The following is a 144,179-nucleotide window of genomic DNA, read 5'->3' as shown; positions in this document are numbered from 1 at the left end:
ACTTAGCAATTATAGCTGAAGTCTAACAATTCTAGACGAAATATAGTTTTAACAGAGATATGATTCCAAAGAAAATCCTATATCTTCCTTATAAAAGTTATGTGGTCCTAAATCTCAGGACCGAAAGTAAACAAGTATTTTCCATACTTAAAGATATAAAAGTGGTTCTAAATCGGAATAAAACCCTTTTTAAAGTTAGGTAGTCCTAAATCCCAGGACCGAAAATAGACAAGTATTTTACCATACTTAAAGATATAAAAGTGGTTCTAAATCGCCATAAAACCCTTTTTAAAGTTAGGTAGTCCTAAATCCCAGGACCGAAAATAGACAAGTATTTTACCATACTTAAAGATATAAAAGTGGTTCTAAATCGGCATAAAACCCTTTTTAAGGTTAGGTTGTCCTAAATCCCAGGACCGAAAATGAACAAGTATTTTTCCCATACTTAAAGTAATTTTTGCAAGTTTAAATCGACATAAACTCGTTTAGTTTTAGAAGTAAAACCCTTTTTCAAAGTAGAATTTTCCATGTAAACTTGAATGATTGTTAACTACATATGTGAGTCGCTATAACCATACTATGACGAGAAATAACCTGCACAACGTTTTTCAGACGTTAAAATACTATGACTCCTGTCACCCGTAGACTTGCAGCTCCCACTGTAGCTAGCAGAAAGGTGTGTGGTGTCAAACCCAATATAGATCTATACACAATTATCACGCTCTCCCTACAAGAGACTCTGGTTATAACTTACAGGAATTGGGATCCCGTACTCGAACGTACAGGGAGAGAATTGCCTCACAACCTAAGTTAACTAGTTTCCACATAGTTTGATATTAAAACCTCTTCCGTGGAGGAAGAAAAATCACCTTCTTTGAATAAATAGTGATATGAAATCCTTAAACTATTACTATTATAGTTTATCACGTAGGATATGAAAAACCCATTTGTTTTGAGAGTAAAACCTTTTTCGTGTAGTAAAATCCATAAACTATACTTATTGAAGTTTATTATATGTGCTCGAAGCGAATGAGTAACCTTATCATGAATGACTAAATTTCAGTTTAAGATGATAAACTAACAAGATAATACATTCAATATTTAGAACTTATGGTTATGCACTTTGCTCAACATATTACAAAGTGTTATGAAAGTTATAAGCTGTTAACTAGTTTTTAACCGTTCTCCATTGTTTTAGAAAAATCATAGAAAAATCATACGAAGTCAAAAACTGAATCCGTAAATTCTGAGAGTTCATACAATATGTGTAGTTTGTTCATAATTTTTATTATGATTTTTGGAAGTCTTTAACTTGTGTTAAAATGTTCATATTCACAGACTGGTCCGAATTCGTTTTTGAAATGATAGGTAGTTTTGTAAAAATCACCATAAATCGTAGCAAAATCGTATGGTGATGTGCAAGTAGTCATTTTAAAGGTATGAACCTGAACTATTTGCACCTAGTACAGTTTTGAAAACTAAAATGTTTAAGTTGACCAAAACAGTCCGTGAATGGAGTTGAACTTGTCTGATGAAGGCTGTTAAATGAGTTTAGTTGTGTTCTTGGTGTTTTAACTTGTATTCCCCCCCTTAAAACTTAAGAAAAACATGAAAAGATAGGGGTATGAACTCACCTTGAGTGATTTCAGTAGATGGATGATGGAGAAAAGAAGTGTTCAACTCAAGAACACTTGGGAGATGCTTGAAGATTTGAAGATCTAACACAAACATGACGATATTTGCGTAAGCAATCTATGATTTGGATGTAGGATAGTAGAATATCTAAGTGTAGGAGGAAGATACTTACCAAATGTAGAAGAAAAGCTTGGAGAATAGCCTTGAATATCGAATTTTAGAGAGAGAAAGAGAGAGAGGAAGGAGTTTGTTCTTTGGTGGAAAATGAGAGAAATGTGAGGAGAGGGGAGGGCTTTCCAGCTCTTGACCAAGTGTGTGGCTGGAAAATGGTGGGAAAAGTACTATGAAATGACTAGGTATGGGTGAATAGTGACTGAGAATAGTCAAGGAGTGGGTGTGGGAGGTAACTTGTGTCGTTGCCCAAAGGATAAGTCAACACTCCACCTAAATATCTCACCCACTAGATATTATTCTAAAATAAAGATTTCCATAAAAATATGTTTAAATTATGAATATTTAGGGTCTTATATGTTAAAATCACGAAAAACGGGCTTAATACGTGGAAATGGTCAAAAACCGGGAAAAACAGGCGAAAATCCGAAGTCTGGGTCGGAGGTTCGGTTCCTGATGCTTAGAACCGAGAGTAGAAGAGGAGACCGGGAGTGCGAGGAGAAGGAACAAAAGGCGAGGCTCGGTCTCGGTGGCTATCTGCGAGGTTTGGTCTTGGCTTGCATCTCGGAACCGGAGGTCAAGTCCTTGGACCGAAGGTCAGGTCCTCGGACCGAAGGTAGGAATGGAAGAGCCGAAAGTCGGGTCTCGGTTCTGATTAGTCAGGGGACCGAAATAGACCGACCGCTCGGTCCATTTCGGTTGAGAGGGTTTCGGTTCTCAGGAGGTTCGGCTCTAAGAGGTTCGGCTCCAAAGAGGAGTTCCGGTTCCTAAGAGGAGTTTCGGCTCCTTAAGGCTGTTTTTCGCGTAGACTTCCGTTTTCGAGCTGTTTTCGTCAAATTCGAGGGTCGAGATGCCCCGAGTGATTATAAAAAGTTGAGAGAGATTTTGAGAGAGATTTGGGAGAGATTTGTCATACTTGGAGAGATTTGGCATACTTAGAGAGATTTGGGAGAGATTTGACATTCTTGGAGAGATTTCTCATACAGAGAGAGATTTGGGAGAGATTTCACATACTTGGAGAGATTTGGCATACTTAGAGAGATTTGGTAGATATTTGACATTCTTGGAGAGATTTCTCATATAGAGAGAGATTTGGGAGAGATTTCACATACTTGGAGAGATTTGGGAGAGATTTGACATTCTTGGAGAGATTTCTCATACAGAGAGAGATTTGGGAGAGATTTTACATACTTGGAGAGATTTGGGAGAGATTTGACATACTTGGAGAGATTTGGGAGAGATTACACACACTTGTAGCGATTTCTCCTACTTAGAGAGTTTTGGGAGAGTTAGAGTGAAAGAGATTGGAAGAGACTTCTTTTGTGACCTTTTTGAGTGTTTGGCTTCGCAACGCAAGGTTTGTACATCCCGTTAAGTCTGGTTATGATTGTTATATGCCCCTGAGGGTTAAGGAATAATGTTTTATCGAGTAGTTTCATCACTTGCCCTGATTAGGGTTTAGAATTTCCGAACACGTGAAAACTCTAAGTGATACTTTGTATTAAGATTGCGAGTTGTTCAATAAGAAACATAATGGAAACCCTAATGTACAAAGGTTAGATGAGTTGACCGGTTTGACTTGTTGACTTTAGTTGACTTTGACTTGGCCAAAAATTGACGGTTGCCACAAATAGTGATTAGGCCGGGCACTTACTGTAACGCCCGCAGATCCGGGCTAGTCAATTTAGAGACAATGAGCATCAAAAATGAGTTTTTGATGGAAGATTATTTAGAAGGATTAATCTTAACCAAGTTGTATTATATGTTAGAAGGGTTCCGTACATATAAAGAACGCCGAAATCCGAGTTATAACGAAGAAGTTATGCCCCGTCGAAGTTTTACGGCAAAACCGGCACGCCACCGGGAGACGTAAATAGTGAATTTTTGATAAAGGACTTTTTAGCCTTAGAAATATAAACAAAAGTTGTAGTATACGTTAAACCGAGAACATACAAAAAAAGAACGCCCAAATTTGACTTCGTATGAGGAAGTTATGAATTTTCTAAGATTTGGCATAGTAGTGCACGGCTCGAAACTCAAATTTTAGATCGAGCGGTTTTTGGCCTACGCGACCTAAATGAGAATTGAAGATCTCATTAATAGGAACTCAACGGTAAAAAGACAGACGAAAACGGAGTCCGTATGTAGAAGTTATGAATTTTACGCGGACATTTAACAGTATAATCTCCTCGTACTGTTAAATTCAAGATCGGCCGAGAATTAGCCGACGGAGTCAAAATAAAAGTTGTAGATATTATTTTTACCTACTCGTGGATATAAAGAACGTCGAAAACGGAGCTCGTATGCGAACGTTACGGGGTTTAGAAGTCGGCATGGTGCTGCTGCAAAAGGGGTGACGTGGCACAATCTTGGCCATTGCTTTCTCCCCAAGGCTTGCCACTAGATGGTGACATGTGGAACTAATTTAAGCCAGATTTCACCCTATAAATACAACCCCTTCCACCCTCATTTCTTCACACCTCCACTCCTCTCTCTCTACTCTCTCTCTAAACCTCCCAAAACTCCCCTAGCGCTAGAAGAAAGCCCCGGAGCGCTCGACGGCTTCGAGAAGAAGAGCTTTCGGCTCGGAAGTTCTGCCCCTGCAGAGCGCGGCTTCTAGCCAAACCCCCTTGTAGGTAATATACGTCTACCTAATTTTTAATATAGCTTTTATTTAAATATAGTAACGTTATTAGGACCTTATAATAATTATTTGAGCTATTATTACGGGTTATATAAGTGTCGTTATAATATCTTTTTAACCACTCGCGGTACGGGGAATCCGGTTTGAAGGGCCGCCTGGGTTTTTGGATTTCAGAAGTGCTATATGCCAAAATGATCCTGCCCTCGGGTGTTTCATGTCTTGCCCCTGTCTGTACATAGTGGGTGAAGAGTATTGTTTAACGCTTATATAATAGTAATAATAGTTAGACTATTAATTAGTCTCGTTGAACATTAGACTAAACTCTAGAGGAAATGATACTAGGTTTTGTCCAAGGGAAATTGTTTTAACAGTAACGAATTGCTGTCCAAGTGCCGAGTCACCACCTTTTCAAGTGAGTGCATAGTTAGTTTCATCTTACACATAAATATGAAGTATTTTATATAAAATACGTGCTATGTGTGTATACTGTCTGGATACTTGCTGTCTATGCTGGATGAAACGTTTTATACATGTTTTAAATTATCTAAACTGTATATGTATTTTTATATCTACAAAATGTGTTGGGTAAAACATGGGTAGATTAGAGGTGAGATAAATGATGAGCGCTGAAAGATGAGATAAATGATGAGCGATGAAAGATGAGATGAATGATGAGCGATGATATATGAGTGATAAAATATGGTGCGAAGCGATGAGCCAAAGCGATGAGACAAAACGATGAGCCAAAGCGATGAGGCAAAACGATGAGCCAAAACGATGAGCCAAACGATGACTCAAGCGATGGCCCCGTCATCTAGCAGAGTATGGATGACAACCACAGACTATTCTAGACAGTCTAGTGGAACACTAGCAGGCTCGCAACCTGTAGGTGTTGTGAACGATGTGTTCACCCGGTGTACTCTAAAAACCCATTGACAGGTATTAAGAGTGGACTCTCGAAAACGATACTGTCAATAAACGAGATAAACCCTTGCGACTATGCAGACTTAGTGCCGATTCCTTAGGATACTCCTTAGGAATGAACGAACGAGGAATAGGTGAATCTTACGGTAGATCCTTAAGAGTAAAGAAGATAATGGGAATGGGTAATTGGGTTGATTGCTTGATGTTTAACATAATAATTATATTATTGTGGGTTGAAAACCCTATGTACTGACCAGGTTTCCCAACCTGACCCACTCAGTTTATTTATATCACAGGTGTTGATATAAAGTAACATTACACTGAGAGATTAAGGAGATATAAATCACTAGTGATAATGAATGTAAGTTCTGTTTATGCTTATGTTTCTGTATTGACGATGACATCCCAAATGTTTTAAAATGAATAAAAATACTTTTCTTTGGAAATGCTTTGATAACGTATTTATCATATTTTACTAGGAACAAATTCCGCAACATTTTTATTAAAAGAGGTACTCTGATTTTTATAAAGCATAAACAAAATCGGTCTTTTCTGGCCGTGAAAATGGGGATATCATAGTTGCTATCAGAGCATTAGTTTAAGCGAACTAGGAATATGGATTTATTTCTAGACTTAAACTTTGAATGCTAAGTGATGATCGAGAGGAGTATGTCTAATAAATTTAGGTAATACACCTTAATAGACGAAAGCACTAGCTTATTTAGGAAAATGCCAAACATGCTTTTATGTGCTAAATGATTTATGATGTGCATTATATGATCGGATCTATGGTCTTTTGCCGACCGGATCCGAAAACTTTACGTGTTCAGAATTCTAAACGTTTAATTACGGTATTAGAACTGGCATGTAACTTTTCGGAATAATAGGGAGATTTATACATCGATCGTAAATAAAATATTTCCTATCTTAATTCTCGTCTTTTGTATCGAACGTCTGATTTGGTGTATAGAACGAAATGGTAAGAACCCGAAGAGGAAACGCGAATGGAAATAGAAATCAACCGCCTCAACCACCAGTGATTGAGCAAATACCTGTTGTAGTAGCCACTCCTAAGCCAATCGCAATGTCTGGAGTACAAGCCATGATTCGGGCTATGCTGGCTGAGCAAAGAGAAGAGATGAGGCAGATGTTGCACGAAAATAGGGATGAACCTACGGTGCCAATTATGCAACCTGAGTTGATCGCTGAACAATCGGAGGAAGGAAATTATAGTCGCACTGTGAGTCAAGTTGGAACCCAAGGGGCAAGGAGGAATGGCCCGGAGAAGGGAAATGACAAGGATGGGCAGATGTATAAAAATTTCTTGGGTGCAAAAGCACCGAGTCTCTCTGGAAGCCCAAAACCAGTGGAGATTATGGACTGGATCTCCGAGATGGAGATGGTATTTGAGATCTGCGACTGCAGCGATAAACAAAATACCGTCTTTGCAGTCAGACAACTAAAGACCGGAGTGTTAAGTTGGTGGAAGTTGTTGGGAGATACAATGCCACGAGGAGAAGCCATATGAATGTCGTGGGAAGCATTCACGGAGCAGTTAAAAATGCAGTACTGCTCAGAGATAGACCTGATAAACCTAAACAACGAGTTTCAGAACCTGAAGAAAGGGAAGATGAGTGTTGATGAGTATGCCACCACATTCACTGAGAAGATGAAGCTATTTCCCTACTTGGTTTCTACTGAACTCTCCAAGATAGATAGGTTCGCTAACGGACTGCCCGCAGACTTTGGCCCAACGGTCAAAATGGTAACTACTTTGAAAACAGTCGTTAGAGCAGCTAAGAATATAGAGACCCAGATAAGGGAAAGGGGTCTAGAAAAAGATAAGGCAGAAGAAAAGAGGAAGTTTGAAGGATCTTCAAGGCCCAACAACGAGAGGAAATTCTCGAAGTTTGGAGGAGGAGGAAGAGGCGAAGCAAGATGGTGTGATAAGTGCGAGAAGAAACACTTAGGAAAATGTGGCGAAGATGAGATATGTTTCAAGTGTGGAAAGTGTGGCCATTATGCCAACGAGTGCACATTCAACAAGAAGGTATGTTTCGGATGTAACAAAGAAGGGCATATTTCTAGAGACTGCACAAAGAAAAACGAAGCAGCAAGTCCAAATGCACCGCCAAAGCCAAGGGCATTTCACATGATCCTCGACAAAGCAGATAACAACGCGAGGAATCAAGGATGAGGACTCCATATCCGAAGATCAAGTTATGAAGTAGCCATGCGGATAGTATCGTATGATGTAGCCTGTTAGAGGCATAGTCTAGGGTGAACTTGAACACCTATGTAATAGTTTCAAGAAATAATAATAAAACCTTCGTTTTGTTATCTGTTGTGTTAAACTGTTATGTGATTTTCTTGTATGGTGACTTGGAACACTGCGAGACAATACCTGGGACGAGTACGAATAGGTGTGAATGGTAGTAGAGGCCTATACTACCGGAAGCACAGGACTCACGCTTGGATCAGGGAAAGTTACAAGGTTACCAAGGAGCTAGTAATTGATTTTGTTTTATTCATGTATGTCGTTACCATCGTTTCGGTAATGACTAAGAAGATGATTGTTATTCCGACCCTAGTGGTCATATCAAATTGGGTCCGACTACGCTGAGTATTTTATGTGGTTCAGAGAATCAAGTTTGATGTAGCATCTGACTTAAGACGGAAGATTGAAATAAAAAGCGATCAGTAGAGGTATCACGAAAAGTTTCTTGTAGCTATAAATACTACCTTTTAAGATGAGATTAGAACATGAACGAAAGTATAGTCTGTTCTGGAAGACTCTAAGAGACCCGAGTCTAAGCTTTGCAACATACGATGATAGGTCATTAGAATATGACACATCGTTCCATTGTAGTAATAAAAAAAAACTTATCTTAAGTTCGTATCCAGTGAGGATCGAGATTGTGACTTGAAGGTCATAATTTGGAGTCTAACGTGAGATAGGGCGCAAGTGCAAGATCGAGCACCGCCTGCAGTCGAGAAGTCCAAGAATTAGATACTCATTTGGAGGAACATAGAAGTTATGATTATTACCTAGGATAAAGAGATAACGTACGGAGTCATTATACAGCCCTGTTTCGTTGATGATCCCGAGACGTAATCATCCTAAGGGGGAGATAATTATAACGCCCGCAGATCTGGGCTAGTCAATTTAGAGAGGATGAGCATCAAAAATGAGTTTTTGATGGAAGATTATTTAGAAGGATTAATCTTAACCAAGTTGTAGTATATGTTACAAGGGTTCCGTACATATAAAGAACGCTGAAATCCGAGTTATAACGAAGAATATTGTTTAACGCTTATATAATAGTAATAATAGCTAGACTATTAATTAGTCTCGTTGAACATTAGACTAAACTCTAGTGGAAATGATACTAGGTTTTGTCCAAGGGAAATTGTTTTAATAGTAACGAATCGCTGTCCAAGTGCCGAGTCACCACCTTTTCAAGTGAGTACATAGTTACTTTCATCTTACACATAAATATGAAGTATTTTATATAAAATACGTGCTATGTGTGTATACTGCCTGGATACTTGCTGTCTATGCTGGATGAAGCGTTTTATACATGTTTTAAATTATCTAAACTGTATATGTGTTTTTATATCTACAAAATGCGTTGGGTAAAACATGGGTGGATTAGAGGTGAGATAAATGATGAGCGCTGAAAGATGAGATAAATGATGAGCGATGAAAGATGAGATGAATGATGAGCGATGATATATGAGTGATAAAATATGGTGCGAAGCGATGAGCCAAAGCGATGAGGCAAAACGATGAGCCAAACGATGACTCAAGCGATGGCCCCGTCATCTAGCAGAGTATGGATGACAACCACGGACTATTCTAGACAGTCTAGTGGAACACTAGTAGGCTCGCAACCTGTAGGTGTTGTGAACGATGTGTTCACCCGGTGTACTCTAAAAACCCATTGACAGGTATTACGAGGGGACTCTCGCAAACGATACTGTCAATAAACGAGATAAACCCTCGCGACTATGCAGACTTAGTGCCGATTCCTTAGGATACTCCTTAGGAATGAACGAACGAGGAATAGGTGAATCTTAGGGTAGATCCTTCAGAGTAAAGAAGATAATAGGGATGGGTAATTGGGTTGATTGCTTGATGTTTAACATAATAATTATATTATTGTGGGTTGAAAACCCTATGTACTCACCAGGTTTCCCAACCTGACCCACTCAGTTTATTTATATCACAGGTGTTGATATGAAGTCACATTACACTGAGAGATTAAGGAGATATAAATCACTAGTGATAATGAATGTAAGTTCTGTTTATGCTTATGTTTCTGTATTGACGATCACATCCCAAATGTTTTAAAATGAATAAAAATACTTTTCTTTGGAAATGCTTTGATAACGTATTTATCATATTTTACTGGGAACAAATTTCGCAACATTTTTATTAAAAGAGGTACTCTGATTTTTATAAAGCATAAACAAAATCGGTCTTTTCTGGCCGTGAAAATGGGGATGTCACAGTTACCCTTCGAGTTGGAAGTACCTGAAACATAAACTTAAACTGTAAGCACAAAGCTTATTGAGTTTCCCCAAAATCGCATATACCATACATACAATGGGCCTCGCCCGACATTGGGCCCTGTCCAGTATAGATCTATCCGTAACATGCGATGGGCCCCGCCCAACATACTCATCAGGCCCTGCCCAGTATACATACAAACACATACAATACATGCAAGAGTCACACATATAACTAGCATTCTAATAATAATAATCAATTTGCCGACATTGGTGCCTTCGAAACGCCAAAACACTTTGAGTAGACTCACCTAAATCTAATGATAAGCAATCACACGCAAGTTGTTGCTATAACGCCTCCTCACACTGAACAAATTCAAACCATCCCTAATCACTATTCAAGGTAATGAACCACAACTAAAATCCCAAATCATAATGCCTCTCACAAAGGGTAAAAGACCATTTTATCGTTCCTAACCTAGGCAAAACAAGCCATGGCCTATAATGGCCCAAATCAAACCCAAGGCCCAAACTAACGTCGAGGCCCAAAATGGCCCAAACTAACCTCAAGGCCAAAGTAGCCCAAAGTAAGGCCCAAATAATGACCTAAAGGTCCTTTGGTGAGTACGCTAAGCGTACCACCCTGCCATGCTCCGCGTAAGCAAGGGGAAAAATAGGCCTGAACATAGTACACTAAGCGTACTCATATTTACGCCTCGTGTACTCCTCTGATGGCTAAAAATCACATTAAGCACTTAATGACTTAAGTCCAAACGTCCAAATCACATATCTTGTTCTTGGGAAACTTCGTAAATGATAAAGTTATCAACCTGATGCCTTTTCATGGCTCAAAGTGGCCCACAACTAATTTCATGCCTTCTAACTCCATAATATGAGAATCAACTATTGCATGGTTGAGTTAAAAGCCATCAATATGCTATTTTTATACATTAGGGACCTCAAAACATCAAGATATACTATCCTAAGCTTCTGGAGTAACTTATACTCACATGAAGCAACCCAAGGGACCAAAATATGCCAAAAACCCTAACTAACTAGATCTAAGAGATGAATCAACAAGGTTGAGACTTTATACCTCCAAGAGGATGATCAAGGTGAATAGATTCTGGATTTACAAGCTTCAAATCAACAAACGCTTCTCCAAAGGGTTCTTCTTTCTTCAAGATAAACCCAAAACACACAAAAGACTCAATACTCTCTAAAAATGGGCTTGGGTTTCGTGAGAACTGCTTTGGGACGAAGGAGGTCGATGATAAAAGAGGTCTTGTGGTTATAAGGTGCTTAAATTGGGCCCAAACCCTAAATTTTAGGGTTTTCCCCTCACTCGAGTACGCCCAGTGTACCATAGTTATGCCCAGCGTACTAGGGGAAAACGCAATGTCCAAGCTTCAACAAGGTACGCCCCACGTAATAGGCCATAAAGCAAAATAATTAAATACTTAGAATTTAAGAAATTACCTAGAAACCGGGCGTTACACTGGGGTGGTGTTGATTTTCTCTTAATTTATGACATGTCAAATAGGACTCTCAACGCCCCTTATCTGGCCTATACCCACTACTCTTAAGTAATTGGACACCGACCCATTTACCAACAATTTCGGCTCATTACCTAGTTTTTCTATCCATTTGGTAGGAAATGTTCCGAAATACGTGATTTTTAGGGTTTTTATGTTAAGTTTTGGTTAAATTTTAACACAAATTTATCAGATTTGTCTTAATTTGTATTTTCTCTTACGAAATTAATATTTCTACCGATTTAGATTAAATAAAAGGGTGTTTGTCCTTTGCTTATTTAACGTATTTTCTATGTTATGGGATTTGATAAATACCTAATGAAAATTTTTATTTACTTAAATAAAAAGTTTTTCAAAATTAATCGTTTTAAATTTATTCGAAATCTACTCTAATAAATGAAGGTTTTTTTTTGCCACTTGTCACACTGATGAGAATATTATTCTTTTAGATCGATAGATTCAAACAGATATCAAGAACACAATAACAATTAATGAAGAACGATAAACACCACAATAAATCAAACGAGTGTCGAATGATTAATATGCTCCACCTCAGAAAAATTCAATGAGAATTGCTATTGTAGAGGTGTGCTAGGATTACAGTACGAAATTTGGAAAAATAATGATCAAGAAAATTTTGGTTCTAATGATGCAAGCATGCACCATAAATACTAAACCTTAATAACAAAAAACAGCTGGACATGCCCAGACCGAGTAACATAATGGACCTAAGACAAAGTCCAATGACGCAACACCATTGACCCAACAATCTCCCCATTTGTGTCAATTGAGGCGAGAGATCATATCGGTTGAGCAATGGTGGACTTCTTCACAGTCTTCAATAACATTGGTATGATGGCAAGAAGAGTGTGGCGAAAATCGATATACCACCGAAGCATGTCGGTGAAATTCTTCATATCTGCTTCACCGTTCTGTTTACACCTGTGTATGATATCGAGAATATGCTCCAGGCAGGTAGTGGAGAACAGGTGTTTGTCATCGAGAGCGAACACAAACTTTTGACCTTTGCCTCGGTTGAACATAACAGTGCGATACTTCAAATCAATCTTGCTCATCCGCATCTTGTTAGAATCGCATGCTTTCCCAATGGGTTTGACTGTAGGCCTCTTCCTAAAAAAATGGGCGATCTCTTGATCCATATTGGCAACCTCATGAATATAGGAAGCTAACATTCCCTTGAGATGATCAATGATAGGCTCGTACTGCTGTGGATCAGAAAGCAGAATGTTGTTCAATAGAATCCAATCATGTGGATTCAAGTTTGGTAGATCCGCCAAGGAGATCACATGAACGTAATTGTCAGATCATCGGGTCACTCTAAACTTCACATTTACAAACGCCCCTCCAGAAGTTGGTTTCAATACCTTGACTGGTGTGATCTTCTGTGCGCTCCAAGTCAAGTATTGCGGTTGAGAGTATTGGAGATAAAAATGAATGAGGTCTCGATCAACCTTCGGGTCAGGAGAAGGAACATTCGCTATCGGATCAAAACAATGAAATACAAATGCCTTTCGGGTGATAGGCATGTCGAATTGCGAATCTTTAGTGTTGTTACAATCAAACGAAGTAACCGGTTCTAGCCAATGAGTACTAGGAGACTCAATAGCTTCTTTGATTAGCTTCTCTAATGTCCATAGAGGAAAAAGAGCTTTTCTGCATTCCAACGTGTCGTGAGCCTCTTTTTCTCTTTTCTCTCTTTCTTCTCCTTCTCTGGCAATTTTGAGAGTTTCATCAAGCTCTCTATCTCGTTTCTTTCTTCTCAGAGCGTCTTCTTCAGATTCTTCCTCCCCATCACTTAGAACCATAATACCCTTTTTCTTGTCCAACACACTAGAACCCGAAGCTTCATTACCCTTCGGTTCAGTGGTGACTTTTAGTTGTTTGGGAAGATTTGGTTATTTGGGAGGATTTTGATTATCTTCTCCCCCTTGTTGCGGAGTAACCACTGGCTCCGTAACACCCCCAATACGACTCAACATTTCCAGTGCAGGAAACAATTTCTCTGTTAAGTGACGTCGCACTGTGATAGTAAGGACCGAATCATGTGCTTCTAAGAGATTGGAAAGAAGAGAATGCACATCAGTGACACAGATTTTGATCACTGTGCGTTCAGTATTGAGGGCATCAATTTCCTTGTTCGCATGGCAGAGCTCCAAGGAGAGATTTGCAATCTTGGTGGTTAAGACGGCAAGATCTTCCTGGACTTTATTATCCAAGGCAAGATCAGCTTGGAGTTTATCGATACGAGCATTGACTGATGATAGAAGTGAGGTGTGATCAGATTGAATATTGGTGCGAACCAATTCGAAATTTTCTCTCTCAGTCTTAAAAGACTTTGAAAGTGACGCAATAGATTCAGTAGCTTTGTTGGTATTTTACCTCATCGATGGCGTTCTTGCAAGATAGGGTGGAGGCATCCACAGCTTTGGTAGCCTTTTCAATCGACTCATCATGCTGTTTGATCGAGGTTTCAATTAGAGCCTTGATAGCAGAATCAGAATATGTTGATGTGGAAGAGGAAGTAGAGGAAGCAAGCAACTGGTCAAGCTTAGCATTGAGATCCTTCAAGTGTCTTTTTGTGACAGGAGCATCATCATCATCATCTTCGCTCTGAACACGATAAGGGCTATAGTAGAAGGATTCAAATTCAGCGTATTCTCCATTAAGAACAGGGTTAGATTCGCTTGATGGAGATGGTGAAGGAGGTGGGTTTGTGACAAGGGTTTCGGTGCTTGAAGTAAGTGCCCCGTATCAGATACGTTGACACGAACCGGAGGTACGGTTGTGTTTATGGTTGTTGAAGTTACTTGAGTAAGGATAGGTGGTGGAAGAGGTACAATAGAAATTGGCACTGTAGTGTGAGATGGAGAAGGAGGAGGAGTTGGAACATAATCATTAACATGTACCTCATGAGTTGGAGAACATGGAGGCGAGTCTCCTCTAGGCGACCCTTCAGCATGAAAAACATTACCTTCGGTTACTTTCTCCTGATCCTGATCGGAAGGAACGTAGTCAGAATCACTAAGCGAACGATCATTCGGTTTCTTCGCCATTTTGTTCACTTTTCGCCTATTCGGAGAGGGAGGAGCTGCTTGATCGGTCTTACGCTTTTTAGGCATAGCAGCTTGGGTTGATTGTCCTTCAGTGTTCTTTTTGCCTTGACTTGCCCGCTTCCCTCTTTTCGCTGGTTTATCAGCTGCGTCCAGTGCACTTTGCATTTCAGGGGTCAGCTACCTCGAGCCCGTTGAAGATAGCTTCCTGTATTCAGCGATAACATTGCTTTCAGCAGAGACACATCGATACATCGATTCAGGAACAGAACCGACGAATGAGTACTTGGATGGATCGGTGATTATGATATTAGTGGTGTGAAAGGTAGCTATTGTCGATTTCAGTGCATCCGTCATAACTGGAACGTGAAAATGATTCATTGCCCTGTGAGTGATAATTGTCCAAAACCTGGCACAAGATATTTCAGAATCGCTTGTAGAGGAATTAAGGCTTTGTAGCAGTTGAGACCATAGAATGGACCCATAGTCCAAGTTAATGCCTTGGTAAACACCATAGAGAATGGTCATAAACGCCTTACTAGCCCCATCTGAACCAGCAACCCTCTCAGACAACCCCTTGAAAAGAAGAGTAAATAAGCCATTCCACTGAGGAGGAAGGCAAGATTTCTTAAACTTGGTCACCATGGTAAGAACGTCAGTGTATCCCATATCATAAAACATGGTGAACAACTGAGTTGTAATGATGGAATCAGGATTCACCAAAGAATCATTAGAGGGTAGCCCCAATAAGGAACATAATCTTGTTTTGGAGACGGAAGTCTTGTGATTGAAGATGTCGAAGAAGATTCTTTCCTTGCATTTATCATAAGAAGTAGATGAATAGATTTGTGAAAGCAGGGACATTGGTACAGATTCTACCTTGTTTAGGGAAGTCACAAGTGGTGAATATTTGAGACATTCAACCACTTGAAGCATGTAGGGATCATAACGGAAAGGATTCAAAGTGTTGCAGGTTTTGATTGGGCATGATGACCAGCAAAGAGAATGATGCAGTTTGTTCTTGAACGGAAGAAGATTCAGCCATAGTCACAGGTTTGGAGAAGAATATGAACAGTATAATTCGTCGGTGTTTACTTGAGAGAATTTTGAGAGTGGTAAAAGGTAAAGGAGGTATGTGTGAATCTTTTATATGATTACCATGAGAGAGAAAGATCAATAGTAATGATGGCAAGATCTTCAAAAACATCGCCTGAAAAAGCGCGATTTGACAGCTATGTTTCCCCAGAAAGACATCATTCGGCGTGATGTTAGGAACCGTTTCAAATTCACGCGCCTGTTTTAAATCTTATCTTGTGACCTCCTCTTCAACTTCGAAAGCTATTCAAATTCCTTTTCCAACTATGAATCATCCTTTCGCTTCATATAAGGTTGGCAACGTTCGCTCCTTAACACAGTATACCGCCTTAATATTTGGAATCGAAACATCAAATCTGAAAAATTGCCATTAGTGCCACGAACTAGACTTGTGAAAATCACGAGAATTTTCGTGAAAGAGTGTGCCAATAGAAAAGAAATAAAGCAAAGTATTTGTGGGATATAAGTGATGTCAATTAAGACATAAAACTGTGGATCCCGGGCACGAATCTCTTCCTTCAAAGTCAAGAGAGACTTAGAAGTGTCTGTGTGGTTTCCCGTTGAAATACGATCAAATGTTTATTAAGAAACATTGAAAGGCATCTTTTCAAGTTTAAGCTTTTAAAGGTTGGCTTCGCTTCAACCGAACTTCAGTACTTGACATAAGACCGAAAGTGGGATGAAGTACTTGTGAGGCCAGTGTAGCCTATTGAACAAGTAGGTTTGATAAAGTATTTAGTAACTGGATGATTAAATTTTGAAATCTCAAAAATAAAAAGAAAACTGGATCTTATGGGAAGAAATGTCTTGGTGTTAGACAAATTCATAAAGATCACACAAAAATAAAAAAATTTCAAGGTAAAGACCAACAAAGTGGTTTCGGTAATACTTGGGTGAAAGCTAGAACATTTAATTGTTCACCGCCAATTCATTATGGGTATTGAATTTTGGATCTCACTTAGCACATGGTGAAACGAAACTAAGATCATCAACACAGATATTGTGTAACCATAAACCTCAGTGGTAAATGCTGAGAGTCTCAAGGGTTATGATTATGAACCGAAATCAGATGGAAAAATAAGTATAGGTGGTTAAAAAACCGAAAGTACCTCTGCTATAAAACACTGACGAAGCAGATAACTCTTAACTCAATGTGAGAAGAGTAAGTTAGCTCATGACTTGATTGATTTTGACAGCCTAATTGGGAAGAAACGATTGGTATAAATCGAATCATTAAGGCTTCACTCAGAGTCTTGGAGGCTTCGGTCTACATGCAGCAGCATGCTTCTAGGGAAACTTAACTAGTATAAAGATAAAGAGTGATATACCTTCCCCAGCTCCATCATGTAATTGCATCTGTGATATTGATCCATAATGATTTTGGAATTTTCGAATTATTTGTGAAAAGAAAATAATTAAAAACTAAGCACAGAAAGAAATTATTTTTGTTGATTTTAGTAAATCTGAAAAAGAAGAAAAAAAAACAGAAAAGAAAAATATTTTTGGAATTTTAATATTTCTGAAAGAAAAGAAAAAATCTTTTTGTAATTTTGGAAATTAATGGAAGATAGAAAGTAGAGTAAACACAAAGATATACATAGTATACAAAGGATATGTGAATTCCAAACCATAAGAATAAACAATCGCTCGCTTTGAAAAATTATTAGAGGCGAAATAGACCGAGCCGTCAGTTCATTTCGGTTCCCGAAAAATCAGGAGCCGAAATAGACCGAGCGTTCGGTTCATTTCGGTTGTTGGAAAATTTTAAGAAAACGAAAGCGAAAGTTATACTTAGTGAAATGAGTGTGGTTTTGGAACTGACTCAACTTCCATCATTCCTAAGCATTGTAGTATTTTATTAAATGAAGCTTCCGGTAAGGCCTTAGTGAAGATGTCATCCAATTGATCAGTGGATCGAACAAAGTGAATTTCAACATTCTCATCCTCTACGTGATCCTTGATGAAATGATATCGCAATGCTATGTGTTTCGTCTTGGAATTCTGCACTGGATTATGACAAATCCTGATGGCGCTTTCAGAATCACAATAGAGAGGAATTTTCTTCATATTCAGGCCATAATCTCTTAATTGGCTTTGGATCCAAATGACATGTGATGTACAAGAAGCTGCTGCAATATATTCAGCTTCGGCTGTTGAGAGTGAAACACATGTTTGTTTCTTGGACTGCCAGCTGACGAGTTTGCCGTCGAGGAATTGACATCCGCCTGTAGTACTCTTTCGGTCCAAACTGCATCCTCCAAGATCAGCATCACAGAATGCTTGAACAAAAAATCCTGATTTAGCAGGATACCATAGACCGAGAGATGAGGTTCGCTTCAAATATCTGAATATGTTCTTTACAGCCACCATATAAGGTTCGCGTGGATTATCTTGGAACCTGGCATAGTAACAAAAAAAACATAATATCTGGTCTACTAGCCGTTAGATGCATTAGAGACCCTAGCATTTGTCGATAGACAGTCATGTCAACAACCGGTTTTTCCAAAGATGGTGTTAAATTCGTTCCAAATGCCATAGGAACCTTTAATTTGGAATCTCCCATCATGCCAAACTTAGCCAGTAGGGTCTTCGTGTAAGCCTCCTGATTGATGTGGGAATTAATCTCCAACTACAGAAGCATCCTTTGGTGTGGGAATTAATCTCCAAACTCGGTTTCGTTCAAACTCGTGTAGTTCGTCTTGCATTGCATGTACCCAATCAAAGTGATCAAGTGCAATGTTAACCGTTTTCGGTTCTATTTTGGAGACGAATGAATTGAACATGCAAAATTCTACTTGAGAGAATAGAGCAGTTTGCTTCGCTTTTATTTGGGACCGAGTAAGAACTCCCTCAGATGATTCACCGATTACATGAGTTTACGGATGATCTCTTGTCCATTTCGAGAAAGGAGGGTAGTTTGTGATGGGTAATGAGCATTCTAATACTCCTAAGTATACATGCAACCCTAGAAAACGTTGGATCTATGTTTGTCTAAAATACATGCAAAATATGATTTCCAAGGTTCATAATCCTATCTAGCATACATGGGGAACTTTTAATCTAAAAGATGGCTAGAATTACATACATTGTAGTTGCTTTGATTCCTTGAAAACCATGAGAGCCTAGCACCCCAAGTGTGATGCCTCAAATGCTTCAAACAACACTAAATGCTTTGGAATAACTTTGAGAGAATGTGTAACACTCTAAAAATCGGCCTAGCCCTCTTGTAACTTAGTGTAGCCGATTTTGGTAGAGAACATGTTGCTTATATAGTGTGTCACATCTAGGGTTACACCATGTAAACCCTAATGTGACATGACTCTTCATTTCCATGACCCATGGGTTTGTAACTCCCATGGAGCATCCATGGAGCATCTTATGGGTTTTACCCAACTTGATAATCCATGGAGCCTTTTAGCCCACTATACAAGTTATGGATGATTTACATAATCAACCCATATATTTAATTAGTTATCTTTTGATCACTTAATTAATTCCAAATTAATTCTTGATCAATCCTAATTAAATAATACTATTAATATATTAGAACTTATAATATATTAATAAACCACAAGTGTTATTTCTCTCATTTAGTCTATCCAAATGCATGATGCCATGCAACCCAAATGGACCATGTCGGGTCGGGTCAAGTACATACCAGATATAGATATGGACTTAGACACCTTATCCAATAGTCTCCCACTTGGATAAGTCTAATAACTATATCTGTAAGTATGACTTCAGGAACCGATCAACAATCATAGCTCTTTTCAAGGTCTCTCGGAACTGAGAAGATGATGATGCGCCATTTAAGATAAGTGATCATATAATCCTCTGTTCTAGATATCAGCCGGACAAATACATGGAACAATGTCTTACTTATTGTCCAGCAGTTTGTTTCCCGATTTTCGATTTGTTTGACATAAAACTTAATTGAACACATCAATTTAGTTCTGACCGGGCCCAGTACATAGGTCAAAACAAAATCATCGAGGGGCCCAGATATCGCTTCTAATCCAAGAAGGAACAGATAAACTTCGACTCATATGCTTGTTCTACTACTTGTTAAATTACACACAAAGGCACGTTTTATAACATCGAGTTACCAATGCGGTTTCGTACGATCAATGCATAACCAACTCATAGGCAAGAAGACATATCTCTAGGTTTGAAGACTTATATGATATTATCGTCTCGTGATCACTGGAGATAAATTCCATGAAGTGATACCAGCGAGCGTGGGTTGAATCCAATACTCAGAAATTATGAGCACTCATGAGTGTTGAGGCGATGTCCAATATCTTAGACCTCTACAACCAACTCATGACAGTCTTAATTCATATCTACTTCCGACATATGACCGACTGTGGATAATTTGAATAATATGTAAAACACAACATAAATATCCTGGAAGTCAAAACATGCAAAAGAAATAATAGTAAACGATTGAAAAAAGATAGCAACACTTTACTCATAAATAAACACAACTTTTATTCATCATCAAATGTCAATTACACTTTACAAATTTCAAAATTATCTAACTACTAAAACTAATATCATCCTTCAGCCCTATGCTCCGAGCATGCTGGAAATGCTTAACCCGAGTCAGTCCCTTCGTGAGGGGATCTGCTGGGTTCTCATCCGATGATACCCTCTTTGCCACGAGGATTCCTTCTTCTATCCGATGTCTGATGAAGTGATATTTTCTGTCAATGTGTCTGGATCTCCCATGATCTCTTGGTTCCTTTGCTAAGGCAACTGCACTTTCACTATCACAGAAGATTTCCATAGGCTCCTTAATAGCTGGTACAACTCCAAGATCTCCAATGAAGTTCTTCAGCCATATTGCCTCCTTTGCTGCCTCGCTTGCCGCTATATACTCTGATTCACAAGTTGAATCAGCCACTGTCTCCTGCTTAGAACTTTTCCAAGTAATTGCTCCTCCGTTTAAGGTAAAGACCCAGCCCGACTGAGAGCGGAAATTATCCCTATCAGTCTGGAAGCTAGCATCACTATACCCTATAACTCTCAAGTCATCACGCCCACCGAGGGTAAGGACCCAGTCCTTAGTCCTTTGCAGGTACTTGAGGATATTCTTACCGCAGTCCAGTGAGCCTTACCAGGGTTCTCCTGATATCTGCTGACCATGCTCAATGTAAAGGCCACATCAGGACGAGTACAAGTCATAGCATACATGATCGAGCCTACTGCAGAAGCATAAGGTACTCGACTCATTTCTGCTATCTCAGCCTCCGTACTCGGGCTCTGTGTCTTACTCAATCTGACATTACTTTGGATGGGTAACTCTCCTTTTTTGGAATCTTGCATGCTGAACCTCTTCAGCACCTTATCCAAGTATGTACTCTGACTAAGTCCAATTAGTCTTTTACTCCGGTCTCTCAAGATCCTTATCCCCAAGATATAGGCAGCTTCTCCAAGGTCCTTCATAGCAAAACACTTCCCAAGCCAGGACTTTACTTCCTGCAAGGTTGGGATGTTATTTCCTATGAGTAGTATGTCATCCACATACAATACCAAAAAACTGACTATACTCCCACTAGGTTTGACATATACACACGATTCATCTTCACTCCTCGAAAAGCCAAATTCTTTGACTTTCTCATCAAAGCAAAGATTCCATCTGCGTGGTGCTTGTTTCAATCCATAGATGGATTTCTCAAGCTTACACACTCTATTAGGGTACTTTGTGCTAACAAAACCCTCTGGCTGATTCATGTAAACATCATCAGCCAACTTCCCATTAAGGAAAGCGGTTTTGACATCCATTTGCCATATTTCATAGTCATGAAATACAGCAATGTCTAACAAGACCCTAATGGACTTAATCTTGGCTACTGGTGAAAAGGTCTCATCATAATCAACTCCTAGAGTTTGAGAAAATCCCTTTGCAACCAGTCGCGCCTTATACATGTGTACATTACCATCCATGTCGGTCTTCTTCTTGAAGATCCATTTGCACCTAATTGTCTTACGACCCGGTACACTGTCAACCAAGTCCCAAACCTGGTTGTCATACATGGACTGTATCTCGCTGTCCATTGCCTCTTTCCATTTAGCAGACTCGGGTCCTGCCATGGCTTCTGCATAGCTGTTAGGTTCATCCAGACTCACCAGTGTCCCATCACTGATAAGTATCTCACCTTCCGCAGTAATATGGAAGCCATAGTAATGCTCAGGTGCATTCCTAACCCTTGTGGAGCGCCTCAGAGGCACATTTGGAGGTACAATTGGATCAACAGGAGTTTCCTCCTCAAGTTGATTGCTAGGGTTTGAGGTTCCTTCACCATTTGACTCTTGAATTTCTTCAAGGTCAATTTGCCTCCCACTGTTTCCTTGGCTTATGAACTCTCTTTCTTGATAGACAACCCTCCTTGCTACGAAGACCACATTCTCACTAGGTCTGTAGAAGATGTAACCAAAGGATTTCTATGGGTAGTTGATGAAAATACACCTCTCACTTCGAGGTTCAAGCTTATCGTGAGTCTCGCGTCTCACGAACGCTTCACAACCCCAAACCTTGATGTGGGCTAGACTAGGAATTTTTCCAGTCCACATCTCGTGAGGTGTTTTGGCAACCTTCTTTGTAGGGACCAGATTAAGGATATGGGAGGCAGTCTCTAAGGCATACCCCCAAAAAGAGATTGGTAGCGAAGCTCGACTCATCATGGAACGAACCATATCCAACAGGGTTCGATTACGCGTCTCAGCTACACCATTCAAATGTGGTGTCCTGGGAGGTGTCAATTGTGAGACAACCCCACATTCCCTAAGATAGTCGAGGGACTCTGTACTAAGATACTCACCACCACGATCGGATCAAAGCATCTTAATGTTCCTGCCTAATTGATTCTCTACTTCCTGTTTAAACTCTTTAAACCTTTCGAAAGTCTCTGACTTATGCTTGACTAGGTAGACATATCCATATCTAATACAATCATCCGTAAAAGTGACATAATAACGATTAGCATCCCTTGTGGCAGTTTTGAAGGGTCCACACACATCCATGTGTACTAGATCCAACAAACCTTAACCCCTAACACAAGAACCTATGAAGGGTGACTTTGTCAATTTTCCAAGTAAGGAGGATTCACAACTATCATCTGACTTTAGGTCAAATGATTCCAAAACTCCATCCTTTTGGAGTTGACCTATGCGTTTCTTGCTTATATGTCCAAGACGACAATGCCATAATGATGCTTTATCCAAGTTATTATCATTAGTAGAACCAATACACAACACATTATTTCCTAAGTTTTCTACAACAGACACAGCTTCATACACACCATCACAAGGTAATGCTTTAAAATAAAACACATTATTATAGAAATCATTTATTCCACCAATTTCATTATCAAAAGAAAAGGTAAACCCTTGTTTGTACAAAGCATGAAAGGAAATGATATTTCTTGCCATTTCAGGCGAATAATAACATTTATTCAAATCTAAAGTAAACCCACTACTTAGCAACAAAGTATAAACTCCAATCTTGGTGACAGGTGAAGCTTTCCTATTCCCCATGATCAAGTTTATCTTTCCATGCTCCACATTCTCACTTCTTCTTAGTCCCTGCAAATTAGAACAAATATGAATACCACAACCGGTATCAAGGACCCAAGAGTTAGAATAGGGTGAGTTACTAGATAATATAGTGTAAATACCTGCATGGTTGGGTTTTACTTTCCCATCCTTCAAATCTTGCTGGTACTTTGGACGGTTTCGCTTCCAGTGTGCCTTTTCATGGCAATAGAAGCATTCAGCCTCCTTGGGATCAGAAGAAGGAGTGACGAAACCTTTCTTGGTTCCGCTTGAAGAGGAGCCATCAAGGGTCTTACCCTTGGTACCCTTCGAAGGGTTCTTCCTCTTCTTCCCTCTACCTTTCCCGATTGCCAGGACAGGTGCGGAGTTTTGAGTAGGAGTAGGAGTGGTAACAACCGACTTACCCTTTAAACCACTTTCGGCGGTCTTCAAGAGTCCTTGAAGTTTGCTGAGGGTGACTTCTTCCTTGTTCATGTGATATGTCATGCGGAATTGATCATAACACGATGGTAAGGAGTGCAAAATGATATCTATTGCTAACTCCTAGGGGAAGTTCACATTCAGCTTCATTAAACAGTCCACATACCTTTGCATTTTCTGCATGTGGCCCGTGATGGGTTCACCATCCTTCATTCGGTTTGTTATCATGGAGGAGATGATTTCATATCGCTCTTGACGAGCACTTTGATGGTAGCGGTCCATCAAGTCCTGGTGCATCTCAAAAGGATAGTAGTCCTCATACGACTTTTGGAGCTCGGCTGTCATGGTGGCCATCATGATGCATGCCACTTTTGTAGCATCTCTTTCATGTACCTCGTATTCAGCAAGCTCTTCAGGAGTAGCAGTTTGATCGGGTACCTTCAGCTCCTTGTCGAGAACATATTCTTTGTTCTCATACCGAGTGACCATCCTGATGTTTCTGATCTAGTCTGTAAAGTTGGATCCATCAAAGATGACTCTCCCACAAAGGTTCATGAGAGAGAAGGAGCCGGTAGGGTTTGAGCCAGAAGCAACATCGTTGGAAGACATCTGAAAAGAAGAAAAAAAATTTAGTTTAGATATAGAGATAGTCCTTAATAAAACACCCAAATGTAATATTAAGGCTAGGATCCAATCACAATATATTATAGCTTAGAAGAGGGATGCCGTAATCCGAGCTATAACATATTTGAAAGGTAGGTGAATGACGATTCACCAATTTCCACCGTGAAAACGAAATATGGTAATTAGGTTTTATTTGGTTTTAGAAACTCCTAGATTCTTTTAGATTCATTGAGCTTTTCAATGGCATGTTTCAATCTCGAGTGTGCCCTTCATGTTTTGTGACTGGGATACCGAGGATCACAAAACAAGGTGTGAAGTAACCATGCAAATTACTTGGTACCTTAATGTTTTTCACTTAATCGTTGTGCCGGTAAACCACACACGCTCCTTCCGACCTCATGAAAAACCTTAAGTCAGCCTTTGCCTACCTTCTTAAGTCCAAGTTAGTGTGCCGGTAAACCACACACGCTCCACCAACGACTTAAACAAGGTGCAAAGTGTAATTTCATGGATTAGCACCTTATTCACATTTTTCCTAAAGTAACTAAGATTGGGAATTTATAAAACATTCAGTTACTTTATAATAGTCATTATACTTTTAATGACAATTTTAAGTCATTGTCCTACCCATTCGGCTAACGACCCTCCACCAGTCAAGGAAGCGGTGGGTGAGAGTGGACACCCATTAAGATGCCATTTTATAGGCAACATCCTTATACCCCCCTTATAGATTGACTTCGTGAATGAGGCCTACTTGCGGTAAAACGACTTGATCTTATATATATATATATATATATATATATATATATATATATATATATATATATATATATATATATATATATATATATATATATATAATTAAACTTATAATATTATAAAGTATAAGGGTTGAATTTTAACTTTTAAAATTCTAAGGGTTGGAGACTCTTCATTTTATAACTCATGTGTTCTAATAATTGTTTTTAATTAAAGTGTGACCTTTGGTTTTCCATAACTTGAGGACAAGTTATGGACTCCATTAAAACACATTATGATCATGAATTAAACTACCAAGGAGGTTACAAACAATTCCTATGATCATCTAATCTCATAAGTTCAAGAATATGATTATCAATAATTTCAAGAATCATAAATAACTCATATAAAACTTGTAATTTTTGATAATAGCCATTGTAAATGGATTAGCATGAACATTACACCATCTAAAACAAGTTTTATAACACCAAAACAGTTTAGGGTAATGTTTCTAGTCCATTTCCAGGAGCAAAACTCGAAAATCTGGACACTGCAGCCTCTACTCGTCGAGTGCATGAACAGACTCGACGAGTTGCATGCATTTCTTCATGGACTCGTCGAGTCCCCCCATGGACTCGACGAGTTCATACGTGCAGTGAACAAAAAATTCGATTTTTCAAGCTATTTTGCATCAAGTATTCACAAACAAGCCTAGGCTCTGATACCACTGATGGGTTGTGAGCATTCTAAGACTCCTAAGTGTACATGCAACCCTAGAAAACCTTCGATCTATGTTTGTCTAAAATACATGAAAAATATGATTTCCAAGGTTCATAATCCTATCTAGCATACATGGGGAACTTTTAAATCTAAAAGATGGCTAGAATTACATACCTCGTAGTTGCTTTGATTCCTTGAAAACCTTGAGAGCCTAGCACCCCAAGTGTGATGCCTCAAATGCTTCACACAACACCAAATGATTTGGAATAACTTTGAGAGAATGTGTAACACTCTAAAAATCGGCCTAGCCCTCTTGTAACTTAGTGTAGCCGATTTTGGTAGAGAACATGTTGCTTATATAATGTGTCACATCCAGGGTTACACCATGTAAACCCTAATGTGACATGACTCTTCATTTCCATGACCCATGGGTTTGTAACTCCCATGGAGCATCCATGGAGCATCTTATGGGTTTTACCCAACTTGATAATCCATGGAGCCTTTTAGCCCACTATACAAGTTATGGATGATTTACATAATCAACCCATATATTTAATTAGTTATCTTTTGATCACTTAATTAATTCCAAATTAATTCTTGATCAATCCTAATTAAATAATACTATTAATATATTAGAACTTATAATATATTAATAAACCACAAGTGTTATTTCTCTCATTTAGTCTATCCAAATGCATGATGCCATGCAACCCAAATGGACCATGCCGGGTCGGGTCAACTACATACCCGATATAGTTATGGACTTAGAGACACCTTATCCAACAGTTTGGATCATAGGCTGGATCCAATTCGGCATTTATTTCCTCTTCAAATTCTGATTAAGTATCCGAAACATCATTCGTTTTATGATTCTCCCCCTCGAATGATGTAGCGGTTTCAACTTCATGATCAAAATTCTCCCCCTCCATTGGAATTTCATGGGTCTTGGCTGGTGAAGGATTCTCCCCCTGGAAATATGAGTCAGGGTTATCTGATGTGGATGAACCCTCCCCCTGGAATGTAGAATTTTCTTTTGGAGGTTCGCTTGGACCTGGCTGTTCGTTTGGTCCTTGATGTTCTCTTTCCATTTCTTTTGCAGCTTCATCGATAATCTTCTTCAAGTTGTCGATCTTGTTGTCAGCAGCCTTTGCTCAGAATGAATTTCCCTCTCTGTATCATCAAAGAGCAGCATGTACTCTTCAAATAGATTGGAATTTGGTCGCGTGACTTGACCTGATTTTGGAAAGATGTCCTCTAGAGTACTTTCGGTTGATTGAAGTTTCTTTACGTAATTGTCATCGAAGGTGACATAATAGGTTTCCTCAATTTTCTTTGAACGTTTGTTTAGAACCCTATATACCTTGGAGTTTAGGGAATACCCAAGAAAAATCCCTTCATCAGCTTATACGTCGAACTTGTTTCGGTTCTCTTTAGAATTAAAGATAAAGCATTTGGAACCGAAGACATGAAAGAACTTGACGTTTGGCTTGCGATTCTTCAGAATCTTGTATGGGGTGATGGAGAATCGCTTGTTAAGAAATGATTTGTTCTAGGTATAGCAAGCAGCAGCGATGGCATCAACCAAGAAATACAAAGGTAAGTAAGCGAAACAGAGCATGGTCCTTGCAGCTTCACACAAAGAGCGGTTTCGTCTTTCAACTATGCCGTTCTGTTGTGGAGTATATGGAGAAGAGAAGTTGTGAGAAACACCCTTATCAGCAAGAAAATCTTCAAATTCTTTGTTCTTGAACTCCAATCCGTTGTCGTTCCTTATGTTTCTAACCACCTTTCGCAGTTGAAGCTCCACTTGCTTTATGAATACCTTGAGCTTTGGAGTCGCCTCTGATTTCTGTTTAAGCAAGAACACCCAGGTGAAACATGAAAAATCATTTACAATTACAAGAATATACTTACTACCACCAACACTCTCTATTGACTATGGGCCACATAGATCGATATGTAGTAGCTCAAGTGGTTCGATGATCTTTGTGTTAACACGTGTTGGATGACTTTGTCTACTTTGCTTTCCCATTTCACATGCAGTACACAAGTGTTCCTTATCAAATTTGAGAAGTGGAAGTCCTCTCACATGATCTCCAAGAACCAACTTGTTGATATCCTTAAAGTTGAGATGCAAGAGCCTTCGGTGCCATAGCCAACTTTCATCAGAGTGAGCCTTCTTTAGAAGACATATACCCGGCTTTCCTCGTATTGGACTAAGATTCAGAGGATACATTTCTCCTTTTCGCTTGGATTTTAACAGGACAGTCTTCGTCTTCTTTTCAACGATCTCAGAACCTTCATCATCAAACGAGACCTTCAAGCCGGTTCCCACAACCAGTTGAGAGACACTGATGAGATTGTGCTGCAATCCCTCTACATAAGCTACCTTTCGGATCGAAAATTCACCGTTTGTGATCATTCTGTGGCCTTTGATTGTGCCGTATGAATTATTCCCGTATTTGACACATCCACCATCTTTAAGGGCCTGAAACTCCCTTAGTTCTTCCCTCCTTCCTATCATGAGACGTGAGCAGCCACTATCAATGTACCATTCGTCGTCAAACTGGTCTTCACTTATAACCTGCAAAAATTAAGCAGATTTAGGAACCCAAAGTTTCTTGGGTTCACATGACATTTTTATGGAATAGGGAATTGCAACAGAAAGATAAACCATATATGTTCTTTTTATTAGAGTGGTTTCATCTTTTCTTTTGATGGTGAAAACTTTGATTTTATTGTTTTCTTGTTTTGTGTTATTAGAATCAGATAGTTTATTTTTATTTTGATTCATTTCAAAACTTTTCTTTTCAATCCTAGGGTTAGTTGACGTCTTCTTCGCTTGTACTTTAGGATCTTTGACATGCTTTCCCTTTCCATTAACATCTTTAACATGGTCCGGTTTTCGGTTGGTGATGAGGATGATTGGGTTTTGGACCGAAACTAGTCTTTTGGTTCTTGTCACTACTTGATTTGGTACCAAAACTGTCATTTCGGTTCTTATCATTGCCAGACCTGGGACCGAAACTGCCTTTTCAGTTTGTCTGACTGCAAGACTGACAGTGAGTGCATGGACCAACGTTAGTCTGATTGCTTACTTTCGCCTGTGGATTCGATACTTTTTCTTTTTGAATGTGATTAGCGTTTTGAGAATTCCAAAACTGCTTTCTCTCTTTGAGATTTCTCTGGTACCTTCTGTTCCTTTGACGTGTTTGTTCAGCAAGTTGTTTTTGAGATTTATGAACATAAGCTTTCGGTTGTGGTCTTGTTTCTTCATGAGATTCGCTTTTTGCTGATGATGATTCGCTTGTAACCTTCATGGGTTCGCTTTGTATATCTTTGGTACCACTAGATCATGGTTTATCAAAGCTTGAGGGCTTGTTGATAGGCTTAACAACATATCTACCCTTAACTCTTCATGAGGTTCTCTCCGACAGACCCACTTTTCATCTGCATTGTCAATAGGAGCTGACCAGAAATAATTATCACACCCATCAGCGTTGTCTTGATCTACCAAAGAAGTTAGCTCAACTGTTTGCTTCTTGGTAACTCCTGTGGTGGCATATACTTGATTCGGTACTGTTTGCACCTTTTGATATACAACGGCCTTTTCTTTAAGGACTTTGGTCTTGTCCTTGGACTTACGAGCGAACTCGACTGAGTTTTCAGATATGAGAGGTGTTGTCAGTTTGGGTTCGCTCTTAAGAAACTCTTAACGGTCCACCTCATCCTCTACAGAGATTTCGCTCATATCACTGTCCTCATCAAATTCAGAAGTGTGTTCTACATCCATTTTATTTTCTGAACTTAATTTGGTACTCAATGAGTCAAATTTTTGTATGGTTTCGGTTTTGATTTTTAATTTGTCATTTTCGTCCATGAGATTTTTAAGCATGTCTTTATGGTCTTTGGACTTAATAAATGACTCAATTTTGTCTAGACCAATTCTGTAAGCATCTGAAATCTCATCTGAAGACACAATAGATTCACATTTATAACAATTAGCATCTATTTCGTCTTCCTTTTGTTCAAGAAATGGCAAAATTATTTTATGAATCTTTTTGCCAATATCACAATTTAGATGTAACTGAGTAATATTTGTATAAAGACGTTTAACAATCAAAGAAAAAATATTCCTTTGTTTTAAAAACTTCAAATTCTCATGTTGCAAATATATCAACTCATCTCTCGCTCTAACTAACTCTAACTCCGTCTTCTCTATCCATATCCTTCGCTCCTCACTCTTGGAAGTCACCCTGCTAATTTGATCGGTTAGGTTAGCATTTGTAAGGCGTGTTTGCATTAGACTTCTACTTAAACTAGAAAAATTGAATTTTAATTCGTTTAATTCCTTTTCATGGTTTGTTACGGGTATTTTAAGCGAATCGAGAATGGAATGTACCTTCTTGATCAACTGATCACATTCGTTGATCTTTTTCGCTCACAGGCTTGGCAGCGAAACACTTGTCTTCCCACTTTTTCGCCTCGTCATACTCGCCTTCAGTTGTGTAGCCCCTCATCTCTAACATTCCAGCAGGCACCATCAAGCATCTCCCAGCAAGCTCAACACGATCTTCTTTTGCCACAAATGCCATGCCATGTGTGGGCTTTCTAACTTCATCATCTTCGGAGTCGGTAGACCAGACTTCTACACCACCGAACTCATCATCAACAAGATTCTCCTGCACAATTAAAGCATTCATAGTACTGTTAGAGGCTTTCTTCTTCTTTATCTCCTCCAGCTTACGCATATAGTAAGCTTCGTCATCTTCACCATCCTTCTTCTCCGACATCTTTCTTAACATGCAATCTTTGGCAAAGTGGTTCTTGCCATGGCAAAAGTAGCAATCATATCCAGAGTCTCCCATCAGCTTGCTCTCCTTCTTCTCTTCTTCCCTTTGAGAAGTGCCTTTCGACTCTTCTTTCACCTTTTCAGAGCTATAACTTCCCTGCCAGTTTTGGTTCTTGGCCGCAGGGAACTTTTTACGTGCAAACTTATTTGGGTTGGAAACCATCAGGGCATATTCTTCATTAGTTAGATCACATTCAGATAGCTCTGACTATTCCTCGTCTTCTGCCATATTCTTGCCTTTGGAGAGAAGGGCCAAGGATCCTATGCTTGATACAACCTTCGCTTCCTTTGTCACAACACTTTCATGCGACTTGACGATACCTACTAGCTTCGCCAACGAATAGGTTTTAAACTGCTCATGAGCCTTCACAGTTGAAACAACAGCCATCCATTCGGGTCTCAGACCATTCATAAATGTGACCTTCTGTTCGATCACTTCCCTTCCAATACCATGCTTGATCATTTTGCTCAAAAGATGGTTGAAACGATCGAAAGCATGAATAAGTTTTTCATCTGGCTTTTGTTCAAAAGCACCGAAATCAGAGAGCAGTAGAGTTTGGATTGATTGTTCTAGGTCCTCATCAGTGGAATACAACTCTTTGAGCCTGTCCCAGATTTCTTTTGCCGTGGTACAAGAACTTACCAATCGAAATGTATCAGATTGTAGAGCGAATCTAATCATTCTCATAGCTTTGACGTTACACAACAACTTTTCTTTCTCGTCTTGAGGAATCTTTTCAACATCGACTAAGAGTTGGTTGTACTCCTTTTAGGTCTTGATGGTTCTATTTGTTCCGGAATGGAAAAAAGGACCCAATGTTATTGCTTCCCAAATAAGATAACCATTGTCTTCAGAACCAACTACATAGTCCTCAAAGTGGTGCATCCAAACTTCATAATCTTGAGTGTATAGAATTGGAATTCTGGTTGTAGATCCAATGTTGTTGGAGATATTGATTGGATTGGTTTGTGAATCTTCGTGACACATGATGACCTGTTTCAGATATCTGCTAAGAATCATACTTGTAAAGATTGAATTAGGGTTTTATCAAAAACAAGAAACAACGTCAATGAAGAGATGACAGCTCCTACAGATTCGATAAAAGCGGAAACCCTAAAAAGATTCTTCCAACAGAAGAGATGCGTATGAATTACACAGTCTCCTGCTTTGATACCAATTGATGATAATATTATTCTTTTAGATCGATAGATTCAAACAGATATCAAGAACACAATAACAATTAATGAAGAACGATAAACACCACAATAAATCAAACGAGTGTCGAATGATTAATAAGGTCCACCTTAGAAGAATTCAATCAGAATTGCTATTGTAGAGGTGTGCTAGGATTTGTAACATCCGGATTCCCAGGTATCTTATTTTAAGTATTTACCTTGAGTTTTAGGGAGGGACTCGGTGAGTAGGCGCTCAGACTCGCCGAGTAGGATCGCGAATCCTTGTCTGGATTAATGAGGGACTCGACGAGTCGATGCGTGGACTCGGTGAGTCCACGCTGTAAAGTGAAACCCTAAATCTCAGGGCCTGAGCCCTATTTAAAGGCCTTTATGGCCTCCATTTGTGGCTACCAGTCCAGAGAGAGATACCCTAGCGATTGTGAGCGAGTTGTGAGAGAGTTTGAGCCTTTTTGATCTTTTTTGGTGTGATTTTGCAAAGGACAAAGTGTTTCCAGCAAGGGGAGGTCAAGAGGATTGCATTTCTGTGGGTTTTCGACTTGGATTTTCAACTTTGAGGTTGCTATTTGATCCTATCCTTCTGTTTTGCTTAAGGGCATTGAATTTAGGGTTTTCTATACCCTTTTATGGCTTGTTTAGTTGTGTATAGTGTCCCATTAAGTGCTAAACTCTAGATCTGGACCTTTTGAGGTCCAGAGAGCCTGAACCATGCTGCTTTTGTGGTTCTATGGAGGAATGGGACATAGGTGGCCATGTTAGAAGGGATTTCACCAAAATAAGCCTTGGGAGTATTGCATGTGTAGGAAGATTCGACCTTTACGTGTTTATTGGTCATGGGGAAGTCAGATCTATAGATTAGAGAAGCAGATCTGACCTCGAGAGGTCAGATGAGTGTTGTCATGGGAGGAACTCGCTGAGCCCATAAGGGACTCGACGAGTCGAGTCGGGTTGCCCCGCGACTCGCGACCTGTGACGACCCGTGGAGTATAGGGTTGAATCAGCGAGTCAAGTGAGGACCAGGGGCGAAAAGGACAGGCATGTACTCGCCGAGTCACTCTAGTGCACTCGGCGAGTCCGGTCAATGTTGACCGTTGACTTTTGTTGACTTTTAGGGTTTAGTCAGTCTTTGGACTTATGAGCCATTAGAGGGGTAGAATGGTCTTTTACCCTTTCCAGAGAACTTATAGAGAGGGGTTGGTCTAGCCTTTAGAAGTTGTATTAATTAGGGTAATTATTTATGTGATTAGGCGAAGGCTAGTGCAGTATTTTCGAGCTCGAGGTTTACCGAGTTACCCGAGGTGAGTCTTTTTCCTGTACTATACCTAGAGTGGTAATTAGAGTTATGTGACAGAGTATCTCGTATGCTATTTATGTGATTGTGATACACTGCATTATTTCTATGTGATTCATGTCGTGTATGTTCCAGAGTTACAGAGTTAGAACCGGAAGGTTCACAGAGTTAGGACCAGAGGGTCCACATAGTTAGTTCCGGGGGCAGCGCCCTATCGCCTTGCACCGCCAGAGATGCAGGAGTTATCCTCGCACCTTCAGGAGCTGCTGGGGAAGGGGTTTATACGACCGAGTAGCTCGCCGTGGGGAGCGCCGATCGTTTTTGTCAAGAAAAAGGATGGTTCACACCGGATGTGCATTGATTACCGGGAGTTGAATAAGTTAACGGTCAAGAACCGTTACCCGCTGCCGAGGATTGATGATCTGTTCGATCAGTTGCAGGGAGCATCTTGGTTCCCCAAGATAGACTTGAGGTATGGATATCACCAGATGAGGGTGCGAGATGAGGATACCCAGAAGACGGCGTTCAAGACTCGTTATGGGCATTATGAGTACGTGGTGATGCCTTTTGGGCTCACCAACGCACCGGCAGCGTTCATGGATCTCATGAATAGGGTGTGCAGACCGATTTTGGATCGGTCGGTGATTGTATTCATCGACGACATACTGGTGTATTCGAGGTCTAGAGAGCAGCATGAGGAGCATTTGAGGGAGATCCTCGGAGTTCTGAGATCGGTGAGGCTTTACGCCAAATTCTCCAAGTGCGATTTCTGGTTACGAGAGGTCCAATTCTTAGGACACCACGTCAACCAGAATGGGATATTGGTCGATCCGGCCAAGATTGAGGCGGTGATGAGTTGGGAGGTGGCGAGATCCCCCACTGAGATCAGGAGTTTTCTGGGGTTGGCTGGCTACTATCGAAGATTTATCAGGGATTTCTCCAAGATCGTTGTGCCTCTCACCAGGTTGACCCGGAAGGGTGTGGCTTTTTTGTGGGGACCGGAGCAGCAGACCTCGTTTGAGACACTTCGCCAGAGGTTATGCGAAGCCCCGGTGTTAGCCCTCCCGGAAGGGATGGAGGATTTTGTGGTGTATTGTGACGCATCGATATCAGGGTTGGGTGCAGTACTTATGCAGAGGGGGCATGTGATAGCGTATGCATCGAGGCAGCTGAAGCCTCATGAGACGAGGTATCCCACCCATGATCTGGAGTTGGGGGCAGTGGTGTTCGCCCTCAAGATCTGGCGTCACTATTTATATGGGGTTCGGTGTACCATATACACAGACCACAAGAGCTTGAAGTATTTGATGGATCAGCCCAATCTGAATATGCGCCAGATGAGATGGTTGGACGTGGTAAAGGATTACGATTGTGAGATCCTGTACCACCTGGGCAAAGCTAATGTTGTAGCTGATGCCCTGAGTCGCAAGGCGGAGAGTGCCCCGATACGAGATGTTTGTTTGAGATTGACAGTGATGACTCCAGTGTTGGACACCATTCAGGAGACCCAGGCAGAGGCCGTAAGACCGGAGAACCGTAAGAGAGAGCGGGTGATTGGACAGGTACCCGAGTTCGTTACCGATAGTCGTGGGCTTATGACCTTCCAGGGTCGGATTTGGGTGCCGTATGCAGGCAGGACGCGCACCACTTTGATGGAGGAGGCACACCGATCGAGGTTCTCAATCCATCCCGGGGCCACTAAGATGTATTTGGATCTGAAGAAAGATTATTGGTGGGCCCTTATGAAGAGGGATGTAGCATGGTTTGTGGAGAGGTGCTTGACCTGTCGTAGGGTTAAGGCTGAGCACCAGCGTCCACACGGCAAGTTGCAGCCACTTGAGGTTCCCCAGTGGAAGTGGGAACAGATTTCCATGGATTTTATCACCAAATTGCCAAGGACCACGATGGGTGTCGATGCGATTTGGGTGATTGTCGACCGGCTGACGAAGAGCGCTCACTTCATTGCTATCACTGAGAGCTCTTCTGCAGAGAGATTGGCAGAGTTGTATGTGAGGGAGGTGGTATCGCGGCATGGAGTACCGATCTCGATTGTGTCAGACCGAGATGTACGTTTCACTTCCAGGTTCTGGAAGAAGTTCCATGAGGAGTTGGGTACGAGGTTGCATTTCAGTACCGCTTACCACCCACAGACGGACGGGCAGAGTGAGCGGACGATTCAGACGCTCGAGGACATGCTCCGAGCATGTGTGTTGGACTTCGGGGGAAGTTGGGACACGTATCTGCTGTTGGCTGAGTTTTCTTATAACAACAGCCAACATTCGAGTATTGGTATGCCTCCCTTCGAGTTGTTATACGGGAGGAGATGATGTACTCCCATTTGCTGGGGTGAGGTAGGGCAGCACGTGATAGGTAGCACCGAGATAGTGCTTCAGACGACCGAGCAGATACAGCAGGTTAGACAGAGGTTGTCGACGGCTCAGAGTCGCCGAAAGAGTTATGTGGATAGGCGACGATCCGAGCTTGAGTTCCAGGTGGGAGACTTCGTGCTCCTGAAAGTGTCTCCTTGGAAAGGAGTGATTCGATTCAGGAAGAGGGGCAAGTTGGGGCCCTAGTATATCGGGTCGTTCAGGGTGACCGCAAGAGTGGGCAAGGTAGCATATCGGTTGGAGCTACCTGCGGAGTTGAGCCAGATTCATGATACCTTCCACGTGTCTCAGTTGAGGAAGTGTATAGCCGACGAGTCGGCGGTAGTGCTACTGGAGGATATTCAGGTGGATGCGAGCCTGAATTATGCTGAGAGGCCAATCGCGATCCGGGATCGGAAGATCAAGGTTCTGAGGAACAAGGAGGTGCCCCTGGTGTAGGTGCAGTGGCAACATCGGAAAGGGTCCGAGCTGACTTGGGAGCCAGAGTTGGAGATGCGGGAGCAGCATCCAGAGTTGTTTGCTGAGCAAGACTACGAGGGCGAAGTCTGATTCTAGTGGGGGAGAATTGTAACATTCGGATTTCCAGGTATTTTATTTTAAGTATTTACCTTGAGTTCTAGGGAGGGACTCGACGAGTAGGCGCTCAGACTCGCCGAGTAGAATCGCGAATCCTTGTCTGGATTAATCAGGGACTCGACGAGTCGATGCGTGGACTCGGCGAGTCCGCGCTGTAAAGTGAAACCCTAAATCTCAGGGCCTGAGCCCTATTTAAAGGCCTTTATGACCTCCATTTGCGGCTACCAGTCTAGAGAGAGATACCCTAGTGATTGTGAGCGAGTTGTGAGAGAGTTTGAGCGTTTTTGATAATTTTTGGTGTGATTTTGCAAAGGAGAAAGTGTTTCCAGCAAGGGGAGGTCAAGATGATTGCATTTCTGAGGGTTTTCGACTTGGATCTTCAAGTTTGAGGTAGCTATTTGATCCTATCCTTCTGTTTTGCTTAATGGCATTGAATTTAGGGTTTTCTATACCCTTTTATGGCTTGTTTAGTTGTGTATAGTGTCCCATTAAGTGCTAAACTCTACATCTGGACCTTTTGAGGTCCAGAGAGCCTGAACCATGCTGCTTTTGTGGTTCTATGGAGGAATGGGACATAGGTGGCCATGTTAGAAGGGATTTCACCAAAATAAGCCTTGGGAGCATTGCATGTGTAGCAAGATTCGACCTTTACGTGTTTATTGGTCATGGGGAAGTCAGATCTATAGATTAGAGAAGCAGATCTGACCTCGAGAGGTCAGATGAGTGTTATCATGGGAGAAACTCGCCGAGCCCATAAGGGACTCGACGAGTCGAGTCGGGTTGCCCCGCGAATCCCGACCTGTGACGACCCGTGGAGTATAGGGTTGAATCAACGAGTCAAGTGAGGACCAGGGGCAAAGAGGACAGGCATGTACTCGCCGAGTCACTCTAGTGCACTCGGCGAGTCCGGTCAATGTTGACCGTTGACTTTTGTTGACTTTTAGGGTTTAGTCAGTGTTTGGACTTATGAGCAATTTGAGGGGTAGAATGGTCTTTTACCCTTCTTAGAGAACTTATAGAGAGGGGTTGGCCTAGCCTTTAGAAGTTGTATTAATTAGAGTAATTATTTATGTGATTAGGCGAAGGCTAGTGCAGTATTTCAGAGCTCGAGGTTTACCGAGTTACCCGAGGTGAGTCTTCTCACTGTACTTTACCTAGAGTGGTAATTAGAGTTATGTGACAGAGTATCTTGTATGCTATTTATGTGATTGTGATACACTGCATTATTTCTATGTGATTCATGCCGTGTATGTTTCAGAGTTACAGAGTTAGGACCGGAAGGTTCACAGAGTTAGAACCAGAGGGTCCACAGAGTTAGGACCGGAGGGTCCACAGAGTTAGGACCAGAGGGTCCATAGAGTTATAGCCTCGAGTGGCTAATATGTGTTATATGTGGTATTTTGGGGAACTCACTAAGCATTTATGCTTACAGTGTTTTGTGTTATGTGTTTCAGGTACGAGTGAGGATCGCGGGAAGGCGCCGGCATGATCAGTACACACTATTGGAGTTTTATACATTTTGATCTTGTGATGTGTTTTTATGGATTTGATATGTGATACATTGAGATTTGAGAGTATGTATGAATGAGATTATAATTTTTTAAAAGTGAAAAATTGTTTAAAAAATTACGGTGTTACAGGATTACAGTACGAAATCTGGAAAAATAATGATCAAGAAAATTTTGGTTCTAATGATGCAAGCATGCACCATAAATACTAAACCCTAATAATAAAACACGGCTGGACAGGCCCAGACCGAGTAACATAATCGACCTAAGACAAAGCCCAATGACGCAACACCATTGACCCAACACACACTCTCTTTCAATTTGTCAAATGTCATTCTATGGTTATTTTGAATTATTTTTATTCCACATGTCATTTTATGATATTTTTTATTTTATTAATTTCACATAATATTTAAATGCAATAATAAATGCATATTAATTTCCTTAATGAAATTTGTTTTTAATTTCAAAATTACTAAATTAAAGCTTCATTAATTTACTTTGTATATTTATTTAAATTATTTGTTTAAATTTAAAGAAAAAAACACTATAATTTTTATAATTCAATATTTTTTCTTATTTTTCTTATAAATCTAAACATCTCAAATGTTTAGAATTTTATATTTTGTTTTTTCATTTAAGTAAGAAAAAAAATCATAAATGGTCCCTGTGGTTTTCCAAAATCTGAAGTTTAGTCCCCGTGGTTTAAAAACCTCATAGATGGTCCCTGTGCTTTCAAAACTTTTGACAGTTGGTCCTTATCCCTCACACCGTTAGAACCCCACCGTTAACTCTTATTTCAGTAAATTAATATAAGGGCAAATTGGTCTTTTCACGTGTGCCCTGGAATCATTGGTGGGGATTGGACTTATTTCGTATAAATTGTTCAACTAAGGGTGGATTTTGTTTATTTTATAAACATAAATGACTTAGGGCTTTTTTAACCCCGTCTCCATTGATCGATATAGAGGAGGGAAATATGAACAAGGGCAGAGAGAAACACAAGCCAACAAACATGCATCTTCGGCGGTTCACCGGTCAATTGAAGGGAAAAGGAATTCGGTGGCAAAACCGATGGCTTTGTGGACAAATTCAATCACTAAGAAGAGGGAGCAAAACATACCAATGGTTCGGTGGTTTCAAGGGTAGAGGAAAAACATTGACACACTCACAATGTGGTTAGTTGTCGGAACAGAAGAGGGCGGAGGGAGGAAATCGGTAACCAGAAAGGGACACGAAGGTTGCTGAGTGGTTAAATTGGTGCCAATCGATGTCAGCTGAGGAAGCTTCTCCAGATTCTTCGAGATTGAAGGAATGAAGGGAAGAAACCGTGAAGCTTCTTCCTGCTCCGATGGTGATGTGAGAAGGGGAAAAGGGAGAATCATTCTGGAGCGACGCGAGCAGCAGTCGGTGGTGTTGGCGACTCTTAATCGATTGCGAGGAGGTATCATTATCTTGAGGCCATCGAAGGATGCAGGTAAGTGCATGGGGCTGCTTCAGCAGTCCCGTGTTCTTTCTTTTTCTTCTCTTTTTTATTATTTTTGGTAGAAATTGAACTGGGTTTTTGGGATGGTCGACTTTGATTTTTGACAGAGGATGAAGAAGAATTCATTGGGTGTTTGGGTTTGCTGTGAAGAGGGCACACGTGAAAAGACCAATTTGCCCTTATATTATTTTAATGAAATAAGAGTTAACGGTGGGGTTCTAACGGTGTGAGGGATAATGACCAATTGTCAAAAGTTTTGAAAGCACAGGGACCACCTATGAGGTTTTTAAACCACGGGGACTAAACTTCAGATTTTGGGAAATCACAGGGACCATTTATGATGTTTTTTCTTTAAGTAACTCATATAATAGATGAGTCTCATACCTAGTTTTTATCAAAGGAGAAAGCGAATTACCAATGTACCCGCTTTTAACCTTAAAATAAATCATATACATCATAAAAGCATTTATATTATTTTTTTCTTCGATTTTGATCATTTTATCTACATGCCAAACAGTAAATAACAGTTATTAACTTATTTTGTTTTCTCGACGCATAAATAACTTTTTATTAAACCGTTTTTTGGTATTACATAAATTAATATATAATTTTAAAAAATATATATATGTTGTTTTAATGAATAGGCAATAACAACCCCCAAATAATAATCGTTTTTACTTGAACTGAATAAGCTAGTAATCTCATATTCTCTTTGCAACTGGTCACTCCCCACCTCAGTTATTAACTTGCTCGAACAACAAAAAACTCACCGGCCCTTCCTACCAATGCGTAAAATTAGATGATAAAAATAAGGAAATTTAACAATAAATAATAACAAATGGAGCAAGTAAAATCGTCCAATGATTAGAGAGAATGTGTGGATCCCTAGATTAAAGGATATGGTGAAAATAGTCTTCTACACAAACGTAGCCTCGATACTACAATCCGTGTTTTATTCGAATTTAAATAATTCAAAGCCTAAATTCATGGGCAGATTGCAAAAGTAGCATCGCTATTAGTTTATAATTTTAGAGGCCAATATGATCATGTTGGCAAAAAGCAAGATTGTTTAATAATCTCATTCACAACTATTTAATACATTAATGTATACTTTTTTCTTTTTCTCATATATTCGACTCCGAAATGGAATTACTTAGAGTGTAATGGTTATTTACAAATATCTTTGTAACCATGATTTGCTTTGATCTTAATAAACTAATATACGCGAGAAATCTGTGTTTAAGAATGTCATTAGGTAAAATCATTAAGGGCGTGTTTGATATATGGATTTCTAAAAATTTGGAGGAAATAAAATGTTACGTTTGATAAGTTTTATCCCAGTAACAAATTTTGGTGCGTTAATATCTAATATTTAAGATTTTTTTTCGTATTTTTCATATATGCAAAGTTTACGTTCTACAATAGATCACTTTTTGCTTATGCTGAATAAATCTCAATGGGATGCAGTGCGATCAAGCCGGACCCTTCCTTTTGAAACCAGAAGTACATGAAACATTTTAAAATTAAATCGTAAGCACAAAGTTTAGTATGTTCCCCAAAATACCACATACCATACATACATATCAACACAAGACTATAACAGGTCTATTTCATCCCTGAGTCCCTTCCGACTCAATCGATATTTTTCAACCGAACGAGTCTATTTCACCCCAGAGTCCCTTCCGACTCAATCAGTGTTTTTCAACTGAATAGGTCTGTTTCACCCCATGTCTATTTCACCCCAAAGTCCCTTTCGAATCAATCGGTGTTTTTCTACCACACGAGCCTATTTTACCATCGGTTCTATTTCCCCCCACACACATATAACATTCAGCCATACATGCATATAGCAAGAGTCACAAAGACAACAAACACATACGACACCTACTGTCATACAATATAGTGATAAGACACACCTCAATCAACTATCAAAGAGAATGCATGAGCTAGAGCTGCTGACCCCCGAACTCCTTACACTATCAATTTACCAAAACATCTTTAAGTCAAAAACAAGGTGAAAACTTCAAACCAACAAGTCCTTAGACGAAGACTAACTCTTCTAAGGGAAAAATACCTTTTTGCCCTTCCAGAGACATACCCTAACAGTTCACTAAAGTCAACGAGTCAAAAAGTCAAGGTCAACTTCCGTTGACCTACGTGTTGTGTACTCCAGCTCTACGCATGGTGTAGAGCCTTATTTCAGAATGCGGGGTCTAACCAGGCTACGCGCTGCGTAACCTTAAGTACGCCTTACGTACGCCTCCAAATCCAAATCTTCATTTTAAGCTCATAACACATTAAGACCTTTCACTCAAAGCTTAGTTCTGATTCCTAGTAGCTACATAATTGATTAAGTTTCCAACTTTATCCATTATGATGGTCCAAACAACAAAGATCTAGTCTTTAAGTCTCAAAGGGACTAGAAAATGCATTTTTCTCAACTTAATCTATTAAGTCCAAGTCCCCAACCTTCAGATCTAAATCTATATGATGTTTAGATGGATAAAGTTTCCAATTTTGTCCATAACAAGGTCACAAACTTTCAAGATCTAAACTTTATGCACTAAATAACCAAAAAGTGGCAAATACGAAAAATGATTAGATCTATGAAACCAATGAGCAAGTTCGAAGCTTTTTAATCATAATGGTCCAAGAATAATGTAATCTTGCTGGATCTATACTTAAAGTGTTCCTCTATACACTTTGCCACCACTTTGCTCTTCATGATTCAACCTTTCAATGGAAAAATAAGATCATAAATGATGCCAAGTCTAAAAAAACAAGTGAGAGGAGGCTTGGGTTTTTCAAGGAACGAACTTAGGTGATGCACGCTGGTAATGAGAGGGTTTCCCAAAAGTTAGAGCCCTTAAATAAGGCTCAAAACCGAAGATTTAGGGTTTTGATCTGCCCAAAGTACGCCTTAGGTAACATAAATTACGCCCTACGTAATTCATTAAACCCCTGTTACGCGCTGCGTAACTTTTAGTCACGCCTCGCGTAATAAAAAAAATCCCCAATTTCCACTTCAACTTTAAACAACCATGACTTCTTTGTTTAAACTCCATTTTCGCTGTTCTTTATATGCATGTAAAGGTATTCAAGAGACCTACAATCTTATCTAATTACTTTTGACTTAAAACATATCGAACTAAAATGCTTAATTCATGAAAAAAGTATGAAACATCACTTTTCCCATTTTACCCTTTGACTCCAAAATACAAACCAAGAGCTTGGGTAACATAACCAATATTATCCACATCCAATAGGGTCTAACCCCTATTCCCTTGAAGCCCAAGGCCTTTACTTGATCTATTTATTGTCTATAATCCCAAAATAAGAAACTTCTAGAAACAGGATGTTCCAACTCTCCCCCACATAAGGTCCCTCTAACGATTTTGAAATCAAGGCATCTAATAAAGAAAACTCGAGAGACCACACGGAAACCCACAACTGCCAACAAACAACCCTATAAATTGAAAATGCTCAACCGCAACAATTTTCTTTCTCTCCCTAACTGTACGAACTAATTTCCAGAGAAAACCACTCAAACCGGGAACTCTCTCAGAATTACAACCACAGACCAACTCTGACAATATACTCCCCGAAACCTGGAACCCATTTGTCAAAACTTCAGAAACAATATCCTATATAGGACTAATGACCATCCACTCGTGGCACCTATCCCCAGTTCCTTGAGTAGGAACACCACCAAACCATCCGGAAGAATAGTCAAAACATCCTAATTGTGAATTTCACCCAGTCCCAATTCCGAAAATTATACCCGAAAACCTTAAATACACACTTGACTTCCTGATAAGTCATCACCAACCTACTGCTCCCACAAGTATAATGATGGTCAATCCAAGAATCTCCCATTGCATCCAAGTCCCTCATCAGCTCGGGTGTACCTCCACCTGAAAAAACACTTAAGACATTTACGACGAACTTCATGACTCGAGATTTCAGAACTGATACCCAACATTGGTAACCACCCTCCTAATAGACACACCACAAGAAAATGGGGTTTATACTGCTAAGTTTTAGCAAGATACTTCTGATGCACAATTATTACTCCCAACAAACTCTTGCTGCCCACACGTTACAAACCAGCTGGTTACTGCATCTTCCAACTCCCAACAATTCACTAACACCCAGACATGCCAATAAGAGTAACGATCCGAGACCTAAGAGTCTCAATCAAATGAATACCGACTCTCACCCATATGAATCATACAACCACTAGTTCAAAATACATTGTGATACCTTTTAACCACTAAAATGATAAGCTCACGGTACTATATCGATTTTCCATCATTCCATCAATGACCTGAAGACTCAAGACTAGCACCACATGGGCCTAAAGATACACATGGTCCTGAAGATACTTAACCATCAAACCACCAACTTGAAGGAAGCCAATCAATATCCCCCTCCATACTAATCAAACACCACATGAGCAATAATTTTTTTACGCATAATCCATTTCCCAGAACAAACCGCCACCAACGAAAAATAAAAAAAAAAACATCGTCACACACAACCAGATAATGAGATAGGTCGTTTTACGCTTGTTCCAATTCAAAGGCTATAACCCAAATAAGAACCATGCCTATAACTTTAACCAAGTGCTCCTTTTGATATCTAGTTCAGTCCACTTTCACCCCTCCCGACAATATCTAATGAACTTACCACAATACATACCCTTAAGAGAACCCAATACCAACCGTAGATCTACTGCATTCCTTTTTCCTCACGACCTTAATTAAAGGGTTTAATTACTAGTATATCCAACGAAATGGAGAACCTCAATCATTAATAGAAACATCCTCATAAATAACTGAAACAAGGTCCTACCCCTTGAATGAAACTGAACAGATTCCACCAACATGTAACTAGTTTGATAAAACTTCCAAAGTTATCCACAAAATACTGCTAGGACCCTGGTCAAATCAATTCAAATACCAACCCTGTCGAAACAACATGCCAAAATTAGATTCCGTGCAGATCCAAAGCCACACCTGAAAAAGTAAGCAATACCGCTCCGACATCCGAACTCCCAATAACCAAGGACAACTGTCAAACCCGAGCCTACTATGAACAGTACTTACATAATCAAAAATTCAGGGTACCTGACCCATAAACCAAAAGGTGCAATATACATATTTTGACGATAGTTTGATGCATCCTTTGAACTTCCACTGATACAGCTTAAAACGTTCGAAAACCTCAGTTGTTCATGATAAATGAAATGGCCCACGATCAAGAGGGCATTGACAACTAATCCACTTATCCAATACACTACTAAAGAAAGCCCATGTGGAACTACACATACCGACCCTGAAGTTGATTGACAACTCATCAACTGCTCATCCTAGGCTATAGATAGCAATCTATACAAAGAAATAACAAATCCCTCAAAAATCATGAAAGAGACCACTTGATACAATGAGCTCCTTGTCCAACATCTTGCTACCGCGAAGACAACAGGTTCATTCCTGAGCACATACATTTGATGGAAACTTGCCCTGCTCCCTCAAATTGACCAAATCTTGAACCCAGTTATCACATACCTGAACTGTAGATCCCTATGACCCATTCTTCTAAAACCATAAACTCTTACAAATTGATGATCATCTAAGCAGAATTCCCAATTGTCCCCCACTTAGGGTACGAACTACCACCGAATGGAATTACAAACAGAAGAAAACTCAAACTGGCTCAACCAGATACATAGAATCCCTGGCCCTTGGAATGTATAACACAACACAAGATGATCTTCCAGATAAAGTCCTAGCAAACTCAAAGAGATTATGTATCTCAGATGGAGACCTCGAAAACTCCTCACAAATAACTGCCTTTAACATCAAGAATCCCTTGCAGATGCATGAGCAATAATTGTGACAGTTAATTCATTGAACTGATTTATTATCAAGAAACAAATAAAATACCACACATCTTTCCTATAAATCCCCAACAAACAATTCATCGCTAGCATTATTCATAAATACAAGAAGCATCATTTTCATAGTCAGGGTATATCAGAGATAACAAAAGTTATCGTTCCCAATTCACCTCCCTTGATCACCCGAAACAATCAACTAGCACCTGACCTAACTAAATTCACAAAAAGTAGACCCTTGGTTTCATCTCAAGGCAATCATACCACAAGAATCCTCTTGTGCATTCCCACATCGCCATACTTGCCGCCAAAAACCGCAAACATCTAGCCCCATGATGGGTCTACATCCCAACTCTGAAAATCGCATTTATGCCCTCTTTTTCCTCCGAACAAGGAAAGTTAGAAGAACGTAACCCCCATATTAGATGGTGACATCCCAACCCATCTACCAATAACTCAACCTCCCGTTACAATCCTCGAGCTGGTCGTCACAATCGCTTCCTTCTTGAGTCCCGCAAATCAACTGTCACTACCTTTAGCAAGGCCCTCGAGACCTCCAAAATCAACTAACTCACCTAGGTCTGCACCATTCAAACCTATACTGACATGGCGATTAAGGCTTAAACAATGACCTGACCCATTCCTGCTTCCGAATAACTAAAATCGAAAACCCGATAAAGATGGGAACATACTACAATGAATCATGGTGACAAACCATGCTATCTACCCCTAACCAGCTCCTTAGAGTCCCAAAACTCTTCCTTGATTCGAGTAGGGATCTTGTGTTTTCAGTAGTACGAGCCCAATACTACTTTCCACACCTATTTGTACTTTCCTCAACAATCTTTCCAGATCCTCTAAGTACCTACTCATGTCCACTACCATCTTTTCCAACCACAAATACCCGCCATCAAATGAGTACACACTGCTATATCCTCCTAGTTTGTCCTTCTAAGATCTCTCTTCTAAGAATGCTCACACAAGCGCATTCTAATATTCTTCTGAGGATGTGCTAGGGTTCCTGTTAACGTATCGCCCAGGGAGAACGTCAAAAAAGGAGAAGTCAAACTAACGACGAGCTTGGCTTGGTCAGAACCCAGTCGGACCCAGTCCGAAGCCAAGACCGGGTCTTCGCCAACACGAAGATCATTGGTATGGCGGCTAAGGTGCAGAACCACGCCTTAACCTCCTCTCCAAGGAATTACACCTCGGCAAACGTGGGACCAATCAGAGAGTTCCACTTGCCTATCTGACGATAGCCACAATCCACATAATATCAAAAGATCCCCCTCTAGCCAATGAGGGGATTAGACAAAAAGATATGACGAAGGATCCTCCAATATGGGTTTGCCACGTCGCACCCCACGAGGGAATGCTCAACAGAATCAGTTAAGGGGAACACGCCTCTTGAACAGGTATAAAAGGATCCTGCCTCCTCACCAAGAAGAGGAAGGAACTCTTTTTCCTGTGATTTACTCTTATTTCTCTCAGACCTCCTACTAGCTTGATTGTCGGAACTTCGTCGCGAGAATTCCTCCCGGACATCGACTAACGATCGGCTTTCTCTTTTGCACTGTGATATCAGGAGAAGAAACCTACACGGATCTCATCTACAATCTCAGTCCAACCGGCTCCGACATATCACAACATTTGGCGCTATCCAGGCGTATCTCTAGAATGATACATCCACGAAGCAAACCCAGATAACAACGATAGCAGGCGACATCCCAGTGGCATCAGGAACAACGGAGAGAAGTTCGTTAGCTACCTTGAATGTCCTTGAATGTCCATGGTGACAGGCGCCTTCACCCAAGGTTTGCTTCCTGGACCCCTATCGATGAAGATGCAAGGAACAATTGCTACATCCAGGGACGAACTCAAGTTCCATGTGGAAAAATACCTGAGACAAATTTAGGGGAAGAGGGAAAGCAGGCCAATCATAAAGTTGTGGCCAACGCATACATCAAACAGGAGGAAGCGGCATCCCGACCGAGCTCAACCCAGCAAGAGAGGCAAGATGGCAACCAACAGAGGCACAATCGCCACTCTAGGCACATGTTAAGGTGGTACCGACCGTTCAACATCGGTGACAAAAGGAGCGGTCATAACGATGTCCATGCAATCAACAAGACTCCAGCAAAGGAGAGCAAGGACAAGACCAAGTTCTGTGAATATCATAAAAGCAAAAGCCATGATACCAACGAATGCACGGTATTGAAGCGGGAGATTGATGAAAAAGAACTAGTTGGAAACATAGTTGACATAGCCAAAGAGCTCACGATAAAATTTGACGAGGATGAACACCAGCCTAAAAATCAAAAGGATGGGGGAAAAGACCATGACCGGAGGGTAGAGATACTTACCATCACCGCACCCCATCTATGCAGCAATCGTCAGAGGCAGCACGTCGGCGCAAAGGTATACCATCAAAAAATCTCAACATAGAATTTTCAATGAATGACCCTAGGCCAGAACACTAGGATCCAAATGACCCATTACACATCACCGGTTTCATTAGCTAAAACCGTGTTGAACAAGTGTACATCGATAACGGAAGCAGGGTCAACGTCATTTATGAACACTGCCTTTGGCAGTTACCAATTGAATGGAAAAAGCACCTCCAGCCACCACGCCAGGGCCCGCTAGTTGGGTTCACCGGTCACAGCATCTGGCCAATAGGAACAACCACGCTCCCATTTACATTGATCAGTAATGATATGGAAAAACAGATAACAAGGGTGCTCGAATTCTCGGTTGTTGACCGTCCGGCTGAACACAATATTCTACTAGGTCGGCCAACACTCTTCCAGTTACAAACGATTCCGTCTACTCTCCACGGTATTCTCAAATTCTACACGAGTGACGGATCAACAACAGTAGTGGCACCAAATCAGATAACGGACGCGATACCCACAGTGAAGCAAATCAAGAAACCTAATTATGTCGAAGCAAAAGTTTCTAGAAGGTGGAGGATCTGCAATGGAGGTATGCAGCAGCACAAGTGTTGGTCCACTAGTCTAGAAAATGGCAAAGAGACGTATTCAGTCGGCTCGCAACATCTCCCCCACAGAAAGGAACAAGCACTGACCTAAGGATTGCTCAGCCAGAGTATGAAGCGAAAATCGCAACGCAAAAAGAGTGACTACCCGCGGGCAAGAGCACCAGCCTGGCCCGCAATCGATGGCCGAGCCATGCGCAACCAAAGAGCGATTCGGGACTCGATGAAAATGTTGGTCGAGGCCAAACATGAACCAGAATCCTGTGGAATGGAGGAGATAAGCGCCAAACGTAACAAAAGTAGAGGCAGAGTGCCACTCATTTTAACACGCAAGCCTTCCTACAGAAGAAAACCGACAAGGGCCTCTGATGAGCTAAATGACACCCCAAGTGACAGTGTGAAACGCAAGGTTGAGAGGCACGCAAAAAAGCACGGGTGGTACCCTCACCCGGCTAAGGGGAGGCACTTCCCACAGTCTCAGCACGCACTGGGTCAAGAAGAAAGGAAAGTGCAAGCGCCTACAGAGCATGAAAGACGAAATTTAGCTCTCTCACGTTGGGTCCCGGTGGTGGAAACAAGAGGAAATCCCAACCTATCAAGAAGCACTTGCAGCAGACGAGGAAAAGATGCAAAGTCGCGATGATGTAGTCATAGTAGAACACCCAATGAAAAATAAAGTGGAGGCTGAGTAAAAGGAGTGTGGTCAAACTCCGCACAGGATAACCATACTCCAGGTGCCAACGCAAAGACCGGGCATGCGCCCTCATACTTAGACATTCCGTTGGATTAGGTGTCTAAGCCCATAACTATTTTGGTGTGTACTTGACCCGATTATGAGCATGGTCCTTTTAGGTTTCCTTCACCTTAGCAACTGATAGGATGAATTATCGAGAAAAAGGATTAATCGTGATTTATTAATACATTATGTGAATATTATATTAAAAGAGAAATCATATGGTTTAATTAATATTGATCAAGACTTGATTTAGAATTAGTTTTGTGGTCAAAAGAGATTAATTAAATCAAGGGGACTGATATTGTAATTATAAGATAGTTACAAAGTTGGGCTTAGGACCGATAAGGAAGCAATGGACGAATTCTATATGGGAGTCCATATAGAAATCGTCCAATGGGACTTCTAAAAGGATCCTTTGGGCTGCTTAAGGACTAAGAAACTGGATTAGGGTTTTGACTGAAACCCTGATTGCTCAGCTATATAAGGAACCCTTGGGCATGCTAAAATCGGCCACTAGAAACCCTAGAAGGATTACATAGCTGATTTTGAGCCTCTCCTCTCTCTCTTGTTCATCCTTGTTGCTAGTCGTGTTTGTGACTCCATTAGAGGTGCAACACTTGGGGCACTAATCTTTCAAAAGTCAAGGTCTTTGTGGATTGTTCTTGTTATTGTTATATAACAAGAAAGGTAAGATCTAAACCCTAGTTTATATATAATTTTGAATTTTTATGCTAGCCATTAGGGTTTATTGCTTTGGTATTCAATGTTTTATGTTTAATTTAGAAAAACGTAGATCAAAGAAATTAGGGTTGGATGTACACCAGAGGAATGATGTTATGCTCATAACCCAACAGTGGTATCAGAGCCTAGGTTGTTTTTCTAGTTGAATAGATGCAAAAGTGAACTGCCAAAGGATCAAAAAGTCGAATTTTTTGTCGTCTACGAAGCCTGCTCGGCGAGTGCATCAGTGGACTCAGCGAGTCGAGGGTGCTGTTTCCGGGATTTTCGATTTTTTTGATCAGTTTTTGATGAGGATAATTAGCAAAATTCGTTTTTCTTGCCTAAAATCGATTTTTCATGTTTGGTATGGTTATCCTTATCAAAATTAATGGATTTGGTTAAATACAGATAACATAGGATTATTATGATTCAAATATTTGACCTAGTAAGTTTGAAAAGTTTCAATTTTCACTCCTTAGTTTTTATAGTTTAAATTTGTACTTAAAAGTTTTAGTTTTTGAAATTTAAATAGTTAAATCCTAGTATTTTGAAAAGTTTCAAAATTTGTCCTCAAGTTTTGGAATTTATAATTTAATTAAAAAGTATTAATTTTGAAATATTAAATTCTAAAACCCTAGTATTTTGAAAATATCAAATTACCTCCCTTATGGATTTTATTAAGTTAATTAAGAGTTTAATTAAAAGAGAGAATTAATAAATCCATAATAATATGGTTTATGATTAATCAAATTAAAGGTCTAATTTATTACTAGATTAAACCACTAAGTATTTTAAAAGTGTAAAATACACCCTTATACTATATTAAAATTAAAATTTTAATATATATATATATATATATATATATATATATATATATATATATACTATATATATATATATATATATATATATATATATATATATATGTATGTATGTATAAGTAAATGTCAGTCTTACCGTTAGTAGGCCTCATTCACGAAGCTGGTCTATAAGGGGTGTTTAAGGAAACGGCCTGTAAAATGACCGTCGTTGGGTATCCACTCTTACCCACCGCACTTTTGACTAATGGAGGGTCGTTAGCCGAACAGGTAGGATAGGACACAACCTTCCATTATAAGTATAATGAAGTGCAAAGTAACTAAACACTTTTATAAATTCCAAAATCTTAGTTACTTTAGGAAAAATGTGGAGTTGGTGCTAATCCATGAAATTGCACATTGCACCTTGGTGGTCGTTAGTGGAGCGTGTGTGGTTAACCGGCACACGAATATGGGACCAATGAAGGATGGCAATGGGTATCTTGTATATTATCATAGATGAATGGACTGTGTGTAGTTAACCGGCAGATTTATTAGGTGATGGACATCTTCGAGAGTACCAAGCTAATTTGCGTGGTTATCCACACCTTGTTTGTGATCCGCAGCATCCCAATCACAAACGTGAAGGGCATAATCAAGATTAAATATGCCATTGAAAAGTTCAATAAATCTCAAAAGATCTAGGAGTTTCAATTCATTTAACACCTAAGTTTCAATTTTTCATTTTTCATGGTGGCAATTGGTAAATCGTCATTTACCTACCTGCAAATATTTTGTAAGTGGATTACGACATCCCTCTTCCGAGTTATAGAATATTGTGTGGGTCCTAGCCTTAATATTTCATTTGGGTGTTATATTAAGGATTGAATCAACTAACTTGAATTTCTCCCGTTTTGTAGATGTCAAATTCTAACATCTATGGTCTTCCCGAATCATTTGGAAAAGGTTTTCCACTTGAAGATGATGTTCCATGATTGGATTGTGGAAATGAAAATCATGTTTCACTTCCTCCACCTCCTCTAATAGTTCTCCCTGACCCATGTGTTCGAAGACTTGAAAATTTCAAGGTCACTCAAGCCCTATTGGAAAGCAAACACGAAGATGGAAAGTCTGTATGTGCTCATGTCTTGGATATGAAGTTGCATATTGATAACTTGGGAATGTTCGGTATCGATGTCTCAAGGATGCTAGTTGTTGACTTGGTTCTTCAATCACTTCCTGACTCATATAGTGAGGTTATAAAAGATTACTATATGATGGACCATGACGTGACCCTCATTGATCTTACCTATTTACTAATTGCTGCTGAATCAGCAATGATTTGGTGCACTAGTCAAGCAAATTGGTCTGGTAGATCAACCTCCCAAACTTCCATGGACATTGACAATGGAAACATTGGAAGTCCGGAAAAGTCTTCTCTTCCCAATAGAAAGGGATCGGCCAAGGTCAAACCGTTTGACTGGATGGTAAAGAGAAAGGCAGAATCTGAGATTGTCCCATGTGTTGTTCCAAAAGAGTCCATTAGTTTCTACCGCCAAGAGAAGGGGCATTGGATGCGAAGCTGCCATATTTACCTGAAAGATCGCGAGGATGGGAGAGTCAAGATGTATGACTCTTCTTCAGGTAAGATTCACTATCTAACTCTATTAAGTTCCTATTTGTAGATTCCTAATACATGATGTGATAATATTGCATTTTGATGTTTTGTAGGATCGAAAAAAAGAAAGGAAGCTAAAACAAAGAGCATGCTGAGTCTGATAAAAAAGGAATGGATTTCGATCCCATGATTCGAAGATCAGATTTTTTGACTTGCTGTTTAAGAGTTAGGATAAATTGCTTAGAAATGTTTAGTAACCTAGTTTTCATTTGTAATTGCATTGTAAGGACAACTTCTTCCGCACTTTTAAAAATAAAATAAATTTTGTTTTGACTTATTTATTTATATCCTTGCAATGGAATTTGTGAAAATTGATGTTTGTATTTTTCTATTGATAGCAATATTGAAAAGGATGTGATTCTTAGATGTGTTATTTGTGGTAGTGTTAGAAATTTACAAATAAGGAATGATTCTCATCAACCAAGTTTCAATTGGACAGAAACTTGGAGTCATGCGACTTATATTGCATGATGAATGAGAACTTTTGTATTTGGGAAATTAAAACAAATTCCTTGTTCACATAAGTATGCGAGTCAAGTGAAGGACTATGAGATCTAGTACACATTATTCTGCATTAGGTCAAGTCCACCACAAAGAACGATAAGAATATTCATCATGATTTGCTAAAAGTTTAGTAAATCTGAATCGTTGAAAAGGTTTCAATGAAAAACAGAACGAATAGGAATAATCAATTAGGAAGAAAGATAAAAGTTTCTCCAGTCTAAAAATAAGGGAGAGTACTTAAATATCGTATTTTATGATTAAGTTAGTGATTATGAAACTGTGTCACAATTGATCCTCTAAGGACAACTTAGTGCACTAGTATGGCTAAGAAGAGGAATCGGAAATTGTTGGAATGGTTAAATCAAAAGGTGAATCATACTTCGTTCCAAAATCAAATCTTAGAGTTGAACTCCAAGATTGTGACATGAGTGACACATCTTAAATAAGGTTTATAACACACTCATCAAATGTGGACTAGAAATTGTCTTCTTATTCCTGCAGATTTAAAATTGGTAAGTTGTGATGTCTTGGATAAGACAAAGATCAACTAATACATATTGTGTGAAGTGTTTGTATTGATATGAACCCGCACTAACTCTTAAATATTTGTTTGTCAAAGAATGTTTCTTGACAAGAGAATCTTATATGTCAAGAGGTCAGTGGGAGTCTAAATGATCTTGAAAAGTTTCAAGAACTAATTAAGAGTAAACATATTGTTTTACACTACTAGCACACGACTTGAGGATTATAACCTATCGTGCTGACACATTCTTGTTTCTATGCCATTCCAGTTGAGTTGACTATGCATATGAGTTCTATGAGTTCTCATTTGAATGCATAAAGGCAAAGAACCTTAAGTAATGAAAGTTCATTGATTTGTACGGGTGAGCTGCAGAACTACTTGGAAGACATGGTAGGCCCTTGTGCTGCCAGATGGCAAGAAATAAAGATTAAACAAGTTCAGTCCATATGAGTTTGGATTTGTCACAAATATTGTCTTATGATTATGGTTATGACAAATTCACATGGATAGGAACGCATACACCATAAAATCTATGTGATAAGGTTTCTCTCCGCTTCATGAAAATGATTGTGAGGAAACACTTTCACTAGGAAGATTTGAAGGAGATAGAAATTGTGTAAATTGCATTCTCAAACTCGATTATGACTACGACATCCCTCTTCATAGTTCGAATTGTGAGATTTGGCAATTAGTTTAACATTTAAGACTTATTGTTGTAAGTTTTGAAAAGTTAGACACATATGAGCTTTCTAATAAAAGGTGTATGAGCTTAGATAAAAGCTTATCAAAGCGTTTTGTATCAAAAATATGAACTTTTTGGTTAGAAAGTCAATAAGTATTCATTTCTAGAAAGTCCAGCTAATTGATGAATACATGTCAAAGCTAGTGGGAGCATAAGTGTTATGCTGATAACTATCATGTTAGTGGGAGCATGATTATTATGTTGCGAGTTAGCAATATTAATTATAGAAAAGAAGAGTTTCAATTCGCAAAGTTGCAGAGGTTGAAAAGTTATTTTGCTATAAATAACGGAGAGAATATTACACTTCATTTCCAATCTAAAAGCTTAGATCGAGAAATTTTAATCAAATTTAGTCAAAGGACATATATAAATGTTATGTTGAAAAGATTCCACGTAAGGGAATTCTATATTTGTTAAAATTATGCCAACAGGCTGGTAAAGTATCACGTTTCCATTATGTATCGTATCCCATATTCTTCGGGTGTAGGATCGATTACATATGTTGTAATATTCGACCATTCTGTCTTTTCCAAATGCCTAGGGAATGAAGAGGGAAAATTTCACACCCCAAAACCAAGAACGGCGGAAACGTTCTGGGGCGGAGGACGTCATGTACAGTATCATAACAATGAATAGTAGTAAACAAGCAACAACATCATCCATTGCATTAATAATATAATTTTAATACAAGTGTGTTCTGTCAAGTTTAATAGACACCAAAATATAAATCAAAATGAAAGATGAGTCTTGAATGAGCTCCATCTTCTCAAAACCTGGCTCCGATACCTGTCTACTAGTGACCTGAGGATACAAGTTATTTTGAAAGAGAGTATCAGCTTTAAAGCTGGTGAGATCATAAGTATTTTAATGTCTTTATTTGTATGAAAGTGCTTGTAAGTATGTGATGTGTAAGTATGTAAAAGCTCGTGAATGTTTGTAAAAGGTTTGAATATCCTAGAAAACCCTATGTTTCCTACTAAAAGTAGCCTTCTACCAAGGCATCTAATAACTGTGTGTGTGTCTCTTGTAAGAGTATGTATTTTCCCAAATCTGACTATTATTAACCAAAAGTATAGTTTTTACATTACTGTATATTGTGTGAAGATCACAAAGTGAATGCAATGGGAAAATGAAATAGTATTATAGTATTTTATTAAGTAACTACTGCCGTACTAACTACCTTAAACCAATTGTAATTTAAAGTACCATGTGATCGGCATGTACCCTGCTACCGACTATAGAACGCGACGATGTAAGACGTCGGAAGAAATGACGTTTGGCACCCGTAGACTTGCAAGTCCCACTGTAGCGAGCAGCGAGGTGTAGGATAGTCAATCCAGTATAGATCTATACACAAACTCATACGCTCCCCACTTAAGGAGATTCTGGATACAAAACGGTCATGACAGGTAGTGCCATGCCCTGTTACGTGGCTCACATAACTGTAGTAATGTTCTAGTATATGTATTTGCTAGCCGTATTTGTGTGTTCTCTCCCTGTCTAGCATGTATGTATGTTCTCTCTGTATGGTATTGTTTGTTTCTCATCATAGTATTCTCTATCTGTATGTTATTGACTCATGTATGAACTGACTCATTGTATGTTTCACTGTTCTAGTAATAGTATTAGTATCTCCCTAAACTATACATATTATAGTTTACTAGTAATATGATTTGAATGTATGAACATGTGTGTATACTCTTGCTATCCAAAGATATTTGAACTGAATGAAAGAAGGAACTTTTATATCAATATACATATACATGATATATTACTAGAATTCAAACGACCTTCGGACAAATAACCGATACCCTAAGTCCACAACCAAACGAGGAACAGGAGGTAAGGTGAGTTATCAGTCCTAAGTCCATTCAATCCTACTTATATAACTATATCTATAAAGATATACATTTAACAGAAATATATGTGTAAAAGAGTTTAAGTAAAAGTATTTGACATATAAAAGAGTTTGATAAAAGCATTTGCTATGCAAAAGAGTTTGTAAAACAGTTTCAAGTAAAACAGTTTGGTAACACAGTTTGAAAAGTAAGAAATCCACTAGGCTGGTAGATATTAATCACATGTGATTGATATAATAACTATAACATATCAACTTGTATCCCCCCCCCATAAAAGCATTTAAAAACATTTAAAAGGTTAATTAAGGGGGTATGAACTCACCTGTAGTGAGTGGTTTGGATGAAAGTGCTGGATAGGATGCTAAGTGTCAAGTGAAGACTTGGGCATGCACGCGGATCCTATTTAACATATAATGATATATATATATATATATATATATATATATATATATATATATATATATATATATATATATATATATATATATATATGAATACAATTAGTGCTTATAACAACTAATTATTGACTTGGAACCACCTTAGGGACTAGTAAACACTTATTTTGAAGTGTTACAACCATATATGATTGTATATAAGGGGTATATGGCTATACAAGGGAGTGTATGGTCAAAATACACACTGTTTGTGTGTGTGCGGCCAGGGTGTGTGTGCGGCCGCACACTCCCTATGGAATGTGCTAAAACGTATCTTAAGGCTTTAGGACTCATCTAGGAAGGTTTCTTACTTCATGCTTTAGCCTTATATGGAGTTTATTGCCATTTTTGGACCTAAAAAGTATGTGTGCGGCTATACTTGGTGTGTGCGGCCGTACACATGGTGTGTGCAGCCGTATACACTTGAAGATCATATGAAATGGCGTTTTTCATGCATAAACTCAAGGGTCTTTAGCTTATAACAAGCTATTGCAAGTGTATACCCGATTTAGAGGCTTAAAAGTGTAGTTAAAAGCCCCAAAAGTAGTGTGTGTTCTTGGTGTTCTTGGTGTTCTTGGTGTTCTAACAACAAATAAGTGTTTTTATTGATCAAATCAAGGGAAAAGGCTAGTTAAGGTCAAGTATTAGCTAATCAAAGAAGGAATCACTGACTTGATTGAAGATTGAAGTGAAACTTTAGATGATACTTAAGAGAAAACGGGTTCTAGCTTTGAAGAAGTGGAAAAAGTGTTCAAAATGACTAAGTGTTCTATATATAGGTGGGAGTGTGCGGCTGGGATGGGTGTGTGGCCGCACACACCCTGTGTTGGTGTGTTTGGCTCATTTGCAAGGTGTTACACCCACAATACTCATACCACGACTCATACCCAGATTATACTGGGTTTTAAGATATTTCAGTTTCATCTGATCCTCTCGCTCCCAAGTGAATTCAGGTCCTCGCTTGGCGTTCCAGCGAACCTTCACTATAGGGATACGGCTTTGTTTCGTTTGCTTGACCTCCCGGTCCATGATCTCTACAGGTTCTTCCACGAAGTTGAGGCTCTCGTTGATCTCGATCTCGTCGAGTGGGATTACAAGAGTCTCGTCGGACAGACACTTTTTCAAGTTCAAGACGTGGAAAGTAGAATGTACGTTACTGAGTTCGCGCGGTAAGTTAAGTTTGTAAGCTACAGGGCCGATTCTTGCGAGAATCTCGAAAGTCCCTATGTACCTTGGATTTAGCTTTCCATGCTTTTCGAAGCGTATCAAGTTCTTCCAGGGTGAGACCTTCAATAGAACACGGTCGCCCACCTAGAACTCCAACGGTTTCCTTCGTTTATCAGCGTAGCTTTTCTGTCGGTCTCTGGAGGCTTTCAATCGTTCACGAATCTGAACAATCTTCTCTGTCGTTTCCCGAATGATCTCCGGACCCGTGAGAGTGCTTTCAGGAACTTGTCCTTTAGCTAACTGGGTATCACCCACCTCAGCCCAGCACAGAGGGGATCTGCACTTTCGGCCATAGAGGGCCTCGAATGGAGTAGCCTTTATGCTCGTGTGATAACTGTTGTTGTAGGAAAATTCGACAAGTTGTAAATGAGTATCCCATGTTTTCCCAAAGTCGATCACACAGGCTCACAACATATCTTCCAAGGTTTGGATAGTCCTCTCACTTTGTCCGTCGGTTTGTGGATGGTAGGCTGTACTCATGTCCAGCCTAGTTCCTATGGAACTTTGTAGCGACTGCCAGAACCTCGAAGTGAATCTACTATCTCTGTCCGAGATAATGGATATGGGAACACCGTGCAGTCGTACAATCTCCCGTATGTAAGTTATTGTAAGCTTCTTCATCTTGTTTGTTTCTTTGATAAGCAAGAAGTGTGCGGACTTGGTCAATCTGTCGACAATGACCCATATGGTATCAAGTCCACCCGTTGTCTTGGGCAACTTGGTTATGAAGTCCTTTCTGAGCATTTCGTTAAGTTACAGGACAGTCCTTGCATCTCTGCATGTGCTAGACGATAGGGCGATTTGGTTACTGGAGTAGCCCCTGGAACTAAGTCGATTTTGAACTCAACTTGACGTTGCGGAGGTAATCCTGGGAGTTTTTTGTTTTATTTGAATCTATTGCCTCGATTGGTGGGAAAAGCATCTGATTGGATTCTAAGTTTCTCCGCATGGCAGTACGATCACTCATAGTCTTGGGCAGTCTCCGTCCTAAAGTTCATATCAGAAGTCATATTTGATTCATCAATCACAGCTTCGTGTATACGAGTCGTATATAATTAAGACTGAAAAAGCAGTCGAGTAAATGATTCTTCTTTAAGCTCACATCCAAACAAGGAAAAGAAGTTAAAGCGGAATCATTAATTCTAAGCCTGTAGAATCTTGATTATATACCACTCTTGCGTATACCTTCTTCAGTGATAGATCAACCGTATGGGTCTTCGGGTTGAACTTGACGCACTGTACGAGTGGTACTCCGGGGAGTTTTGCTGAAGTGTCTTCGGGAAGGATACGAGACATAAGGTACTCTCTGTATGAGTACCTCGGAGTTCTAGAATGACGGCTTCGCTAGAAAGGCGATTTCGGAGAAAAGAATTTATGCATGAAACTGGCATCGTGAGGATCGAATTTACTCAAGTTAAACGATAATGTCGGACTACTCGAAATAAAAGGGCGTTAAACTAGATCATCAAGGTGTTACAAAACATCACAGTGCAACTTCTACAGAGTTTAAGTACTTTATTTTATCTACAAGACTACTGCTGCGAACAGGGATACTACAAAAGCAAGTACACGCAGCACGAGAGTCCCTTGACTGCTAGGATCTCTCAAAAAGATACGACTCGAGTTGCACTAGTTTTTAACAGTTTATAAGTCTACTAAAACGAAACGCCCTATTATTTAAACGTGGGTCCGGAGTAGTCTCTCCTGCGGCTGTGATCCTTAGTATCTTCCCGTCTGCACCGAAGTTCTCCGTTATTGGACAATCCTTCTCAAGGTGTCCTATCTCACCGCAGAGGTGACATATCTGGCTTGCACCAGCATTGGTGGTGGAAGTGATGTGTCCGGTCAGAGTTATGTGGACACGGTTCCTTTCGCTGCTCCTCCTTTTCGAACAACTCCTCGCAAGATATCCGATTTCACCGCAACCATAGTAAGCCTGGCTGACTCCAATGTCAGGGACTTGAGTGATGGGTCGTGCCGGTGCTCCACAGCTACGAGCATGGTGCCCTATTTTATGGCAATTGCAGCATTGCATTTCATGGCAAGCCCCATTATGATGAAAGCTACATTTGTCACACTTTGGAAGTTTTCCCTCGTATGGTCTGATCGGTACTGGGATGGCAGGGGTTGCCACTTGTTGCTGTTGCATGGCAAGTCTTTGGGATCACTTGCGCTCCTTTTGGGCTTGGTGCTTTCGTTTTCTTTTCTCGGTTTTACGGCTTTGCAAGTCTGTGACTGTTATCATTTGTTGGTTTCTCGGATTGATACAACGATCAGAATCGTCAACCCCCTTGCCAGCCTTGCTTGCATTGTTAGCGTTGAGGTTTGCAAGGACAGCTGTCACGACAGCTGATACCGCTGCTTGGAAGGTAGCGGCATCGATATGAAGGATAGGGGTTTCGTTGCTCGGCTGGTTATTTATGGGTGACGACATGATTCTATTATTCAAAAGAAAATGAGTTCGTGAGTGATTATGGTCGGCCCTAGATGTATTCTATTCAATCATGTAATCGTAAAGTTTTTGTTTTGCTAAACTGTTCTCGATGGTTTGACCTACATTCCTATGATGCAGAGCTGGAAAAGAGTGGAAGTAAGTTCGTAGAATGTTTACTAGACAATTTCTATTTCGCACTAGACTATCATTAGTTGGTGGATAACCGGATCCAACTTTTGACAAGAATTTGAAAGAAATCATTGGGCTAATTCACCACAGCTCAATATTTTGATGAAGAGAGTGTTTAGATAGGATTCTAATGATAACAAAATGGAAGTATTTTAACAATGATTGGCACCAAAAAGTTTCCGACTTTCAATATCATTGATATTTAAGATGTAATAAGTTTGGGAAAAAATGACCTTGGAGTAGGTCTTACATCATATCGGAAGTAACAAAAGTTTTGACGGCATACTGGCCTAACTAGAAGGTACTTACAGTATAAAGTTAGTTACTTAGAAAAGTGGTACTTAGAGCATAGATAGGAAGACTATTCTTTTAACTAGGGAAAGAAGGGTAGAACATCTCCTACTGGTGATGGTTAACCCTTGGGTGAACCCTCAGTTCAGCCAGCTGACGCTCCATATCAAGTAGGTGCCTTTCGTACACCCTTTGGCGTACTCGGAGCTCTATGACTTCAGCTCGAGTTTCAGCTAGCTCTTGCTGCAGGGTCTCATGATCTACTCTAGATCTCTCACGAGCATCTTCCAGACGAATGGTACGGATTGTATGCATTCTTGCATTTGGGTCAACTTTCATGATTCGATGGAGGGCTGTCCTGCCTTGAATCTCATTTCGGGCCACTCTGCGGACCAGGATTGGCAAGACTCTGTCTGCTGAGCCCTCCTCGCTCAGGTCATAAAAGCTTCAGTCTCTATTGAATGGCATGGGCTGATCCTGCCCTTGGCTCCATGTTTCCAAGCTTTCTACCCATGGAGGTGTCGGGCCTTGAAAAGCTGGACGAGGGTTAGGATTTGGGACAAGAGTCATCAGGGGTAGGTTCTCAACTTTAGGCTCGGAGTCAGAACCATCTGCAAAGCCTTTAGCCTGGTGACCATCCACAGGGATTGGGTGATCATTTTCTGGCTTGGCTTCAAACCCTCCTTCATTACCTTGGTTAGGGATGTACAAGTTGCCGTGGGGATGGAATCCAGCCATATTATCTACGCGAGAAAAGGGATATAATAAATAAGCACATAAGTAATTTATAGTAACACAAAATACCCTTATACTATTTTAGGTTTATGTTCTGTTCTAAGGTTTTCGTTGTGGTAGTGTTGGTAAGTTTTTAGACTTGTTGCAACCTCACAACCACACTTAGGCACATGCTAGTCAATCCTCGGATAATATAGTTGATCAGGCTATATCTTCCCAGCTTTGACTATATGTCTCTAAGTCTACTTGTGCTGCCCAACAGTCGTAATACTTTTGTTCTGTCCTAGTGACACTGATTTTAGTATGAATGCAGGCATGTATACTTAGTTAAATATTTTATTATTTAAAAGTATAAACTCTTGGTAAGAGTATTTTAATCCCATTGTATTTATAGTCTGTATATCTTTTATGGGTTGATATACTCAATTCACTATAAACAATGCTCTGATACCAATCTGTCACACCCCAAAACCAAGAACGGCGGAAACGTTCTGGGGCGGAGGACGTCATGTACAGTATCACAACAATGAATAGTAGTAAACAAGCAACAACATCATCCATTGCATTAATAATATAATTTTAATACAAGTGTGTTCTGTCAAGTTTAATAGACTTGTATTAAAATTATATTATTAATGCAATGGATGATGTTGTTGCTTGTTTACTACTATTCATTGTTGTGATACTGTACATGACGTCCTCCGCCCCAAAATATAAATCAAAATGAAAGATGAGTCTTGAACGAGCTCCATCTTCTCAAAACCTGGCTCCGGTACCTGTCTACTAGTGACCTGAGGATACAAGTTATTTTGAAAGAGAGTATCAGCTTTAAAGCTGGTGAAATCGTAAGTATTTTAATGTCTTTATTTGTATGAAGGTGCTTGTAAGTATGTGATGTGTAAGTATGTAAAAGCTCGTGAATGTTTGTAAAAGGTTTGAATATCCTAGAAAACCCTATGTTTCCTACTAAAATTAGCCTTCTACCAAGGCATCTAATAACTGTGTGTGTGTCTCTTGTAAGAGTATGTATTTTCCCAAATCTGACTATTATTAACCAAAAATATAGTTTTTACATTACTGTATATTGTGTGAAGCTCACAAAGTGAATGCAATGGGAAAATGAAATAGTACTGTAGTATTGTATTAAGTAACTACTCCCGTACTAACTACCTTAAACCAATTGTAATTTAAAGTACCATGTGATCGGCCTGTACCCTGCTACCGACTATAGAACGCGACGATGTAAGACGTCGGAAGAAATGACGTTTGGCACCCGTAGACTTGCAAGTCCCACTGTAGCGAGCAGCGAGGTGTAGGATAGTCAATCCAGTATAGATCTATACACAAACTCATACCCTCCCCACTTAAGGAGATTCTGGATACAAAACGGTCATGACAGGTAGTGCCATGCCCCGTTACGTGGCTCACATAACTGTAGTAATGTTCTAGTATATGTATGTGCTAGCTGTATTTGTGTGTTCTCTCCTTGTCTAGCATGTATGTATGTTCTCTCTGTATGGTATTGTTTGTTTCTCATCATAGTATTCTCTATCTGTATGTTATTGACTCATGTATGAACTGACTCATTGTATGTTTCACTGTTCTAGTAATAGTATTAGTATCTCCCTAAACTATACCTATTATAGTTTACTAGTAATATGATTTGAATAAGATATTTGAACTGAATGAAAGAAGGAACTTTTATATCAATATACATATACATGATATATAACTAGAATGCAAACGACCTTCGGACAAATAACCGATATCCTAAGTCCACAACCAAACGAGGAACAGGAGGTAAGGTGAGTTATCAGTCCTAAGTCCTTTCAATCCTACTTATATAACTATATCTATAAAGATATACATTTAATAGAGATATAAGTGTAAAAGAGTTTAAGTAAAAATATTTGACATATAAAAGAGTTTGATAAAAGCATTTGGTATGCAAAAGAGTTTGTAAAACAGTTTGGTAACACACTTTGAAAAGTAAGAAATCCACTAGGCTGGTAGTTATTAATCACATGTGATTGATATAATAACTATAACAGATCAACTTGTATCCCCCCCATAAAAGCATTTAAAAACATTTAAAAGGTTAATTAAGGGGGTATGAACTCACCTGTAGTGAGTGGTTTGGATGAAAGTGTCGAATAGGATGCTAAGTGTTAAGTGAAGACTTGAGCACGCACGCGAGTCCTATTTAACATATAAGATATATATATATGAATACAATTAGTGCTTATAACAACTAATTATTGACTTTGAACCACCTTAGGGACTAGTAAACACTTATTTTGAAGTGTTAGAATCATATATGATTGTATATAAGGGGTATATGTCTATACAAGGGAGTGTATGGTCAAAATACACACTATTTGTGTGTGTGCGGCCAGGGTGTGCGGCCAGGGTGTGTGTGCGGCCGCACACTCCCTTTGGAATGTGCTAAAACGTATCTTAAGGCTTTAGGACTCATCTAGGAAGGTTTCTTACTTCATGCTTTAGCCTTATATGGAGTTTATTGCCATTTTGGACCTAAAAAGTGTGTGTGCGGCTATACTTGGTGTGTGCGGCCGTACACATGGTATGTGCGGCCGTACACACTTGAAGATCATATGAAATGGCGTTTTTCATGCATAAATTCAAGGGTCTTTAGCTTATAACAAGCTATTGCAAGTGTATACCCGATTTAGAGGCTTAAAAGTGTAGTTAAAAGCCCCAAAAGTAGTGTGTGTGCCTGGTGTTCTTGGTGTTCTTGGTGTTCTAACACCAAATAAGTGTTTTCATGGATCAAATCAAGGGAAAAGGCTAGTTAAGGTCAAGTATTAGCTAATCGAAGAAGGAATCACTCACTTGATTGAAGATTGAAGTGAAACTTTGGATGATACTTGAGATAAAACGGGTTCTAGCTTTGAAGAAGTGGAAAAAGTGTTCAAAATGACTAAGTGTTCTATATATAGGTGGGAGTGTGCGGTCGGGATGGGTGTGTGGCCGCACACTCGGGTGTGCGGCCGCACACACCTTGTGTTGGTGTGTTTGGCTCATTTGCAAGGTGTTACACCCATAATACTCATCCCACGACTCATACCCTGATTATACTAGGTTTTAAACACTCTAATTGACTCTAAATACTGCTAGAAAATAGCAAAAACGAGTCTGGCCTTCATTGATTTGAATAAGTGTATAAGATAAAAATTTCGGATTGTCACAGAAAAAGACCAGAAGCGGATATGACTAAAGTAGTTAAACAACTGTCAAGGACAATCTAAGGTTCGCCAAGGATTGGTCACTTGTGGGCAGTTGGAAGTGTAGTATTGGATGGAACATATCGACATTATTATGAATATATAGGATTCTGTTTAGAATGAGTTGTCATATGGAAAATATGGGAATGTTTCCATAATGGGAGTTGGATATTAAGAATCTATTTAGATTAGAAACTTTTATGCAAGAAGGATGAAGGATGTTCAAAGGAATGTACTTTGAATATGTACTTTGTAATATCATCGGCAAAGTCTTTATGACTTTTGTGTTGTGACATTACAAAAAGGTCATTGCATGAAATGTTAGAATCTAACATATTCTAATAGTGGCAAGAATTTGGTATTCTTGCACTCGTGATAAGGATTGGGAATTGTGAAATAGGCATCATTGGAAAATGTGTTCAATTGATCTATTTCACAAAGTAACAACCATAGATAAACATAGTGTGCATGCTTGGAGCATGGGATAACTATTGCTTCAGATCTCTTCTCGCTGCTACATTGTCCTTCGTCTTCCCTTTGACATCCATTACAGTGTAAAAAAAGTTCTCAAATACATTTTTCACAATGTGCATAACATCAAAATTATGTCTAATGAGGTTTGTTTTCCAATATGGTAAATCCCAAAATATGCTTTTCTATTTCCAAACATGATCGCCACATCTTTTGTTTATATCATCAGCATTTAGTTCAGTAACTTTTACCAAACCTAATTGTTCAATCTCCCTTAAAGTTTGTTCACCATTCTTACTTGGAGGAGGACCTTCTGTCACTTCACGATTCTTCTTGAACTTATATTTATCCTTTCTATATGGGCGATTTACCTGTAGAAATCTTCTATGGCAGTCAAACCATGACATCTTATTACCATTCTTTAGTCTGAATGCTTGTGTATGTTTCCCATAATGTGGACATGCTAGCTTACCTGCTGTAGACCATTCGGACAACATTGCATATGCTGGAAAATCGATTATTGTCCACATCAAAGCTGCTCTTAAATGGAAATTTTGTTTTAAAGATATATCATATGTTACTACACCTTCTTGCCATAACTGCTCCAATTCTACAACATCTGGTTTCAAAATTACATCTATTTTATGCTCAGGGTTTGACGGTCCTGGCACAAGTGCGGTCAAAAACATGTAAGGATCTTTCATACACATAGAAGGTGGCAAATTATAAGGTGTTATAATAATAGGCCAAGATGAATATTGATTTCCAAATGCTCCATGTGGTGCAAACCCATCTGTACTTAGGCCTAATCTAACATTACGTATTTCTGCTGCAAATGAAGGATGAATTTTGTCAAAGTGCTTCCAAGCTTCTGAATCGGATGGATAACACATTACTCCAGCATCATGTCCATGATTCTCGGAGTGCTATCGCATGGAAGAGGTTGTAGCTTGTGAAGCATACAGTCTCTTCAACCTTGGAGTCGAAGGAAAGTAATGCCTTTTCTTAAAGGATACGCAAGAACATCTGGCCAAATTTTTTGACGGTTTGTACCTATCTGCAATGCAGAATTTGCACCGATAAAGATCTTTGTCTTGCCTCCAGTATATCATACATCCACACTTCCAACAGTCAATCATCTCCATAGGCAAACCTAGTGCTTGTATTAACATTTTGATCTCGTATAAACTACCTACCATATTATTCTCCTCCGGTAACACATCATTTATCAAATGGCAGATAACATCATAACTTTGCTCAGGTATGTGATAGTCTGATTTTATATTCAATAGTCTAGCTACAGCAGATAGTTGTGTGACTTTTTTACATCTAGGCCACAATTCTTTATCGGCTGCATCTAGCATATCAAAGAAATTTTTATCTAGTGTATTTGGCTCCTCCTCAGGATTACTAGTATTTAAATCAGGAGCCATTGCATCTATAACCATTTCTCTATAAGAACATGCACCTTCATTCAAATTTGTGTTTGAATCATCCACCCCTAAAAACGTATTGTCATCATCAACGGATGTTTTACCATGTTTATCCCAAAACCAATATTCCTCAACAAAACCAGACTTTTACAAATGATGCTTAACAGTATCAACGTTACTATATGGTATGTTACGACATTTGATGCATGGGCATTTGATTTTATCTTCGTCCATGAACCTATGTTGACTGGTAGCAAAATCTATAAATTTTTTCACTCCTTGTACGAAAACATGCGATACACAACTACGATTATCTTTGCTTTCATACATCCACTTTCTATTTGGATTGTTCATGGTGTTAAATCTGTAAAGTATAAATTTAAATAACACAATATTATATGTTCATTAATGTTGCTTTGAATTAATAGATGACATTTGAAGTAAATATATATGTACAGTATAACTATTGCAAAGGTACCATAACAACAACTCGTTTCACAAAACTAATGACCGAATGTTGAACCAATCTTCAAAGTTTTCTAATTTGAATGGTTGAATCACTTTGATAATTGGATAATGGCTTAGAATATTGTAGAATGGTTTAATTGAGTTCGACACTTGCAGAACACATATTCAAAGAAAGTGTGTCTCGATTAGGGAACCTTCGACAACCCTTGATTTCGATGTGTTGGATGGATACTAGGTCAAATTATGGGGTCGATATTATTCAATAACAGGTTAAAGCCCATGTAGCATACGGGTAATTATAAATTTAAATAACATTCATAATAAATATAGATATAGAGCTAATTAAATTATATATTCTATATAGATTATTTTCCTTAATAACGACTTGATTACAAACTTATTTTTAATTCCATTAACTATACTTCATCACCAAAAAAGATTTAAACCTACTCAAACAACATAGCAAGCAAAAATGAGTAAAATGCCCTTTTAACTGAATGATGTAAACATAAAACCAAAATAAAATTATATACAACTTCGTGTACAATACAAAATAAACAATAATATTGAAAGTCCAATCTATTATTAACAATTTATATTTTTAAGAAACATACAAAACCTACCATACTCTACATACCAACGACAAACCATGTAATATCTTTGTCGATCCTCATCCTCTTCATGGCCTATCGCAAATGCTCCTTTAACAGAATGACGTGGGTCTTCACATTGGAATATGATGTTATTCGTTGTAAGTCTATGAACAACATCAACAGCCCGCAACAATTCTTTGGCACTATCAACAACACCCGTGTGCTCCCCATCATCCGGAACTGCCCAGCCAAAATAGGCAGTACACATTAAAATAACCATCAATTAATCCAATGTATCCGTTTCAACACAACGGTAAATATTATACAACACAACACAACTAAATACTAACCCCAAACTACAAACATGCATTAATTAACTATATACAAAATTTAATTTACATATATACCATACATACCTTCATCACATTGAGGAGGCCCTCTTGAAATTTAGATCATTCCAAGAAAATAAATTGGCTCAAGATGATCTTCATCTGCTGCTTGTCTCAACAAAGTCAATCCTAAATCAAAATTGTCATAATAAAAGTACTCGTCCTGTTGACAGAATAACAATATCAATAACATCAATGACACTACATTTTGATAAATGGTATAGATTACATATAATTACTGAAATTTCACATACCATTCCTTATCTGAACATGGCTTCAATGTTCTCATGCAATGAACAAGTGCATATAAATAAATCTGCTTTCAGATCTTTGGGACCCATTCCTTCAATCATGTCAAGGCATGCTATTCTGAACATTTGAGGATCATCCCATGCTTCATACGTCTTCTTTGAACTTCAAAAATTTAAATACACAACAAATAACTAATAAATAAAGTTTTATTTCATCAAATATACATTCATTAGTTGATGTTTATTGAGAATTACCAAAGTCTTGCAGAGACGATGTCTGTCGCAGATTCTGACCCTAATACTACAATAATACGACTCAAAATCTCTAATGGAAGATCATCTAACGAACGGAAACTTCTTTTATTCGACATTCTACTTACAAAATACAATTTGGAGTACTTGATTTCATTTTTTAATTAAGCGTAACTATGAAAGACAGTGTAACAGAGTATGGAAATAATCGATTTTAAGAATGATTACCCTTCGACGAACGGAAACTTCATTTATTCGACATTTTTTTCTAATTGGAGTACTTTATGATGATCTGGTCGCGAGGAGTATATACATGAGTCACTATTATCGGAGAAAAATCAATTTTAAGAATGATTACCCTTCGACGATTTGGTGGTTTTAGTGTTCGTTTGCAGTTTTATCGTCCGGAAAATTTGAGACAATCTGAATGGTTGAAGAACCGAAACGCCGGTGTGACGGCAGAGGTATGATGGCGCCTTAACGATATAAAGTACAAAAAGACCAAAGCGCCCTTGAAATCATTCCAAATATGTGATTACTAAGGGTATTTGTGTCAAAACACATTATTCAAACATTATAACCTTTTATGGATCACAGTGGACTTTTGATTATTGAAATGAAAAAGACAAAAATAACATATATATCATATCTCATAATATAATACATTTACATTAACATTTCACCAAATTACCAAATCTAAAAAAGAATACATTTATGTATTGATATTAAACCAAATTAAAAATTAATATATATTAACATTTAATCAAATTACAAGTATGTATTCACATTACACCAAAATACATATATAATATGCATCACTAATTGTGTGAATCAAACAACCATCATATAACTACTCTAAACTAATGTCAAACATCTTAGCAAACTCAACCAAACATGCATCCCACAAACAAATATCACAATTAAACAATCAACTGTATTGATGCATAAAAATTCTTTTCCATAACTGCTCACAGAAGGATGTTTTGCACAACTTTTATGTAATCCATGTAATTGTATCTGCTTTAATCTCCTTCCCCTTACCAAGTGGCTTTGAACCTTGTAACAGGTTTGTCTCAGATTCCAACTTCTTCTTGTATTAATGTAAGCATTATTCAACATGATCAGAGCTTATTGCTTCCTTTCATTGCCGTCGGCCATCAACAACATTCCCAGAACGAAGATCGCATCCAACTGTCCCTTATCGAGTGCGTCTTGAAGCAACTGTTTCCATGCTTCATCTTCTTCTAACAAAAAATACTTCGCCTGACATACAGTAAGTAATCATACAATTTTAATAATACAAATATAGAAAACAAACTGCATTCGTAATTATCCGTGTGCATAAAAAAAGGGTGACATTCCATCATTGAAGAGTATGTGTGGGTTGTTCAACTTTCTGCATCTACGTAAGACTTCATACATATCAACACTAAATGGACGAAACTTTAATCGATTTGTGTCCATGGTTTGATATATTACGTCTGATGTTGCAGAATCTCTAAAGAGTTTGCAACTATAATTTACTTATCAACAAAATTCATCTATTAAACACAAAATTAACTAAGTAAAAAAATATAATAGAAGTATTGTACACCATACTTACACTAACTGGAACTTAAAACAATTGATTGGTGATTTACCCCCAACCGTAGTTACTATTTTTTCGATGATTTGCGATGGCAAAGCAGTGATCCTTGTTCCTTGTAGTCTTGTTCACATTCTTTCTGATGAAGGACTCGCTGCCGTGATTTTGAACTGCTTCGAGTGTAATTCAAACTATGTAACAACAACGATTTTAGGGTTTCTTGATCAACGTGCCAGAAGTTTCATGGTTGGGAATGCATTGTAGTTGATATATCGCCGATAAAGTGAAACGACGGGATGACTCTGACTCCAAATTATGGCGCCTAAGTGTTTAGACTATGAATTGACATAATTGCCCTTCAACGTACAAAGATTAATACGTAAATGGTTAGGGTATTTTTTGTCAATACCTACGAGCATTTGTGAAAAATAAATTATTCAAAGATTATAACTTTTTATGGGTCAAAGTGGAACTTTGACAGTTTAAATAAAAAAGACGAAGTTAAATAAAATTATTGATGGAAGTAGGATTCGAACCTGCGACTTCGGGAAAGAAGTAACACGCGTATCCCAGCTAAACTAAAGTAACTTCCGTTTCTTAAAATTGAATAAGCTTAATATTATGTTCATTAATATGGCAGCCCATATGTCATCCATGGGTGTTACCATGACACAATAAGCATCTACCATGTTGACCAATGACCCGTATGTCATCCATGGGTGTTACCATGACACTATAAGCATCTACCATGTTGACCAATGACCCGTATGTCATCCATGGGTGTTACCATGACACTATAAGCATCTACCATGTTGACTAATGACCCGTATGGAATCCATAGGTGTTACCATGACACTATAAGCATCTACCATGTTGACCAATGACCCGTATGTCATCCATGGGTGTTGCCATGACAAAATAAGCATCTACCATGTTGACCAATGACCTGTATGTCATCCATGGGTATACCATGACACTATAAACAACTACCATGTTGACTAATGACCGGTATGTCATCCATGGGTGTACCATGACACCATAAGCAACTACCATGTTGGCCAATGACACGTATGTCATCCATGGGTATACCAAGACACTATAAGCAACTACCATGTTGACCAATGACCCGTATGTCATCCACGGGTGTTACCATGACACTATAACCATCTACCATGTTGACCAATGACCCGTATGTCATCCACGGGTATACCATGACATTATAAGCAAGTACCATGTTGACCAATGACCCGTATGTCATCCACGGGTATAGCATGACACCATAAGCAACTACCATGTTGACCAATGACCCTTATGTCATCCATGGGTGTTACCATGACACTATAAGCATCTACCATGTTGACCAATGACCCGTCTGTCTTCCATGGGTATACTATGACACCATAAGCAACTACAATGTTGACCAATGACCCGTATGTCATCCATGGGTATACAATGACACCATAAGCAATTACCATGTTGAACAATGACCCCTATGTCATCCATGGGTACACCATGACACCATAAACAACTAGCATGTTGACCAATGACCCGTATGTCATCCATGGGTGTTACCATGACACTATTTGCATCTACAATGTTGACCAATGACCTGTATGTCATCCATGGGTGTTACCATGACACTCTAAGCATCTACCACGTTGACCAATGACCCGTATGTCATCCATGGGTGTTACCATGACACTATAAGCATCTACCATGTTTACCAATGACACGTATCTCATCCATGGGTATACCATGACACTATAAGCAACTACCATTTTGACTAATGACCCGTATGTCATCCATGGGTATACCATGACACTATAAGCAAGTACCATGTTGACCAATGACCTGTATGTCATCCATGGGTGTTACCATGACAGTATAAGTAACTACCCTGTTGACCAATGACTGATATGTCATCCATGGGTATACCATGACACTATAAGCATCTACCATGTTGACCAATGACCCGTATGTCATCCATGGGTGTTACCATGACACTATAAGCAACTCCCATGTTAACTAATGACCCATATGTCATCCATGGGCATACCATGACACTGTAAGCGACTACCATGTTGACCAATGACCCATATGTCATCCATGGGTATACCGTGACACTATAAGCATCTACCATGTTGACTAATGACCCGTATGTCATCCATGAGTATACCATGACACTATAAGCAACTACCACGTTGACCAATGACTCGTATGTCGTCCATGCATGGGTATACCATGACATTATAAGGAACTACCATATATATTTGCATGACCCGTACGTCTTTTATATATAAATTTTGGTTTAAACATAACAACATAAAGATGTACTTTATTATTGTTTAATTATTGTTTATATTTTGAAAATAAATTATGTTATGAACACCTGGTTAGTATATGTTTCTTGACGTTATATATATATATATATATATATATATATATATATATATATATATATATCAATCTGGAACTACTTTAATAAATTTGAATTACTAAATATTTAGCGCTAATTAACACAGTTCGAATTTTTCATTAGCGGAGCTTCAAAATATTTCGAAATTCCTTTCCCTCCAACCTACAAATGTTTAGGCTGCATATTACGGTAAGTTTACGAATTAGAAATAAGGTTAAGATTTTCTGTAACCATCATCTCCGGCGGCTAATTGATTGAAATCTTTGTTCATTATGTTTGTGCACTGACTTTGACGATATAGGTTGTCACTCATCTAAAATTTATTTTTATTTAATTTACTATTGTCGTGATCATCGTTTCTTGTTCTCTGATCAGCTTCAAGTATATTATCATCTTCAATTACAAGTAAAATTGTTTTGATTGTATTCAATAGTTTGCGTGCGTAGTAATGCCTTCATCTATAATTTATTTTTATTGTTTGTTTGTTCTCTCTGCTCATCAGTAGTTTATCATCTTTAATACATTGGTATTGACTATAGTTTTTTGTTTATTTTTAAGCAAGAAAGATGTCGAACTTGAAAGAAAAAGGAGCATCCGGTGTGAAGCCAACTAAATTCATTGTACCACAGGTTTTGAACCACAACCGGACTTCAACTGCAAAATTCATAAGCAGAAAATTACAAGATGAAGAAATCGACTTCCCAATACCAACAACCACATCAAATGCACCTATAAAATCTACCACCAAAACCCCTAAACCTAAATCATTAACACAAACCATGACTACCACTTCCTCGGCATCACTTACAACAACCACACCATCCTCAGCAAATACATTTAAAAGTTAAGAAACTGGAACAATACAATCCTCAACACTTACATCAATAACCAAAACTTCAGCACCTACATCATCTAAACCATCCTCAACACCAACATCCACTACCAAATCATCAACACCTATATCTACTACCACAACCTCAAAACCTGCATCTACACTAACATCCTCCGCAACTAAAGTAATTACCACATCCTCCATAAATAAAGGAACTACCACATCCTCAACATATACATCTATCACAACACCTACCCCAGAATATACCCCATCAACAACACTTATCCCAGAATCTACCCCATCACCAACATAACCAACCATGAATGGATCTATAGTGGAAAATGTAGAAGGTAAAAACAATTCCTCTGAAGATTGTGGACCAGATGGACGTTTAATTGTTCATGTTTGGAAAAAAAAAACATGAGTTACCAATCATATCTTACAACTTTTTCTATGTATAACCTTTTGGTTTACACGTACATATCAATTCAAAACTTAACCCATCACATGATTACTTGCAGGCTCATGCCGCCAAGCCCTTGTGCACACTTTATTAGTCGGTCCTTTTTCCAAAGAGTAGATCCACAAGGGTACGCTTGGGGAAAAGTAACCAAAGAAATGTGTGAATTATATTAGGAGGAGTTTCAGGTAATTAACTACATGTGATAAATTGTTGTTTGGTAAACATTTACATTAAAACTTATGTTTATATTGCTAATGTGTAGAAAAAATGTTATTGGGATGAAACAATAGACTCGCTGGTGAGGCAAGCTTGGGCAAGGAAAGCAGCACCAAGTTATGGACAATATCTCTTCAACATGCGGAGCCCAAAAAGAAACAAACATGGCTTTAAACCAACTCATATTCCACAGGAAGTCTGGAATTCCTGGCAATTAAAATGGAATACAGATGAATACAAGCTAAAATCCGAGCAAAACAAGAAAAATAGGCGTAACGGTGTGGCTGATGGAGTAACAAAACCTACACATAACGCTGGATTCGCAAGTCGTTTGAAGATAGCTTCTGATTTGGTAATTTTTTTAATGGTACATCAATGTTTATATATGTTTACCAGTATATTTGACATTTTATGGTATTTATGCAGAAGAGGAAATTAGGACGTGATCCACCCCATAGTGAATTGTTCCTGTATACACACACGAAGAATCACGATGGAGTGACTTTCACAAATGAAAAAGATAGACAAATTCATGTAATATTCATTTTAGTGTTAAACTTTTATATTGTAGCTAGTCCATAATATCATTCATAACTTTGATATTTTTTAACTTATATTATTTTTATTTGTAGGTGGCCTATACAGAAAAATGGGAAGAGTTGGAAGCTGAAGGTGCTGAATTTGAGGAGAACAAGCTATTTTATGATGTTTTTGGTGGTCATGAAAAAAAAAGACTTTACGGATTAGGCTCTTTTGCAAAGGTGGTTCCCAATAGGAACGGTAAAACGGATGTATCTTACATTTCGGAAAAATGATAAAATAGAAGAAATGAGGGAGCTTCTTGCTAAACAAAATGAGCAAAACGAAGAGCTTAAAGAAATGATGAAGGCCCAACAAGAAGAAAACAAAGCAAGGGTCGGGCATCTTGAAAAACAACTTCAAACGACATCGGATCTTATTAATGTCTTTACAAAACAACAACACTAATAAATCATAAAGTGTTGATATATGTTTATTGCAGAGTATTTATTTTAGATTAGCAACTTTCTTTCTTCCATGCAATAAATAATTATTGTATTATTTTATGATATAATGGTTTTGATTTTTTTGTTATTTTTGTTTTTCATATATTACTACAAAATAATTTGGATCTAATTTATAAATCAATTATCCATCGGTCCATATGGAACCTGATATATAATATACACCAAGAAAATTGCTAGGGATTCATGACCACCGAATTTGCTAGGAAGTCATCAAACGAAATTGATAGGGATTCATCACGACGGAATTTGCTAGGAAATCACCACCACATAATTTACTAGGGAATGACCACCACGTATTTTACAAGGGATTCACCACCACGGAATTTGCTAGTGATTCATCACCACGGAATTTGCTAGGGAATCACCACCATGGAATTTAATAGGAAATGACCACCACAGAATTCACTAGGGATTCACCACCACGGAATTTGCTAGGGAATCATCACAATGGATTTTGCTAGGGATTAACTACAAGGGAATTTGTGATGGAATAACTACCATGGATTTTGTGATGGAATCCTACTACGGAATACACGACGGAATACCATCTACCACGAATTTCATTCTGTTGTCACAACTGTGACGGAATGATTGTTTCCCTAGAAAACGCTCGCAACAGAGTTTTTTGGGATGGAACTCGGTCGTCGCAAAATACGTCGCTATTCGTCCTTTGCAACGAAATTTCAGCTATTCGCAACAGAATCCTTCCCTAGCAAAATCACATTTTTCTTGTAGTGTCAGTCTCTAAATCACGGAGTTCCTACCTTATGCTTGTCATGGCACCTTGCAGAGTTTCTAACTGTGTCCCATTCACGTCAGTGCGACAAACCCGGTCGGCAGCAGCAACCATAAGGGAAGAAACCTGAGCCGCAAAATAACGAAGGTCACCGACCATACGAGCACTCGAGTAAACCGCAAGCAACCTCATTGTAGTTGGGGGTGAGCACAGCTACTCCATTCCTGGGCGGTGATGTCTTCAGACAATAAGGAATCCTTAGTAATCACCCAGCCCGAAGCATAGGCCTCGAGAGACAAGGAGTGAGATGTAGTTCATACTGCGCCCACCGCGGTAGGCCTCTCCGGTTGGGAAGAACCTCCAGGTGAGCCCGATGCACCCCCAAACACGGGGCCGAAACCAAGATCAACTGGGAATGAACCAATAAACGACGAAGGCGGTGTCACTGAAGGACAAGGCACCACCACTCTCTCTTTCTGCCAATGAACATAAAACTTGTCGCCAAGAACATCGCCGATGCCACCAAGAAGCTTGGCCATGGACACATCCTTATGTATCTGGCGAGGACGGAGGCCCGCATCATCGGATTCAGTTTCCTCGTCCGACGATGGCACCACGCGTAAACTTCGTCTCTTCCTAATAGGGGCAATACCTTTTTCTGCTTGTACCCCCACAGGGAAACCGAAAGAACCCGGAGCCGGTAAATGAACTGGGGAAACGACCCTAATAGCCGGCTGGGAAGGCGAGGCGGGTCTGCTGGAGCCAACATTTCCCCTTTCTGCCGAGAGTAATCCAGCGAACTCTTGCATGCGTTTTTTAGACACAGGAGGGGGAAGAGCCTCCACGAGATCGACCTCCCGGTAGCAAAGCTTACCTTGATAGTGACCACGCAGGGCCATCTCTAAGGAAATCTCAGCTTCAACACCTGTAAAAACAAACGCCAAATATAAGAACTTACAAGCCAATAAGATACCCTGCTCTAATCCTCTTTTTTCTTTTTGAAAAAGGGGGGAGAAGGAGATGAGTAAATACTGCATCTCACGACAAATAGTTGCGCCATCTTCCCACGAGCCCTCCATGCGGCACTCATACCGGTCGCGACAAGGATGAAATCTTCCTAGTTCTCTCCAATGATGGTGATGTTTCCCAGTTCTCTCCAATAATAGGAAGATGGTCAGGAAAATCTCGGGCTTTCGAAACCCATGCCCATAAGGTTTCAGTTAACCTAAAGCCATTGCCTCTGCCAATTCTTCTTGGGAGTATCTTGTTCAGAGATCAACTGACGAGTGCCCCAACTTTTCGCTAGAGTGTGAATGCCAGAGTTCGTAGTTGAACAGAAAAAGTAACTAAAAACCCAAAAAGTGGGTACATAACCCAGAGATCGACAAATCAGTTCAAAACCTACGATCTTATTGACTTCACTCGGGGTCAACTCGTCAACAGAAAAGCCATAGTGATGCACGGTCATGTTGAAAAAATCAGATGATAGCAGGCGCAACCCCGATTTGAATAAAGGGATCAAAACCCCTACTTTTCCTTGAGGAATGTCGTAGATCGATAACCCCTTTGCCGGAATCATCACACCGTGTTCTGGTAAGAAACTAAAACGATCGTGCAGAAGTTGGAATTCCTCCGCGGTAGGGACTCTACCAAAACGGTCCATTGTGAAAAACAGATGAATGATAGGAAAAACAAATTCGCAAAAATGCTTGAGTCGATACAACGAAAGCAAAGAAAGGAGGTGAGGATGAAAGGTCTCGGGAAATAGGGGGATTTTAAAGAAAAAAAATTGGCGTCACGAACCGTCTCACGATGGATCTAACACACATTGGCGGCGCTGTCTAAATCCTGTCAAATGTTAGAGATAATCTCAGACATACACATGTTGAAATATAGGCTCGAACGGCGACGCTATCAAGCCTAAGCATACACGTACAAGCCTAAGGGACTTGCTAACGTATCCCCCAGGGAGAACATTAAAAAAGGAGAAGTAAAACTAACGTCGATCTTGGCCTGGTCAGAATCCAGTCGGACCCAGTCCGAAGCCAAGGTCGGGGCTTCGCCAACGCGAAGATCACTGGTATGGCGGCTAAGGTGCAAAACCACGCCTTAACCTTTTCTCCAAGGAATTACACCCCGACAAACATGGGACCAATCAGAGAGTTCCACTTTCCTATCTGACGATAGCCATGATCCACATAATATCAAAAGATCCCCCTCTAGCCAATGAGGGGATGAGGCAAAAAGACGTGACGGAGGATCCTCCAATATGGGTCTGCCACGTCGCACCCCACGAGCGAACGGTCAACAGAATCAGTTAAGGGCACACATCTCTTAAATAGGTATAAAAAGATCCTTCTTCCTCACGAAGAAGAGGACATAACTCTTTTCCATGTGATTTACTCTTATTTCTCTTAGACCTTATACTAACTTGTTCGTTGGAGCTTCGTCCTAGGAATTCCTCCCGGACGTCGACTAACGATCGGCTTTCTCTTTTGCACTGTGATATTAGGAGAAGAAACCTACACGGATCTCATCTACAATCTCAGTCCTACCATCTCTGACATATCACAACAGTTCCCTTCACACAACTTTCCTCCATTAAATGTAGAAGAGACTCCCTCTAATACCTTCTAACTACCTCATGTATATAATTACTTGCTACACGCACTAGATAATTCTTTGACTGAAAGGTCTCTCACTACAACGGTTTCACTCAAACAAGAGTTGTGCAATAGATTTAAACCTAACCTTCTAAAATTATCTAATCCCCGCAACATGTAACCTAACATATTCGCTTAATAGTTAACCGATATTATTGGAGGCCCGTAAAAGAAAAACAGCAAGCAACATTCAAGCATTAAGTAATCTTTCTAGTGCCTCACTTAGTTAGGCCATTCTATCCAACAATCTAAAATCCATACTAGCATGCAGTTCTAAAATCTCAACCAACAGGTATATAATGGCGTCTCTCCTAGCACTCTATCAAGTAATCCTGAGTAGATCCTTAGCCCTAATCTAGCATGTCATTCTCATATACTCATACCAGAACAATAATCATAACACACATGTGGGTATTTTAGGAAATATTTACTTGAGCTCGGTTGATTGCACGTATCATACTCCTTTTCTTAGGAATTTTTTTTATAAAATAATTTTCTTTTAAAATATTTTAAAAATACTCAGTTTCAGTTCAGACACACCAGAGAGTGCGCCTGAATCCCTCAAACCCAGGCTCTGTTACCAACTTGTAACGTCCCAAAAATTCCAAGTAAAAATTTCATTTTGAATAAGTTAAAACCATTCCTTTATTGTTTCAAAAGACAATCAGAGTCAAAGTATTTGAAGGTTTGATTCGATCGGACACACTTCAAGTATAACAAGCAAGAAAAAAATTACTAAGCAAATAAAGAATAGAAAAGTAAAGAACACAGAGGATTCACCAAATTGTCTTTCACCAAGAAAGTGGTTGTTTTCACCAAGAAACCGAATTGTCACAAAGACGGTCACCAAGATGATTATGAGTCACACATTAGGGTTTCACCCTAATGTAGAATATATACTAATCTATACAAGTATATCACTTAATTGAAGGGATTGTATCTAATCTATACTAATAACCGATCTTCATAACAAAGATATTGGAGCTGCTATATATTCTATTATTATCTGTATCATTACCTAATATACAAAAGTTACACAAGATAGTATGGCTACACGCTATTGCTGACAAACTTGCTACGCTGCCGCAGATGGTGATGTAGACGATGTTGCTGACAGTTAGCGTGTAGAGTGTTTTGATTCATCAGATCATAAGGTGTGACCTTAGAATATCCCCCTACCTGATGATGTCAAAACTAATCTTCCTCTTCAGAGTCATCAGAAGAACCATTGTATAACTTTTCATCTTCTTTAAACATCTATTGCTTAACCCATCTGAATTCATCAATTTTAAGTTACTCCAATATTTTACTAAGCTCCAGGGAGATCAATAGATGATATCCTCTTTCCATTTCAAAATTATTAAGTCCTTCCATGCGATGATGAAATAAGTGTTCAGTGGGAGCAACAAGAAGATCATCGGTGCTTTGAAAGCACATATGATTTTGACTGTCAAGATATAAAATGCCATGCTCTGGTTCTCGAATGAACATGTACATAACTGGTTAAACACCCATTGGCACTTCATTATTGATGTAAAGGGTTCCATATGGAAGGAGAAACTTAGTATTATTGGGCTATCTGGAAGCGCCTGTTCTCCCTAAGGTGGATAGTCTAGAAGGACTAGTTGATGGCACAAGATTCAGCTTCTTAACTTTATTGAGCAGCTACCGAATTGCTAACTTCACTTCTTGAGCATGAACACCTTTATATTTTTTGATAAGTTCCTAAATCTATATCCACTCGCTGCAGCCAAATTTGACTAGCTCACGAGCGAATACAACCTCAGTATATTCATACTTAGTCTTCTTTCTAACCAAGTGCAACTTTAAAGACTCGTTCCTTGGTTTGGTACATCTAACCCCAATAATGGGATCTTGCTTTGTTCTTCGAGTCAGAACATCTCCAAACTTCTTTCGATTGATCCTATTATTCATATCTGAAACCCTATGTTGTTTCTCCACAGTATTATTGAAGAGCAGAGTTTTCTTGACTTGATCATTAGTGCTTTTAACATCAACACTTTCATCCGCTGAAGCAAGAGCTTGAGCAAGTTTAGCAGACATACGTTATCCTTTTCTGGCTTCTTTTCATTCTCGAATAGCAACATTGATTTCAATCATGATTTCTCTTACTTCGTCAAAAATTATACTCCATAATTTAGCTAAATCATTCTGATAAAAAATGAGCTTGCTTTTCTTGGAAGGAGGAGGTGCTAAAAGGTCACTAGCAACAAAAGAACTTCCAGCTTCAGCATCACGAGCTCCCCCTGAGAAGGATGCCTTCCTCTTTCGAAGATTAAGCTGATCATTATCAGACTCAATGTCATTGTTAGTTCCCTGAGGAATCTCCCCCTTAAAATATGAGTCGGGGCAGGCAACATTTAGAGGAACAACATAAATAACAGTTTGTGGCATGAATCCCACATCAAGAAATCCTTTATAGCCATCAGTCTCTGATTGTTCACTAGCATTTGGGATAGGCTGATAATCAGTCGTTGCATCAGTGTCTGCAACAACAATTTGTTTTTGACAGTCGGCTTCAACCCTTCCAACTTCAGACATCGCAGGTTGAGATGTAATTGGTGTAATCACCACCATTTGCATTTGCTGATCAGGACTCTCTTCATTATTCTCCCCCTTTTGGTAGCATCAGATTAGGAAGAGAGACAGGATGTGGTGAAGGAGTACGAGGAGGAGGATAAGATGGTTGAGGAGGTAGTGGAGGAGGACTTGATGATGGAGGTGGAGGAGGTAGTGGAGGAAGACTTGATGATGGGGGTGGAGGTGGATTATCACCTGGAGAGTTTGGTGGGGTGTCATCAATAATCATATCATCATCATCACCACCCGCAGCCATAAATCTCTTCATATCAGCCACATCCTGTTTAACCTTAGACAATCTTTCTCCCAACGATGGAGTTATTTTCACTAGTAGAGAAAGTTGGGAGAGTATAGTTTTTTTTAAATGTGCCAACTTGATAAAGGTGTAACCCTATAGGATCATATATTATTAGCAATGTCACTCCATAATGATTATTGGGCATATAGATTGAACAATCTCCCACTTGCACAAGATTCATTATGGACTGACATAGATAGTAGCTGACGTCTAGCAACGGGGTACTGCCCCTAAAAACATATGAAGGGTGTCATCTCATCAACAACCAATTCCAGGAGCTCTAAGCTACAATTGTTACTAAAGGTGTAGTATCAATTATTCCTTTCTCTCAGACATAATGTCGAACATGAGATATGGATATCCATCAATCTCACTTAGTGTTCAACTTTTATTAAGGCCTTACATGTCTAACTCTCAACGAATAAGTGGAACAAATCCCATCTCGAATACATACACCCATCAATGTAGTTCATGTCATACCCAACGATGGCCCTTATTACTGCCTTTTATGGAACACCGTTAAACCATGTCAAAGCACAACAATTCCTACACTTCAAGTCCCAAATATGTATCTCAGGTCTAAGAATACAAAGATACGACCTTGATCAAAACATCACTCATGACTACAATCCATGAAGTGGTTTTGATACGAGTCAAGTCCAATACTTATTCTCCTAATCAAGTATTTATGAAGTTGGTAGCAGCTCTTGCTATTCTCATCTCCATGAGAATCCACCAATCCACTCATATTAGTCTTACCTCATAGATACTACCACAACTATGAACGACCACAGACATTTTGAATAACCTGGTTATTCAAGGATTTAAACATGCTAATATCGAACACAAAAATTATTTAATGAAGGACTCATATCCAATATCTTAAATCATTACAATATATGTTTAATTTATTGTTCCAATATCCAAATACTAAATTTCAATCAATACATCTACTAATATCGACAAGGCCCTATAGCACCAGTTTGACTTTCATGCTTTAGCTAATGATGGAGCTTTGTCAAATAGACTTGACAAACTTGATATGTATAAACTTTGTGAATACAAACATTTTCAATTTTATATATACAACTCATATAAAAAGAAAACTAATGAAATTGTATTAGATGCTTAAGTATGACTTAGATACCAATACTCGCGTAATGAGATTACTCATAGTCATAATGAACCACACATTAAGCTTCTTAGTATGTGGTTCTCCAAACCACAATGTACTCTAACTCTGATGTGTAACTGCAATTAAAATTTACATGGAAACACTATCCATGTATCTTTCTCTTCATTCATAATAAAGACACGCCCGATTGTGATTAAGAATCATCTCAATCTATTTGAAAATTTAGCACATGTGTAACAACTTTAAACATAGCTTTCTTTCAAATACTCCGTAGATTAGGAATATTTCTCTAGTTCTCGCAAGTACTTTAGAATGTTCCTATAAGTCACACAATGACTTGTTCTTGGATTATATTGGTATTATTTGACAAGCTCTAAGCCTACGACTCATTTGGCCTTTATGCATAATCATGTTATATATTATTAATCCAATTACAATAGAATATGGAATACAATCATATTATCTAGTTCAAAACATTGTACTAGGGTTTTAAGGAGTGCTCAAAATCATGTCATGTGGTATTTGACAAGATAACTCTCTCAGAGTCCTTTATCTTAAGCTCCTTTGAGATCCTTGACAATTAAGGCAACTTTACCTAATCCTTTAAGTTTCCATGACCTATCTATATAGATCTTTATTCCAAGAGTTAGTATGTCGACTACATATAAGACTAGAAATGTTACTGCGCTCCCACTAGCTTTATAGAAAACACATGATTCATCTTTATTTATAATTAAATTACACTGTGTAATTATCTTATAAGAAAGAAGATTCTTACTTAGAGATGTGAGCTTAAATCTGAGAAGATTTTCATATATGTATGTTTTCTCCCTTGAAAACTCACTTACTCTTTATTGTCAAACTATATCGAGGAAGATTAACCAACCCATACTTGATAATCACACATGAATGCATCTCTATGTGTTTTATTAGTTTCTGATCAACTATTGAGTAGATTCAACAACAGTTGAAAGCTTGCTAGTTCCAAACTATGATTCATTTAGTTTATGGTTCTTTAGCTCCAAAAGTTCCATATATCTCCCACTTAGAAAAAGAACTTTTTAAATACTTGTCATATGGAATCACAATTAGTGGGATTAGTAAAAACTTCATCCTAAACAATCATTTAGGATAGTCTACATAAATGAAGTTAGTAGAAGCTAGAGTGGTTAAGCTTGTTGTCTAACATAAGCTCTATAACTCTATACCTTTTCGATAAGGATAAACCATTTCATCCTCAGTCTAATATAAGTATCTAATCCACTTGTTTGATTGGAAATATATATTCAATATATATATATATATATATATATATATATATATATATATATATATATATATATATATATATATTGTTGCAGTGAGCATAATTCCAAAATTTTATAAAGTAATTAGTTACTTTAAAACATCATATAATAGACTGAAAGGTCTATGTTTTATCCTCTTTAAAAACATGTAGTAGCAACATTCAGCTAGTGGTCAGGTGACCCTATCCCACTAGAGAATACGAAGGCTACCTCGAATATCAAAACATAGATTGAAGTGACCAGGTGATCCTGTGCCACAAGGAACATACTAATGATGAGTGAGTTTTTTGTCAGAATGAGTTGTGAATCGATTCCACAATTCCTAATATGTTCCAAGAAAAATTGGTTTAAAAAACTCATTTTATTTATCACAATGAAAGGTTAATGATGATCTCATTAAGTTGTATCTCAATCTTCACTATGAAACAATTTGAGCAAATCAAAGGTTTCAACAATAATGAACAAAAGTCGTCGGTGAAATTCAATAACCATCTATCACCAAATCTATTCATGGATTGAAAAGAGTTCATACATCACTTATGTATAATTCTTTGTCAATCCCTTTGTTCTTTAACTAATAATAGATATAAACACTTGTGAATCATCTTCCCATATAAATAGGATTCAAATATATCAAATGAATCAAGCTCATCTGCCTTCAAAAATTCCATCCTTTTGAAGTTGGTATATGTATTTCTTATTTATATTGTCATGATGATTATGACATAGATAAGTTCCAATCAAATATTATTTGATTATATAAGTGTTATGATCAGAACTATCAACTTAATGAAAGATTATAGATTTACTTCATAAATAACATTATGAGAAAATATTCTTTAACACAAAATACATTTTTTCAGAACATGAATATGAACATCCATTAAACGATAAGTAAATCTAGATTTATTCATAAATTACAACTGTTACATGTCCCTATAAGGATAGGTACAAAACATCCATTTTTTTAAATAAAAAACTATAACAACACTTGTTATATCTTCAACATGAAATTCCATTCATTTGTAATCAGTTGATCATTTCTTCCAATCATCAACACATAATATCAATTATTAGGTTCACTTTAAGTATAACATACTCAAGTAAATGATGGAAAAATAAATAGTTCTATCATATAGATATCTGAAGTCTTGTCCAAGTAAGACTTCTTCAGCTCGATGAGATTAGAGGAGAAATTCCTCATTTAGTGTCCAGTTTCATCCACAATAGAAATAACACTAATCATTTGGTCCTTTCTTGATTTCTGGGTTTATGTTGTATTTCCCTTAACTGAACTATAAGTCTATATGAGTGCACAATCTCTTAGACTTCCTTTTATTCAATGTTTGAACCACCTTGAAGCATTTTCGAGTGTTCTGATTAAATATCTGCTTTACTTGATGAGACATCCGATATATTTCATAATTATCCAAGACTTTCTACAAGTCAAGGTTAATTACTTCCAGTATTATGTGAGACACATCAACATCATCGCAATAATACTTCAATCAAAGTATCATGATTAGACTAACTGGTTGTAGAGGTTATTCAGGTATGGGATCTTTCAGTATATATAATTTATATTTATTATTAAGGTGGAACCTCAAGATATTATACCAATTATAGAAATTATAATCATCAAATAGTACTATCCCTTGAAACTCAACAACAGAGAGGTTTTGCAGAGCGTAAACTTAATAACAGTTATCAACAGAATTTAACAAAGTTTCATTTAGTATTTTCAATATTTAGTCTTTAAAAATTAATACCTTTTATTGTTTCTTAAAACATTAATTTATTAGAGTCTAGGATCCAAGTAACGAAACAAATAAATGGTTAGGTGACATTTATCCCATAAACTTAATCAAACTCGGTAGGTAGCGATTACCAATTTGCATACGATATGTAACTCCTAGATTATGGGATCCTAAACAAATATTCCTTAGCTTGGCATGTTTATCCCATCTATGCCTCATAACTCTCATGCTTAGGTGACCTTTATCACACAAGATTACGATCAAGTCATCCTACTTGAAACAACTTGTAGCATTGTAACTAACCAGTAACAAGGTGACCTTTAGACACCAGAAACTACAAAACTACGCCGATCATCAAAATCCAATCCTAGTGACCAGGTGACCCCGTGACACTAAGACCCTCAAATGATAACGAGTGTTTTTCAAAAGGACTCAATGACTTGCATTTTTAGAAAAGGTTTTATACGTGTTTTACATTTATAGTTTATAAAAACATGGTCTCATGAATATTGCATGCATCCAACAATTTATGTACCTTTTTGTAAAATTCATATAACTTGTTATGAGTTTCTTTAGGTGCCAAATAAAACTTCATTTTATTTGCCATTAACCGCGATCAACTATAAACTAAAATCCGGTATTTTAAACTTTAGTCGTATATCAGTTTTAAGAATCGTTAATAGTCTTAATAAAACTTTATTTTATACTTAAGACTTGGTGTTTTGGATGAGTTATAAAATCAGTATTTTAGATGTCCTTCAATAAAAAAAACTTATGACTTCATGAATTTGTAGAATAAACTCATTTTATTTTATAAACTCAATTTTAGGCATCTTATGATAAAAGTTATATTTTGATAAACCAAAACTTGGGTGATGATACTTATGTTTTAAATCTCATTTAGCATGCATAAAACATAATATCAACATGTTGCGTTATGTTTAAAACACCAATATGATACATTAAGTTTCGACGCAAAAACAATCACTACTTTTATTATTTGTCGTTATAACGCAATAAACTGATTTTAGTCTTTTTAACAAAAAATGCTTATTTATTATAAAGACATGCAGTTTATATAATTTTTAAACATATTTTAAACAATTTCAAATATATTCAAGTTGGGTATTTATAAGTTTTACCATAAAACTCTTTTCAACAAAAAATCGAGTTTTAACCGGTAACCGGTAAAACGTTTTTATAAATATCCATGTATAAACATCTTATGTTATCTTTTAAATATATTTTTACTAAAACTCCAAGTGATATTATCTTATGAAAAAAAATATTATTTGTCATGAAAAAACCATTATTATACCTAAAACAAAACATACATTTAACATAAAATAAACATCACAAGCATGCATTATAATGTGTATAAACAAGGTCATGTCTAGTGATAATTTTTATGAGTCATCACAACAATTACTTCCAAAGGATTTAAGGGACACTTCAAAAGGTCTTCAAGCTCCCACATGCCAAGTCAACTCTTACTTCCAAAAGGACTTCAAATCTTCATATTGTGAAAGTTGCAACACTTAAACCATTAAGATTATTATTAAGCCCAAAACCAAAAGTAGAAGCTTCTGGTTGGGATTATGGTCTTAAATGGTTAAGTCATCTTCAAGAAGTCCATTTCTTCATCTTGTTACATTTAAAAAGAAATACAACTAGTCTAACTAATTTATTACAACAAGTCAACAAATGAAAAAAATACTTATTTCTCTATTACATCTTATGAATAAATAAATATCAACCAAACACAACACAAAGGTTCAAATGGCTTGTTTATACACAACACATATCAAATATTACAACAAACAACTCTTTGTTTTTTCTAAGGCAACTTTTATATAACCAAAATGCATAAAAAATGGTTATATATAAAAATAAGCAATTTTAACCAAGAAGTTGCCAAAGAAGATAAATATGGATTTTTTCTAACCAAAAGAAATAAATGCTTGTTTTCCAAAAACCAAAGCTTATCAAACATAAAAATATCATAATAGATATAAAAGATGGCTCTGATACCACTGATGGGTTTTAATATGAAATAAAAGATTGTTTTTAACAAAAAACGGCAACAAAAATCTTTAGAAATAACAAGTTTATTTTTAGTTCATAACAAAACCAAACCATCATGGATCCATTTATAGAGGTTAGAATGAAATAAACACAACCATAGGATGTTTTAGACATAACCTTTGAAGCCTTTGAACCCACTTGGTTTTGGGGTGTTGATGAAGATGTAAAGATCAAAGAACATGATCTTCTCTACAAATAACCACCATCAAGATTAAGGCACTTGGAATGCTAGTTCCTTCTTGTATTCTTGAGTGTCTAAAGCCTTTAAGTTCTTAACTCAAATAAGAACTAAAGGGAACAACTCAAGAAGGCTTCTAATCACCAACGTAAAGCACCAAACTACAAAGAGATCATACTCTTTCATACTTACGGTTTTGAGGTGAAGAAAGGAAGAAGAAGAGAGTGTTTTCACTTATTCAAAATTCAAGCCTCATGCATCTATTATATCGACCATGGAAGGTAAGGGCTTTACATTAAAAAAAAATATAAAGTAACTCTCCTATTTTCAAAGAGCATAGGCAAGGCATGGAGGTTGACAACCTCCTTAAACTCCAAGTTATAAAATATAAACTTTGTCTTTAGGTAAAAGACAAAAGAATCCAACTAGTCCAAAATATTGTGCATGACTTATCAATTCATACCAAATGAAATAATAACTAGTTATACTATCTTATAATTATTATTTTCATAAAACAATAATTATTCCCTAATTAAAATACAAGAATCAATATTATTTATTAATAATCACATTAATAATAAATATACAAAATGTGTTAGCTTGATAAAGGTGTGACCCTATATGTAACACCAGCAAAATTAGGTCAAAAATAAATTTGTTCAGTAACCATAATTGAGTATACTAAGTGGTAGATATCGTAACTAGGTTTCCAAAAATATAAAGAACACTAAAATCCGAGTTATAACGAAGAAGTTATGACTGATCGAAGATACGCGACAATACCGGTAAAACACTGTTAAGCATAAAACGAGAAATTTCAATAAAATACTTTTCAACCTTAGGTGTCTAAATGAAAGTCGTAGATATCCCAAAACCGTGAACATACATAAAAAGAACACCCAAATCTGACATCATATGAGGAAGTTTTGATTTTTCGAAGTTTCGGACATAGCAGTAGACAGCTAAAAACTCGAAATCGAGATCGAGCAACTTTTTGCCAACATGACCTAAACGAGAATCGAAGATCTCATCAATGGTATTACAACGGTAAAAAGTCTGACGAAAACGGACATTAGACGAAGAAGTTATGGATTTCTAACAGAGTTTTCCTGTCCCGGCCTACTAAAAATAATATATTAATAATATATTAAAAATAAAGTCAACACTAGCCAACGGAGTCTAAACGAGAGTTGTAGAGCATAATCTCACCTACGCGTGGATATAAAGAACGTCGAAAACGGATTTCGTATGCGAAAGTTATGAATTTCTGAAGTTCGGGCGCGAAACCCCAAAACTGTCAGTGTTCACGACGTGAACTGACTTCTGACACCTTCTGGAGCCTGACAGGCGCAAGTTTTGATGACGCAGCTGATGACGACTGCACTCACGACGTGAATATTTGAGATTCACGACGTGAGACCCAAAATTCACCCTATAAATAAGGATTGAGGGCAGCCGGCTTTGGTTGTTCATTTCCATCCTTTCTCCTACTTCTACTCTGTGTTAAGCCTCCCGAGAGCACCCCGAAGCCCCGATAGCACCTCTAACACACGACGCAAGTCACGAAGTCCCGAAGATCCCGAGAAACTTGCTTCTTTTCAGTCGAAGTACTGCCCGAGTTGAGTCTCGTCTTCTTCAACTCACCACTTCTATCAAGTGAGTTCATACCCCTACAACCACACTTTAAATACATTTTTAACTGATTTTAAACACTTTTAAGGGGCGGAATACAAGTAAACACACGGTTAAAATCGTGTGAAACACCAATCTTTTGCTATACTTTTCGTACTGTTATTTTAACTATCATATGAAGTTGTTATCATGCAAAACACCTCACAGCACAACTTTACCCTCTTGGGATACAATATGTTTTATAAATAGAAATATGTTTTATTTATACGTTTGCATACTACATCATATCAAGGGTAACCATTTCAACTATAACATGATGCTTTTACAAGAAAACTCAACTCATCATTACGCCTTTGTAACACGGTAGAAAAGGAAATCATTTCATACAAACGATTTTCATCATATTACTCGTGAACTTGTTGTTAGCAATCATGTGATGTCATATGGCTTTGTTTGTACCAAAAGAAAGTCCCCACCTATAACCAGAGTCTCTTGGAGGGAGAGCGTGACAAGTGTGTATAGATCTATACGGGGCTGACGACTCCGCACCCTGACTGTTAGCTACAGTCCCCGGGGTGACAAATGTCAACATTAGGTACTGCGTCTAGTATGGTTATGAGGAACTCACAACACGCGGAAACAATCACTCATGCACGTAGTAATACATAACTCAATCATGCTCGGGGGGGGGGGGGGTAATAACTATATTATAGGGTATTATCAGCATGTTCAGAATTCAGGATAAACACTTCCACAACTAGTTTTACTTAATAATAAAACTATACATCTTCATTTCTAAGCATGGCATATTTGCTTACAGGTTACAGTCTTGGTCATTTAAGACTGCATCTCATTTAGGAAAATATAGGATTTTCCTGGTTCAAACATTCACTTTATACATCTTCATTTCTAAGCATGGCATATTTGCTTACAGGTTACAGTCTTGGTCATTTAAGACTGCATCTGATTTAGGAAAATATAGGATTTTCCTGGTTCAAACATTCACTTTATACATCTTCATTTCTAAGCATGGCATATTTGTTTACAGGTTACAGTCTTGGTCATTTAAGACTACATCTCATTTAGGAAAATATAGGATTTTCCTGGTTCAAACATTCACTTTATACAACAATGATTCACAACTCACTTTATGAAGAAAATATCGGATTTTCTGGAAAACATACACGAACTTTCGAATGGCATACATTTTATCAAAACACTACTTATGAACTCACCAACTTAAATGTTGACACTTTTTCTTTGAAATAACTTGTATTCTCAGGAAATTGCTAAACCTGGTTAGCAACTGCTTTTGAAGACTTACGCTCAGGCGTTAGTTTAATCTTTTGGATATCATATTGTAATTGACTTTTGCAAACATGTAATACTACAATCATGTAAACTTTACAATTATGTATATGATGGTCGTGTGTACTTTCTTTACTATTCATTTGTTATGATACTGAACATGATGTCCTCCGCCCCCGAACGTTTCCGCCGTTCAGGTTTGGGGGTGTGACAGATTGGTATCAGAGCATTGTTAATAGTGAACTAAGTATATCAAAACCATTTTTGATATACAACTATAAACACAACTGGGCAAAAACACTCTGAGTGAGAGTTATACTTTTAAAATGAAATTTTTATAAAGTATACATGCATACATTATATAACAGGGTCGGTATCATAATGAAAACAATATAGAAGTATTATAGATGAGTTGTACAATACAGGTATGCCTTGGGATATGTAATCGGGACTGGGATGAATATAGCCTGATTAGCTATATTTGTCCGAGAGCCGAACTGCGTATGCCAGGGGATAGCTACCGTGGACAACAAGTCTAAAACTTACCAAACTTATAAACTTTAGAGTCAAACATAACATTTAGAATACTATAGGAGTATATTATGCATACCCTAGTTTAACTTTAATAATCAACCTTATGTGCCTTAATTATACACAATTCTTATACCCCTATTCTCATACAGACACAATGGCCGGATTCCACCTACCAGGAGACCCCTACTACCCGATCCAAGACAGTGGAGAAGGGATAGAGAATGATCCAGAAGAAGAAATGCAAGAAGACTCAGACCCAGATCCCGAGGACAATAACCTACCCTTAGCGGCTCAAATTCAAAATCCTAATCCTCGACCGGAATTTCATGGCTCGACACCTCTATGGGCAACCAACTTGAATAGGTGGAGTCGCGAACAAGGTCAACCCCTTCCATACAATGGAGACCGAAGCTTCTACAATCTGAGCGAGGGAGGCTCAACAGACAGAGTTCTTCGTATATTGGTTCGCCGAATTGCTTGCATTGATGAACGAGGAAGGACAACCATCCATCGAACGAAGGAGAATGATGCGAACACTGGAGTCAATACAGTTCGCATCCGACAGTTAGGATTAGCTCATGGTAGAATAGTAAATCAAAATGAAGCTTGGCAGAGAGAGCTAACTGAAACTCAAACTGATGTCTGGGAACTTAGAGCACGCCAGGCAAGGTATGAAATGCGTTTGCTCGAGATGGAACGTCAGTTAGCAGGCCAAAAGGCTCAGCAGAACAGTTCCCGCCACCAGTAGAGGATACTCTACTCGATCTTTCTGTTGGTTTGTGGAATAACCTTAGTATGTACTCCAGGTAGTACTTGCCCGACTCCCAAAATTTTGTATAGAATAGGATCTCGGCTAAAAGTCTTACTTTTCTCCAACTTTTGTAATCGGAGAGCTTTAGAAAGGTCAAAATTTTCCTGACTTCGGAATGTAACCAAATATATGTTTAATATATAAGGAAGTACTTCTTTTGTGTGTTAATTCTTTGCATACCACTCGAATTCATAAGTTTATCTATAAACTCTTATTATGAATCAAAATCGAGAACCTTGTTTAGGTCGAACCTAATTCATGAAATGTTGAAAATGGCTAACTCATTAACACACGACTCTCAATCAATCAAAGACATATTGTCTTCATTGTTATTTCTTCGGCAGCTAGATGCCTCCTCGTAGGTCAGCACGCCGAAATACAACACCAACACCACCACCACCACCTCCAACTTACGATCCCGCTATGGTTCAGGCTGCCATCACCGCAGCAGTAGCAGCTGCGCTATCCCAAATAAACTCTAATGGAGCCGGAGGGAGCGGGAGTAGTACCAACCATCAGAACCATGGCACTGGTCATGGTCATGTTAGGGAATGCACCTACAAATAATTCTCAAACGCCAAGCCAAAAATGTTCAACGACACTGGAGGAGTCATTGCTCTTATGCAATGGTTTGAAAAGATCGAGACGGTCTTTGAAATCTGTTCATGCCAAGGAACAAGCAAGGTCAAGTTTGCTGCTTGTACCTTCACAGACCGAGCCCTCACGTGGTGGAAGGGCCATGTGAAATCTGTGTCTCTTCCAGTCGGTAACGCCATGAGCTGGGAGGACTTCAAGGTCCTACTGTTGGAAGAATACTGCCCGAGGGGCGAAATTCAAAAACTGGAGCAGGAGCTATGGAACCTGAAAATGGTTAGTTCTGACCTAGCCGCCTACACGGCCAGGTTCAGTGATTTGTCAGCCCTTTGCCCGGGAATGGTCAACCCGGAGCCGAAGAAAGTGGAAAGATACATCTGGGGGTTGTCACCCCAGATTCAAGGACATGTCTTGGCCTCCAACCCAATAACATTCAACAGCACGAAGCGCTTGGCTCAACGATTGATTGATCACGATGTTAAACAGGGTACTATTACCACTGTCTCGGAGCCACCGAAGGATATAGAGGACCGAAGGAAACCCTGGAATAACAGAAAGGGGGAAACCATGCAGGAGAACCCCAAGAGGCAACAGTTAGTGACAGCTCACGTTGTTACTGTCCCTACCACCCCCACACCCACAAGGCCGTACAACGGCAACCATCCTAAGTGCAACCGATGCAACTTTCATCATCACGGACCCTGCCGTGAAATGCATTGCACTAGGTGCAATAGTAAGGTACACACCATCCGGTACTGCAGGGAACCAACCCAACCAGCCGCTCCAGCCGCAAATATGGGAGTAGACCGTACTTGTTATGAGTGCGGAGCAGCGGGGCACTTCCGAAGGGATTGCCCGAAGGCAAACAACAGGAATGCTGGTGGAGGAGGCCGAGTATTCGCAATGGGCCAAGAGGAGGCTATTGCAGACCCCACAGTTATTCCGGGTACATTTCTCCTCGATAACTCATTTACATGCATTCCATTTGATAATAAGAGCGGAGAGGAGTTCCGTGAGTCACAAATTTAAAAATCTACTCAAACAAACACCCCAATCATTAAGCAAAACCTTCATAGTAGTAATAACAAAGATAAACTAAAAGCACTGAAAACACATATGTAGAATGCACTATCCCACTAACGAACACTTGTCCTGATCGACTTCACAATTATTACGATAAGAAGTTCCCAAATAGCTACTAGAAATGGATTGGCTTGGTCTTCACCATGCCAATTGCATTTGCTATGAAAAGACCCTTCACTTTCACCGTTGGCTAACGAAACTCTATCGATTTATAACGACAAACCCGACACAACTCCCAAATCGTTTCTAGTTTCAAAATCCCGTGGCAATCATATGAGGAGTATTATATCCTTTGCAACCTTCCCGAAGTATTACCGACAGACTATTTAGGAATAGCACACGCACGACGAGTCAAGCTCAAACGAAGAGGCTAGGAATGATTACGGTTAACCTATCACTACAAAGTGTGTATGCGAATGGTATACACAAAGCGATGATAGACGGACCGAGTATGAATTCAACTATGAAGATCAAGACAAAGCCGACCTGTATTACGAGTAATCAATACTAACATTTAGATGAACATAGACAAATAAACCGAAATCCACACGACCTCTACCGATCAAAACAATAGACAGAATAATGAAGATCCGCTGGAACGCCCACGCTAGGATCTGGATTCACTAGAGAACAAGAAGATCAAATGGAACAGAAGTACACACATCTTTCCTCAACGATTGAAGTCCCAGTCAAAATGCGAATTTCGGGACGAAATTCTCTCTAACGGGGAGATAATGTCACACCAGCAAAATTAGGTCAAAAATAAATTTGTTCAGTAACCATAATTGAGTATACTAAGTGGTAGATATCGTAACTAGGTTTCCAAAAACATAAAGAACACTAAAATCCGAGTTATGACGAAGAAGTTATGACTGATCGAAGATACGCGAGAATATCGGTAAAACACTATTAAGCATAAAACGAGAAATTTCAATAAAATACTTTTCAACCTTAGGTGTCTAAATGAAAATCATAGATATCCCAAAACCGTGAATATACATAAAAAGAACGCCCAAATCTGACTTCATATGAGGAGTTATGATTTTTCGAAGTTTCGGACATAGCAGTAGACAGCTAAAAACTCGAAATCGAGATCGAGCGACTTTTTGCCAACATGACCTAAACGAGAATCGAAGATCTCATCAATGGTATTACAACGGTAAAAAGTCTGATGAAAACGGACATTAGACGAAGAAGTTATGGATTTCTAACAGAGTTTTCCTGTCCCGGCCTACTAAAAATAATATATTAACAATATATTAAAAATAAAGTCAAAACTAGCCAACGGAGTCTAAACGAGAGTTGTAGAGCATAATCTCACCTACGCGTGGATATAAAGAACGTCGAAAACGAAGTTCGTATGCGAAAGTTATGAATTTCTGAAGTTCGGGCATGAAACTCCAAAACTGTCAGTGTTCACGACGTGAACTGACTTCTGACACCTTCTGGAGCCTGTCAGACGCAAGTTGCGATGACGCACCTGATGACGACTGCACTCACGACGTGAATATTTGAGATTCACTACGTGAGACCCAAAATTCACCCTATAAATAAGGATTGAGGGCAGCCGGCTTTGGTTGTTCATTTCCATCCTTTCTCCTACTTCTACTCTGTGTTAAGCCTCCCGAGACCACCCTGAAGCCCCGATAGCACCTCTAACACACGACGCAAGTCACAAAGTCCCGAAGATCCCGAGAAACTTGCTTCTTTTCAGTCGAAGTACTGCCCGAGTTGAGTCTCGTCTTCTTCAACTCACCACTTCTATCAAGTGAGTTCATACCCCTACAACCACACTTTAAATACATTTTTAACTGATTTTAAACACTTTTAAGGGGGGGAATACAAGTAAACACACGGTTAAAATCGTGTGAAACACCAATCTTTTGTTATACTTTTCGTACTGTTATTTTAACTATCATATGAAGTTGTTATCATGCAAAACACCTCACAGCACAACTTTACCCTCTTGGGATACAATATGTTTTATAAATAGAAATATGTTTTATTTATACGTTTGCATACTACATCATATCAAGGGTAACCATTTCAACTATAACATGATGCTTTTACAAGAAAACTCAACTCATCATTACGCCTTTGTAACACGGTAGAAAAGGAAATCATTTCATACAAACGATTTTTCATCATATTACTCGTGAACTTGTTGTTAGCAATCATGTGATGTCATATGGCTTTGTTTGTACCAAAAGAAAGTCCCCACCTATAACCAAAGTCTCTTGGACGGAGAGCGTGACAAGTGTGTATAGATCTATACGGGGCTGACGACTCCGCACCTTGACTGTTAGCTACAGTCCCTGGCGTGACAAATGTCAATATTAGGTACTGCGTCTAGTATGGTTATGAGGAACTCACAACAAGCGGAAACAATCACTCATGCACATAGTAATACATAACTCAATCATGCTCGGGGGGGGGGGGGTAATAACTATATTATAGGGTATTATCAGCATGTTCAGAATTCAGGATAAACACTTCCACAACTAGTTTTACTTAATAATAAAACTATATCTTCATTTCTAAGCATGGCATATTTGCTTACAGGTTACAGTCTTGGTCATTTAAGACTGCATCTCATTTAGGAAAATATAGGATTTTCCTGGTTCAAACATTCACTTTATACATCTTCATTTCTAAGCATGGCATATTTGCTTACAGGTTACAGTCTTGGTCATTTAAGACTGCATCTGATTTAGGAAAATATAGGATTTTCCTGGTTCAAACATTCACTTTATACATCTTCATTTCTAAGCATGGCATATTTGTTTACAGGTTACAGTCTTGGTCATTTAAGACTACATCTCATTTAGGAAAATATAGGATTTTCCTGGTTCAAACATTCACTTTATACAACAATGATTCACAACCCACTTTATTAAGAAAATATCGGATTTTCTGGAAAACATACACGAACTTTCGAATGGCATACATTTTATCAAAACACTACTTATGAACTCACCAACTTAAATGTTGACACTTTTTCTTTGAAATAACTTGTATTCTCAGGAAATTGCTAAACCTGGTTAGCAACTGCTTTTGAAGACTTACGCTCAGGCGTTAGTTTAATCTTTTGGATATCATATTGTAATTGACTTTTGCAAACATGTAATACTACAATCATGTAAACTTTTCAATTATGTATATGATGGTCGTGTGTACTTTCTTTACTATTCATTTGTTATGATACTGAACATGATGTCCTCCGCCCCCGAACGTTTCCGTCGTTCAGGTTTGGGGGTGTGACACTATAGGTGTTGGGTTTTGAGCATTCTAACACTCCTATGTTGTACATGCAACCCTATAAACCTTGGATCTATGTTTTCTCCATTTTACATGCAAATATTAACTATTCCAAGGTTTCATCGTAACTAGCATATTATGAAGCACCTATACTACAAAGTTCTAGTTAGATGACATACCTTTTGATGTAGCTTGATGTCTTCAAGCTTTAAGAGCTTAGCCCCAATAGTGTGGAAGCCTCAAATGGAATCACAAATCACCAAAACACCTTGGAAGAACTTGAGAGAATATGTATGCACACTAAAATCGGCTCACTCTTATTTTCACACACTTGTTCCCATTTTGTGAGCCAAGGACCCCTTTATATATTATGGAGGATTAGGGTTACATCCATGTAAACCCTAATACCCATGACCTTTCATTTACATAGGATCCATGGGTTAAAAGCTCCATGGACCATCCATGAAAGCTTAGCCCAACCTAAATGAACTTGGCCCATTCCATATATATAAGAGTCCATATTTAATTAGTTCTTTTTGATCACTTAATTAATTCTAAATTAATTCTTGATCAATACTAATTAAATAATATGATTCCATATTAATATATTAGAACTTATAATATATTAATATAAATCATAAATACACTATTCTCAAAAGACTATCCATATAAATTGTGCCGGTGAAGTGCAACCCAAATGGACCATGCCGGGTCGGGTCAAGTACATACCAAATATAGTTATGGACTTAGACATTAATCCAACAGTCTCCCACTTGGATAAGTCTAAAACTATTATTGAGTATGACTTCAAAACCTAACTGGCAATCGTAGCTCTTAAAGCCGCTGTCGAACTCTGACCTTGTCAATGACTTGTCCATTAGATAAGGGATCATATATTCCTCCATTCTAGATATCATATGGACTGAGACATGGATTATAATCATTCTCTCTGTCCATTTGTTGTTTCCCGATTTTCGATTTATGATGACTGACTGATTGAACAAATCAAATCAGTCCTGGCTTGGCCAAGCACTCACATGTGTCATCGCTAAATCATCGAGGGGCCCACAGATATCGCTTTTATCCCGAAGGTAAAAGGAATGGATAAACTTCGACTCATATGGCTTGTTCTACTACTTGTTGAATCATACACAAAGGCACGTTTTATAACATCGAGTTACCAATGCGTTTTCGTGCAATCAATGTATAACCAACTCATAGTAACAACTCATATCTCTAAGTTTTAAGAATATAAGATATTATCGTCTCATGATCACTCGTGATAAAATCCATGAAGTGATTCAAATGAGTGCGGGTTGAATCCAATACTCAGAACTTATGAGCACTCATGAGTGTTGTAGCACCACTTTGTCCACCAACTTGGACCTCTACTTCCAACATATGACCGACTGTGGGTGGTTTGAATAACTTAATCATTCAGGAAGAGCGACTTAGTTATTCTGGAAGTCAAAACATGCAAAGTGAAACACAAGAATAAATGAATCAAATATGGTATCAAACCCTATGAATATAAAAAAACACTTTTATTTATCACCATACTGATTACTCATTATTCATTGTTTCGGTTTTATCAACTTTATACTTGAATTAAAAACGCTAGTTGTCCCATGCTCCAAGCATGTACACTATGTTTTTCTTAAACAATAGCTTTGCCATACACCAAGTATGCACTCTATGTTTGTCTATAATCCTTACTTTGTGAAATAAACCAATTGAACATAATTTCAATGATTCTAATTTCACACTCCCAAATCCTTATCGAAAAATGTGAGAATTTCAAATTCCTATCATTTATCGAAATCTGTTTAGATTTTAAACTTATATGCACTGACCCTCCTGTAATGAATATGTACAAAGTCTCAAAGACTTGTCAACAGTCATTATAAGGTATTCCAATGGAGATCAACTCCATGGAAACTAAGTCTCATATTCAAAGTACATTGCTTTGGACATGCTTCTTGCATTAAGTTTTCTAATCTTACACAGATAACTTCCACCTATGGAGACAACTCCATATTCTCATTTTCACTATCACTTCTAAATAAGAGATGCCTCTTTTTAGAATATGTCAATATGGTCCTTCAAAAATTAGCACTATACTTCCAACTGTCCCTGAGCAACCAATCTTTGGTAAACCTCAGATTGTCCTGGACAATTGGTTAATCATTTTAGTCATATCCAATTCTAGACCTTTTCCCTTCTTAATGCCTCTGGGCATTTGGAAAAATTTAGAAATGACAAATATTATAGCACATGCAATCGATCATGTACCCAAAGCAAATGGTACACGTTTCATGATGTCTCACATAAAGACATGATTCTAGACTAAAGATGAAATTCATAAGTTGAACCAATCCAACATGAAATTCATATATATATATTCTTGACTAAAGATGATTAAGGTCTCAATCTAAGCCTTTAGAACTGAAATGAAGTATATCCTCTCCCTTAATTATAGCAAAACAACTTTTTCAATCCCTGCAACCTCACGAATTGAAACTTTTGTTTTCTGTAATTAACATTGCTAACTTGCAACACTAACAATAATTATCATGCTCCCACTAACATGATGATTATTAGCATAACACTTATGCTCCCACTAGCTTTGACATGTACTCAGAAATCAGTTGGACTTCTAGAAATCAATACTTTATTAACTTTCTTACCAAAGTTCAGATTTCTGATACGAGATGCTTTGATAAAACTTTATCAAAATCATACACCTTTCCTTAGATAGCATGCATGTGTGTCTAAACAATTTCAGAACTATGAAAAGGGATGCCGTAATCATAGTCTCAATTGTTTAGACCTTTTGCCGTCTGCTTCAAATCTACTTGGTGGAAGTGTTTCCTCACCATCATTTTCATGAATCAGAGAGAAACCTTATGACCCTTAGATTTTATGGTGTATGTGTTCTTATCCATGTGAATCGTCAAAACCATAGTCATAAGACAAGGATAATGACAAATCCAAACTCATATGGACTGAACTTATGCAATCTTAACTTCTTGCCACCTGGCAGTACAGGGCCTGCCATTGCTTCCAAGTTGTTATGCAACCAATTGAGAACTTTCATAACTCCTATGCAAAGCCAACTTCCAAGTTGTTACATCCATGTAAACCCTAATACCCATGACCTTTCATTTACATAGGATCCATGCGTTAAAAGCTCCATGGACCATCCATGAAAGCTTAGCCCAACCTAAATGAACTTGGCCCATTCCATATATATAAGAGTCCATATTTAATTAGTTCTTTTTGATCACTTAATTAATTCTAAATTAATTCTTGATCAATACTAATTAAATAATATGATTCCATATTAATATATTAGAACTTATAATATATTAATATAAATCATAAATATACTATTCTCAAAAGACTATCCATATAAATTGTGCCGGTGAAGTGCAACCCAAATGGACCATGCCGGGTCGGGTCAAGTACATACCAAATATAGTTATCGACTTAGACATTAATCCAACAATAGGATCATATATTATTAGCAACGTCACTTAATAATGATTCTTGGGCATATAGATTCAACAGGATCAATGGTTCAACACTTACCACTAGATGTGGAGTTGATCCACGTTCCACAACATCATCTGTAGAGGGAGTGGATGAAGAAGTAGATGAAAAACAAATATGCTTGTTTACTCTTGGAGGAGAGTTCATTCCTTGAATAAAGTATTATATGTTGGTGACAAGTTCATCTTCTTTATCCTTAATATCTTCTTTTTTATCAGTACTTTCCTCATCAGCATCCTCATCATCCTCTTCATCAGAGTCATAGGATTCAACCACGTAGGGTTTGTCAATCCATTTTTGCATCTTTATAGTAATATGCAAATCATATTCAATAGGAGCAACATTAATGATCTTTGAGGAGAGGGCAGGAATTGGAATGGTGATCCCATAATTTGTAGTATAGTCTTCCTGACGATCCAAGATCAATCCAAGCCAACGGGGATAGTGAACATAAATTAGCTTCTTATTCCCAGTGATGCAATCAATCACCTAATCAAGAAAAAGTTGAGAAAAATCTAATATTTTATTTCACATAATAGAAAACAAAATGCTTTGCTCAAAGAGATTCAGTTGATCCAAGCTTCCATTCTTGTGTCCAATGCATTTGCCAATAACCCATGTTAAGTACTTCCATCCAACCCCAAAATACCGATGAAGAGTGTATTTGTATGGATCACGAGCGGTGCCATGAAGATTAAAATTATACCTTAATCTTTCACGAAAGGACTTTCACTTTTCTTCCGAGGGAGTTTCAAAATAATTTTCTAATCGAGGAAGACGAAGAGAAGTTTGAAAAGATTCCAGATCAATAGTAACCCTATATTGACCAACTCAAATGGTTCTAGCAATGGTTTGAGCATCAAAGTCAACAGAACATGAATAATACAACTAACATACTTGTTTAGGGTTAAATGGCTCTGGGAAGTTGTAGAAGGCATATCGAAGAGGGCAGTTCTTCACATAGTCGATGAAATCTTTGATTCCTGAGTTCACGAACTGCTTTGGGATGTCATCCGAGAAAGCCACATTGTTTGCTTGAATGCTGATGGGAGAATCAGGGGCATGGGGACCTTTGACAACATCGGCGATAAGGGAAAACTCATAAAGAGGCTTTGACCTTGTTAGAGCATGAGGAATATGATGGTTGAGATAACATTGAGAGAAGGAGACAGACAGAGAGAGAGCCAATTGCTTGAATAACTTGTAAAAGTGACCTAGGACAGAGTATTCCAAATTTATTCCAAAAAGTTTCTTCCTTTTTACTTAATCATGATTGAAGAGAACTTCGTCGTAAAAATCTTGTATCCCAAGATAATGATGGACCTTTTAGTCATCATCTAAAAAGTTACCATTGAGATAAGGAAGTTACATTAGTAAGACATGGCATCAGCGGCAATGAACATCAGCAGAAGCAATCAGCATATTAGTATTGAAGTTTGTGATGTCTCTTGATAGTGTGGGCTTAAACTACAATTCACTAACATAGTATTGCGATATATCATTAGCAAGTGGTTTCATATGCTTACTCATTAATCACTTTTCTTAGAAGAAAAAAGGGAAAGAGTGGTATGATGAGTGTGATAAGCTATTGTGTTTTAGCTTAACCTTCTACATAGATTTTTCAAGCTCTCATCAGCGTATGGTACATTACGCTGAATCGTAAGGCTATAAAGAAGAAAGTAAGGAGAGAATGGATTTTTTTCAGTCATGCTCAGGTGGAATCAACATGAATCATCAACATTGATAACCCATCATCAAGAAATGGTTTAATCCTTGCATCATAGAGTTAGTTATAGTCTAGAATAAAAAAATTCACCGTCAATTCCTTTTGGTACCATGTCACACCTTAGACTAGGAGGTCAGGGACATGAATAACCCTTTGTCATTTAAGGATTTGACAAGTAACTCTTATGATGATGACTATGCAATCAAGGTAATCCATTGGGTTATGCTCAAAGTTTCAACAAAACATGAGACTTTATGTATACGACAAGCATGCTTCTAGGGACAAAGTCAGGTAAGGTAATCAACTAAGAATAAACACCCAAGCTTTTCTATCAGTTTTTAATATTTGGACCAGGCAATCTCACTTAGAAAGTTTAGACTATGCTAGAAAATCAGCGTGAGGGGGTGACTCAATGTTCTCATCAGATGGTCTCGTTGATGAAATACTTAGAGAGATTTAGTCACATACAACAACATGTTTCTAAGGACGATGATTTGTCAATAGTTACATACTTGGCTCATGAAATGCCACCGTCAAATCTTTAAAAAATGTTACAAAAAAAATAAACAAAAGAAATAAATAGTATTTGAATACAAACAAAAAAGTTAGTCAAACAAGGAAATATTTTAAAAACAATACTTTTGCATCTTTTTCAAAAGCATGATAAAGACTCGATCCATTAAATATTTTAAATTAAATGGCCATAAACGAACCTCCATTTTCCGAGATATCTATCACTCGATATTGTCTATAATAGAGAGCAAACAAGATTAACCACATCAAACAAAAACACAATTCATAGTAATCAAAGAGAGAGAGAATGCCTTTAATCATTGAGGTCTTGCAGATTGATTCCAAGCTTCATGTTCACCAAGAACAAGAGAATGATATGAACCAGTCTTTGTAACCAAAGAGTTAAAAGCATCGAATCTTTGTAACCTTCAAGTTATGAGAGTCACCTAGACAAAACTCGAAGGTTCCACTTGTTGTGATCCTTGAAGGAAGAGAAGGTGGGACTACTATCTTGTTGAAGATGCCTCTAGATTTCATAGGGGAGTTGATGTTGCAGTGAGAGCATCTATGAAAGTAGATGTTCTATGTGACCTAACTTTACCTCATGCCATTTCAACAGAGATAAGTTGTTGAAAACAGAAGAGATATGTGCCCAGAAGAACACTTAGTGGTACAGTTCTCTCCTATTTAGTCTCATTAACAGGATACAACTAGTCAATTAGCGTGAGCATCAACGTCAGTGAGAGAGTAGTTGGTTCTAAAGAAAAGATGCAGAGTCAGCAACAACTAGCTCTACAAGGAAGGTGATGCATTCAAGGAGTGACACGCTGTAACAACCCGATATTTTAAGTCAAATGTAACATTCAAAAAGTCAAATATAATGAACTATTTGGAATCAACGAAATTAGCGTCAAAAATGAAGTGTTCTAAAATCTTAATTGGGATGCATAAAGTATTAGATATCGTGCCAAGGTTTCCAAAAACATAAAGAACACTCAAATCCGAGTTATAACGAAGGAGTTATGACCAATCGAAAATCCACGACACACCCGGTAAAACACTGCTAAACGTAAAAAGTGAAACTTGAATAAAATGCTATTTAGCCTTAAGATATCCAAACGAAAGTCGTAGATTACGTTAAACCGTGAGTATACATAAAAAGAACGCCCAAATCTGACTTCATATGAGGAAGTTATGATTTTTCTAAGTTTCGGAACAGCGGTAGACAGCTAAAAATTCGGAATAAAGATCTAGCGATTTTTAGCCGACGAAACCTAAACGAGAGTTCTAGGTCTCTACAATAGTAGTGCAATGGTAAAAAGACATACGAAAACGGACGTCGGATAAAGAAGTTATGGATTTTTAACGGAATTATCGTGTCCCGGCCTATTAAATAAAATATAATTAAAAATAAATTCAAAATTAGCCGACGAAGTCTAAACGAAAGTTGTAGAGTATTTTCTCACCTTCGCTTGGATATAAAGAACATCAAAATCGGAGCTCGTATGCGAAAGTTACGGATTTTACAAGTTCGAGGTGCACAAAACGAGACGATTTACGCCCCGCGTACCCTCGTACGCCCAGCGTACCGAGGGCCTTCAGCCACTATAAAAAGGACGCGAGGGTTCCGGGCATAAGTGCTCATTTTCTCTTTTCCTCTTGCGTTTTTACTCCGTTTTACGTGCAAGAAATATCCCGAAGCCCCGGTTTTCATACCTCAGCCCCGAAGGAAGTTTTACGCCCCCGAGATTCCCGAGAATCCCGAGAAATCCGCTTTCTCCTGCCAAAGTTCTGCCCGGTTTTCGTCTCACTTTCTTCAATCTATCAGGTGAGTTCATACCCCTACATTTTCACGCATTTTTCATGTTTTAGAGGGGGGGATACAAGTGAAACACGAGATAAACTCATACTTCAAATACACGTCGTTAGAAATGTTTTCAAATACTTTATCTAGATTTTTGTTATGGATGATAAACAACATTTATACTAATATTATACTTTCACATGCAAAGTTGATATTACACCAATTTTTGTGTTATCCAATGGAACACGCTTTTGATGAACTATAATGGGTATAGTTTGCGGGTTATTCATTACATCTTTACGTAAACATTTTGAAAATGAAATACTTTCATCTACATGAGTTATAGACTTTCTTTTCGTAGATCTATTAATACTAAGTGTTGTGAGACATTCAAATTCAACGTACTTACAAGTACGCATTTCAAGTCCTGTATTATAAACCATAATCTCTTGGAGGGAGAGCGTGATACTTGTGTATAGATCTATACGGGATTGACAACCCCGCACCTAAACTGTTAGCTACAGTTAGACCGGCAGGTCTGGGTGACAAACGTCATAACACTACAACGCCTGAAGAACGTTGTTACAGGCAGTCTGGGTCAATAGCATGGTTATAAAACTCACACGGAAGTTTTAAAATAAGTTTGATTTACGAGACTTTTGAATGCATTCAGTAAATACATTATTTGAGTATAAATACACTTTCATTATTTTGAGCACGAACGACACTATTGTACTCTAGTCCTTGGAACTTTTTCAAACTATATGTAGAAAATATTGGATTTTCTGGAAAACACGTTCAGTTATTTTTACTAAAGGACATACAAATTTCAGTACAAAAACACTTATGAACTCACCAACTTAATTGTTGACACTTTTCAAAACTACTTGTATTTCTCAGGGAATCAGTAATACAGGTAACCATCAGCTTTTGGAGAAGGAACGCTAAGGCGTCTATCATCAAAACATTTAAAATCATCATATTTGTAATATTCTTTTGAAACATGTATTACACGCAACAATGTAAGTTTTTATTATATTTATGATGGTTGTGTTTACTTTCTTTACAATATTCAACTGTTATGATACTACGTGAAGTCACCCACCCCCGAATGTTTCGCCATTCTGGTTTGGGGGTGTGACACACGCTGGTCCTCTCAAAAGGAGAAAATCGGTTAAGGTCTCTCTCGATAGAGAAGAACATGTATAACAATGCTAGTAGAATAATATACAATGTATATTTCTTTGGTAAAATCAAAGTTAAAAAACATTTAAAGCACAAAATCAAAATAAACTAAAATTGTAGCAGCTTATGTTATGATATTCTAAATTAGCGAAACATAAAGTAAAAAAGAATAAAAAAATAAAGTAGCATTGTCTAAACATGCAAAATCAAACCATATAAATGTTGTTGTCCTTGAGTGTAGTAAGCACAATTTTGTTCTCAGAATCAAAAACCTTCCTTCATGGAAATCGAAAAGAACTTTATAACCATCGTCACAAAGTTGATTGATGGAGATAAAATTGCCTTTTAGAACCTCCACATAAAACACATCCTTCGGCTTGATCGTCTTGCACTCAAATGTTCCAACACCCATAACAACTCTTCCACTATTGTCACGAAAAACGACCATTGGATCATCATTCTCTGCATAGTCTCTTAAAAGGGACTTGAAACCAGTCATGTGTCTAGAGCACCCACTATCTAGATACCAAGTGTGGTCTAGATTTAAACTTGATCCTTGGACATCTTGAGAGGTATCAGCGTCACGTACGTTGAGATTACCATCAGGGGAATCATTGATAAGAGCCATATTACCCTTGACATTCAGCCCCTCATCTTCAAATGTCACATCTTTCCACCCATTCTTCACGATCCTCTTGTTTTGCAATGAATGCTTTTGGTAGAGAGATGTTCTCCTTCTTCGTATGAGTCACCAGATTCTTGTACATCACTTCATAATTCTCAGAACTTTGAGCTTCTTTCTTCTCTTTGCAATCCCTGGCAAAATGTCCAGGGCTTCCATAATTAAAATAGTTACTTGAGTTTTTATTTTATGAAGTGGATCTTCTCTCTGAACTGCCTCCTTTAAACTGAACTCTTTGAACCCCCTTTGATGTGTTTTCTTCATAGTGTTTGACGATAAGTGCATCGCTGGCAAATAGTTCATCGTTGATATCTTCACCACTCTCTTCACCCTGATCTGAGTCATTTGAGTCGCTGAAGTGATTTGTTGCTTCCTTTAGAGAAACCAAAGCTACATGCTTTTCCTTCCTTGATTCCTTCATGATGTCTTCGTGAAGAACGTTGGTCTCTTCGTAGTTTCGAAGGATTCCAAATAGGGAGTTCAAACCCATGGAATCGTTATTTTCACTATTTTTAAGGACATCAGCACAATGTTCCCAGCTTTTCCCAAGAGAATCCAGAAACTTCAGAACTAACTGAGATGAATGGTTAACAACTCCTAGCCTGCACATATCATTAACCAAGCAGTAAAATTTATTAAAGGTATAGGTTAGTGATTCACCTTGGTGAGCGAAGAAGTGCTCGTATCTCCGATTGAGATTGTTGATGGTTGTGGCTTGTACTTCCACGGTGCCATCATAAGCCACTGTTAGCGTATATATCATCTCTTGAGCTGAATCACAATTTTATACAACATGATACACATGATAGGGAAGACACTTTCCTATCGCATCCCTATCTTTCACATCAAGACTAAGCAGTTTCTTGTCATAGGTTGATACATAAGAATGTGAGGACCAACGGGAGCATTATTGACCATAGGTCGATACATAGGAATATGAGGAACCTTTTCAATAATTTTACGCATCTCATAGTCCATGGTTTCAAGAACAATCATGGCCTTAGTTTTCCACATGGGAAAGTTCTGCTCATCGAAAGGGGAAATCTTGTTGAGACTAAAGGATTTGGGATTATTGGAAGTTGATATGATTACTTGAGTGTGTCAAAAACCCACTCTGATTCCAATTGAAGGTTTGAGTCGATCGGATACACTTCAATTATAACAAACAAGAACAAAATTAATAAGAAAATAAAGAACAAAAAAGTAAATAACATAGAGGATTCATCAAATTGTCTTACACCAAAAAATGGGTTGTTTTCACCAAGAAAATGGATTGTCACAAAGATGGTCACCAAGACTATTACGAGACACACATTAGGGTTTCACCCTAATGTAGAATATATACTATTCTATACAAGTATAGCCCTTAGTTGAAGAGATTGTATCTAATCTATACTAAGAACCGATCTTCATAAAAAAGATATCGGATCTGCTATCTATTATATTCTTATCTATATCTTTACCTAATATACAAAAGTTACACAAGATAATATGGCTACATGCTGACGCTGATGGTGATGTAGATGATGAGGCTGATAGTTAGCATGTAGAGTGTTTTGATTCATCAGATCATAATATGTGTGACCTTGTAGTATTCACAAAACATCAGAGTAATTTGTAAACCTTTAGTGTGGAACAAATCTACAGGCGATGTGGTGCGACCAAATCGGGCCCTTGTTTTTGAAACCAGAAGTACCTGAAACATTTTATACATAAACCGTAAGCACAAAGCTTAGTGAGTTACCCAAAGTACAGCATACCATATATACATATCAACACAAGGCTATAACGGGTCCATTTCACCCTCGAGTCTATTTCACCCCTGAGTCCCTTCCGACTCAATGGGTATTTTTCAAGAGAACGTGTCAACCGGTGTTTTTCAACCGAACGGGTCCATTTCACCCTCGAGTCTATTTCACCCCCATGTTTATTTCACCCCAGAGTCCATTCTGAATCAACCGATATTTTTCAACCGAACGACCCTATTTTACCCTCGGGTCTATTTCACCCAACATACATATGACATTCAACCATACATGTATATAGCAAGAGTCACAAAGACATCATGCACATATGACACCTAGTATCATACAATATAGTGAGAAGAAACACCTCAATCAGATATCAAAGAGAAAACACGAGCTAGAGCAGCTAACCCCCGAACTCCTTACACAATCAATTCACCAAAACATCCTTAAGTCAGAATCAAGGTAAAAACTTCAAACCGACAAGTCCTTAGACTATGACTAACTCTTCTACGGGCAAGATACCATTTTTCCTTTCCCGAGACCAGGCTACACGTTGTGTAATCTTAAGTACGCCCTGGGTACGCCTCCATATCCAAAACTTCATTTTAAGCACTTAATACATTAAGACCATTCACTCAAAGCTCATATTTGATTCCTACTAGCTCCATAATGGATTAAGCTTCCAACTATATCCATTAGGATGGTCTAAACAACCAAGATCTAGTCTTTAAGTCTCAAATGGACCAAAATTGCATTTTTCTCAACTAAATCCATTAAGTCCAAGTCTCCAACCTTTAGATCTGAATCAATATGATGTTTAGATGGATAAAGTTTCCAACTTTATTCATAACAAGGTCACAAACTTTAAATGTCTAATCTTTATGCTCTAAAATAACCAAAAAGTGGCAAATATGAAAAATAACTATATCTATGAAACCAATGAGCAAGTTAGAAGCAATTTACTCACAATGGTCCAGGAGTGATGTAATCTTGTTGGATATATACTTGAACTCTTCTTTTATACACTTTGTCACCACCTTGCTCTTCAAGATTCAACCATCCAATGGAGAAATAAGCTTATAAATGACGCCAAGGCTCGAAAACAAGTGAGAAGAGGCTAGGGTTTCTCAAGGAATGATCTTAGGTGATGCAGGTTGGTAATGAGAGGGTTTCCCATAAGTTAGAGCCCTTAAATAATGCTCAAAACCAAAGATTTAGGGTTTTGATATGCCCAGATTATGTCGTACGTAACATAAATTACACTCTGCGTAATACATTAAACCCCCTTTACGCTTTGCGTAACTTGTAGTTACGCCCCAAGTAATAACAAAAATCCCTAATTTCCACTTAAACTTCAAACAACCTTAACTTCTTCGTTTCAACTCCATTTTTGAAGTTCTTTATATGCACAGAAATGTATTGAAGAACCCCACAATCATATCTAATTTCTTTTGACCTAAAACATACCGTACTAAAAATCCTTAGTTCATGAAAGAAGTCCAAAACATCACTTTTCTCATTTACCCTTTGACACCAAAACACAAACTAAAAGTTTGGATCACATAATCAATATCATCTACATCCAATAGGGTCTAAACCCTATTCGCCTGAAGCCAAATATCTTTACTTGATCCATTTATTATCCATAATCGAGAAATAAGAAACTTCTCGAAACACGATGTTACATTATTATTATTATTATTATTATTATTATTATTATTATTATTATTATTACTATTATTATTATTATTATTATTATTATTATTATTATTATTATTATTATTATCAGTGTTGTAAAACTCGCTGAGTTGGCCGATTACTCCTCTGAGTACTCGCTACTCGGCCCCTTACCGAGGCGAGTTACAAAATCCCGAGTACTCCCCGATTGGCCCCTTACTAAAGTGAGCAGTGTTGTAAAACCCGATCAACTTGGTGATTAATATGCATAATACACTTAATGATTTATTATTTAATCCACACATATGTGATTATTACTTCATATATTAAATATTCAGTAATTATTCATGAAGTTAGACCATTATGTGTTTTCAGTTTTTTTGTATTCACATGTATCTAATTTTGTTATATATTTCAATCAACTTATGATTTTAACTTATGATTTTGACATATAGTAAAAATATTTCTACATTAATTACCGAATCTGATTACTCCCCGAGTACTCCCGATTACTCCCGAGTACTCGCTACTCGGTAGTCGGCCGAACAAGCATCGAGTAACGAGTTCTACAACCTTGAATATTATTATTATTATTATTATTATTATTAATAATTATTATTATTATTATTATTATTATTATTATTTAAAACCATATTAAAATGTATAAAACCATATTTATTAATATTTAAAGACATTTAGTAGTTCTTTCGTATAAATAAAATTATTTACATACAAATATGAAAATACCATAATATATATATATATATATATATATATATATATATATATATATATATATATATATATATATATATATATATATATATATTAAATACAAAAATGGTTTTATATGTATAAAAAATATTTTTATAATCATAAATAATTTTTTTTTACATAAATATACAAAACGTTTTTATGTATAAAAATACATATTCAGATACTAAAATATATATGATAAATTTTTAAATGTATAAAAAACATTTTTATACTATATATATTTACTCATATAAAACTTTCTTCTATGTATAATTGTTTTTATACATTTAAACATATATACGTCTTTTATCTTTTGAATGTATACTTTTACAAATAAATTTTTACACATACTATAACTTTTTCATACATCTTACAATCTTACATAAAGGATACATATAAAAACAAAATATTTATATGAGATTTTTATATTTATATGTATAAAATATTTTCTTATACGAAATAAAGTCATATATACCTATTAAATATCTTTTACTACATTTAAATATTAAAATTCACCTTTTATTTGTTTTAAATACTTCTTTTATACGTTTAACTACTTTTTTAAATGTAATAATAATAATAATAATAATAATAATAATTATAACTATTAAAGGGTTCCAACAGTTTATATATATATATATATATATATATATATATATATATATATATATATATATATATATATATATATATATATAGAGGTTAATTCGAGAGAACTATATTTTTTGAGACGGAAAGACGCAATCTTAGCCACTTATTTTATAGATAAAAAAACATCTTTCAGACGCAAAATAATTGAAAATTTTTGAATTTTTTTAAATATTTTTTTCATCACTTTTTTTATGAAAAAAAAATAATAATAAAAATTACCGTTTTTTTGAAATATCTGTAAAATATTGTATAGAATATTAGAATATTCTATAAGAATATTAGAATATTCTAAATATCTGACAAATCTACTACAATATTAGAATATTATAACATTCTAAAAATCACATTTGAATATTTACAGTGTAATATTCTGTTAGAATATTTCACATAATTTTCAAGAAAAACGGTAATTTTATTTATTTATTTATTATTTTTTTTAGGTTAAGAAAATGACGAAAATAACAATTAAAAAAGAATTTTTGGATTTTTCCTTTTATTTTTTCATTTTAAAATTATTTTTAGTTTGCGTCTCACGGTCTCACAAAATTAACATGGTCTTAAATAAACCTAAATAATTATTTTATTAATTGGTTAATTGCAAATAATTATATAATCCATAATGATTTAATTAATTTAATCAATTGTTTAATTAAAAGATAAAGATAAATCATAACTGGTGTAATATTAATTAATTAAAAGATTTAATTTAAATAAATAATATTTAAACTCATATTTTGAAAATTTTAAAATATACCTTATATATATATATATATATATATATATATATATATATATATATATATATATATATATATATAGGCTAGGTTATAATGTGGATTAACAACTATTGTGCGGACGTGTGGACAGTACTATTCTGTGAGAATTACTAAAAAAATAAGTTGTTTAGTAACCTGAATACGTTCAACTCATACAATTATTATCATTTCCATTCATTCTAACTAATTCTTATTAATTTTTTCTTACGCATCGTTTTTCACACATTTTCATTCTTATAGAATACGACTCTATAAACATCATGGCATCATTCTGACAAAATGTGAATAAAAAAAAAATCTATAATAACCTTATAAATGATTTAATTTGTGAGAATGCGTGATAATGACAATAGTTATATAAGATTGAACGTAATCACATTATCAAACAACATATTTTCTTTGTCATTCTCACAGAATATCATTGTACACACGTCCGCACAATAGATGTCAATCCACATTTGAACCTAACTCTCTCTCTCTCTCTATATATATATATATATATATATATATATATATATATATATATATATATATATATATATATATATATATATAAACTATTGGCAAAGTACGTATGTAATATTACCTTGCCTATTTGCAGGGCTTCAGCCATTTGTATAAGAAGTTAATGGTTCAATACTTGTAACGTCGTTTCCCCTCCATTGCATCCGGTTTTTCAATTAAAGGAGGAACTAGTATCGATGTCGCTTGCCACATCATCTCTACAATAGCAGTGAGACCCAGTCAACGCCACTTGGGCGAAGTTTGACCTGCCGTAAAAGGTAAAAACTGGATAAAGGGTAAATATGAACAAAACTTCTCAAATAGTAGACATTAATGCATCAAAAATCGTCGTAGGTACAAAAACAATAAATGTTGTCAAATTTAAGATCTTTTATGTCAAAAGCCTAATCAAAATTCATTAGATTCCGTCTTTGAAAAAATTTGTCATTCTTTGTCTAAATCGAAGATTGTAGCAATGATTTATCAAATAAAAACATATTATCATCATCTCTCATAGAATCTACCCACCTCCTTATCTACTTAACTAACTACCTACCCACTGTATCCCTATCCCCAACCTACTCTTAACAACCCACAATCACCCCATCTTACCCACCGCATCCCTTACACCACCTCATACCCATACACCTACTCATACTTAAACATACATCCACTCCCATAAGTTCACATCCTCACCAACACCAATAATACTCACATCGACGTCGATGTCTAACCCACTACACCTATACACCCATACCCACAACTACTTACTCATCTACCCACTTACCTAATCCCCACTCCACCCGACCCCCACACGCACACTCAGACTTACATGTCTACGACAACAACCTACACATATCCCCAAACCTACTCACCATATCCCACCCCAAACATACACCCATCCACCCTACTCCTATATCCAAGACAAGAACCATGTCCCACCCTACCCACCCACCCATATACACCCGCTCACCCCTACTACACCCACCCTACTTCTACACCATATCAACACTCATACCTATACATACACACCCTACCCATATATATATATATATATATATATATATATATATATATATATATATATATATATACCACACTTATACAGTCCATACAACACCCATACCTACCCTACACCCACCCCACATCCTAAAGCCATGCAAATAGCAATGCCCACCCCACCCCACCCCATCCTATATCCACCCCACACTCCGACACCAATGCTGATACCATCTCACCCATGCCCACATCACCAAGCCCATGTAGGTTTGAGTGAGTAAGAGCTTAATTAGTTAAAGTTTTATCATTTTTATTAATTATAATAATAAGTTACAAAGAATCAATAAAATAAAAGAATATTTTATTCATATTACATAATTTAGCTTTTAACTCTCTTCACAAATCTCCAAACCAAACAGGAAACATACTCATTCTATATCAACAAAACTCATAACATATTACAATACCTTCAATTTTCAATTCCTACGAATTTTAATTAGTTTGACATATTTAAGTACATCTAAAAATATTTGGTGAACCAAATGCCCCTAAATAGTTCAATATGAGAAGATATTATCATTTAAGATAAAAACATTATGACAAAATATCATGGCACAAATGTTTATTTTATATATATACAATATTATATCTTGGTATATAAAAAAATAGAATATTGATATCATAGATAATTTAGTTTCAAATCTTTACCTAGAGTTATTTAAATAAATTTATGTAACTTCTTTGTAATATGATATCTTTATTGTTAACCAATTATGTATTTTCGAATGTTTAATTGCATGTTGAATAAAACATAAGGATTTGTTGCAGTTTCAAAAACGATCAAGTAAAGTAAATCTATTTCAATGTTATCAGACATATGTGGGACAACGAGATGGTTCATAGTGAAATATAAAACAAAATCATGTCCACATAATTTTTCGAACGTCGAATATTTGATTTGAAAAAAAGACTAGTGATAGGCTAAAATGTACAAAAGCGATTATACTCGATAATTGGGGTACAATACCAGTTCACTCAATTTAAAGAGGAACCACTCTTGAAACTATTGAATGAAAAGAAACAAAATGCTTGCACTTCATCGCAAGAAAAATATGAAACCAACCGATTTAGAGTAATTTTTTAAGTTGTGCAAATTCCAAGATACTAAATATATGTTCTTCTATAGGTTCATTCGGGAAACATAGGAGGTCCACTTTCTTTCAAGAGAGCATTGTTGATGTTGAATTCGAGTCGCCAAATGCATTAGCGGAAAGAAAGAAATACTTATGAAAATTGATTAGATGATTGCTGTGAAAAACTAATTAAGAGCATGGTGGTTTTCTTGAAAAACACAAATGAATAAAGACTTTTCGTTTATCACTTAAGGGGAGATTCTTGGAAACTAAAAGTGACATTCCGCAAAGTGGAGTCTTCCAAATAATAAATGTTGCAAACTTTTAAGATCTACAATGAATGGTAGCTGGCGATGGTGGCAAGGGACGGACGCAAGATTTTTTAGTAGGGGATGTACGGGAAAGTTAGGGGTTGCACACTAGTAGAAAAAATAAAAAATTTTAAAATTTTCGAAATTTTTTCCACTACGGCCGGAAAAGTTAGGGGTTGACGGTGCCACCGGTGACCCCCTAAATCCGCCCCTGGATGGTGGTGGTGGTGACAACGACAATTTGTGTACCAATTTGTTTTTATCTATGACTTCTTCGTTACAATTCCAAATGTGTTCATTATTTTTGCTACTTCTTCCTATTTGTCTTTGACATATATTAGAGTAAAGAAACCATTGGTTTCATGTACTAGATCCCAATATTTACAAGAACCCCCCGACGGGTATACTTTGAAAACTAAATACAAGCACTAAGAGCCTTGCCCTTTATGTATTAATGTTATTTAAGCTCTTATTTAAAATTCGGTAATGCTCTAAGAAGGAATACATGCCTTAAATTCCATATAAAAGGTATAGAGTCCATCGTAATCTTCCTAATCTAAACATTTCACACTATAACTACCTACTTTATTGTCTTATCTAATTATAGCATCCAACTTTTTTATATCTTCTAATTTAGGTCTAAGCACCAAACTTTTTTGCATCATTTCAATTATAAGGAATATTATAACATTTATTGTCACAACTCGAAAATTTTAGACTCAGTGAAGCCTGAACCCTAACCAAACACAAGTGATACTCCATTGTAATCGTTGTTGCATTGTATCATCTATAGTCTTAGGGCTTGTGAATAGAACTAACAAAGAAGTTTGGATTGAAACCTAAACTAAATTAGAGGGTTACAAATAAAAATAAGTTGAAAGACTAAGGGTTTAAAACATAAATAAACCACATAAAAGTGTTTTTGCCCAAAAGGAATGGAGTTTAGTGTTGGTAACTAATTCATTTAGGGTTCACAGTTTTAAAATGGATTCAAGGAGGTGTTCACGGTTGGAAAATGAATCAAGGAGGTGTTCACGGTTTGCTTTAGATCCGAAAACACTTCATGGTGGAGGTATAGGACCGAAAACACACTTTGAAGCCCATTAAAGTTCCGAAAACTCTTTTCACCTTATCCTTAAATCCGAAAACCCCCTTTAATATATATATTTTCATCCGAAAACACCTTAAATATCTCATATCTTATCCTAATTCAGCATACCAATGTGATAGGATTCGATTACCAATGCAACCGCCTCATGAGTTCATTCATATTTAAGTTACATTAGAGATCATTCCTCATTTCACACAAGCAGTAAACGAAACCTTCTTCTCTTCTCTCTCAAATAACAAGCCATATTTCTTCCATTCTCAAGAAATCAAAGACTGAACTCCCCTGGATCATATATTTGAACCTTCATCCTTAAGATACTATTGTAAGTATTATTCATATTATTTAGTGTTTATGAAACACTTATGTTATAAAGATCATCTTATTCATACACTATTGTGTGTTTAAATCCATTAGGATCACGACATATTTCCCGTATTATAGCCCGAAGGTCACCGCTTTCATCTCAATATCTAGTCAGAAACGCACTCAAGGTGAGTTCAAACCCCTACACTTTTCCAAACTTTTTATATGTTTTAGCAACGAATACAAGTAAAACACAATAAATCTTGTGTTTATAAATAAAAATCGTTTATTATGTTCTCTTTTACTTTATAAACACTTTACGCGAAAATGCTAAATAAACGTTATTGCTAAATTTATAACTTTTAAAGTTGTTAAAATAACGAGGTTTTTATTATATAACTTACATGCATATAAACTATAATAGGTATAGTTTATGAAAATTTCAGATTATTTTACTAAGTATGAAAAACGATATGAAAACAAGCATATAAATTATAACAGGTATAATTTATGAGTCAGTCCAAAATTTTTATCGTAAACAGGTATAAATAAAAATTTCATTTTTATTTATTAAAAGGTTTTTCACCGTATTACTCGTGAACTCGTTGAGACAATAGATTTGTGAGACATGCCTTTGCGTACTTACCTAAGTATCAACGGAAGTCCCCACTTGTGAACCAGAGTCTCCTAGAGGGAGAGCGTGAGTTTGTGTATAGATCTATACGGGACTGACAATCCCGCGCCCTGACTGTTAGCTATAGTTATTTGGGGTGACAAATGTCATTAACGGTACCGACGCCTAAAGAACGTCATATCAGTATATCTGTCATATTAGTATGGTTATAAGAACTTACATGACGAAAACAACGACTCATTTACGTAGTAATATGCTTTTCAAACAAGCTTAAGGGGTAGTAACTATATGATTACTTTGTATATATACATCAGGGTTATATAAGGTTATTATCCGATAGGCAGTGAAATGTATGATTTCCGCCTCATTTCCTGTTCCTTGTTTGGTTGTGGGCTTAGGGCAGAATCATCAAATCGACTGTTTGTTCGATCTCGATTATATATAACTCGTATGTACTACGTAATCATGGTAGGGTATTAACAACACATCCAAATTACATGGCAAAAACGTCTTCAAATAGTTTTACTTAATAAAACTACATGTTATCAAACTAAGTATGACATTTATACTTATACTTTTTTGGTCTTGGAACATTAAAGATTACAACTCATCTTTATACAAAATATAGGATTTTCTGGAAACAAATACGATTAATTACATGTCGATGTGAATACGTAGTGGATACGTTTGGGTTATATACAATGAAGATCTGATAGGCAGTGGAATGTGTGATTTCCGCCTTACTTCCTGTTCCTTGTTTGGTTGTGGGCTTAGGGCAGATCCACACATTCGACTGTACGTTCGATCTTTGATTATATATAACTTGTATGCACTAAGTAATCATGGTAGGAACTACTATTGGTCACTTTACTTATACGAATTTAAAGTGTCATATATCATTTTTTGAGCATAAGAAACACATATATTTGGTCTTAAGGCCTCAGACTACATTCCATTTTACTAAGAAAACATAGGATTTTCTAAAGGAACACACTCATAATGTTTAAACAACCTTTATGGTTAACTCTATGATTACCTAGTAGATACGTTAGGGCTATATATAATATGAATCTGATAGATTGTGGAATGTGTGACTTCCGCCTCATTTCCTGTTCCACACCCATTCGACTGTCCATCTGATCTGAATTATATATAACTTGTATACACTAGGTAATCGAAGAAGGAACTAGAATGGTTATTACTTAATAAGAAAATATAGGATTTTCTGAAGAAATACACGAACAATTTTCAAGGAACAAGGAACTTACTTTCTATAACAAAATATTTATGAACTCACCAACATAAATGTTGATACACTTTTAAAATCACTAGTATTCTCAGGAAACTAGGAGACAGGTACCATCTCAGGTGTTGCGAAGACGGAGCATAGTAATATTACGTCTTATATTTTTCTATAGTTTTAATGTAAATCAGGCTATTGTTTTGAAGACAATGTAAACTTTATATTATTAATACAATGGTTGTTGTTACTTTGATTACTATTATACAATTGTTGTCATACTGTACATGATGTCTTCCGCCCCCGAACGTTTCCGTCATTCCGGTTTGGGGTGTGACATTTATTAATAGAATTAATTTCATACTATAGCGTATAGAGAATGTCAAACACAATTTCTCATATTTTGTCCATTTTCTCATTGTTTTCCAAGATTTTGCAATCCGCTATATAGTTCCATACTTTTGGAACATTAAAATTGTAATATACTCATTATCCTTTTAGAACGGTTACAAGCTGCTTACCTTACTTCATTATTATTATTATTATATCCTAATTATGTGATTTTTTTTTTCGTTTATCCTACTTTTAAGCATAATGAAAGTCTACTTTGTGACTTTCACCATTCTTTCATAAGTACAACTTCAAGATTATAATTGTCTTTTTTCATAAATGAATTTCACTTAAAATTTGTCTTTAGAACATTTTTTTTATAAATTCATTATTTTGTGCTATCCTAGCACATGTTATGACATGTATAAATAAAATCCACTCTTTTATTTGTAACTTTAAAGTTTGATAAATGTCGGTTTCTTAGCATTTTATATTTTTTTTCCCACTTCATGAAAAAATACTAATTTATTAACATATTCTTTTAGTATGGTCCTTTTTGCCCTTGCATACTTTCATAACACTTGCAAGTGTTTCACATTACTTGTTTTAATTTTTTGCACTCTCAATTCACTATATTTGCATTTCATCCCTGTTTGTACATATTAATTAATCATATACTTCTCTTTTTAATAAATATCGTATGTTATCCCATTTGAATTCACTTATTACCCACTAATCGTACTATATTTAACTTGTGTACTTATATTGATAAAGATTTTAAAAAGCTCGTCATGGCTTCGCCATGGTGCGCCATGGCTCCAAGGCGTGCACTCACCGCCAAACTTTAATAAAATGTCACCTTAAGTTATATATATATTTATAAAAATGAATAATAATAGAAAAATATATAGAATTAGTAAATATTTACAAATTTGTTGTCGTAAGTCACGCTTTTCAAACGAAGTGTCTCACTACGGCTCGAAAAAGCTTAAGGCTTAACATTGCAGTCAAGTCACGCCTAACATTATATAGAACATTGATATTGACCCTCCAAAGGTATTTTTCAATAAAATTTCATGTTTCATTTAATATCTAATAAATATAACATATAAAATGTTGAGGATGTTACAAATACATAGCTATTATGTAATGACTGTAAGTTAGGTGCTAAACAATTAATTACTTTTAGTAATAATTATTCATTTTGTTGAATAATTAAAATCCTCGAATAAGATAATTATTCGTTATACACATTACCGGCTATATAAATATTTATTTATTGTATACACGTTACGTGGACAAATATCATGTGTACATAATATTTGTAGAAAATTTTATTACAAAATTTATCGTGAAGGGATAAAATAAAGTTGAAAAATAAAAGATTATTTAGGATAAATAATCCTAAAGAAAGTTGTAGTAGCCGTGATGACAATCCTGTGGATATAAAGAATGTCTAAATCTGACTTTATATGAAGAAAATTATGATTTTTCGAAGTTTCGCGTTTAACCCGTACAACACTGTGTGTCATAAAAAGTGAATTGGAGATTGGTTGCATACCTAAATTGCTATTATTTCTAGACTTAAACTTAGAGATTAAGTGATGATGGTAAGAGGTGTGTCTAGTATATTTTAGGTTGTATACCTAAATTGCTATTATATAGACACAAGCACTAAAATACTTTAGGGTATACGTTTTGATATTATGTGTTAATAAAGTTATTTTATAGCATGTATTAGGTTGAATACCTTACTTGATATGGTTTGCACTAGCATACTTTAGGAGAGATGCCTTATATACTAATATTTTCTAACTATTATGTAATATAGCATGCCTTAGATTTCCTACCGGGATTGCTTTTACATGAAGAGATTTAAGGTCTATTGTTGAACTTGATTTGGAAGAGAACATTTTATGTGTACATAATTTTAAAAGTATACTTATTGTATTAGAACTAGCATGTAACTTTTCGGGGTGATAAGAAGATTTACGATAGTGGACATCGATAACTTCCTAATAGTGAGATAGTACTTTTGGATTGATATTGTATGGTTAAAGTATATTTATAATTGGCACGATGATAGAACTTTGGCGTGATCCATGAAGTCGCCCACTGTCTAGTGATTCCACCGTTGTCCAGATTTAAGCAGTGATTGCTTACGGATTTGGAAGTACTAAAAAGAGAGATAAATACTTCAGCAGTATCGAAGTTGAAGTTATATAAGATGTTATGGAAAATTCAGAGGACTTAAAGAAAGACAGAAAATAAGTTGACATAGTTTTCTGACTTAATAGGCCGGTACTTTTTTCTATCTCTACGAGGTAGTATGCAGTTTGTGTGGTGTATTAAGGAGTTGATATGTACCATGTACATGATGCTTTGACTTATTATCTAATAATATTGAGTGACAATTGGGTTCTATCACATCCTTACGAGAATTCCTTAATATGTTAAGCCGACTTTAACATACACGACCGAGATGGTGAAAATAGTCATTGGTCAATGAAGTGTTGAGTAACTTTCCTGTTTAGTCAGTAAGAATACTTAGCTGAAGTGGTGATACATCTGTAGTATTGCACGAGTAGAGATGTTGGTTTCACGGATGACAAAAGGACAAAGTTAAAGCTAGAAGAACATGTTGAGGTATAGCTGATATGCATACTTCATAAGACTTACTCCTATGAGATGGATGTAAAAGGAAAGATATGTGGCCGAGATGTAGATTTCGTAGGATTAAATCATGTTAGGTCAAAAATATATTTTATACTTTGCTTTTCTAAGAATTTATTATTTTTAGTCTTGGGCCAAAAATATTATTTGGTGTAATTGTAGCTTGAACCGAAAACTCATGGGTTTTCGGTTTGGGCCTTGGGTTTTAGTCCATTAGTATAAATAGAGATGTAAAGGTGAGGAGTAGAGGTTGGCCATAGAATTAGACAAGGGAGTGGAGCATGTTCTAGAGAGAGAAACTAGAGAGAACTTGTATATGTGTGTGTGAATCTTGTGTTGGAATACCATTCTAATCATATAAACATTGAAGATTCATCAAGTTCATCTTCTTCTTCTCCTCCTTCTTCTCCATTTGATCTTGCATCATCCACTTTATTGGGATTCCGCACAATCAAGTGGATCTGAATGATACATGCCACACCCCAAAACCGGAACGGCGGAATCGTTCGGAGGTGGAGGACGTCATGTTTAGTATCACGAGATATGTATATGGTAAGCAAGTAATGAACAACCATTTCATTTCGAAAGAAATTGTTTACAATGTGTGTGTTCACAAAACATAGAACTCATACACAAATAACAAAACAAGACTTGAAGCTATAATGCTCCATCTTCTGAATCCCCAGCACGAGCACTTGTCTAATAGTCTCCTGAGAATACAAGTTATTTGAAAGAGTTGATCAGCAATTAAGCTGGTGAGTTCATAAGATTTTAGTGACGTGAGTAAGTTGTAAGGTGTTGTTGAAAATGTATATGTAAAAATGGTGTAAGTTGTAAGTTCTGTTTTGAAAAGTTCGCCTGTTCCTCTAGAAAATCATATATTTCCTACTTTGATGGAAGTTTAAGTAAAATGACACTACAACCCATTCTATGGGTACTAAGTGGGTACAAGTTATATAAGACTCAGAGTAAACAAACAATCGATTGTGCGCATCTGCCTCAAGCTTACAACCAAACGAGGAACATAAATTAAGGCGGATAGCACACATTCCATTGGTTGTTAGATCATCGTCATATATAACCCTGGTGTAATCACTTGTTACTCATGGAGTTAATTGTAATGTTTCCTTTATATCTAATGAAGAAGTTCTTTAAGAAAACCCTTATTTCTTATAGTAAAATAGTGACCACAGTGACTACTTTTATAATAGCTTAGTTTATACTGCTATATATAATCTAATACCGGATAGAAAGTTAATTGAGCGAATCTGCCCTAAGCCCACAACCAAACAAGGAACAGGAAGTAAGGCGGAAAGCACACATCTAACTACCTACTGGGTATTAGTTTTATATATAAACATGATGTATAAACTAAGGTATTATAGAGTTACTCACCTAAGGTCTTTTAAATTGTACTGGTTGAATAAAATGGATTAAACCCTTTACTGGGAAGTTTCTAGTTTTGTATACCAAGAGTACTGAAAGTATGTTTTGTACTAGAAAGACTGTGCTTTGACTCTGTGTCCTATAACCTGACCCATACCTGGTACCCTTATGATGACTTAATGTATACTAAGCATACATATATATCGAATCGGATAGAAAATAGATTGGGTGAATTCGTTCCAAGCCCACAACCAAACAAGGAACAGGAAATGAAGCGGAGAGCACACATCCTATTACCTGTCGGACCCTATTAGTATATATATATATATATATATATATATATATATATATATATATATATATATAGGTCATGTGGTGTATACATTAAGGAATCATAAGGCTAGCATTATGGTCCTATCTTTTAATCGTATCCTTCTACCAAGGCATCTTCTGTTATGTGCTAGACTCGACTGTTCCGTTTGTCGTTTGTAAGAATGTATATTTTCCCTAGTTTATAACTATCTTGACTCGAAAATAGTTTGAATTGGACTTTCAAGTGGTACCGTCACTTTATGAAAGAAAGGGAAGTGTAAGTACACAGTTGTCGTTTATAATGACATGCGGATGTACTAATAACCTAAAAACATATTTGTTTTATTACGGTTATAATGTGAAGGCTAGAACCCTTACTATACGCTCTCCCTGTCAGGAGATTAGGGGAACTAAACACGACCTATGCAAATTCTTGCAAGCCATGTAATTCACATTAAAGTATATGATCATGTATACCCAATATAACTATCACCTTTTGTTTAAAACAATGAGTTAGTGATTCATTGGTATAATTAGATCATGTATGTGTGTTCTCATGCTATAGCAACCTAACTTGTTTGTTTTGTACTGTATATTGTACGTTCTCTCTGTATTGTATTGTTTGATTCTCTTCACTTTATGTTCTGCATGGTATTGTTTGATTCATGTAAGAACTGACTCTTTATGTGCTTCATTGTACTAGAAGTAATGAATAGCATTCTCCTAAACTATACCTATTATAGTTTACTAATGTTCTACTTGGACTGTTACTGAAAAGACTCGTTTATCTACCAAGTTATGCTTGTACTTTAAAAACAGAGTTTTTTATAACTAAAAAGTAACATAACTTTAAAAGAGTTTTTGAAATGTTTTGAAAACTTATAAATAACATAAGTAACATTTTGAAAGATGTTTATAACAAACATTTACACAATTATCATTGTGTTCAACTTGTATTCCCCCCCCCCCTAAACAGTTAAAGCAGTATAAAAGATTCATTTCGGGGTATGAAATCACCTGATGTGGGTGATTCAATCGGGTATGTGTGTAAGGATGATAAGTTCCACGAATGAAGTCCCGAGACACAATAAGTCCTAAATGACATATAAGGACCCATACTGATATGAATATAGTGTTCACAGACAACTATATGAAAGGAAACACCTTCCGGGACTTAGGAAACACCTTGATTAAGTGTTATAAGTACTAAGGATTGCATCTAAGGGTGGTAGGACCTTGTAATTGAGTTTAGGGTTCAAGGGTAAACTCCTTTGGAGTTTACGGTTTTGTGACCATCACCCCTTGAGTTTATGGTCGTAAACCCATGAGTTTACGGCCGTAAACTCATGGTACTTTTACCATGTTGTGTTTTGAAGCTTTACAAGTCATTAGAAGCATTTCTACTTCATGCCTAAGTCTTTGGAAGAGATTAGGGCACCATTTCACTCCTTTGTGGAGTTTACGGTCCTTGGACCATTTCTCTTTGGGTCTATGGCCGTAAACCCAAATGGTTTATGGTCTTTTTGTTGTTTTAAGTCCTATGCACATCAAGGAAGGGATCTAGACTAGTTTCCAAGGCTTGGTAAGGGACTAGGGCACACTTTGGCCCGTTTGTTAGGGTTTACTGTCCAAGAACATCTTGGACCGTAAACACCTTTGATCTTGTGTTTCATTGGTGTTTTCTTGATGATTAGAAGTGTAACAAGTCTTATAATACACTAGGGTAGGAGTACTTACTAGGTAGAAGCTTGAAAAGGTGCTAAAAGTCCAAGAACACTAGTGTGTGTTCTTGGTGAAACTTGAAGATCTATACTTTTGGAATGATTTCACGGATGGAATCATGTAAGATCACTAGATTAAGTAAGATATCAACTTTTTAGGGCTAGAAACAGTTACAAAGTTGAAGATCAAGAAGAAAAGTCGGATGATACTTGAGAGGATTTGAGTTTGGATCTTGAAAATGTGAAAAAGTGGTAAATAATGACTAAGTGTCATATTTATACCCCTCCTTTAGGGTTTACGGCCGTAAACACCTTTGTTTAGTCTGTAAACTCCAAACTCTTGGAGTTTTGGGACTTTATTGTTGCACAATAAACCCTAGGGCATCCTCTCTCCAGTTATCTCTTGAAGTACTAACTTTAAAACACTCAAACTGATTCCTAAAAGCTTGAAAGTTAGCAAAAACAGTTCTGACTTCTATTGGAGTGAATGGTTGTACATAATAGAAATTTCAGGTTGTCACATTATCCCCCCGTTAGAAGGAATTTCGTCCCGAAATTAGCTTTCTTAGCATTACTACTGGGGTTGCGCTCTTCTGATTGGCAGAATACCCACTCGTAGACTTGGCAACTTTGCCCTTCTGTTCATGATAGGATTCGTACTTGGTCCATCTATCATTACCTCGTGTATACAAGTCGTATATAATTAGGGTTAGTAAGATGGTCGGATGTGTGAGTCTACCCAAGGTCCACAACCAAACAAGGAACAGGAGACAGGGCGGAAACACACATACTAAATCTGCGTAATCATAATCATATATCACCCTCGCGTATACACTGAATAGTAATAGGTGGACTGTATTCGTCCTTAGCCTCTGTGCTCGAACTTGGTCTGCTGGACGGGTGGTATTTCGTGACGGTCTGCGGACGTCTGAGGATAAGGCTTCGGAGGGCAAAGTACTCTTCGCACGAGTACTTCGGGGGTTCAGAATACGAAAGATAAAATTTAGGTTTATGTCGGACCTTCGATACGAATGACAAAAGTTTCGAGAACTTGCCGATCGAGGCGATAGAAGCATATGAACTTAGTATGGTGAGGACCACGCCAACTCATGACGACTGAAAGCAACAGACTCTTTACCGAACTAAGTTTTTGGCCAAATGAAAGAAACGTCTGATATACGACGATGTATCCCTTGTATGTTCGATACCGTACTCCTAGTATTTTCGACAATGTACTCTTGTAAATGTTCTCGTGTTTCCTGTTTTTTCTTTGAAGTTAACACTCCTACGTATCGTACCGCTATGTGCGCATACATACAAACAAAAGTGCTCCACTAACTGGTGGGGATACTTTATATCATAATCCTCTTTGGTACCACTACAATCGTCTACCATATATAAGTTATGAATATTTAAGATGAACAAGGCAGTCGACTGAGTAACTCTGCCTCAAATCCTCAACCAATTAAGGAATGGGGACCTAAGCGGAGTCACTCACTCTAAGTCTGCAACATCTTAGTTGTGCACAACCCTGATGTATATGGTAAGCCATAATAGCTTGTCTAAGGGATCTTTTAGTTCTCTTGAATACTGTGACCTATTTCAACAAGTGAGTTGTTATAGTTACTTTTAAGTGTTATCCCCAAATTTTAATCTTATATGAATATAAATTAATTTTAAAAGTAATTACTATTTCGAATACATACCACTACTCGTTGACAACTCCGGGGTAGATTCTCCTGTGGTGATCATCAGAATGCGTCCATCCGCGCCTGAGTTCCTTTGTATCAGGCAGTCCCTCTGAAAATGTCCAGTCTCACCACAGCCATAGCAGGCTTGGTTTTCTTCAGCTCCGAGGACTTGGGAGATCGGTTGAGCCGCTGCACTGTAGAAACAGACTGTGTGTCCCTTCATGTGGTAGTTCAGACACTGCATTTCCCGGCATACTCCGGTGTGGTGAAAGTTGCACTTTCCACATTTCGGAAGGTTTCCAGCATATCGACTGGCAGGTGCTGAAGCAATAGGCGTCATAGCGGCGTACATAGTACTCGCTCGTTGCTCTTGCGGGGTGTCTTGTGTTGTTCGCTTCTTCTTCCTCTTGTTCCCCGACTTCTGATTATAGTCCTCGTCCCTCGATGGCTCGGGAATAGGGACTTTTACACCATGGCGGAATCCATGATCGATGAGTCGCTGTGCCAGGCGTTTAGCACTATCGAACGTGGTTGGGTTAGAAGACAACACATTTCCTTGGGTCGGAGCAGTCAGACCCCAAATGTATCTTTCTATCTTCTTGCTCTCCGAGGTAATCATCCCGGGGCATAGAGCTGCTAGTTCGCTGAATCGGTCAGTGTAGGTCACTATGTCTGAGCCGACCATAGTGAGATCCCACAGCTGTTGTTCCAATTTTTGAATTTCGCCTAACGGGCAGTATTCCTCCCGTATTAACTCTTTTAGGTTTTCCCAGCCTATTAAATTAGCCACTGATAGGGTCAGTGACTTAACATGGCTGTTCCACCATGTTAAGGCCTTGCCAGAGAAGGTGCAGGCAGCAAACTTCACTTTTCTTGCTTCTGGGCATAAACAGATTTCGAAGATCGACTCTGTTTCTCGAACCATTGCATAAGGGCAATGAGTCCTTTAGTCCCATTAAAGGACAATGGCTGGCAATTGGTGAAGTCCTTGTAGGAGAACTCTCTCGAGCGCACGAGGACCTCACCTCGAGTAGAATCTGTAGGCGTTTCACCTCCGCTGGTACTGATGGGGTGATATTGAGCCATGGCTGTTGCCACAGCCGCAGCCACTGCAGCGTTTATAGCTGCCATATCGATTTGCGAAGGAGGCGGTATTGGAGTTATCGGGGTAGTGCGTCTGATAGATCTGTGAGGAGGCATCTTTGCTAAAAGAACACAAAGATGAGACAGAATAAGTCTAAAGCAATGGACACAAGCCAAAAGCTGAAAAGACAAGGTTATCCTAGTTCTGGATGTATCGGGTCCTGACTTCCACAGGGTTCTAGAAACAATTCATAAAAGAGTCTATACCTAATAAACTCTATGAATTTGAAATAACTATCCTCGAATGAATATCTGTTTCCTGAATAACTGTTACCAGCTGCATGTAAGAAAATAATCTTAACAAATAATGTGAGCAGTGTTTCCACTTGCTCATTAAATTAACCAGATTATTATTTATTAGCGTGACGTATAAGACATTTTTGGTTACTTCGGTTGATCCCTCTTTGAAAACTTCTCATGTACTTGTTCTTGTTCCTCCTGGACTCTTCTGTTGTCTACTATGAGGAAGTGGTTACATCTATTTGGGCTTGTCGTGCGAGAATGAAAGTGACTAAAGAATCTATGAGCTTTAAGGTAACTTTTATGGGGTGATCCTTACGGAGTCTTCCTATAATTGTACAAGGTTCACAAGTTTGTATATAATTGAAGATTAAATAGACCTTCGAATAAGTGATCCTACTCCAAAGCTACACCCTTAAGAGGAATGGATAGCGAAGCGTAGACCACAAATTCTAAGTCTATAAGATCTTGATTATATATAAAACTTTTAGGAATATACTTTGCAAGATTATAGACCTATCCGTAAGGGTATTTTAAGTTCTCACATAAGTTATTTATATGGACTAAAATACTCCTATAGTATTCTAACTCTGAATGTACTTGTTATGGTGTTCTCTTGACTGGTGTTCAGGTAAGTTTTAACACTGTTGCAACACCACATCATTCCCAAACACATGTCGGTCACATCTCGAATGAATATAGTTGATCAGGCTATATTGATCCTAGCTATGATTACATAACTGTTCAGGGTGACGGCAGTGACCAACCCTTAAATACTTTAGTTCTGTTCTCCTCGCGACACTAGTTCTATTATGTACATGTATAAGCAAGTAGGTATATTTTTATAACCTATAGTTATATTCTAAAAATATATCATTATCCAGAGCACTTAAGCCCCATTGTATTTATAGTTGTATATCTTTTATTGGCTGATATACTTAGTTCACTATAAACAATGCTTTGATACCAATCTGTCACACCCCAAAACCGGAACGGCGGAATCGTTCGGGGGTGGAGGACGTCATGTTTAGTATCACGAGATATGTATATGGTAAGCAAGTAATGAACAACCATTTCATTTCGAAAGAAATTGTTTACAATGTGTGTGTTCACAAAACATAGAATTCATACACAAATAACAAAACAAGACTTGAAGCTATAATGCTCCATCTTCTGAAACCCCAGCACGAGCACCTGTCTAATAGTCTCCTGAGAATACAAGTTATTTGAAAGAGTTGATCAGCAATTAAGTTGGTGAGTTCATAAGATTTTAGTGATGTGAGTAAGTTGTAAGGTGTTGTTGAAAATGTATATGTAAAAATGGTGTAAGTTGTAAGTTCTGTTTTGAAAAGTTTGCCTGTTCCTCTAGAAAATCATATATTTCCTACTTTGATGGAAGTTTAAGTAAAATGACACTACAACCCATTCTATGGGTACTAAGTGGGTACAAGTTATATAAGACTCAGAGTAAACAAACAATCGATTATGCGCATCTGCCTCAAGCTCACAACCAAACGAGGAACAGAAATTAAGGCGGATAGCACACATTCCATTGGTTGTTAGATCATCGTCATATATAACCCTGGTGTAATCACTTGTTACTCATGGAGTTAATTGTAATGTTTCCTATATATCTAATGAAGAAGTTCTTTAAGAAAACCCTTATTTCTTATAGTAAAATAGTGACCACAGTGACTACTTTTATAATAGCTTAGTTTATACTGCTATATATAATCTAATATCGGATAGAAAGTTAATTGAGCGAATCTGCCCTAAGCCCACAACCAAACAAGGAACAGGAAGTAAGGCGGAAAGCACACATCTAACTACCTACTGGGTATTAGTTTTATATATAAACATGATGTATAAACTAAGATATTATAGAGTTACTCACCTAAGGTCTTTTAAATTGTACTGGTTTAATAAAATAGATTAAACCCTTTACTGGGAAGTTTCTAGTTTTGTAAACCAAGAGTACTGAAAGTATGTTTTGTACTAGAAAGACTGTGCTTTGCCTCTGTGTCCTATAACCTGACCCATACCTGGTATCCTTATGATGACTTAATGTACACTAAGCATACATATATATAGAATCGGATAGAAAATAGATTGGGTGAATTCGTTCCAAGCCCACAACCAAACAAGGAACAGGAAATGAAGCGGAGAGCACACATCCTATTACCTGTCGGACCCTATTAGTATATATAGATCATGTGGTGTATACATTAAGGAATCATAAGGATAGCATTATGGTCCTATCTTTTAATCGTATCCTTCTACCAAGGCATCTTCTGTTATGTGCTAGACTCGACTGTTCCGTTTGTCGTTTGTAAGAATGTATATTTTCCCTAGTTTATAACTATCTTGACTCGAAAATAGTTTGAATTGGACTTTCAAGTGGTACCGTCACTTTATGAAAGAAAGGGAAGTGTAAGTACACAGTTGTCGTTTATAATGACATGCGGATGTACTAATAACCTAAAAACATATTTGTTTTATTACGGTTATAATGTGAAGGCTAGAACCCTTACTATACACTCTCCCTGTCAGGAGATTAGGGGAACTAAACACGACCTCTGCAAATTCTTGCAAGCCATGTAATTCACATTAAAGTATATGATCATGTATACCCAATATAACTATCACCTTTTGTTTAAAACAATGAGTTAGTGATTCATTGGTATAATTAGATCCTGTATGTGTGTTCTCATGCTATAGCAACCTAACTTGTTTGTTTTGTACTGTATATTTGTATGGTATTGTTTGATTCTCTTCACTTTATGTTCTGCATGGTATTGTTTGATTCATGTAAGAACTGACTCTTTATGTGCTTCATTGTACTAGAAGTAATGAATAGCATTCTCCTAAACTATACCTATTATAGTTTACTAATGTTCTACTTGGACTGTTACTGAAAAGACTCGTTTATCTACCAAGTTATGCTTGTAATTTAAAAACAGAGTTTTTTATAACTAAAAAGTAACATAACTTTAAAAGAGTTTTTGAAATGTTTTGAAAACTTATAAATAACATAAGTAACATTTTGAAAGATGTTTATAACAAACATTTACACAATTATCGTTGTGTTCAAATTGTATTCCCCCCCCCCCCTTAAACAGTTAAAACAGTATAAAAGATTCATTTTGGGGTATGAACTCACCTGATGTGGGTGATTCAATCGGGTATGTGTGTAAGGATGAGAAGTTCCACGAATGAAGTCCCGAGACAAAATAAGTCCTAAATGACATATAAGGACCCATACTGACATGAATATAGTGTTCACAGACAACTATATGAAAGGAAACACCTTCCGGGACATAGGAAACACCTTGATTAAGTGTTATAGGTACTAAGGATTGCATCTAAGGGTGGTAGGACCTTGTAATTGAGTTTAGGGTTCAAGGGTAAACTCCTTTGGAGTTTACGGTTTTGTGACCATCACCCCTTGAGTTTACGGTCGTAAACCCATGAGTTTACGGCCGTAAACTCATGGTACTTTTACCATGTTGTGTTTTGAAGCTTTACAAGTCATTAGAAGCATTTCTACTTCATGCCTAAGTATTTGGAAGAGATTAGGGCACCATTTCACTCCTTTGTGGAGTTTACAGTCCTTGGACCATTTCTCTTTGGGTTTATAGCCGTAAACCCAAATGGTTTATGGTCTTTTTGTTGTTTTAAGTCCTATGCACAACAAGGAAGGGATCTAGACTAGTTTCCAAGGCTTGGTAAGGGACTAGGGCACACTTTGGCCCCTTTGTTAGGGTTTATGGTCCAAGAACATCTTGGACCGTAAACACCTTTGATCTTGTGTTTCATTGGTGTTTTCTTGATGATTAGAAGTGTAACAAGTCTTATAATACACTAGGGTAGGAGTACTTACTAGGTAGAAGCTTGAAAAGGTGCTAAAAGTCCAAGAACACTAGTGTGTGTTCTTGGTGAAACTTGAAGATCTACACTTTTGGAATGATTTCACGGATGGAATCATGTAAGATCACTAGATTAAGTAAGATATCAACTTTTTAGGGCTAGAAACACTTACAAAGTTGAAGATCAAGAAGAAAAGTCGGATGATACTTGAGAGGATTTGAGTTTGGATCTTGAAAATGTGAAAAAGTGGTAAATAATGACTAAGTGTCATATTTATACCCCCCCTTTAGGGTTTACGGCCGTAAACACCTTTGTTTAGGCCGTAAAGTTTTGGGACTTTATTGTTGCACAATAAACCCTAGGGCATCCTCTCTCCAGTTATCTCTTGAAGTACTAACTTTAAAACACTCAAACTGATTCCTAAAAGCTTGAAAGTTAGCAAAAACAGTTCCGACTTCTATTGGAGTGAATGGTTGTACAGAATAGAAATTTCAGGTTGTCACAATACATCAAGCCAAATTTGGGACTTACAGTTGGTATCAGAGCGTAGGCTTGCTTTGAGCACTCTAATTTCTTCAAAGTAACAGCGCCGGAGGCATGATCCGACCAATTAAGGCTAGGAGCGCATCGCCGACAGAAGGGATGAGTAAACCGGTGCACACCTGAAGGCGGACCGGCCGACCCAACCCAAAGTCCAACTTTGAGCTTTTTAATTTTCAACCCAAAATTTTGGTTTTTTTTAATTTTTGACTATCATTTTTGACTTTTGACCTTAAAAATATGTCTTTGACTTTCAAGTTTGACCTTTGACTTTAAACTTTGACTTTCTCGTTTAATTTTCAAAATTTCAAATTTAGCTTTTCGGTTTGACTTTTAAGTTTGACTTTTCAAGTTTGACTTTTTTTTAATTTGACTTTTAAATTTGTCTTTTGAGTTTTTAGTCAAAGGGCATTTTTGGTAAACAATGAGTTCCTCAAACATCCCGGTCAATGAAGTTTCATGTTCTACATCTTGTGAAGCTACAATTAAATTTCTTCGTGAACAAAATGATTTACTAAAAAGGGAAAATGAGGTCCTTAAATATGAAGGATATACTCTTAGGAAGACCCAAAAACCCTTAAAAACACAACTAGAGGCCAAAACTAAGGATTTTCGAAAACTTCAAGAGGAATATAGCAACAAATGTGAAAACTATGACTATGTTAAGAGACAACTTGCCGAATTAACTGCCGAACTTGATGCATTGAAAGCTAAATATAATGATGCTGAATTCACATTTAAGAAATTTGATGTGTCAAGTGAGGTAGTTGCATCGATGATTGAAAAACAATTTACATTTAAAGATAATCAAACCAAGGCTCTAGGGTATCACAGTGTACCACCTCCCTTAAATGATAACTATAACCCACCCCTTGAGACCAATGAGGAACAAATTCCTGCTCAGTTTGGCCCACTCCCTGAACCTACTTCACTTAAGACTGAATCATCTGGGCCAACTGAGAATATGAAGGTGAACGTTTTTGATGATTCTACTTCTTGTGCAGGTAAAGTAGTTGAAGATGAGAACAAGGAGAACACTACTAAACAAACAAATGACTCCTTGAACTCTGAATCTATTGCTTCTAATCAAAGTGCTATTGGGAAATACAAGCCACCAAAACAAGTGAAACAAAGTGTCTGCTGCATGTGTGCTTATGGGAACAATCAGAATCGAGGCAAGGGAACGCCACCAGGGGCTAAGTGTGTATAAATCAAGGTGTTCTAGAGAGAGAAAGTGAGAGAGAAGAAGAGTGTGTATGTGTGAGAATCTTATATATAATGGAGCATCATTCTAATCATATAAAAATTGAAGATTCGTCAAGTTCATCTTCTTTTTCTCCTCCTTCTTCTCCATTTGATCTTGCATCATCCACTTCATTGGGATTCCGCACCATCAAGTGGATCTGATTGATACATCAAGCAAAATTTGGGACTTACAGTTGGTATCAGAGCTTGGATTGTATCAATTATTTTGGCAAGATATGGAGCGTTTTTTCACTTTTTCTTGAAGGATTTTTCGTTTTTGGATAGGTTTTTGAAAAATATTGGGGGTTTGTTCTTTGTGTTTTTCATAAAAATGAGTTTTTGATCGAGTTTTGGAGAAAAAAAGGTGGAAAAACGCTGTTTTTGTTCGTAATTTGCAAGGGGTTTACGGACGGAAACAGTGTGCGGTTAAGCAGTGTGCGGCCGAAATCGCATTTACGGTCCGAGGTCTCGTAGGTTCTCGGCGCAACATGTGTACGGTCAGCAGCCTCGCGTGTTCGGTTCTCGCAGTTGTTCGGTTCACGGGTTTTAGTCTTGCACGTGTTCGGCCTCGGAAGGTATTCGGTGCGCAGGAGTTTGCGGTCAGCAGTCCTTTTTGTCAACGTGTGCGAGTCCTTCGACAGCAGCGAGTAAATTAAATTTTAAATGGGCGTGAAAGGATTTGAACCCGGGTCTCCCATACTCTCATGCCACCGCCTTACCAATCCATCTAGCAAGCCTGGTGTTACATTTCTTCCCGTTTTAATTCAAAAAGACTCGCTGTTTCGATCCTAGTTTCGCATTTTTAACAATTTTGGCCAAAAATTAAAATTTTCAAATTTTAAAGTTTTATTTTCAACCCAAAATTTTGGTTTTTTTAATTTTTGACTATCATTTTTGGCTTTTTGACCTTAAAAATTTGTCTTTGACTTTCAAGTTTGACCTTTGACTTTAAACTTTGACTTTCTCGTTTAACTTTCAAATTTTCAAATTTAGCTTTTCGGTTTGACTTTTAAGTTTGACTTTTCAAGTTTGACTTTTTTTTTAATTTGACTTTTGAGTTTTTAGTCAAAGGGCATTTTTGGTAAGCAATGAGTTCCTCAAACATCCCGGTTAATGAAGTTTCATGTTCTAAATCTTGTGAAGCTACCATTAAATTTCTTCATGAACAAAATGATTTACTAAAAAGGGAAAATGAGGACCTTAAATATGAAGGATATACTCTAAGCAAGGCCCAAAAACCCTTAAAGACACAACTAGAGGCCAAAACTATGGATTTTTGAAAACTTCAAGAGGAATATAGCAACAAATGTGAAAACTATGATTATGTTAAGAGACAACTTGCCAAATTAACTGCCGAACTTGATGCAATGAAAGATAAATATAATGATGCTGAATTCACATTTAAGAAATTTGATGTGTCAAGTGAGGTAGTTGCATCGGTGATTGAAAAGCAATTAACATTTAAAGATAATCAAACCAAGGGTCTAGGGTATCACAGTGTACCACCTCCCTTCAATGACAACTATAACCCACCCCTTGAGACCAATGAGGAAGAAATTCCTGCTTAGTTTGGCCCACTCCCTGAACCTGCTTCAGTTAAGGCTGAATCATCTGGGCCAACTGAGAATATTAAGGTGAACGTTTTTGATGATTCTACTTCTTGTGCAGGTAAAGTAGTGGAAGATGAGAACAAGGAGAACACTACTGAACAAACAAATGACTCCTTGAACTTTGAATTTGTTGCTTCTAATCAACCTACTATTGGGAAATACAGGCCACCAAAACAAGTGAAACAAAGTGTCTGCTGTAAGTGTGCTTGTGGGAACAGTAAGAGACAAGGCAAGGGTGTGCTACCAGGGACAGGCAGATTCAACTTCCTAGTGAAGAAACAAACATGTTTTCACTGTGGAACACCTGGACACATTGCCAGAAATTGTCCAAATCGCGCATACGTTCCCTACTACGCACTAGGATGGCAGAATGCGCCAAGGGGGAGATACCCCAAAAGAAGCCCTTCAAGGTCACAATCGCTCAATGGTGATTGGAACGTGAAGAAGGTCAAGAATCCAACTCCCAAGAACAAGAAAGGAATGCCGGCCAAGAAGCAAAGCTTAAGAGATGCTCTAGTGAAACCAAGACCGGTTAGGTCAAAGCCATCTCGACGGCCGACTTCGTGTTCCAAAGAAAGCGATAAGGCACCCAAACGATCGAATAAGAAATGGGTTAAGCCCGATTACAGATGGGTACCAAAGGTTCAAACTCCCAAATCCTCAAATGATTCTAACATTTGTTCATATTCTGTTTATGATAAGTAGGATATGTCATGGGAGAAAGTACCTTGAAAAGATGACAAAGGTCAACCCAGTTTCAAAACGGACTGGGTTCCAAAGACCAACTGATCCCGCACTCTGTGTTGGAGCGGCTATGGAGGAATATCATTAGACTTCGGTTTGTTAATATTGGCTGTTCGAAGCGCATTGTAGGGGACATCTCTCAACTGTACAACACTCAAAAATTCAATTGAGAGTATGTGTCTTTTGCGGGAAAGGAAGAAAGGAGAGGATCACAAATGGCGTTTGTGCTTAACGATGTGAAGAATTTTCGGATCTGTTCCGAGATTGAAACATAGTTAAGGTTGAATTCGTTGCTGCTTGCGTCTTCAATTGCTGACTTTCGGTTTGAATTCTTTCGATGCTCCTGAGTTTTTCTTAAAATGATTCGTTTCAAAGACAAATTTATTTTAATTTTGCGCATTTATTTTATTTCTTCCCCGTTCTCAATTTAAGGGGGAGAAATCAAAATACAAAAAATTAGAAAATTCAAAAAAAAAATTTACATTTTGTATTTTACTTTGGTTTTTTGTTAAATTTGTTCATAGTTTTCCTCTATGCACAAATTTAAGGGGGAGAATTTAAAAAAAAAAATTAAAATTTTAAAAATACAAAAATATTTTCATTTATGTTTTTATTTCATTTTCAGAATAATCAAAAATCCAAAAATAGTGTTTTTGAGCGTATTTTACTTTTATTTTTATTTCTTAGTGTGCTAAGTTTACTTTTATTTTTTATGTTTATCTCAAAAAATTTCATTTGTCTTGAAAAGTGAAATCAGGAGAAGATGAGACTCAAGGAGTATGTATCGAAATATTCCGAGCAAGGAAAAGAACCTTGAAAGTGAAAAGGAATTGACGGTCATTACACTTCACACTACTTTCACAAGGAATTGACGGAAAATTCAAATGCGAGTGATAGACTCTTTCATATTAAGACATATACCAGTCTTAATAGGAGCCTTCGCATCAAATGTTAATGATCAAATGTCATTTTCACGATGACCAATGTGAAACACCCAACCATTCTACACCCATATCTAAAATTTTCTCCATCAAATCATTTCCATGTACCGGTACCCCTTGAGGTTCGAGTATAAAACAACTCGACTGACGGTTGCCAAAAAGTCTGTGTTTATGATCTTAGATGTTGTTGTCACCATGACTCCAACTGAAACCCAAAATCTAAAACCATTTAATTCTGAATTGACGGTGAACATTTTTAATGTTCTAGATTTCACCCATGAATTGAAGGATAATGGCTCATACCTGGTGTGACATTGTACAAAATGCCAGTCAGTTAGTTTTCTTTTAAGAACTGTCGTATTAAAGGAATTGAAAGTCTGAAACTGTACAAATTGTCAGATTGGTCTTGTCAGCTTTCTTTACCTAAGAGCTGTCACGACACTAGGTCGATTCACCCAACGGGGAAACAGGTATCACTGAACGTCTCGCGAAGGGCCAAGTTAACTTGTTAACTTGATAAATGTATTGAGATCTATGATCAAGGATATACAGGGGCTAACATCAAAAGTAGCCAAGAGTAGTTCTCCGATACTCAACAAATCGTAGTGCATTGCTCCGAGTTCACACAGATACTGATGGGTTTTATATAAAAGAACATGCTATGTGCTCATACAAACCCTAATGCTTGGATCTAGGTTTCTCTATTGTACATACAATTCATCCAAGACTCATGAACCCTAGATCTAGCATAGATATTTCGAAAATAACATATAAGAACTTATCTAGATGATTACTTCTTCAAGAATGGCTTGAATCTTCTTGTCTTGGAGCTTAGAGTCACAAGTGTCACTCCTCTAATGGCTTACAAACACCACAAGCAGAACAATGATATAGAAGAGAGAGATAAGAGGCAGAAACCGACTCTAGGGCTTCCAGGAAGCAAGTCCAGCCGATGTTGCTAGCCCTAGGGGTCTATTTATACTGGTGCTACTAGGGTTGTTGAATCATAAAAGTGACCCTCTTGAACTTCAGCTACCGCAACCATTTCTGCTACCGCAACGGTTCAGCACCCGCATTCATCTTGTTCATCAGCAACCGCAACCGCAACCGGAGTCAATCTTCCGCAGTCAATTTTGCTAGATTACTTTACTTGTATTTATTGTAATATACTCTATGGACCAGTATGCCTTGCATGGCTACTCATAGAGATGTAATCTAGTGTTCTTCATGAGTCTCTATAAATAAGAGCTTATTCTCTTGTATTTGACACAAATAACTTATGCATTTTATCTGAATACACATTTCTGAAGTTATCTTTTCTATCTCTCCATTACTCATCTCTTTCTACTTACCAAAATTCATCTGAATATAATCTCTCTTCGGAGCAAGTCTTCTGTGACTTAATCACTAAGTTTGATCTTCCTTATTAACTTGGTTTGAATGCATTCCTCGTTATGAATCAACTTAAGTGTATACTTGATATAACAATTGTTGTCATTACTATTTCCTTACTTTTCCGCAACTAACTCTCTAACTATCTAACTATAACTTATTTATATTATTGTTGAGCTTTTAGATCCTTTGAGATTAACTATTCTGCAATCTACTTGTTCTAACATTTGTTCAAGTGTGTCTCTAAGTTTTTCTCTCAATAATAGGTATCAGAGTCATAGTGGTTGCTTTTTGAAAACGGAACTCTGATTTTCCAAAAGGCTTTCTATACCACTTAAGCTCATTTCTCAAAAAAAAAAACAACTTCAAAATGGCACAATCGTTATCTCTGAATGTTTCCAATAGTGTTGGTGGTTCTAACCGAGCCCCAATACTGGTAGCAAATGAATATCATCACTGGTCACAAAGAATGGAAATGTACTTGAGAAGACTTGGTAGAGATGTATGTCGATCCGTAGAAGAAGGACCACATGTCCCAGTCCTTACACCTGTTCAAACCGACGGCGCTACAACCAGATACGAGGAGGTCAACCAGTCATGAGCCGTCCCACCAAGGATGATCTCGATAAAATGGAAAATGATGCTGTTGCTTTTTATGAAATCTTCTGTGGAGTTGCTCCTGAGAACTTCGATATTATCATAAATTGCAAATCAGCAAAAGAGATCTGGGAAGTTCTCAACAATTTGTACGAAGGCTCAGAACAAGCACAAGACAAGAAGCTTACAACCGCACTCAATGAGTTCAACAACTTCAAAGCTCATACTGGCGAAAGTTTGGAAGACTCCTTCAAAAGGTTCAACCTGATAGTCACCAAGTTATCCAATGCGGGCACCATGCGCAGTAACCATGAAACCAATCTTCAGTTTCTTAATGGTTTGGGAAGACATTGGACTACGGCTAAGATGATAGTCCAAGGCGATAGAAAGATTCACTCTTTGTCACTCTACAAGCTCTATGGAGAGCTGCAAGCACAAGAATCCACCGTACTCAAAGACTGTGCTGACTTTGGAGGACCACTTGCTCTCATAGCACAAACTCCACCGCAGTCACGTTACTATTCCTCGTATGACACTCCACCGCAGTCATACGAAGCTGATTCAGAGTATGATGATGAAGAAGAATTTCAGAAGGCTATTGCTCTGGTTAGCCAACAGTTCAACCGTCTACCACCTCCTTCCTTCCGCAAGAATCAACAGTTCAACAAACCTCCATTCAACCGTAACTTCGGTTCCCAGTATAACCATTCTCGATATCCCAAAAGTTCTCATCCACCACCGCAATCTCAAAATAATCAACCAAATGAGGTACCGCAGTCTCCTCAAACCACTGACTCCGGTGCTCCTTCAGAAGACAAGACTGATGTTGTAATTTGTCACAAATGCAACAAAGAGAATCACTTTGCAAAAGATTGTAAGGACAATGTAGTGAAAGACAGAGCATTCTACCTTAGAATGGCTCAAGAGTTGGAAGATAAGGAAAAAGCAAGGGCATACGTGGCCCATGTCAAAAGAGACCATCAAGTTTGGTCATCCGGAGACGAAGATGAAGCCATCAGCAATGTCAAAGGAAAAGGGAAAATTTGCATGCTGGCCATTGCGGATGATGAAGGGTCTACAATGCTGAACAAGAACTACTGCTAGATGGCAAAGGATGGAACTCTAAGTATCGTCGAACAGGTAAAACTCATGATCCAAACTCTAAATTATAGCATGCATGACTGTCAACCCTACATAGATGATATTAATGACACGTGTGCTGCCGTCCTTACAGACTATAACAAAGCCTTAGATGAGAAGAACATTGTGTCCCAAGAGATGCTCCACGTAAGAGGACGACTGGATAACAAAAGACTTAAGATGGATATGTTAGAGAAGGACCTAGAGTTAGAAAAATATGCAAGAATGTTAAGTGAAACCCAATTAGAGATAGCTTTGAACCAGAGAGATTTAGCTCAAAGCGAAATTGTACGCTTAAATCTCTTAATTGAAAAATTGTTTAATGAAAGTGAAGCTATTGAAAATTTGGTGAACAATGGAACCGTGGACAATATATACAATTGGGGTTGGTCAAATGGATATCCTACCGCAATGGATTCCTCACCCCGGTTCAACAAAGACAGACTATATGTCCCTCCTGACCGAGAATTTCATTTCCCAGTCAATGACAAGACCTTTCCCGAAGATATCAAAACTCACTTCGGTAGACTGCATACTCTAAGCAATAATTGTGTCATTGAGGAAATTGTGCCTGAAGTTTCGGGTCACACATGTGATCTAATCCCTATCTGTGGCACCATCTATCCAAATTCTCAAACATCATCCGTAGTTGATGAAGAAATTGTCATTGAAGGTCCGAAAGTCTCAAAAGACTTTCCACCGCTGTCCTCAGACCGCAGTGAATCACACTGTAGCCAAAAGTTCCACAAAAGTCCCACTGCAGTCTCAACTCAGACATACTCTGCAGTAGTTAAAACGTCACTACCGCAGTCCTCAGCAAAAGGAACTGTGACTCTCAGATCCCAGAATCTTCAAGTTTAGATGACTCAAGACCACGTTTTCACAATCATTCTAAGAATTCCAAGAAACCGCAGTTGAACAACAATGACTGCGGTTCACCAAAATCCTTGGCCAAAAAGGCCTTCAAAAAGGAAATTAGATCTTGAGGCACAAACAGACAAATTTTTTCAAAAATTAAGAAGCATGTCAGAATTCCAAAGTCCAAGAGTCCGGAAAAATTTGTTTTCTCACACTACATGTCAAGAAACTCTCCTACCAGGAAAACAAACAATAAGGAATGTCAAGCTTCATCAGTCATTCCTAGTTCCTCTAACAAAAATCAAAAGAGTGTAAAGTCTTTTCAAAACAATGGCTTTCAAGTGTATTCCTTGGACGATCCAAAATGGAAGGGTATCTTACCCATTCCAACACTTTTAAAGTCACATCAGAATTTCAAAAGGTGGAAAGGCATTCTACCAACTCCATCAAAAAGAACTCAGAGATCTACACGTGCAAAATCTTTTCAAAGACGCACTTATTCAAAACCCAACAACACTCATGTCAGGAATTACCCACCTCGGACCGGTAACAAGTCCAATTCATCTTTTAAACCGCTGACCAAACATAGTGTCAGATCAAAAAACAAAACCTCTTTTTGTAGATGTCAGTGTAGTTGTCAGAAGGATTTATCTTATGACAAATCTAATCGGAGTCAGAAACCTCTTACTCTTTCAAAAACTCACAACACTCCAGATCTGCTCAAACACCCAGGACTAGGATTAAAAGTTGACAAGAGACCTGTCCCTGCAACCTCGGTCCATGCATCATCCAGAAACACATCATTTGCCCCAGGATCCAAACTAGTTTGGATGCCTAAACTAACCGTGTAATTCTCAGGCTTTGTGCAAGGAGGAACAAGAAGATGAGTGGTTAATTGACAGTGCCTGCTCCTTGCACTTGACCGGAAGGTTAGAGTACCTTCGGGATTTCAGGCCAATATGCAATGGTGGAAATGTCACATTCCGCAACAATGCGAATGGTGTCATCCGCGGTTACGATGTTCTCACTACGGGGAACTTTTCCATTCAGAAGGTTGCTTATGTAGAAAGCCTCAAACACAATCTCATCAGTGTTGGCCAAATATGTAAAGCAGGACATCGTGTTGAATTTGATGATCAATTTTGCTACGTAATGACAAGTGACAGGAACACATGCCTGATCAAATCCAGATCCGAAGGTACCATGTACCCTTTGGATGTCTCTCTGATCATTGGTAGACCGCAATTGTGTTTCCTATCCAAAGTTGTATCTGAAGTCAGCTGGATATGGCACCGCAAGCTAGCTCATCTCAACTTCAGGTACATCAACAATCTAGTCACCGGAGAACTAGTCCGTGGTCTCCCTATTCTCAAATTCAGCAACGATACTCTCTGTCCGGCTTGTGAATGTGGTAAACAATCCAAAGCAAGTCACCGTCTGATAATAGACTCTTCTATTTCTGAACCATTGGAGCTATTGCACATTGATCTCTGCGGTCCATCAACCGTAGCCAGTCTCCACCACAAGAAATACATACTGGTTATTGTTGATGACTATACACGCTTCACATGGGTCTTCTTCCTCAGACTCAAATCAGAGACATCGCAGATTTTCATCAACTTCATCAAAGAAATCGAACTTCAGATCAAGCTTCCAGTTAGATGCATCCGCGGTGATAATGGCACTGAGTTCACTAATCATCTTCTCAACAGTTTCTTGGTGTCAAAGGGCATCACTCACAACTTCTCAGCCCCATATATACCGCAACAAAATGGAGTAGTTGAAAGAAGGAACCACACACTAGTAGAAGCAGCCAGATCCATGATTTACTTCGCCCATCTTCCTCTCTACTTCTGGGTTGAAGCTGTAGCAACCACATGCTTTGTCCAAAACCGAAGCATTGTATGCAAACGCCTCAATAAAACACCATATGAGGGCCTTAACAACCGCAAGCCAAATGTTCGCTTCTTTCATATTTTTGGGTGTAGATGTTTCGTGATCAACAACAGAGATCAGCTCAACAAGTTTGCACCGAAGTCTGATAAAGACATATTGCTTGGTTATTCCACTAACAAGGTTGCTTATCGAGTGCTCATCAGGCGTACAAGGCTGATCATTGAAAGCTTCGATGTGAAATTTGATGATTCTCACATCCGCAACGTCCCTCCATCCACTGAAACCACTGCAATCATGGAAAGCGATATTCCTGCCTCTTCAGGTCCCTTAAATCTAGTTGAAGTCAATTATGACGATCTTTTCGACCCTGTTGAAACGGCGAAACTATCTGAGGTTCTTGTGTCACCCGCAGCTCAACAACAACACGCTGATGTTTCTGGACCACCTCTATCTCAAGTAGCATCTCTCAATACTTTCACCTCTCCGGTTGAGGGGGAAAGCTCTACTCCGGATCAAGCAACAACCATCGAGGTTCCAGTACCTGATGCTGTTCAAAGTGCCACCCGCAGGGAAGCATTACCATCAAACGTATCTTCGGATTCGGATGATGAAATCATAGAAAACATTGACACTAGAACCGATCCAAGGATTATCACTCTCCCATCCGCAGTCCAGGGGGAACCTTCTCAAGTTCCAGAGGAACTCCCATCAGCAATCCAGGAGGAACCTCTCCCAACTGTTCAAGAAAACTCCACTATCGTTCCAACAAACCAAGATGACTCAGCAGGATGTTCTCAAATCCAGGGGGAACTGCCATCTCCAACCGCAGATTCTTCTGATATTCAAGATATTCCCTCTACCGCAGCTGTTGATCATCTGCAGCCCCGTCTACATGTATGGACGAAGGACCACCCACCAGGTCAAATCATCGGCAACCCATCCGCAGGCATCCAAACTCGATCTTCCCAGGACCTATCTGACCACTGCCACTACGCAACATTGATGTCCTCGGTAGAGCCCAAAACGATCAAAGAAGCATTGCTTGAACCTGACTGGATAGCTGCAATGCAAGAAGAGCTAGAAGAATTTAAAAGAAACAAAGTTTGGCAGCTCGTTCCGAAGCCACGTGGTCACTCAATTGTTGGCACTAGATGGGTGTTCAAAAAGAAGCTGGATGAATCTGGTGCGGTAGTCAGAAACAAGGCAAGGCTAGTTGCAAAGGGGTATAGTCAACTTGAAGGCATTGACTACGATGAAACGTATGCTCCGGTAGCACGCATGGAAGCTATCCGGATCTTCCATGCATACGCAGCCCACAAGAACGTCAAGGTACACCAAATGGACGTTAAGAGTGCCTTTCTCAATGGGGAACTAAAAGAAGAGGTTTATCTTCAGCAACCTCCAGGTTTTGAAAATGTTGAATTCCCAGACCACTGCTACAAGCTTGAAAAAGCAGTCTACGGTCTGAAGCAAGCCCCAAGAGCATGGTATGAGACTCTTTCTGAATTCCTCGTCTCATCCGGGTACAAGAGAGGAGTGATTAACCCCACGTTATTTAGAAAAGCAAATGGTGACCACCTTATGCTTGTACAAATATATGTGGATGATATCATCTTCGGTTCGACTGATCAAGGCATGGTGGATGAATTTGCTAAGCTCATGACCAACAAGTTTAAAATGAGCATGAATAGAGAGATCAATTTCTTTCTAGGACTTCAAGTGAAACAAATTCCCCAAGGGATATTCATTCATCAAGAGAAATACACCACTGAACTTTTAAAGAAATATTCCATGGACAACTGTTCTTCTGCTAAGGTCCCCATGGCCTTCGGTTATAAGATCTCTGCTGATCTCGCAGGCGAATCTATGGATCACAAGACTTATCGAGGTATCATTGGTTCTTTGATGTACTTCACCGCAAGCAGGCCAGACATTGTCTTTGCAACTGGTGTATGTGCAAGATATCAGGCGGACCCAAAAGTGTCACATATGACTGCAGCCAAACAGATACTACGGTACCTGAAAGGAAGCAAATCTCTTGGTCTATGGTACCCCGCAGGCAATGACTTCAGCCTGCAAGCTTTCACAGATGCGGATCATGCCGGATGCAGATTAGACCGCAAAAGTACTTCAGGAGGATGTCAATTTTTGGGTGGAAGACTTGTCAGCTGGGTATGTGGCCGCAGCCAGCTGTTGCTCTCA

Source organism: Lactuca virosa, chromosome 3 (assembly GCF_052849685.1).
Source record: "Lactuca virosa cultivar CGN04683 chromosome 3, Lactuca_virosa_CGN04683_v6, whole genome shotgun sequence".
NCBI lineage: Eukaryota > Viridiplantae > Streptophyta > Magnoliopsida > Asterales > Asteraceae > Lactuca > Lactuca virosa.
The sequence above is the reverse complement of the archived record's forward strand: the minus strand, read 5'-3'. Positions refer to the sequence as shown.